The sequence below is a fragment of the Strongylocentrotus purpuratus genome, unplaced genomic scaffold, assembly GCF_000002235.5.
Source record: "Strongylocentrotus purpuratus isolate Spur 01 unplaced genomic scaffold, Spur_5.0 spur5_contig_871, whole genome shotgun sequence".
Taxonomy (NCBI): Eukaryota; Metazoa; Echinodermata; class Echinoidea; order Camarodonta; family Strongylocentrotidae; genus Strongylocentrotus; species Strongylocentrotus purpuratus.
This window is the reverse complement of record NW_022145581.1, coordinates 229,497-369,537: the sequence shown is the minus strand read 5'-3', so window position 1 is coordinate 369,537 and position 140,041 is coordinate 229,497. Positions and strand designations below refer to the sequence as shown.

Genomic DNA, 140,041 nt, shown 5'->3' with positions numbered 1-140,041 from the left:
TTTTTTTTTCTTTTCAAAATGTTATATTTTTTGTTATTGAATATAAAACTTAACGACATATCATATTTACAATAATAACTTATCAATAAAGTAAATTGATGTAAACACAACACGGTACAACATAACACAAAACAGCACAACACAAATGCCTCACTCTAGTCAGTTACATGTAAGGCTCACCCTGACACGCATCAAGGTTATGTATCATGAAAGAAAACCGAGACTGGACCCGTCAAGGAAAGGCTCCGCTGAAATACATTTACATTAACAATAAAATAACATAATTGACAATAAGGAAGTAGAAAGTTTATTAACTGCTAGGGGAACAAAATTCTACACGAAATAAAGTGACCATTTACTAAAATGGGAGCTTAGTTTAGCTTTCTTCTCTGCTATTCGTATTCAATTTTTCTGTTTCATTTTTACAAAAGAAAGGAAAGCCTGGAAATGTAATTCTGCCTCTTGAAATTTACATCGAATCATATAAAATTTGAGGCACAGGAATAACAAAATAATAATATATACATCATGCCTGCCACCTATATCAATACCAAATATATGAGTGAACTCAAAGTACAGTGTTGTCTCCTTCGTCATATTATCAATATAATCTGCAAGCTTTCTCCATATTGGAGCAAGTAATGTTCATTTACAAAATATATGAGTCGAGGTTTCAGGAAGCTTCTGGCAGAAGTAACACAAAGGACTATTCCTTCTTCTAATTTTATATAAAAATGAGTTTAGGGCTAAAACAACAATACCTAAACTCATATCCTGCCATAAGCTTGCATCCACCTTACCATTATAGTGCTTTGTACACGCGAACAACCTACTTTGCTGCTTCTTGTATGTTTGCAAGCATTCGTAATAGCAGTTATTGTTCATGCCCATTGTACGGTGTCTAGTGTTTCGCACGCTCTATTTATAGTACCATCGCGTTAATCCGATAATCTCAAAATAAACTTGGCACTAGGGGGATTTGTGGCTGGGCACAATGGGGATTAGCCCCGTGGCAGGATAAGAGTTAACTGTGTATAACTGTATAACTGTGTATAACAGACCATTCAATTTCATCTCAATTTCATCTCTGTCCAAACCAAGCCACTCTTCCTACTTATTACCAATCTTGGCCTGTAATGATTTATCTTTGTTACGTAGTATCGAATAAGCATAGCTAGGTACTTAACGAAATTATTTTGAAACAGAAAAACATATCACTTAAAAATGCACAATTTTTTCTTTCATATGACACTTCAGAAAATGAATGATATATTGAAACCAAATCAATTCAAATAGTTTTAATTTAATAACTGAATCAAGTCATGAAAAAATGCTCACATAAATTTAATATCAAATGGAATTTTCCAATAAACAAAGAAAATTAAACCTATTTTTAATTTTACGATATTAAATGTCGATAAGAAATCAAAGCATTTTAGGAATACAAATATATAAGCATAATATTATACATAAAGTCGAATTTTAAAGGAAATTGAGAAATCCAATAAAAAGTAAAGCTTGTATATGTATTACTCACAATTGAAAGAAAAAGAAAGGAAGAAATGGAAGAAATATAAAGAAAATAAACATGAATACATGCACTACCTATAATATAATATATAAATTTAGTAGTTGTGTATGATAAGTGGAAAATTGAACACGATGACGTCATATGAGACAACGAACATCAAGCTTAGGACAAGGACACGTATACGCTTACAAACAAAATATTGGTTGCACAACTTTCCATTGATTCAATTTAATAATGTTTAAATTATAGATAACAAATGATAGTTGAGAAAAGGGGCTTTTCATACTTGTATATCTTATTAAGTAAATAATTCATTATAATAGAATATATACGCATGATTTTGTTTTGGTGGGACACGCTTTATATTACTATTCCGTTATTCTGAACTGAGTTTGTTCTTTGTTAATTGATATGTATTTCATGTTTTTTTCATATGTTGAAGGGCATCCTTGGAAAGCCGGCTATCATTTTTTAAATCTATTTTTGGTCCTTAATGGAAATACCCTACTAAAATAAAAATCAACAAATGACTAAAAAAAACAATTCTTTATGCAATTATGATTGTAATAATAATGCTTTTTAAGCTTGAGTTGTGTCATTGATATGCCTTGTCAAACAGGGGAGTTCCACTCTTTCGCATTTAAAGGTAAAATCCACTATCACGGACAATTTATAATCAATGAAACACACAATGGCAACGTTGTGACGTATCTCTAAAAGTTCTTTACCATTTGCTGTGTAGGCTACGTACAAGTTCATGAATGCTAAATTCCTTATTTATTAGTGAAAGAATCAAATTTGTCTTACAGGGGTCATGTAAAACGTGACAATCATGCCAATGATTTTTATCTAGAGTTCGTGTATAAATAGAATTCCATAAGACAATAATACAATTCATGTTTTGTTCTAAGAAGAGAGCAAACGAGAATATGCCTCGCGATATACGTTACAGAGTTACCATTTTATATGTGATCGATTGCAACGCTAAGAATATACAACCTTTCTTGTTTGTAATCGGATTTTCTCATAATGTCACAGATCTGTTTCAATAAATTTTTATGTACAACTTAATACCAGGGTAGAATTTCCCTTCAAGTGCGTAAATGTTAAATATACCACAGACCGGTTCGCTTAAATCGTTTAATTTTAGGATCATGCCCGTGTAAAAAATCATTATGCACCACAACAGTTTGAACATCCCGATGTCTTCCCCGCCATTTGTCATTGAAATACTGCCAGCCATTCGGGAACCTTCGGTAATCCATGACGTTAATCTTCAGCTTGTCCCGAACGTTCTTCCTCTCTAGAAGTGCATTAAGGAGATCCTGGTCGGGTGTCTTCGGGTATTGGGTAAGCATATCGTCCCATTTCCGGATAACTTCGAGTGTGGCGTTGGTGGCGCTAAAGTATACGAACCCCATGTTGATTTCTAACCAATCAGGAGCGATGATGTAAACGTATTCTTTGTGCATATCTTCCACGACGTGTAAATCATAACCCTCTGGACAATACAGGAGTGGGTTCTCCAACCAGACTGTATCCAAATCCGAAAATAAAACATCGATGCCTTGTTCGAGAAAGGACCGAATATACCTCGGCCTTCGGTTAATCATCTTGATGTATTCGTCCGTTCCGAACTCGAGGAACTTTGTTGAGGTTTTCGTCTCGGGAGGGCGCTGTACCGATATCTCGATGTCTGTTCGTTTGTTGAGGTAATTATATGACGCAAGGTCTTCGGTGAACATGGTGATGTGACGTGTAATGCCACATCGCTTCAAACTCTCCAACCAGTTATCGCAGAAGTCAAGATAAGCAGCGTTGGTAGAGGAGAGAATGGTCCAGGGCCGAGCTCGGTCGAAGATCTCCGTACCGTTCTTCTTCGTGTCTTTCCGGATGGTCTCGCTGGTCCATCGGGATGCGTTCGGCTTGTATGGGACTTGGATGACGGATCGCTCGTTCCAAACAGAAAGAATATCAACTTTGAAAAGAGAAAGAGCAAAATAAGCTGGTCAGTAACAAAACGAAATAAGATTTAAAATACACAAAGGAAACAAAATCAAACGCGACAATATCTACGAGGTTGATTTTCAGTTAGACCTCAATATTTTCAATTTTTCTAACCTGGCCAAATTGTTGGTTTCGTGTATATTTTAATCATTATTATCATCATCGTTTTCTTGGTGTTGTTTCTGTTGTTATTATTTATAGTGTTATTAAAGGTAAAGATCAGTTATGGTCATGCGATTGCATTGTGAAAGAAACGTTGTGGGATCGATCAGAAAAGGTTGATCATCTAGCATATAAGTATTGGTGTGTACTACAAGGTTCTGGAATCATCAAAATGATAAGAAATTTGGCCCAGTCTTCGTAAAGTTACAAGCACTGTACGCAGAAAGATGTATATGGGACTATACGCACACGTGCGAGACACGTTTGTTTATCTCTCACAGACCATGTAGATAAACTAATTTACCAAATATATCAATTAGCAGGCAGTTTCCCGGCAAAATTTTTATCATCGTGTATTAGTCAAAACATATTCTTTCACATGTTTGGTAATAACAGCTACCATTTCATTTTTTGAAATTGGGGCGTTTCCAATACTGGTCTTTGCTATCTCTCTCTCTCTCTCTCTCTCTATAAATATAAATATATATATATATATATATATATATATATATATATATATATATTGTTCAATACAAGGATTCAGAGGAATGGACCATTGTACCACGACACCTCTACAAATACCATAATTATACCATGATCAATTTTCTTACACACAGGCAGAGCAACGAAGTCCTTGATCGTAACCCCTAGAAGGGCAATTGAGAAAAGGAGCAGCAAAATAAGCTGTGGTAAGCAAACAAACAAATAATCAAGCAAACGTAAACAACAACACCAATGTTAACTTAAGTATTGTCTTTTATTAAAAAAATATATAATTGAATCAACTTATATGGCGTAGATGCTATGTGAATATACTTTAATGCGCTATGATGAAAACAAAAACTCCTATTTACAGTGCTACTTTACATGCTCAAACACACATACAAAACTATGCAATAGCACCTCAAAAAGTGCGTCTTCAATAAAACTTTGAAGACAGCAAATATGAGGATCTTCTTATGTCTAGTGGGAGGTAATTCCAAAGCTTTGGAGCGGCGTATCTGAGAACGCAATCTCCAAGAGTTACTTGAATCATTGGAGAACGAGGAGGTGCCAAGTGTTTTAAGGTGGAATCCAAGCAAGGTCGAAATTCTCGATATTTTCAGAACAAATGGTAACAAAAAAATAAAAGATTATAGTGCCAAAATAGAGTTCACTTAGATAATTGAGTACAAATCCTAGAATGAGAATGATCAACAAAAAAAATATATATATATTACGTTATCTTTTGAAGAATTTCTAGTTTTTTAAGATGACTTGGAAATGTATGACCCCATGTAGTATTACAATAGATTAGGTGAGGCAATATTATACTGTTATATATAGTAATGAGAATATTCTGTGGCACAAAAAAATGTCTTAATCTAGATAACACATCATTACTTCTAGATATATTTGAACAAATATGAGGTTTCCAGGATAGAAACTCATTCAACACTACTCCAAGAAATGTAAGTTGTGGGGAACCCTCCTGTTCCTTGATCTTAAAATGACATAATTAGTTTTGTCAAGATTTAAGGACAATTTTTTACTGCAAAACCATAAATACAGTTTCTCAATTCGTTGTTCGCTGATGACACCATTTCATGTATGTTGCTATGTGACATAACGACACTAGTGTCATCAGCAAACAAGGAATAATCAAATAGTGTGGTAGAATACACAATATCATTTATATAAATAAGAACAATTAGGGGCCCTAATATACTCCCTTGAGGAATTCCGTAAGACATTGTGCAAGACTGAGATCTGACACCATTAACCACCACATACTGCTGTCTGCCATATAAGTAATTCCTAAACCAGTCAAGAGAAAGACCCCTTACCCCATAGTAATTAAGTTTATTCAACAATATCTGATGGTCAATGGTCCATTTGTCAATAAATATACCAACACAAAACTCACTTCTATCAATGGCTTGTGATATCTTATTACTTAAATAGAGAATACTCATGTCAGTAGAACAGTTCTTTCTAAAAAAACCAAATTGTTCTGGGATTAATAACTCATTCCCATATTGATAAGAGGGTGTAATAATTACCCTGCAGCTGATCTGTCGGGCCATCGCGGATGTCACTCATTAGCTGTATATATATATATCATCAACTATTGGCAAGAAATACAGAGATAGAGAGAGAGAGACACACACACACACACACGCACACACACAGATAGAGCGAGAGAGAGAGAGAGAGAGGGGAAACGGAGAAAGGAAGGTGGGAGAAGGGAGATAAAGGTAAATAGAAAGAGAGAGTGTGAGAGGAGAGAAAGAGAGTGAGAGATATAATTATATATAGAGAGAGAGAGGGTGAGTGAGAGTTCAGACAAAGGGAGAGGGGGAGAACGAGACAAAGGGAACGAGATGGGAAGAGGGTGTAGGAGAGAGAGAGAGAGAGAGAGAGAACGAGGAAGAAATGAACAGTGAAATGATTGAACTATTTTTCTTGAGCTAGTAAAGGGTTACCTAAAAGAAAAGGTTAGCTAACAGAGATTGGTTTGAGTTCATTTCCGTGTTTTATGATCTTCATTGTATAAACAACATGTTAAACATATTACATAGAATTAAAATTAAATTAAGAGATCAAGCGAGTATGACTTAACTGGGTTAATGGTGGATGTTACATGTTAAATGGCAAGGCTTACATTTAAAGGGTAATTCCACTCCAAAAATAACTTACATGCAATAGTAGGAAAAGTAGAAAAATCAGACAAACCTATCAAAAAAAGTTTGAGCAGAATTGGATAACTATTAAGAAAGTTATGAATCTTTGAAAAAGTATGTAAAACAATGAGAATCACAACACAAATTGCCAATATGGTTATTAGTTTGTGACGTCATGTCCTCACTATTTATAATTTGCTTTTATATAGTTTAATCCCATTAATTTCCCTTTTTATCCCCCAAAACTTGATTTCCCCATGCCTTTGCCCATATTATATGATTTGTATCATCTGGCGTACATGACATTTCACAAAATCTTCTATGAATTTTGAAGAATTGATACTATTTTCTGAATATTGTATATTAATAATTATTGATTTTTATATCAATAGTTTGTCAAAATTCACATTCTTCATGATTTAACTGGAAGAACAAAATTACTCTATATTGGTGCATCCACACACAAACATATTACTATTAATCTAACTTGGATGCTGGTGTGAAAAAATAAAATTCTTAGGAAGAAAATAGGAAATTTATACTATTTATTTATAAAGAAAATAATTAGTGGATAGTGAGTAAATGACGTCACAATTTGTCTTGTGATTTTCGAAGTTTTTCATGTAATTAAAAATTCATAACTTTCTTATTAGTTATCCGATTTTGCTCAAACTTTTTTGATTGGTTTGTCTGATTTTTCTTCTTCTATTGAAAGTGGACTATTTTTGGAGTGTCATTTGACACTCGATATAAAGTGTTGTTGTTCTCCTTTAAAATATTTCTATACTGTACAGTTTCATATGGAGTAATCCTGTCCTATTTCATATGAAATAAAATTCAAATATCGCCCCTCTTGGCTGGCGGGGGGGGGGGCTTTAAATTATGTTTTGCTATTATTGACTATTATGTATATAGGCAAATGTGCGGCGCTGGTTTTTAAAAGCAGGGTGTTTTGACCATATTCTTCGACGACACGACCTTTCATGTATGAAAGGACGATGTGCGATTCTGATTTGTTTTGTTTTATCGTTGGTCTCTATTAAAGGAACATTTTGGGGGTTCTTCCTTTGGTTCTTTCTTTTTGGGGTGTTGTGTGCGCTAGAGGGGAGCTTTAGCCTCCACCCCCACCCCTTCTGGACAAGCTAGCATAGCTAGTGACTATGCAAAACCTAACACTCAAATATCATATGACCAGCTTGTATACAAAAGATGCGGGCATGCCTGCATTTATTTCATTTTTCCATTTTTTTTTCTTTTAAAAGGTTCATGGCGCAGCGTAAAGAGGGAAATGGATACTCTTTGAGAAGGATACTGGCATATTAATGTTTCACAGATGAGAATTTTGGAATGCCTTTACTCTTGCTGTGGTGAGGTAGTCTCCAAATTTCATTTCGAAATTGTGTGTAAACAAGTAAAACCACAATAATGAAGTATTACAGCAGCCCTTAGCTTAATTCATATTATTTCATTTCCAACAGAAAGATAAACAAAGGTAATACATACAAATAATTATTACAGAAAGTATGACAAAAATGTATGTACATAATTCATTTTTTTCTTGGTAACTATACAAATACACTTTACACATAATACAATTATTACAATAACTTTTTAATTTCTGAGAAAATGGGGGGGGGGACAACTAAAAAGCAGTGCTTGTAGTTTGTGATCTCCCAGAAATCTCTGTCAACCAAAATCAAGAGGGGATGGGTCCTCATCGTTTTTCCTATTTTTATTGTGGGGGGGGGGGGGTCGCGTTTCTACCACAGATAAAGGATTAACAACAAATGTCTACACTTTTGAGAGGTAGAGGGTTCGATCTCTAACACCCATATCCTCTAATTTATACGGCTCAAGCATTACTTGTTTTAATAATTAACCTACACATGACACTGCCTTACATTTTCAAGGCATTCCAAACTGGTGCATTCTGTGATTATAGCACTTAGAATTGTATAAGAGCTTCCTTCAATACAATTTCGCCCCCCCCCCCCCCCTCCATAAAAAGTCAACAAATATTTACCGATAAATGTGCTTTCTGTTCATACTTTGAATATAACTTGAAGCAATTTAAAAAGATCGCTTAGTGAAAATTGATGTATCTATGATTTTTTGGAATGAAAATAAAGGAAGAAAAATTGGCTAAATCTTGCTGAAAATTCCAAGAACAATACGCAGCAATGGGGTCAATTGACTGCATGACAGTTTCTTCCAATTTATGTATTGGTTTCATTCATTTATTTTCATTTGAGCAGCTAATTTGAACAGCTGAAGACAACAAGTAACGGAGAACCTGTATCTTAATTCAAGGTCCATTTTATTGCCCCCCCCCCCCCAAAAAAAAAAGAAAGGCGTCCAAGCTGTGGGACATAAATGGATTCGTTGTATCTATGAAACACGAATATCGGTATTGAATGTTCACAGAAAGTCAAAATAAATAAATCGAACTTTATAATTTGATCATATCAACAAAAGTAAGGGGAAAACAAGGACTTACCTTCCACACCGGACAGTAAACCTGCCGTGATCTCAGGCCGAACCAGCTCCGTTTACATGTCAGACGATCAGTGGCATAGCGGGTCAATGATTTTCGCGCGCCGCGATTGATCGCTAAAATAGCTTGAACTTCTTGCGACACTTTCTCAAATGATTTCCGGGCGTAGACTAGCGGTGGAGGGGAGGGGGGGGGGGGGGGGGGGGGGGGGGGGGGGGGGGGGGGGGGGGCTCATGTACCCATTAATAGAACTTATAAATGAATTAATTTCTTTTCATGAGGACAATTCAAAGTGGCCAAGAGCGAAAGCTCAAGAACATTTAAAGACAATTATGTAATGTGACCACGACCACATCTACTTTTCTAAAAATCAACCTAAGACATTTCCAATAACAAACTGAAAGGTGCGAACATGACCATGAGGTATTACGTAATCATAACATGATTTTTAAGTTCATTTGGCTGACTAGTAACAAAAACAACTTCACATTACAAAGAACCAGAGATACAAGTAGATGAACAGCCCTGATCACCAATGCCTGATAGATACAATGCAGCGCAGGCACCTAGCAAGAAAGCAAGTATATTATATAAGTATAGGTTTATAATTTATTGCCCAAATCAGGAAATTCGATTTCTACTGGTTGCTACAAGTCATGCAGTATAAAAATGCTCATAATGAGACAAAATACATACATAACATACAAATAACTGAGTTATATAGTCATTCTGACAATTGAATTAAACCATTAATGGTTTATTTCATTAAAAAACATTCGCGGCCCGAGGGCCGAATTGCGTTTGTTTTTACAAAGTATACATCAGTGACAAAGTAAAATTACCCATAAAACATTATGCATGGTAACATTATGGCAGTAAAATTGCAATTCTTTTGTAAATATCATATATAATTGTGCTTCTACGACACCTGCTCCGGCTACACTTACTCAGCGGCAATTCAGTACATTAATCAAACTCCCAATCCCTAGCCCTGTTAAGAAACCTACACCGCACCCATCCCAACACCAAGCACAAACCCAGCTCAAAACCCAACAACAAATACAACCCCAAGCCCACATCCCTGATGATGAACTAAAGCCTAGAGCAACCGCCGCCAGAGCATGTGTCGGGTCGCCATCGTTGCACATTATGGCAAATTGTTTGGTACATATACAGAAATCTGAATTGTGTTACCATATTTGCAATAAAGTTATATATTGAACTTATACAATATGTGAATATTAATACATTTTTTGATATTCAAAAGAATTAAATGTTTTGGTTGGAAAATGCAAAGCCAGATGGGTATGGTATGGTTATGGGGGTTTTCTCCAATAACAGAAACAGAGACAACAACAGAAACCAAATCCAGGAATTATTAAATCAAATAGATGATACAATGATTTAAACAAATTATACATGATTTATTACGTCTATTGTAAAATGCAGAACATTTTGTATTTGGGCCAATTAAGTAAAAGGTACATGTAGAATAACAACATTATTATTTATACCATGTATATCACATTATTATATTATATCAATGATTGGTTTTAATGTCTTTTATCGGTAATGCAAATACAATGTAATTACTTGAGCCTCTGTAGTAACGTGAGAATTAGTTTTTCACGTTTGGATACATCGTACATTGGACTAATATATGAATGAATTGAATTGAATCACGAGCGTTGAGACATGGACAAATTATAAATAACCCTGTCTACGCCTGTATGATTGAGATCAATCTAAACAAAATGGAATAGAAAGTAAAAGTTTTTCCTGATCACAAGTCCACGGTAAAAGGAAATTTTGTGTCTTGATGTGCATTTGCTCCCGGTAAATTTTGATAAATTTCAAATAGCGCCTACGGCCATACCATGGTAGCTGCGACCATGAAAATCTTAGAATATGTAGTTGGGATATATAATTTCCAAACGGGAATAGCTAATCGGTCGATTTTAGTCAAGAAACGTCGTTTTATAGCTTAACAGATATCTTGACCTCGAAAGGGAGCTATACAACATAAAGAGTTTATTATTTACCATATCATATGTTTAGACTCAATTTCAACCGCTACATCGATCACTGAATATTGCAGGATCGCATTTGCTTCCAATATGTTCATTTGAACCAAATTCATGACCCCATACCAAAATTTTGTATTACCTTTAATGTTTTATCGCAAGAATTTTAATCAAGAATAATGATATCGTAGTTTAATTTGTTGCTATACATTTTTTATTAGATATACATACATGAATATGTAAATTTAAAAGTGATTAGAGGAACAATGTCTATATTAATTCACAACGTTACATGGATTACACAGGAGCATGGTTTCGATTTATTCGCATCGTGTGAAGTAAGCCCACATGGTTTCACACGAATATAAATTATATAGACACGTATAGACAAGTACATGGTTACACAGGTGTATTCAAATGAGGCCGAAGGGTGTTTCACAAAGACCCTAAGTTGAACTTAACTCTAATCTCAAAATAAGCATATAAAAACTCTTTATGAAATAAAGGTAGATGTCTTAATTTTAAATAATTTTTGTTGTCAAAGTTGCAAAAGAGTAAAAAAAATTGTCCACCATATTTTCTCGAAAAGTGATTTTAAAAAAAAAATTCTTCAAAAAGTCTTACTATCCAGTTTATTCAAAGCGCTTTAAACATTGAACAAATTTCCATCAAATTCAGGCCCCCTTTTGAATACGGAGCAATCAATGACGATTTTTTTTTTTTTTGGTATTAATTCCTTTTTCCGTTTCATAAAAATACTGTATAGTTTTTCTAATTCTTCCACCACATATTCAGGAACAGGTCAAACTGTTGCACAAAAAAAAACTGAATTTTGACAATGCAAAGTTTTTAGAATTTGTATTTTTCCTATTAAAATAAGATTTCTTTTCCTCCATACATTTAACAATATCTTAATGTGTGCAGAAGCTACTTGTTCAATTATCCTCATTTGTCCGCTGTATTTACCTACTTGTTACACGTTCCGGATGTGGGGTATAAAGTGGTGATATTCACCACATCAGATTTGTTTTTCAAACAAAATATGCAAATATAAATTCAAGGTAAAAAAATACCTCGGTTCATTTTATATAAGCTGAATTAAAACTCAAATTTAAAGCGCAAAGGTTAAGTCAGACATGTGTGCAGGCACCACAACACCATTGAAAATGTCGCCAGATATTATTATCGACCTCAAAGTGAAAATCACACCATGCGACCTTTGAATGGTTTTGTTGTGTCTTGTCACAAATTCAAACTTTTGGTGCTGTAGTCTGTTACCCTACTTCATTGATACAAGCAAGAATTATAATAATAGTTTCATTTTTATAGCGCAGCTACTACATATGATTATACTCTGCTGCGCTTAATACAAGGTTTCAAATCATTACCCCGGCTGTAGCTTAACTGCCTTAATATGGCGCTAAAGCATTCAAGGAATTTCTTCCAACCGAATATCCATTTTCTTCACCTGGGTGAAGAGTGGCAAATGTAGAGTATTGTTTTGCCAAGGGACATTAGTGTCGCAGCGGGACTCGAACCACGAACCATGTGACCCACAGTCTGGTGACGTATCCGCTAGACCACGATACCTCTACAAGTCCAATTCTCCCGTAGCTTTCGGAGCGCCTTCTTCGAGCATTGCCGAAAGCGGACATCAGTTGCGTTAAAAACAAATATCTTCCACCACCACGTGCAGAGTTGAAGTGTTTTTAAAAACCATGTTAGATAGTTAACGCCACGCGACATCCCAAGTCTTGGCCCAACGTATTCGACAAGAGTCGGGATGGCAGTGGCTATGAAGGACGTTAGGACGGTGATGGTGATGGTCTTTAACCCTCTAATATCTACGCGCCTCTGTAGGGCGCCCTCTCGGATCAAGTTTGGGGTGATCTTTAGCGATGACCTGAACGCGATGCAAATCAGACGGACATTGACAATAGCAATAAAGATGGCGGATAAAGCCAGTGTGGCTATGAGCGAGGCGAAAATCTTTATTTGGGGCGTAGTAAGACTTGTTACAGATCCCCTGCAAAGTGTAGCAGCGCCCTCATCGGCAAAGGGTGATCCTGTGAGAGGCAAACCTAGCGATGCGACGAGGAGAGAAATGGCCGAGACCATAATGATGTATAAACCCACACGTGTGGTTGTTAAGAGTCATCTGAACTGAAGAGGGCGGGTTACCTGGATGTATCTATTTAAACTTAATCCGAGCATGAGCCACGATGAGAAAATAAAAGACATTACAACCCCCGATATCGCACATTGACAAAGTTCATTTTGAATCGATACTATTGAAGATAAATCCATAAGCGACATTACAATTGCGCTTAGGCACCCACCAAAAATATCGTTGATTGTAATAAATATTACTGAATATAATAATTTTTCCGATGGATCGAAATCCGTATTCGGTAAATTCATAATGTGTGCCACGAAGGGGTTAAATATTGTGATCGGAAACACGGTGATCAGGTAGGAAGATACTCGCAGATAGACCAGTTCTGTCGATAGATCGTCTGTGTTGATCGCTAAAGTAGTTTCCATTTTGTTGGACCAGGCCCTGAATGAAAGAGACAGAATAAAATGATAATTATCATAATAACTATTGTTATTTTTATTATCATTTTTGTTGCTGTTGTTTTATTTATTTATTTATTCATGATTTCTTTCAACGGGATAGTTTCATTCAGATCCACTGGAAGCCAGTGGATCTGCTTTCCAAGAATGCCCTGCATAAAAATGAAAGTTTTAAAAAAAAGTATAATATAATACAACAATTAAAAATTGTACATACATGTGAAATATCAAATGAAACATATATCTTTAAAACAAAAGACTATTGGAATCATAGATTATGTATTATTAATTATGACAAATAAAAAGTACTACAATAACAAAAGCGTGCCTAAAACAAAACACCTAAACAAACAGAAAACACGAAAACCTAAAATCCACGATAAAGTAAATAGAAATACTAAAATAATTACAGAATGAATAGAGTGCAGAAGGCCTATTGCACTTTTAAGATATAACAAAGAAGGTGAAAGAGTTAAAGTAAATTCCAAGAAAGACGGCATTGCTTTTTGAACAAATGTAATGTTGTGCACGACTGAACAGAGAGTGGGAGTTTGATATACAACAGCGGATCATAGTAGGCAAAGCTACGTTTTCTATATTCAGTTTGTGCCTGTGGGACAAACAAAGGAATGTTTACTGCATACCAGTGGCGGATCCAGGGGGGCGGGGGGCCACCCCCCCCCCCACCTGGCAAAAAAAGAGAAGGAAAAAAGGGGGAAAAGGGAAAAAGGGGGAAACCCCTGAGCTTCCGGGGTTTTCTGCCCCCTGCTCTGCCCCCTGGATTTCACCTAGGGCCCAAACTCAGGCACATGGATGCTCATCTGATGGTAATTTAATGCCTAAAACCCCTGATCTCCTGGGGGCTGTGCCCCCTGGACCCCCAACCAATTAGTCACCTACCAGTGCCACAAATAAGGTATCGAAATGTGCTCATCTGACCGTAATTAAATGCCTAAAACCCCTTGACGTCCGGTGGCTCTGCCCCCTGGACCCCACCTAGGGCCCTAAGGGTGGCCCTGCATGCTTGTCTGACCGTTATAAAATTCCTAAAACATGTGAGCTTCTGGGGCTCCGCCCCCTGGAACCCCCGCCAATTAGTGACCTGCAAGTGTCACAAATAAGGTATAATTATTACGCTCATCTGACGTTATTAATTGCATAAAGCCCTAAGCTTCCGGGGCTCGGCCCCCCGAACCCAACCAATGGCCCTAAGGCGGGCCCCTGGATGCTCATGTGACCGTAATATATTGCCTAACACCCCTGAGCCTCCGCCTCCTGGACCCCACGCCAATTCGTGACCTGCCAGTGTCACAAATAAGGTATAAAAATATGCTCATCTGACCGTAATTTATTACCCATAACCCCTGAGCTTCCGAGCAAGCGTGTTTTATACTCTGCGGGTGTAACTTAAAATTACTTAAAATGTAACTTAAAATTCTGAGACTGTTTGTATTCATGTATTTTGTATACATGTAGCGTATATATATATTTTGTAAATCAATGACTATTTAAGAAAACCTGCCGGATAGGAATTTCTTCCAGACTGTCCTCGGGCGCACTAGGCGGTAGTAATAATAACGAATAAATGTTCATTGAATAAAATATCAAACGAAATAAAAACGAAGCAACAATATTATAAACAACGCAGACCTACCTTTCAAATCGTCAAGGAAGAAAAAGAAGACAAAAACCCTTCTACTTCTGTGCATGGTGTCGATTTCAATGAAGAACTCAACATCCCGATTTGGTGTGTGAAGTGATGCCTAAAGATAAACTCGAATTCTGGTCAATATAGAAACAAAATTCTCTCAGAATCCAACGAAATTCACACTGAATGTTCAAGATTACAAAATAAGATTATAAAATGTATAGAAGCTGAGTAATGAGCAAAGAGCAAGAGATTCGGGTATAGGTTAGAGTTAGGGTTAGGGTCACTAGCTAGGCTGTGAGCAAAATGCCAGTTGTGTTTTTTATCTAATATGATGCCCAGTGAGTTTGGGTGCGTTTGTTTTTATTTCACTGGTTCAAACAACCAATCTACTGCAGGATAAACAATCCAGAATAAATCATAGCAATTTTCTCTCAAAAAACGATTCCCATACCACAGCTGAAGAATATCTCTTGATTGCTGACAATTATCGCGATGTGAGTTCGTTTAGCGATGTCGCCAGTGGTAAGGTCAGTTCTACATATGTTCACCTTTTGCTCGAACACAATTTACATAATTCTGTGGATATGTGATACATTTTTCATAATACCCCTTTTAGTAGTCTTAAAGGCATTGTTTAACAATGTTTCTAGTTTTACAAAATTGAGATGTATGCATGGCCATGTACGTGTTATCAGTGTCTGTAATATGGTGTAATATTGAAGCCCTAAAAAAGTGCGCTTCAAAATGATCATGAAGTGCTTCAAAAAAGTTTTAAAAATTGAGTGACCGGTTTCAACATACTCATTTGCCCCAATAGGCTATAGTGTCATAAACTTTTTTGTTTTAATTTCTAATTCCAATCATGAATATCTTGATAATCAGACGGGCGATCAGCTTGTAAACGTCATGGGATTCCTCACTGACCTAAATGTTTATAATTATCATTGCAGCATGGGATAAATCCACATACGATTTTGTTTATAATCTGAGTCAAAGATGCCCAATCCCTTTTATAAGGAGTAATAACAAATTGTTTTCACAAGGCCATTTCTCCCAATTTCCTTTTCCCAGGAGGTGGGCAAAATATATATTAAAACTCGAGGGCGGAAAAGAATAGAAACAAATGACGTCATTGAGTATTCATTTTAGCCAGCATAGACACCACTGAGGGAGCAAGGATGGAATCATTACGGCAAGAGTACAAAAGGCCATTTACGTAATTATTTCATTCGAAACATTTACAAATATTTTGTATTGATTCTACAAATCATAAGATTCCATGAAATTGTCTACGGTTTCTAGGATTATTTAAGTTTCTTATTCAACTAAATATTTGAAAGATATTATATCATATTTTATTTTATCTATTTATTGATATATATTTATTCAGGATAACAAGAATCAGATATACATTGTAGATACAAACTCATTAACATGAAAATATCAGGTGGGCAAAGTAAGCTCCATTATTTAACAAAAGTTTTTTTCAGTTATTATCCTTGTTTGATTGAATTATTTACAACTTTTTTTTGTTTCGATTTTACAAAAAATTAATCATACGATTAAATGAATGTTTTTACGGAAAAGATTTTTTTAATTGGTTATTCTATAAATATTTTGAACAATATTGTATCTTGTTACATTCGCATGAAAATATCAGATGTGCAAAAAATAATTTTGATATAACGAATTTTAAATAACTTTTTGTTTTTTGTTTTCTTTAACGGTGAATTTAAAGATGCGCCTCTGAAAATAATATAAAGTCTGTTGTAAAATTCCTCTGGAACTAATCAATTTACTCAATAGTAAAAACTTTCCAAAAGCGGCCCAATACCAATTTCTGTTGTATATCCTAATCCCATAGACAACATGTTCAGATTACGTAACAAGTCATTGTGACGTTTGCACATTAACTATAGGTGACGCCTGACTATTTGAAATACATTTAATAGGTTGCTTTTTCGAATCGTGTTGTATCAATTTTCCTTCTTTAACGGTATAAATAGAGATGGCGCCTAAGCAAAATATCTGTAGTCTGTTGTAAAAATCTACTAGGAGTCAGTTAATAAGATCGCAAAGACTTTCAAGAATAAACTCAAGGATGATTTCAGAACCCCCTATTTTCATAATTGAACTTACTTTAGAAATCATTTTCTGATGTACGTCAGGGTAATGTCTGCGGGTTTCAATAATAATAATAATAATAATAATAATAATAATAATAATAATAATAATAATACGCTGGGGCTGGGCTGGGGCCTGTCAAGATACCACCACGTATCCTCTGCGTGTCGTAAAAGGCGACTGAGAGGGGGACCATTCAGCCTCAGGGGGCTGGTGGTGTTACTGGGTGGCACCAGTAGGACCAACACAAAAATGAATATCTCCTAAATCGTTGAATTGGGAAGGCGAGTTTAGGCCGCCTTTAAATAAGCCTAGCTTGCTCTGCATTGGGCAGCAGCGATGCAGTAGGAGTGTTTCGGCGGAAGATCATTGAATCTTTTAGGACAACGGTGAACCTCTCATAATCTGGTGTGCTGGATAATCCCAGACACGGATACATACTGCGGTGAAGAAGGCAACGGAAAACCACTTCACTATCATTCCAAGAACAATCGTGATGAACCACAACTCTAGAGCAATAGACAATGGCGTGAAGGTGGCTCGTCTACCTCAAGGCACCTCGCCCGGTAGGGTGTCCCATGGGCGACAGGGGGACCCCGACCGTCAGCCAGCTACTGTTCGCAATAGAAATACCATCAGAGTTGGAACATGGAATGTGAGAACACTGTATCAGAGCGGCAAGCTGAAAAACGTTAAACAAGAGATGATGTGGCTAAATGTCAACATATTGGGAATAAATGAAACAAGATGGCTGAATAACGGCGAGTTTGTGATAGATGAGTGCAGATTTTTTTTTTTTTTTTTTTTTTTTTTTTTTGGGGGGGGGGGGGCAGAAGAAAATCTGCATCACCACCACTCTTACATGTTACATGCAGGCCCCCCAACAGAACGTTTTTTAAAGTGGAGTATTAACAATGAGGTAGAGCGTAGCGAGCGTAAATTGGAATAGGGTCCACGGGCTGAGCCCCAGGAAGCTCATGCTTTTAGGCATTAAATTACGGTCAGAAAAGCATATTTAGATACTTTATTTGTGCCACTGGCGGGTCGTTAATTGGCGGGGGAGGGGGTCCAGGGGGCACAGCCCCGGAAGCTTAGGGGTTTAGGTATTTAATCACGGTCAGAAAATCATCCAGGGGCCCGCCTTAGGGCCCTTGGTGGGGTACAGGGGCAGAGCCACCGGAAGCTTAGAGGTTTAAGGCATTTAATTACGGTCAGATGAGCATCCAGTGGCCGCCTTAGAGCTCTGGGTGTCTTCCAGGGGGCAGAGCCCCCGGAAGCTCAGGTGGTTCAGGTAATTAATTAAGGTCAGATAAGCATCCAGGGGCCGCGTTAGGGCCCTTGGTGGGGTCTAGGGGGCAGAGCCCCCGAAAGCTCATGGGTTTTTAGGTATTTACGAACAGATGAGCATATTTTGATACCTCATTTGGGACATTGGCAGGTCACTCATTTCTTTTCTCTCTCGTTTTTCTTTTTTACTTGAATATACTTTTTCAAAAAGTGAGGGGGGTTCGAGCCCCCCAGCCCCGACGTTCTACAGGCCCTGACATGAAGGCTTCTAAATAAGCATATTTTGTCGCCCGGCTGTACATTTGGGAATTTGTAATTTTCCAACAAACGCATACAAAGTTACGATTTTAAAAAAAATGGAGAAAAATTAATACCTGCAAACCATGTCATTTCAGCAACATTTGTAAATCACTGATAACGAATTCAATATACCCCCATCCCCATCAGTACGCCAGTGTTCAGGGGCTCATGTCTTCTCACCTATTTAATAATTTAAAAAACACGATTTTCCCATCCTCTCACAATATTTCCACGATTGTGGAACAGCGCATATTATGATCGACAAATTCGAACGATATGGCAATTAGAGAGAGAGAACCAGAGAGAGAGAGAGAGAGAGAGAGACGTTACACACTAAAACGTACCATATTATAGCACTTCCAATGTAAACAAAAGAAAGGACACACACCCATACACACACACACACACTTCTCCGCTTTGACTGGCCTTCAATTCATTCCTTATGTGTAACGCTAAAATATTATTCACATATTTCATGTCGATCAATATTTACTAAGGGCAGCTGGAGTTTTCTTCTGTCAATAAATCTGCATCATGTGACAATGGTACATATTTGTTCCCTCTACTTGCCTATTTCTGCACGACATGTAAGCATGCATGACAAGCTAGTATTGGCTTGATTTGTAAAGGGAATCGCAGTACGTGTCTGGTTCGGTTTAGTTTAGATATTATAATTACATTTAGATGTTATGGACGCCATCTTGATTTGCACAAAGTGCGTGCAAACATAGACGTAATACAAATTTGTCTTCTTTGGGCGAAGTTAAAACATCAAAGGACAGCCAATCGAGGAGGTGAACTTTCTTTAGGATTTCAAAATACGAAGGTAAGAACAGAACATCGATGTGTAGGAAGTGAGTTGAGTCGTTTTGATGGGCGTGTACGTGGAGATTATGACTTAAACACGGAAATAGGAAAAAAATGATAAAACGGTTATGAAACGAACGAGTTTGAAATGAGAATGAAATGATTATGCAACAAGTGTGAGTATAAGCCTTTTCGTAAATACTATTTGCGAATGGGCAGATAAAGGTCATTTCTGATAAAATTTTAAAACCCACCAACAGGAATACATGCTCATGTTATCTAATCATTAGGGACTTTTAGATTTGCGTGGACTGATACGTGTGACGTCCATTCAAGGCAGTGCATTAAAAGGACGTCGATCGTAGCAATCCACGTTTTTGTTGTGCAAATCTAAAAGTCCCTATTATTCATGTGTACACCTACGGTACATTCTTATGATACAAGAGGGCAAACAAAAGCTATTCGTGAAGCACATACATGACTTTGGCATTGATTATTCTAAAATAAACAAAGTGGGACTTCTCTATGAGTAAAAGATATGTGGATATTTGGGGTCATTTGACCCATTTGCTAACTACGAAATGGTCTACTTGGTATGGATCGAGAGAAAAACAATGAGCTGGGGCATTTTCATGAGAGATACAAATTAAGAAAACAAAATCAGTTTTGCTACTGTGAAAGTTTGTTTTATTACAGTGTCTCTCTTTGATGGATAAGGCCAAATGTCAATTATATCGATAACCCCCCCCCCCCCCCCCCCCCCCCCCCCCCCCCCCGCTCTCTATTTCTCTCTCCCTATCTCTGTCCTTCTCTACCTTCTTACCCCCGCCAATCTTTTATTCTGTCTGAGCCCCGTTTACTGTCTTCCTTTCCTCCACTCTCTTTCCATCTTTCTCAGTAACCCACCCCCCCCCCCCCTCTCTCTCTCTCTCTCTGTCTCTCCATATTATAGCTCTGTATCCATGTTTATATTGTGGAGTACACAATGAACCAGGATTGTCAAGTCTGACAGACATGAGGTCTACAACAGAACCCACTACTATCAATAGTAGTGGTAGTAGTAGTATTAGTATTATAGTTATTTTTCCCGTCCAATTTCGTCAAGCAGCAATCAATTTCATTAACGTGCATTCATGTTCGAGAAAATTTTCTCCACACGTTGCTGCCCTGGTTCATTTTTAAACTTGATGCATTCAATTTCGTTTCTAGTCACCGAATTTTCTAAACATGCACATTCAAATTAAAGCTTGGTTCAGTCAATTTGGAAATACGTAAGGGTTATTTAATTTCGCCAAAGTTGAGTGGGAGGATAATTCTTTGGCGAATTGCGGTTTCATTTTCGTCTATGGGCAACCTCTTAAAACTAGACCTGATAATCACAGTATGATGTTCGATGTTTATTCGGATATTGAGTATTTCATGTTCATTTATTTATTCTTTTTCTCTATGATCTTTTCTGACGTGATTTCGCATTATTCCATCTTCTTATTTGTCTGATATAGTTATATTGCATTTTATGTTTTCTCTTTCTTTCGACATTCTTTATTTTTGTTGAAACATCTCTTTATTCATATCTTCATATTTTTCATTATACATGTCTTTGAGGTTATTTTTTAAATGGTTTGTTTTGATCAATCTTGATTGAGTAGGTGATCTTTTCATCTTTTCATTTAACATCTTTTTCTTTATTCGTCATCGTATTTTGTTTCCATCATGTCCATGTCTATTAAAGCTGAACTCTACCTCTGCCCAGGATCTTTTTATATAGAGTGCGTCCCGGAAAAAACGAAACCGAGAATTATCGATGTTTTATCATAACTTAGACACATTTATAATTAATAAATGACACATATGTGGAAAGCTGAGATCCTCTTTTTTCATCTGATGTAACTCATATAATGCATATTTCACGCATGAGTGATTGAGATGAATTTGAAGAGAGGAAACCAGAAATTTATTTGGCGGACGGTATCTGAATTTCAAAGAGAAAATCACATTTCCAGAAAGTTGAGTTTCTGCCCTTACATATGACACCTCAATCAGGAAAAATGAGCAAGAAATGACAAAGTTCTGTATGTTTAAAGTAGTGCTTGCATATCCATAATTTTATCAAACGAATTTGTTTTCACTGGCTGCCTGCCGTAGCAAAAAAAAAAACAGAATTGTCAAAAAACTTAACTCCGTTTCGTTGACAATCAGCCATGCATGAAGTCTTTCGTCTAAAAAAATGCCAATGGCTGACCTAAATAAGATGACCTTACCCCCCCCCCCCCCCATGGAACAAAATGTCAAATTGTTAAATTACAAGACCCCAAAAAAAGAAAAGTGTCCTCTTACCCCCCCCCCCCCCCGCTTATTCAGTGGCTGGCTGAGTCGTTGCGAAATTGTTGGCCCGATTTTAACCCCCCCCCCCCCCTTGAGAAAATCCTGCGTACGCCACTGCTACTAAATCAAATTGAATGACGCTATTAGCTTCTTGAATGTTGATCTACATAGTCATTCAATTTTGCACGAACTTGAATGAACGTTACGTTTATTTGGATGCGAAGTTTACGAAGTTGGGCGGGAAAACCTATAGTAGTTTTATTGCGTATCAGGACAATTACCCCCTGGGCAATCACCCCCCGGAAAATTACCCCCCGGAAAACTACCCCCCAAGGACAATTACCCCCTGGAAATTTACCCCCCGGAGAATTACCCCCCGAGGACAATTACACCTCCAAGGACAATTACCCCCCGGAAAATTACCCCCCGGAGAATTACCCCCGGAGGACAATTACCCCCCAAGGAAAATTACCCCCCCGGAAAATTACCCCCCGGAGAATTACCCCCCGAAGACAACTACCCCCCGAGGACACTTACCCCCGAGGACAACTACCCCCGAGGACAATTACCACCCGAGGACAACTACCCCCGAGGACAATTACCCCCCCCCCCCCTCGAAACACCATTACCGCGGCCCGAGGACAATCACACCCAGGGAATTTGTAACACTGTGACGTATAATGCGAGCTCCTCTTCAAATTGCTATTTAGAGAAAATGTCATGAACTTTCATTTTCTTAGTTATTTATGACGGAATAGATTTGTTTCGTACAGGGGTTGTGTATAAATTATATTATATTCGTAGCTCACAATTAAAGCCCTCGTACCCATCTGCCAAATCTTTTTGCTTGACGTACATGTATCCTCCTAGGAGGAGATTTCACCCACCCCTCTCGCTCTGTATCCATTCCACCTTTGTGAAGTTTGACCTAATATGCCACGTGTATTGAATCAAATTCAATTGCCAGAAGACGCATGTATCAAATCGAATTCAATACACCAGTTTACAGTTGTATCAGTGCGCATGCGCAGACAGTTGATCTCGGGTCACTGGCCCCGGAAGCGGGGTCAACGGCCCCGGAAGCGGGGCCAATAACGGTATTTATGCGTAAATTAAGATTGCGCCCATATATGCAAATCATGATGTGAGCGCATATATGATAAATAAATTTAACTAGAGGGATTCTAGGCCATGTCATCGCACTGCACACCATGTACCAGCTAGCTGCATGCACCGCTCAAGAAGCCTACCACGTATATATTATAGCTTAGCTTACACAGAAATAACCGTCTGATATGGGTCATTTCTTGGCGCTAGTGTAGCAAGGTATCCAAAATATAGCCTACTAAAACAGACCCCAAATTTCAGACCCCAAATTTTGTGGTCATCATTACCCTAACCCTAACCCTAACCCTAACCCTAACCCTAGAACCCTAACCCTAACCCTAACCCTAACCCTAGAACCCTAACCCTAACCCTAACCCTAACCCTAACCCTAACCCTAACCCTAACCCTAGAGATAATGATAAACACGAAATTTGGGGTCTAAAATTTGAGGTCTGTTTTAGTAGGCTATATTTTGGATACCTTGCTACACTAGCGCCCATTTCTTTAATAAAACTGACATTTGTTGAATCGGAGGTCTAGTGGAGCCAGACGTAGTCTCAGTGGAACAATTACCGACGATATAGGTCTACAGAGACTGAAGCTTTTGGTCTAAGTAAGCTGACTGTTCCGTATTCTACTACTACACTACGTACTAGGCCTACGGTACTTCAAAAACCAAAGTGGTAAGTCACTTGGCCTAGGCCTACAGCTCTTATTGAGTAGTCTATCACCTTCAGAGTTCAGGATACCGGTGTCTGGTCAGGTCCCCCCCCCCCCCCCCAACCAGCCGCTCGCCTCCTATACACAGTCGCCTCCTTACGTAGTCGCCCCCAAATTGTGTGGTCGGGTCGCGGTCGCCTCCTAACTAGATCTAGCCTAGCTATAGCTATAGCTATAGCCTAGGCCTAGACTAGATCTAGATCTAGTAGTGAATAATGCATTTAAATGCAACAAAATTTCCTTCTGGATCAATACATTTGAATTGAATTGAATTGAATTGAATTTAAGACTAGATTTCTAAGAGTAATTAGAGCTCCATATGTAGCCTAGATTCTATACCCATAGTACCCCCCCCCCCCCCCACAAATTTGAAACAAATAGATAGGTCTAGATTCTATCAGATAGATCTAGAGTTAGACTAGACTCTATAATATATGAGTCATGACTTTGACTTGAGTCATATCTATATTTTTTTCAAATTTGTTACCGATATAAACTTTATTTAGACCCTTCTAGGGTTAGAATAGCACGAACCTTGGGTTAGGGTAATCGGACCCTAGTGCCATATGCAGCTAGAACTAAAAATTGCTTGACTTTGAACTTGTAAAAGACATCAAATAAAACAATAAATTAGGGGGCAAAATGACCAAAAAACTTGGGGCGAGCTGACCAAGAATCCCCAAATTGCCACAAAAAAAATTGGGGGGCGACGTGACCAATTGAGGGCGACTTTGTAAGGGGGCGGGCTAACATTGGGCCACCTGACATGGAACCGTAGTTACCTGGCTGTAGTTACCTGTAGTTACCTGTCTTCACAGGCTCTAATTTAAGACGTAGACTCTAGTCTAGTATAATGCCCACCTTCCTTCATTCAAAATCCACTGCATGTGATATCGTGTCATAATTTGCAGATATCAATCCTAATAATTTGCAGATAGCTTTGCTGTCTGCTTAATACTTAAGTTTTACATGTAATTAATAGTGTCATACATGTTCTTAATATAATAGTCATACTTGTTGTACTTTGCTGAGAAAAATGCAACAAATTATAGTTTGTTTTGTTTACACTAGGCATGAGGCCACATTGTTATGTCCCAGGGTGTGGCAACGGGGAGTACGGACTGAAAACGTGGAGCAGCATCAAATGCAAAGTGCATAATATTCTTCAGGAATATTGTGGATGTCAACAACCTTACAAGTATGCCCAGAATTCAACACAAACATGTTGCACTATTTATCAACCCTTGACTTGAGCTGAGTTTCCGTTAACTTTACAGACTAGCCAACATGTTGTTGTTGGTAATTGTGTTAAACAATTAAAAAGCTGTTGTTATTTTGGTGAGTTTTGCTAATTGAGTTATTTAAAGTAGTGTTTTCTGTTTTGTTGTATTTGTTTGTATAGACTTCTATTATATCCTGCATCAAAAATTTGTTGGCTTTTGCTTGGTTGAGAGCTCGTCACATGACCAGAAATATGTAAACTATATGCCCGAGAGTACTATCTGGGAGTTGAAAAAAAAAATTAAATTGAATTTGATTTCTTCTTCAAATCTTAATTTAATGAAAACAAAATATTTTAAATCTTTTTAGATAAAATTTGACAATTTTTTTTTGTTCTAAATTTTTTTTCTTTCCCAAATTTTTTTTTTTTTTTAATATTTTTTATAAAATAAATGTTTGATGCAGGATATAAAACAAATATACCATGCCTTCTATTCGAGGTACTGGTTAAAAATATGGGCCTCGGTGACTACAAAAGTACCTCAGCAAATAGTACTATTGGAGTCACCTTTTGCTCATATTTTTAACAAGAAACTCTCAAGATAGTGTATATTTGTATACTAATCTAATTCTAAGCTCAGTTAATGCATCATTGCAAGATATCTGTGTTTGTTATTTTGTAATCAAACCAGGCCCGTATCTAGTAAGTGTATCTATACATCATGATTCATGAATCAGAATTGAGCTATTTATGTTGACAGTCATGCAGTCACCTGAAAGGATGCTTTAATTCCAAGCTTATTTTGAAGATTTCAAGTACGGTAGACAATGATGCATGAATTGAATGGGGTAAAAGCCATTTCTATTTCTATGTAATACTGATCAAGGCCTGTTCAGCATTTATGATAGAATGGCATACTGCATAAACCCCTAGACTACTATACTAACTTGTTTTTGGAGGATTATTTTTTGAAAGATATTTTCAGGTTGGCTGTAAGTAATACAGACCACCTTATCATTTTATTAAAATCGTCTTTATTTATTTATTATTATTTATTTTTCTTATTTCGACACACTTTTTGTGTGCAAGATAACTAAAAAATCTGAGGGCCTCTGTCCACATTGGTCTACTTTTATCTAAAGTGTGGACACAATCCAATCTGGGCCAATTTAAAAAAAAATTATGTTATTTGATTGATATATTTTGTTGTTAATGTTTTTCATTGTAAATTCTAACCAAGTTGAACATACTAAACCACTAAGATGTGCCTACCACATTGAGTTTTAAGTTATATTTTGTTAATTCTATTGCTCTCTGTTTATAAAGTTTGAAAAGTTCAACTTTAAATTCCATGTCAGATCAATTGATTTCTCTTCAAATTTGGTTTATAAATAGAATATCAGGCCTTAAATTTCAATATTTTTAGGGCAAGGCCACTTTTCTATAGGGCACATTCCTATATTACAGCACAAATAAAAAGAATTGGAAAGGGCACCTAAAATCTCCAAGGCCAATCAAAAGGGCATCCACGGCCATGGCCTTGGATTAATTTAAGCCCTGGAATATTGTAGAACTGATGAGGCTACCCTGGGTAAACAAGACATATTATTATTATTATTATTATTATTATTAAAGTTTTTAATTTGCACTACATTCACAACACCAGACCTACCTAATAGTATGTAATACACCAGATGGTGAACTGTACTTTTCCTGGAAGAAGAAGAAGGCCTAGAGTGATAAAAGCTGAAAGTCAAAATTTCAAATATTAACTAGCGCAATGAAACAGACTTTTCAGTGATTTTCGCTTAAATGTTTGCTTATATTCCTGTATTAAACTACTTGGTTAAATATCTTAAAATAAGCAAGACATTTTCTTGGTTAAGATTAATAATAATGAAAACAAATTTTTAATGCAACCTTTTATTGATATCAATTTCCAGATTAATATGTTTCCCTACGAAAAGGGAACCTGAGGAGCGTGACATGTGGCTGCATATCCTGGGGCGGCCAGACCCCAACAATGACAGTAATTTCCTTGAACCGTCCCGGGGTCACAGAGTATGCTCGTTTCACTTCATAGGTAAGTTCACCATTCAAATTTTTTATCCTCAAGATCAACAATGGGATTCCTTCTGACAGGCGCGGATCCAGGGGGGGGAGCGGGCCTTGCCCCCCCCCCCCCCACCGCAAAAAAAAAGAGATAGAGAAGGAAAAGAAGGGAAAGGGAAAGAGGAGAGAAAGGGGGAAAAAAGAAGAGGAAGAAGAAAAGAAAAGAGGGAAGAAGGTGATTGGGGGGGGCAAAGGACTTCCCCCTCCCCAGCAAACCTAAAAGAGAGAGAAGGAAGGGAAGGGAAAGAAGAGAGAAAGGGGGAAAAAAAGAGAATGAAGAAAGGTAAGGGATATTGGTTGCAATTTTCCCGCCAACAAGGTGTAGATCAGAAAGGAAAAGGGAGTAGACAAAGAACATTTTTGAAATTCAGACAAGGATTAATAGTCGTGAACGGTACAACGAATCGTCTTCTTTCTCTTATAATTTAATAAAACGTTGCGGGGGAGGGGAACTGAATTCAGAGAGCACAATTACTGTTTTTAAGTTGCACACATAAATAAGGACAGTAATTTCCTTCCAATAAGATGTTATCTTTGTCAAGGACTATGCACTCAGTTTGAAAATATGCTTGCTATTCAATATATTTCCAGATGGAGAACCTACAGAGGCACATCCGTTCCCAAGTGTAGGGAAAGCTACATGTAATACTTCGCCTACTAGAAAAAGAAAGTTGGAAGAAGAAGAAGATCATTGTACCGGTAATCAGAAATCAAATCATGTACCCAAATTTTCTACAGCCTCAAAATTTGTAATATATATGCTCGTTAGTTTAATAAAATCATTCAAATCGCAGAATAAAGAGCTGAATAATGAAGTTAAAGACCTCCAGACTGAAATCCTAGATTTAAAAAAAAGAATTACAAATTATAGTGAAATTAAATGTGCAAACATTTTAAAAAGTGATAATGATGCATTGTTTTTCACCGGTATTCATAGTATTTGTTTATTTCACACTTTGCATAAATTTATATCACCATTTGTACATAGAAGGTGGAGAGGATTGAAAGTAGTTAGCACCAAAGTTAAAAGATTTCTAGTTTATAACAAAAAGCCAGGCCCGATTCGTAAATTACATAGTGTTGATGAATTTCTTTTGGTTTTAATTCGTTTGAGATTGGGATTGTCACTCAATGACCTTGCCAAACGGTTTGGAATTTCAATTGCCCTTACATCACGAATATTTAATTGTTGGTTATCTGCCATGAACCAAGTTCTCGGAAAATTTATTTATTGGGCACCAAAAGAGCAAATTGCAGCTACAAAACCATCAAGATTTAAACATTTGCCTGATATCCGTTGTATTATTGATTGCTCTGAAATTTTTATACAGACTCCAAAAGATCCTTTTTTGCAAAGTGTCACATGGTCTGATTACAAACACCACAACACTGCCAAATTCTTAATTGCTGTAGCACCTAATTCATGTATTACCTACATCTCGCCTATGTATGGAGGTAGAGCTTCAGACAAGGGTTTAACTCTAGATTGTGGTTTTTTGGACAAATTAGATCCTTATGACATGCTTCAAGCAGACAAGGGCTTTATTATTCATGATGAATGTGCTGCTAGATTTGTAACTCTACAGGTACCACCAGGAAAAAGAGGTGAAACACAAATGTCATCTGCTGCCGTTAACAAAACCAAGAAGGTTGCCAATTTGCGTATTCTTGTTGAACAGGTAATACGTAGATTGAAAATATTTAATATTCTTAAGAATGAAGTGCCTGTTAGTTTGATACCGTCACTAGACAAAATTGTACGTGTATGCGCAGCTTTATGCAACTTGCGTAAACCAATTTATTCAACTTAAATGTTCTATCTTGTAATGGTATTTCAATATTTAACATTCTAAAGCATGAAGTGCCTGTGAGTTTGATACCATTACTAGACAATATTGTACGTGTATGCGCAGCTTTATGCAACTTGCATAAACCAATTTATTCAACTTGAATGTTCTATCTAGTTGTAATGGTATTTCAATATTTAAAGGTAATACAAAGTTTTGGTATGGGGTCATGAATTTGGTTCAAATAAACATATTGGAAGCATATGCGCTCCTACAATATTCAGTGATCGTTGTCGCGGTCGAAATCGACTCTAAACTTATGAAATTGTAAATAATAAACACTTTATATTGAATAGCTCCCTCTCAAGGTCAATATATTAATTAAGCTATGAAACAATGTTTATTGACTAAAATCGACCGATTAGATATTCCCGTTCGGAAATTATATACTACAACTACATATTCTGAAATTTTCATGGTCGCAGCTACCATTGTACGGCCGTAGGAGTTTTTTTTAATTTATCAAAATTGACCGGGAGCACCGGTAAATCTTTATATTCAATTTTTCTCGAAAGCAGAAGTGTTTTAGGGGCTAAAGTTTCTAGTGCTTTTGATACAATCACAGGGGCATCCAAATGTATCAAAATTGTAAAGATTCACTATCCACCCATTTTCAAAATTTCCCAAAACTTTGTAATACCTTTAACATTCTAAAGCACGAAGTGCCTGTGAGTTTGATACCATCACTAGACAAAAATGTACATGTAATGGTGCGATCTTGAAGATTGTAGTGCTAATATATTATGAACAAACCTTTATATTTTTTTAAAATGCAACGTGTATTGCTGATTTACGTTAAATATGGCAAATGGAAAAGTCATCATACAGTCATTCATTGGATGTTTGCAATACATAAGTTATGTAAATAAACTCTGTGTAACATGGAAATGATGATGGAAAGAATAATGATTTTCACCACAAAATAAACTTCCGGTTCTATTGTGTGTTTTTATTGCTTCAATGTTTAGACAACGAAAAAACAACAACCCTGTTTTGCTGATCCCTATACATGTAAATGTCACAAAAATCGGGAGAAAATATGAAACCAAATTTGATTCAATTTAAAAAATAAAATCATGTTCAATTTCACATAATTTCAGCCCAAAATGCAAAATCTGGGTCAGTAGGGCCCGTAAAACAGGGTGTGTTTTTTCTGTGTCGTCACATAGTAATTTTCCAGATAGTTACTTTCAGGTACAAGTTTTAGTTTAGTTCTTTAGTCAGGATTATTACTAGTAAATCTTAGATTTTGGATCATTGACTACCGTAAGTGAAAATAAAGAAACTCCTAAACAATTTCAGAATGATTATAAAATTATTATGGACTAATCAGAAATTATCTTACAATTCCCTTTAGAGTAATTACAATACGTTCATTCAAAAGTTCATTGAACAATAGACTATAGAAATACAATACATTTTGATAACAAAGAACTTGTTCAGTTCAGTTCAGTTTATTTTGGCATGGCACCAACTTCAGCCAAAGGCTTTTCTTCTGCAAAAAAAATAAGAACAATTATGAGATAACTCACAACATATAAATAATAAAAACAAACAAAGACTAAATAAGTATAAAAAAAGAAAATGTATAAACCAAGATACTTCCACCATGAGTCTACTACGAAGTCCATGCTTCCACCCCCCCCCCCCCTTTCAGCGATTATTATTTCCAATCTGCATTTGTTAAATTTGTTATAGTTATATATTCAAGAGTACAAAATATATGAATATTGTAAAACTCAAACAGTAAAATTCATTTTATAAAGTTACTATTTATATTTCCCGTGATATGAATACAGAGAAAGATATATTGTTTTGTTCTATAAATAAATATTTAAACATACAAAATATGAATACTATCTGTCATTTAAAATATTATAAAACTCTTGACAGTGAAATTGTTTTTCATAAAGTAAATATTTATATTACCCTTAATTTGAATACAGAGAATGACATATTCGTTCGTTCATAGGTAGCTGATTCCAAGATTTGCTGCCTCTATAACATAAGCTCCATTTCTTGAAATTCATATGGGGTTTGGGCAGTATTATGAGCATTTCTCAAGCTATAATAACAATATTCCTTATTTAAAAAAATTTCATGAACAGTTTTATACAAAATACATAATCGTGAACATTTATCTCTCTGTTCTGATATATTTTTCTGTTTTCTAACAAAAAAAAATGAATCTAGGCTACGGAACCTCCATCCAACATGAAGTACCACACAAAGTGCCCTATTCTGCAGTTTTTGCAAACTTTATAAACTTCCATTTCCTGGTATTGCACCCACTCATTGAATTACTGATTTCTAACACATTAGTGCAATTTTCTGTGTAACATATGGTTTAAATCAACAAAATTATATCTTTTTACTAACACCGTCTTACTTAAATATTCAATATGTTTACACCAATCCAAATGTTCATCAATAACTATTCCAAGACACTTACAGTGGGTTACACATTTGAGTGGAACATTTTGTATAAAAACATCTGGTACTATAATTTCTTTTTAGCCTTTTCTTTGTTCCAATAAAAAGCAAGTCACATTTTTCATGTTTAGAGACGTGCATCATCAGCATAATTATAATGATGTCTTACATGTATTCAGACATGAATGCAGATCATTGATTAATAACAAATAACAATGGGCCAATATTGACCCCCGCAGTATTCCACATTGCATCTTTTGTGAATTAGAATGAATCCTGTTTACACAAGTATATTACATGCAGTTGTTTAAGTAACTACCAAACCGCTGTAACGAAAAATGACAATATAATATATTCAAGTCAATTAATCGTAGCTTAATCAAAAGAACTTTTGTAAACAATAAAATAGAGCAGCAATCTACTTGTTATATTTCAAAGTTGGTTTAATTCAAATATTAGACTATACATTTTTACCAGAGAATATTGAAATAAAATGTATGCAGAAAATATATGCTATAATAAGCCATGTTCAACACAGTTTCAAGGCAATTAATGGTTTCAACTAAACAGCATTATATATTGCACTAACACAAAATAGGCCCACAATTCATTTGTCAGATTATTAGCATTATATATTGCACCAAAACCAAATAAGGCCCAGAATTCATTTGTCAGATTATTAGCATTATATATTGCACCAAAACCAAATAAGGCCCAGAATTCATTTGATAGATCATTATTAATTATACACAGTTATCGCATATCCACTTACCAGTTTCTCTTAGAACATCACTTTCTCTAAGCCCAACACATACCATGTGATGAGAAACCTGGCAAACTACGCATTTCAGGCCATTGTCAAAATCTTTGAGAGGATTTTTAAGGACATCTAGGCCGCAAACTCCACAAAGAAACACATGGGGCAATTTGGACTTGCGCATTGCAGTAACTTTCGAAGTACTCGGTACACAGTCCGTATGAGAAATGGAACTGTGCTGAACATGGCTTATCATAGCATACGAATGATCAGTGTGGTCTCGATTCTGCAAGGACCCTTGTAGTAAAACAGGACATAAATGTCTGCGCCAAAAGTATTCAGCATTTGCAGCCATTTCTGCAAACAGCACTGAATCGAATAAAACTCTCTCCAAATGAAAACCACAGGGAGTGTAAACAAAAAAATCACAAAACTCTGCTCCCACAATGCCCATTTGGGACTGAACCTGAAAAAAGTATGTAGATTCTGAAGACAATTTAGTACATCCATTAATATATTTCAAGTGGGGCCAATTGTCTGGTGAAGGGGCTTCTTTGAGATACGGACACTTAATCTCACACAGGCCTTTACCATGACACTTACATGAAATCAAAAGATCCGGTGATGCAGCAAGGAATGGTTTATCTTTGCACACATGAAGGCCTGTGTCCTTTACAGTAAATACCTTGTGTTTCTTGCGCATTTGTTTAGAGTACACAATTTTTGCGTGCGGCTCGAGAGCAATACCATGCTTCATGGCAACAGTTTTGATTGTACCTGAATTGTCTAGTAGTGCTGATAAGAGTGATTTAACTGATTGGGAAGGATCTTTTTTGAGGGTTTTAACCCGAGTATGTACCCTGTGAATATTGCTAGAGGTAATGCGCCCCTTGCGCTGTTGAAACCACATGTTGGAGTCCCTTTGATCAGCTGTCGCACGGCATATGGCTTCTATCTTTGACTTGTCTACCTTCATTGCTGTTAATAGATTTTCCACTGCTGTTTCAGGGTCTTCAACAGAGGTCTTTACCTCATCTGCTAGCTTTTGCGGAGTTTTGGGACATTCTAATTTTTTTTTTGAAGGAAAGGGCTTACCATCGTACAGTTGCATGAAGCAGCAGTTTGGATTGATACTGCGTAGTTTTGAGGACAAGTCTGTGGTGGATTGATCACTGTCGATATATTCTTTTTGAGGAGCTGTCATCGGTGTGAACTTAGTTGCCAATACCTTAACAGACTGGGCAAAGGTGTCATCACCATCTGCAAAAAAGCATGGTTATTGAATTACACAAATGTTAGTACCAAATGAAAATATTGATTATAACAAAGTCCCATCAGCAAGTGAACTTACTGACCATCCAGGTTTTGAACCTGTGACCTCCGATTTGCTAGTGCGACACTCTTACCAATGGGGACGATTTGCTCATTTATGTTGTGTAGTTGCAATGGTTCAAACTAATTTCTTTTTCAAATATTTATTGACAGGTTTGAGTTTCTTTTCTATATAATTTATAAATAAGGTAATAATAATTGAAAAAACTAACAACAATTAAAGCAACATAGAAATCATTTTAAAAAGCTTATCAATAAAAATAAGTCTACATTTAACACAATCAAAACTAATCATAAACAAATACTTGGTATTTTGATAAGTTAACTACCAATCGTTCATCAAAACTTTAAAAACAAAAATGAAAAGATCAATTTTCTATATCATTTTAAATACCTTTATGCAGATTGGCATTAAAAAAAAAAATTAAAAAAAAATATTGAATGCCTTTTACTTATGCTATGGCCAAATTATTTCCCCCCGATAATACATACCTTGATTGAAATACTGATCTTTCTTCCAAACAAGGTCCTTCAGAGGGGTTGGTTTTGAGATGGACTTCATATCCCTTGGCACATTCCATGTACATGCCTGGGAAGTGCAGCTTGTCATACCTGTGCGTACAGCGCATTCAACTCTGAATAGGAGTCCTGCAATGTGGTTACATGAACCATGAAGCCTGAAATTGAAATCACAAGACTTGTATTCAACTTAAATGAATTTTACATTTTACTCTAATATCTTACCACTTTAACAACCTTACTGACCTAGACCACTGTATAATCCATAATCTGGCCTTTAATTTAATTGCATTGGCCTATTCATCAGAAAAATGAAATACTGTAAAATTGAACCCATGTAAAAACCACTAACCAAGTCAAGATACCAGATTTCTGCACCATTTCGGTCAAGCATGCCTGTTTCGCGTTTCTTAAAAGAAAGGTTTAAAATTAGACAAACCCCCCAATCATTGGGATGTATTCATACACTCCTTGTAGTATCTAACCAATCAAATGGCAGGAATAAAAGTATGCAGAGTTGATTAAAAATTTGTACAATACACTTATGCACTGTGCCCCAGACTCCGCTATCGATGCTTTTGATGTGCGCAGGGGTGTTGCTTCAATAGATCAATTTTTACTCTGAGGCTCCAGATCAAATCAAAATATCTGAAACGTTTAATGCCACACTCCCGGTAACACCTTCATAATTTTATTTCAAATGCAATATTAACTTACCCTGCTGTACAAGTGCAATATGCACTGAAAATTCTCCCACCAGCAAAACTTGGGGTATCTTTCTCAATAGCCGCCCATACCTGATAGGGAGGCATTGATGTTCTCATGGAGGCTGACACTTTTGCTGTTAGGAAGCAGATTTTAGAGGTTGTGCTTATTGAATGGTAGCAGATCTTCTTGACCCATCCAGAGGTGAAATATCTAAAAACATGAGAGAATTGTAATTTTAAAAAAAATTGTATTGAAAAACTCTAAATTATCATATTTTGCATTCTGTGATAAGAACTGGGAGTGGTACTAATACAGAAGGCTAGGAGCCGAGGGTTGTGAAACAGCATGATCGCCAAAGTCAAACGATATGGCACTTAGAGAGAGAGAGAGAGAGATAATATCAAACCATAAACTTTTTTGTATGTCCATGCAGCACACAGTAGTATGACTGTTTTCATGGAAAACCTACTAGTATTTATCCAAAAGTGCATATTTTCAATATTTGATGATGTTTTTGAAAGAATTTCTCTCGGTTCTTAAAAAGTAGTCAAATTATTTTAAAAAACAGGTGACATACAATGATGCGCCTTTCCCCTGAAGCTCAAAGGGCTCACAAACTATAGTATACAGTTTACAAATACTTATCATCAATAAAAATATATGCAACATGCCCTTTTCTTAGTATTAAAGGTGAATAAGTCACAGAGATGTGGTGATTTTACACTGTGTAAGCAACATATTAGGATGTATAAACTGACCATATTTAGATGAAGCTTGTTTGGTTTACTGTGAAATACAGCTTGTCAAAGTTTCCAAGTGTCACCGCCGCAACAATGGAATTGCCCAGATGTCAGCATTGCTTGAATAATTTTGGAAGCGCAATATTGTGATGAAATGTCTTCATGCAATATCCTTACCTGTAAGCTTTTCCCTGTTTATACTCATTGCAGAGTCTGTAATACAGCTCCTGAGGTGTTTTTAACCTTAGGTATTCGGAAATGTCTGTAAAATACAGCTTTGGCCATCGGCACATTGCAGATTCATCCAGCCAGCCATTGATGGTGAAAGGATCTGGCAGAACAACATCTTCAATCTTCAGCTTGGCTCTATACTCCTCCAGGTTAGACCTCTGGGCCTGTTCTTTGGTCGGATCTATTGGTATGCCCTCTTCCCATGCTATAAAAGCTCTGAAGAAGAATAAATAAAGGAAATACAGAGGATATTTGATTAACAGAGCTACCAAGTGTCCCGCATTTCGATGGTCTGAAAAACGCTCTCACGCACGACACGACCTTTCAACTTGGCATCTCTGGATTAATTATACAGCATTTTTCAAATTGAATTATGCATATCTTATGCCCACCCCATGCCATCTTCTATCATAAGGAAATAACAGATTCAAGTTCGGAGTGGAATAAGGTTTCTGTATAGGTCTGCTAGCTCAAATGACTTCCACTCGGGGGAGGAGTTAGTTAAAATAGACAACTGTTTCAGTGTACGAAATTATATCATTAAAATATAGATTTTTTTTTTTTTTAAAGTGCATGGACAATTGGACATGATTTAAATTAAGATGTCACTTGGCAACAATTTAATTAATATGAATTACAAATCTCCTTCATCCAATCAGGATGATAAAAATAATACAAATTGTATATAAATGTATATAAATGTCAATAACAACAGTTGCAATAAATATAATTGCGAGTTATTCTTTAGAGCTAAGGGGCGACTTATTTATTATTCAATTAATTGCGCGGTCTGCAGGGGAAAGGAACGGAAATGTTATGGGAAATGATATTATAAATGATGGCCACTTATCTTCGCTTATATTTTGATTGCGGACTTGAGCTTGGGACGGGATGCGACTCAGACGAAACAGGACGTGACTTGAAGGAACCTGGACTTGACTTGGACGAAACTGGAACTTGACGGGAACGAAACTGGACGTGACTTGGAGGAACTGGAACTTGACGGGGAGGTGACTTGGACGAATTGGATAAACATGTATTTTTCTAAGTGAACAGATTTAATCCTGACATTCCATTCAAGGACTCATTCATGTGAATTGACCTCAACTCCAATAAAATAAGGGGCATTCCCATTCTCTACAAACATCTTATTCTTGAGATATTTGGACAAGTGGAGAATAACCAGGTATCATTTCACTGCAGTTCGCTGACCTCAAGTAGGAAGAAGGATGATGAAGTAGGAGAGAGAGAGAGAGAGAGAGAGGGGGGAGGGGTGAGGGTCACATGTTTTAAAGGGATATATCTTTACCTCGCTACACATACAATCAAGTAATTTAAAAGACTGAATCGAATTATGATCCATTTTTGGTTGCATGTAACAATGAAGATCTTTATTTCAAGTCATGGTCATTGTGACTATAGACTTCTATATCTCTGTGCATGAACAAAATATAAGCCTACCTTGCTGCAAGTTCCTCAAAGGTTCCCTCTACACTCTTCTTGCGAATATTGAGATATTGTTTCAATGCCAGCGGGGACCATAGCGTAAAATCAGCAAGGTTAAGATCTACACCACTGACACCAGGAACCACGTGATTGTCTCGTTTTCTCTTCATTTTCATATCAACCCTAGATATAAAAGAGATGGAAAATAAAGAGAGCCATAAGTTGTGCTTTTGTCATACAGGAAGTATTATTATTGATTATTATTATCACACCTATGCTCTTTATTTCTCAATCAAACTCCAATGATTGTAACCAGTGGTTCGGCTCTGGTTGCAACTGCAGAAATAAAATAATTTGGTTGATCAAAGGCAATTCACATGGTGCAAGCTTGTTGAAAGTTATTTTTAATAATGTTCTTTCGACTTGTGGGAAGCGGATTGGTGCAGCTGCATCAACCTGATCTTGATTTTATTTATTTATTTATTTATTTATTTCTAATCTTTTGACAGGGTAGCCCATTCACCAACAAGTAGTGGTCTTCCATGGGTTCATTGATTCATTGAGTTTACGTGTTTAAATCTGTGCTTGGCTATTCCTGTATGTACATTTGTTGTTCTCCGGCCAGACCAGTCCATACCCTCTACCATAGGTTTTCTCCAAGAGCTACGGTTTACTCCTGTTTTCAAAATTGGGTTGTTCGACCTTCAATTACATCCAGCACCCCAGGTTATTGGGCAGCTGTTAAGCAATAATCAAGCTACGTACCTAATTGCGCTGATTTACCAGCAGTGAATTTACAGACAATTCATTAGTTATAGAACTGCACTTAACAAGCCCTGATTATTATTATTTTAAGTGAGTACAGATTTTTATTTTATTGCAAATCATTATCATATCAAATTTCATAAATTTTGTGTCTCAAAAAGAATTTAAAATTTCTAAGAACATGATGGAAGATTAAAAACAGATGCAGAAAATGTTTAGTGATACCTACAATCGTGTAAATACTGTACTTATATTGCTCATACTCGTACTTTAATATAGTCACAACAAATATATTTAAGCTACTTTGCATAACTCTGAGCGCGAGCTGTGAAATTTGACAGTGTATATTGTATTTGTTATAAAAAAAAAAGTTAAATATAACACGTAGATCTATTGCAATTATTATTTACATGGCAAGACTCACTGTCGGCCTACACTAAATCTAACATGCAATGGATTATAAAATCTTTAACAAAATGTTATGATATCCACTATTTTGTTCTCATTGATGCGATGCTGACAATCTGTTGTAGAAGTATAACTTAGAAGTAAAAGTTGTTCATAATTCAAGACCGGCACGCCAGTACCCTACGTATGCTAGATTCGGTCACTGCCCCGCAGCCGCGGCGCAGTGCAGCTGCAGTGACCGTATCGAGCATACGTACGTACCACTCACTTAGCCAACATTGTGCATCGACTTCCCCAAATCTCAAAATTTCATCATAATTTGCCGTTCAATCTAACAATTATATATAAAGGAAAGTATTTCCATTCAAACTCTTTGTTATTTTTAAATCTATATTAGTAAAATATCTCAAACTTACCACTAAATTCAGCTCAGGACGTAAAGTCGGATAACAGCTGATTTCGAACAGCTGGCCTGGATTTTTTTTTTTTTTTTTTTCATAGGTTTTTATTCGTTTCTCTCAAAGAAAATTGTACATTTATAACATAATACATTGGATACAAAATAACAAAATAATTTAACATAGTTCTTTATAAATTTACCAATGATCTTTTACATTTACATACAAAAGTTACACCTCTTCATTTTCCTTTGGAGACAAAAAAAAAATAAAAAATTATATATATAAAAAAGGGAAAAAGCTACAAAACACCTACTACCCCCCCCCCCCCCCCCCCCCACCCCACACAACATTTAAACACATAACATGTACAACAGTATACAAAACACACGCTAACATAGAACGAGCAAAAAAAAACAACAAACAAACAAACAAAAAAAACAAAAAAACTGAAAACTGAAAACATTTATTCTAAACTTTCCAAAGCTTCCCATTTCCTTAAATGAATTGAAAGTGTGTCTCTTTCCATTGAAAGTTTTTTCTCTTCATTTCTATTTTCCAACAATCTATATTCTATTTCTTTTGCTTTTGGAGGGTTTCCCTTCTCTCTACTGTGGAAAATCATATATTTAATCAAAATTAAAATGTGGTTCAATAATTGCTCTGTTTTAAATGTAGTGTCATCTAATCCTATATGAATTTCTTTCCAGGATAATTTCTTCAAAATTGGTAAATTAAGTCTATCTCCACATTTCCCCCAGACTTCCTTTATTGTATTACATTCAAAGAATATATGTTGATAAGTTTCTTCAAAATTTTTGCAAAATGAGCACAAACCAAACCTGGATGACGCGTACCGATCGCATCCGATATCACGGTTCATACAGCTGAAGATGACGTCACCAATGGCGGCCTAAACCGTAAACTGTGACGCAACAATAAATGTTCATCTGAAAACGATGACATCACTGCCTGCGCGCTGCGCTGTGCGCTCACATCATAATTTGCATGGGCGCAATCTTAATTTACGCATAAATACCACTGACCTTTAGGTCATTGGTTTTGTTTAAAATGGCGCACACAACTGTAAACTGGTGTATTGCCAGAAGACGCATGTATCAAATCAAAGTACGGAATTTACATTTCTTAGAAATTTAACAATACATTGCGCGCAGATGAGTACGCGTTAATACAGCTAGTCTCCCCAAAAATGGCCCAACAAAGAAATTAGGATGTAAGATATCATTATTTATGCATCCTCTGTAACTTTTCTAATCAGCTGATCGTATATTTGTCTTTGCATGTATAATGGGCCCTCATCCATGATCTATTCCAAAATTAAGGTTCTCTTCATGTTTATAAATGTAATGTAATATATATATATATTTCTGTTGTCATGGTGAACTAAAATATGTTTTCTTGTACTTTAGTTTATTTTGAAATAAAAATTGCCTTCAAGTTAAATATATTGTATGTACGGTGCCATATTAAAAGAAAATAAGTATCCGCACTTGGGTACATTCATCTAAATGATTTTGTAATTCCAGAGCAGCGTTTTTTCAACTGGGGTGCCGCAAGAGAATGTTAGTTACATGACAATTTTTTTGGGCAAACGTTGATTTTGTGAAAAACAAATATCAGAAACGGGTAGAGTATTTATTTTCATGAGAAAATAAAATGTAAACAAATAATAAAATGTCTTTCTTCCTCGCTCGCTGACAATATTTTGCGAATATATATCTTTTATTTCGACATTACATTGTTACCACACTCATCACAATTATAAACATGATGAATCAAGGCAACGAGAGGCCCGAATATCCTCATATTCGTGTATCAAGGTCATGACCGAATATTTCACTTTATATTCGTGTACATTCGGCGGTGAGGCGCCCGCATACCTTAAATCTGTGCTAGTGTGTTGATTACAACATTATGTTTTACCATTTTGAAAATGTCTTGTCCTTGTTTTTCTTGCTCGTTCACTAAATCAAGAAACAAATGTGCCCATACGTGTGTACATAGCACTTGACGAGTGCCAGAGTGATGCAAAATAAATAGTTTGTGAAGAATTTAAGATTGGGCGGAACTTTTCATTTCGTAAGAGGGCATCGTGTCGAACAAAAAGTTGAAATAACGCTGCACAAGAGAAATCCTTCGTAGAAAACAGCAACCACAGTGTTGTTGCATACATTATAGTTAAAGAAAAATGTGTAGTAATGAGGAAGATCACGCGCAAGTATTTGAACGAATGTGGGTTCATGCACGGGATCTTATGGGCTCGTAGCCTTCACAGCATCTCTCAACGTGTCAGATCGTCTTTTGCTATTGAATCCTGATTGTCCCCGGGGGGGGGGGGGGAATTGTCCTCAAGGGGTAATTCCTCAAGGGGTAGTTTTCCGGGGGGTAATTGTCCTTGGAGGGTAATTGTCCTCGGGGGTAGTTGTCCTCGGGGGGTAATTGTCCTCGGGGGTAATTGTCCTCGGGGGGGTAATTCTCCGGGGGGTAATTTTCCGGGGGGTAATTGTCCTTGGGGGGTAATTGTCCTCGGGGGGTAATTCTCCGGGGGGTAATTTTCCGGGGGGTAATTGTCCTTAGGGGGTTATTGTCCACGGGGGGTAATTCTCCGGGGGGTAATTCTCCGGGGGGTAATTGTCCTTGGGGGGTAGTTTTCCGGGGGGTAACTTTCCGGGGGGTGATTGCCCAGGGGGTAATTGTCCTAGAACCGTTTTATTGTTATTAACATTACCACTGTAATTATCATTGTTATTCTTTTTAATCATTATTATTAGGTGGGCTGTATCTTATACAGACCACCTTATAATTTTGTTAAAATTGCCTTTATTATTTATTAGGTGGGCTGTATCTAATACAGACCACCTTATAATTTTGTTAAAATTGCCTTTATTATTATTATTATTATTTATTATTTATTTTTCTTATTTCGACCCACTTTTTTGTGTTCAAGATAATTTGAAAATGGCTCAATCAAATATCTTAAAATTTAACACACATATGTATAGGCATATTCACAAAACACAGCAAATTTTTCGACCTTGACCTTGACTGATGACGTCATCTAGGCGCCATTTTGTGAAAAATTTTGAAAATCAACTTATGATCATATCTTCATAACCAAAAGTAATATCTCATTCATATTTATCATGATCAAGGTCAATATCAGTCCGGTCAAATTCAGGTCAAAAAACGCGCGCGTGCGCGTACGTCCGCGCGTCATTACGCGCGCAAAAATTTTAAATGCTCGAAATCGTCTTAAATTTTTTTTGCATACGTTTCAGGTCATTTTAAGCATTTTATAAAAAAATCGCGCGCACGAGCATGCGCGCGCGTTTTCGCGCGTTACACCATTACACAACATAGAATCGCCATTTTTTTTTCTTTCATGATATTTCTCATATTTTTTCGAGGAATTTGATACCATGTTTATCTCTTTATGTCCATTAACAACAAGATGAGCGTCAATTCAAGAAAAATGCCCGTGCGCGCGAGCTCTTTTAATACATAGCATATATGGGCAAAAACATGCCTATACAAAATCCATTATAGCTCTTTGGAATGAACCGTGACCTTCAATTTTTTTCATATTTAGATAGAGTATGAGTCGAAGATATGATTCCATGTCTCATTTGGCCATTAAGTGTATCGTGACATCATCATAATGGCCTTGGATCTCAAAATAGGAATTTGCATATTATGAAGTCAGCATATTTATGTAAAATTGATTGTATCTCTGGAAATATTTATCGATTTTCTTCCAAATTTCGATATGATGTAGCTTAGACAATTTTCTACAAGCTTAGTCATCACCATTTTTCATTTTGATGACGTCATCATAGTGAAAATTACGATTAAAGGGCACATATCAGAAATGTCTTAAGTAGCGTGTTATGCCTATTGAAGGTGAATTTCGTACATCTTTAATCTACATGACATTGTTTTTTTTAGCAGTATCTCGCTTATTTTTGCTCTATTTTGTCTCAAAGTTCAGTTTGACCAGCCCACCTATACTTGTTCCAAACAAGTATTATATGTCTAGTTTATTATTTATTTTTCTTATTTCGACCCACTTTTTTGTGAGCAAGATAACTTGGAAATGGTTCAATCAAATACCTTGAAATTTGGCACACGTATGTATAGGCATTAGAACGAAACACAGACATTTTTTCAACCTTGACCTTGACTGATGACGTCATCTAGCCGCCATTTTGTGAAATTTTCTGAAAATCAACTTATGATCATATCTTCATAACCAAAAACCATTTCTCATTCATATTTATCATGATCAAGTTCAATATCAGTCCGGTCAATTTCAGGTCAAAAAACGCGCGCGTGCGCGTACGTCCGCGCGTCAGTGCGCACGCAAAATTTCAAAATGCTCAAAATCGTCTTAAATTTATTTTACATACGTTTCAGGCCATTTTAAGCATTTCATAAAAAAATCCCGCACACGCGCATGCGCGCGCGTTTTCGCGCGTAACACCATTACATAACATAGAATCGCCATTTTTTTTCTTTCATGATATTTCATATATTTGTTTGTACAATTTGATACCACGTTCATATCTTTATGACCATTAATAACAAGATGAGCGTCCATTTAAGATAAATATCCGTGCGCGCGAGCTCTTATAATACATAGCATATATGGGCAAAAACATGCCTATACAAAATCCACTATAGCTCTTTGGAATGCACCGGGATTCTCAATCTTTTTCCATATTTAGATAGAGTATGAGTCGGAGATATGATTTCATGTCTCATTTGGCCATTAAGTGTATCGTGACATCATCACAATGGCCTTGGAACTCAAAATACGAATTTGCATATTATGACGTCAGCATATTTATGTAAAATTGATTGTATCTCTGTAAATGTTGATCAATTTTCTTCAAAATTTCGATATGTTGTAGCTAAGACAATTCTCTACAAGCTTAAAAATAACCATTTTTCATTTTGATGACGTCATCATAGTGAAAATCTCGATTAAAGGCCTCATGTCAAACATTTCATAATTTGCGTTATCCCTATAGTAGGTGAATTTCGTTTACGTCATGAAACTACATGATATTGTTTTTTAAGAATTTAAAAGCAGTATCTCGCTTATTTTTGCTCTATTTTGTTTAAAATTTAAGTTGACCAGCCCACCTATACTTGTTCCAAACAAGTATTATATGTCTAGTTTATTTTTATTTCTCCCCACTTTTTTGTGTACAGGATAACTCAAGATCAGTTCAGTCAATTTTGTTAAATTTTAGCACAGTCATAGGTCATTGCAATAAGACGTGACAGGAACATTTTCAAGGTCATCAAATTTTCATGACGTCATCCAGGCGCCATTTTGTATTTTTTTTGGTACTTTCAATTCATGATCATATCTTCATAACGGAAAGGCATTTCTTATTAATATTTATCATGATTAAGGTCAATATCCGTCCAGTAAATTTCAGGTCAAAGAACGCGCGCGCATGCGTACGTCCGCGCGTCAGCGTGCGCGCAAAAAATAAAAATGCTCCAAATCGTTTCAAATTAATTTTGCATACGTTCTAGGCCATTTTAAGCGTTTCGCAAAAAAAAGCTCGCACGCTCGTGCGCGCGCGTTTTCGCGCGTACTGGTATTTGCCAACATAAAATCGCAAAGTTTTCTCTGTCATCATATTTGGCACATTTTTCCAAGCATTTTGATACCTTGTTCACCTTTTTCTGCCCATTAATAATGGAATGAGCGTCCGTTTAAGATAATGTCCGTGCGTGCGAGCTCTTGTAATACATAGCATACATGGGCAAAAACATGCCTATACAAAATCCATTGTAGCGCTTTAGGATGCAAGGTAACCTCGATTTTTTTCATATTTTAATAGAGGTTGAGTCGGAGATATGATTTCATGTCTCTTTTGACCCTCAATTAACTCATGACGTCATCATAATGGCCTCCAAACTCAAAATTTCAATTTGCATATTTTGACGTCAGCAGATTTTTGGAAAATTGATTGTATCTCTGTAAATAATAATCAATTTTCTTTCAAATTTTGATATGTTTTACCTGAGAATATTCTCTACAAATACAGTCACCACAAAAATTCATTTTGACAATGGTATCATGACGTATTTTTGCGATTAAAGGAGGCATGTCAATTTTTCACATTTTGCGTGTATTCTCTATGGGACATGACTTTTTCTCAAAACTGGATTCTACATTCTCTACTTTCGCGAGCAATATCTCCGTCATTTTATCTTTGTTTACGCTGAGCTTTGAGTATGTTGTAGCTGAGAAAATAGGCTATCATAAGTGTTTCCTTCATTTTTCGATCAGATGCCGGGATCATGCTCATATTTCACTTACAAAGTGGGATTTGATAATTCCATTTTCCGTTTACGTGTAATCGCTATGGGAAACGTTTTGGTATATCGGTAATGCACTTGACTTCCGACCTCGAGGTCCCTGGTTCGAGTCCGGGCGTCCCAAACAATTTTTTTTCTTCATTTTTTTGACTTTTTTGACTTTTCAATGATCATAAAATTGAAAACAGACCACCTAATTCGTCACCATGACGAATTAAATTTCTAGTTATAATTATCATTGTTATTTTGTTGTCATCATTATTAGGTGGGCTGTATCTAATACAGACCACCTTATAATTTTGTTAAAATTGCCTTTATTAGGTGGGCTGTATCTAATACAGACCACCTTATAATTTTGTTAAAATTGCCTTTATTATTATTATTATTATTTATTATTTATTTTTCTTATTTCGACCCACTTTTTTGTGTTCAAGATAATTTGAAAATGGCTCAATCAAATATCTTAAAATTTAACACACATATGTATAGGCATATTCACAAAACACAGCAAATTTTTCGACCTTGACCTTGACTGATGACGTCATCTAGGCGCCATTTTGTGAAAAATTTTGAAAATCAACTTATGATCATATCTTCATAACCAAAAGTAATATCTCATTCATATTTATCATGATCAAGGTCAATATCAGTCCGGTCAAATTCAGGTCAAAAAACGCGCGCGTGCGCGTACGTCCGCGCGTCATTACGCGCGCAAAAATTTTAAATGCTCGAAATCGTCTTAAATTTTGTTTGCATACGTTTCAGGTCATTTTAAGCATTTTATAAAAAAATCGCGCGCACGAGCATGCGCGCGCGTTTTCGCGCGTTACACCATTACACAACATAGAATCGCCATTTTTTTTTCTTTCATGATATTTCTCATATTTTTTCGAGGAATTTGATACCATGTTTATCTCTTTATGTCCATTAACAACAAGATGAGCGTCAATTCAAGAAAAATGCCCGTGCGCGCGAGCTCTTTTAATACATAGCATATATGGGCAAAAACATGCCTATACAAAATCCATTATAGCTCTTTGGAATGAACCGTGACCTTCAATTTTTTTCATATTTAGATAGAGTATGAGTCGAAGATATGATTCCATGTCTCATTTGGCCATTAAGTGTATCGTGACATCATCATAATGGCCTTGGATCTCAAAATAGGAATTTGCATATTATGAAGTCAGCATATTTATGTAAAATTGATTGTATCTCTGGAAATATTTATCGATTTTCTTCCAAATTTCGATATGATGTAGCTTAGACAATTTTCTACAAGCTTAGTCATCACCATTTTTCATTTTGATGACGTCATCATAGTGAAAATTACGATTAAAGGGCACATATCAGAAATGTCTTAAGTAGCGTGTTATGCCTATTGAAGGTGAATTTCGTACATCTTTAATCTACATGACATTGTTTTTTTTAGCAGTATCTCGCTTCTTTTTGCTCTATTTTGTCTCAAAGTTCAGTTTGACCAGCCCACCTATACTTGTTCCAAACAAGTATTATATGTCTAGTTTATTTTTCTTATTTCGACCCACTTTTTTGTGAGCAAGATAATTTGAAAATGGCTCAATCAAATATCTTAAAATTTGGCACACATATGTATAGACATATGAACAAGGCACAGCAAAGTTTTCAACCTTGACCTTGACTGATGACGTCATCTAGGCGCCATTTTGTGAAATTTTCTGAAAATTTACTCATGATCATATTTTCATAACGGTAATTCATTTCTCATTCATATTTATCACGATCAAGGTCAATATCAGTCCGGTCAATTTCAGGTCAAAAAACGCGCGCGTGCGCGTACGTCCGCGCGTCAGTGCGCGCGCAAAATTTTTAAATGCTCAAATTCGTCTTAAATTTATTTTGCATACGTTTCAGGTCATTTTAAGCATTTTATAAAAAATCGCGCGTACGAGCATGCGCGCGCGTTTTCGCGCGTAACACCATTAAAAAACATAGAATCGCCATTTTTTTTTCTTTCATGATATTTCTCATATTTTTTCAAGGAATTTGATTCCATGTTTATCTCTTTATGACCATTATTAACAAGATGAGCGTAAATTCAAGATAATTGTCAGTGCGCGCGAGGTCTTTTAATACATAGCATATATGGGCAAAAACATGCCTATACAAAATCCGTTATAGCTCTTTGGAATGCACCGGGATCCTCAATTTTTTTCATATTAAGATAGAGTATGAGTCGGAAATATGATTCCATGTCTAGTTTGGCCATTAAGTGTATCGTGACATCATCACAATGGCCTTGGAACTCAAAATACGAATTTGCATATTATGACGTCAGCATATTTATGTAAAATTGATTGTATCTCTGTAAATATTGATCAATTTTCTTCAAAATTTCGATATGTTGTAGCTAAGACAATTCTCTACAAGCGCAGTTATAACCATTTTTCATTTTGATGACGTCATCATAGTGAAAATTTTGATTAAAGGCCTCATGTCAAAAACTTCATAATTTGCGTGTTATGCCTATAGAAGGTGAATTTAGTTCACGTTATGAATCTACATGATATTGTCTTTTAAGAATTTGTAAGCAGTATGTCGCTTATTTTTGCTCTATTTTGTCTCAAATGTTAGTTGACCAGCCCACCTATACTTGTTCCAAACAAGTATTATATGTCTAGTTTTTCTTATTTCGACCCACTTTTTTGTGAGCAAGATAATTTGAAAATGGCTCAATCAAATATCTTAAAATTTGGCACACATATGTATAGGCATATGAACAAGGCACAGCAAAGTTTTCAACCTTGACCTTGACTGATGACGTCATCTAGGCGCCATTTTGTGAAATTTTCTGAAAATTTACTCATGATCATATTTTCATAACGGTAATTCATTTCTCATTCATATTTATCACGATCAAGGTCAATATCAGTCCGGTCAATTTCAGGTCAAAAAACGCGCGCGTGCGCGTACGTCCGCGCGTCAGTGCGCGCGCAAAATTTTTAAATGCTCAAATTCGTCTTAAATTTATTTTGCATACGTTTCAGGTCATTTTAAGCATTTTATAAAAAATCGCGCGTACGAGCATGCGCGCGCGTTTTCGCGCGTAACACCATTAAAAAACATAGAATCGCCATTTTTTTTTTCTTTCATGATATTTCTCATATTTTTTCAAGGAATTTGATTCCATGTTTATCTCTTTATGACCATTATTAACAAGATGAGCGTAAATTCAAGATAATTGTCAGTGCGCGCGAGGTCTTTTAATACATAGCATATATGGGCAAAAACATGCCTATACAAAATCCGTTATAGCTCTTTGGAATGCACCGGGATCCTCAATTTTTTTCATATTAAGATAGAGTATGAGTCGGAAATATGATTCCATGTCTAGTTTGGCCATTAAGTGTATCGTGACATCATCACAATGGCCTTGGAACTCAAAATACGAATTTGCATATTATGACGTCAGCATATTTATGTAAAATTGATTGTACCTCTGTAAATATTGATCAATTTTCTTCAAAATTTCGATATGTTGTAGCTAAGACAATTCTCTACAAGCGCAGTATTAACCATTTTTCATTTTGATGACGTCATCATAGTGAAAATTTTGATTAAAGGCCTCATGTCAAAAACTTCATAATTTGCGTGTTATGCCTATAGAAGGTGAATTTAGTTCACGTTATGAATCTACATGATATTGTCTTTTAAGAATTTGTAAGCAGTATGTCGCTTATTTTTGCTCTATTTTGTCTCAAATGTTAGTTGACCAGCCCACCTATACTTGTTCCAAACAAGTATTATATGTCTAGTTTATTATTAGGTGGGCTGTATCTAATACAGACCACCTTATAATTTTGTTAAAATTGCCTTTATTATTTATTTATTATTAGGTGGGCTGTATCTTATACAGACCACCTTATAATTTTGTTAAAATTGCCTTTATTATTTATTAGGTGGGCTGTATCTAATACAGACCACCTTATAATTTTGTTAAAATTGCCTTTATTATTTCTTTATTATTAGGTGGGCTGTATCTAATACAGACCACCTTATAATTTTGTTAAAATTGCCTTTATTATTTCTTTATTATTTATTTTTCTTATTTCGACCCACTTTTTTGTGAGCAAGATAATTTGAAAATGGCTCAATCAAATATCTTAAAATTTGGCACACATATGTATAGGCATATGAACAAGGCACAGCAAAGTTTTCAACCTTGACCTTGACTGATGACGTCATCTAGGCGCCATTTTGTGAAATTTTCTGAAAATTTACTCATGATCATATTTTCATAACGGTAATTCATTTCTCATTCATATTTATCACGATCAAGGTCAATATCAGTCCGGTCAATTTCAGGTCAAAAAACGCGCGCGTGCGCGTACGTCCGCGCGTCAGTGCGCGCGCAAAATTTTTAAATGCTCAAATTCGTCTTAAATTTATTTTGCATACGTTTCAGGTCATTTTAAGCATTTTATAAAAAATCGCGCGTACGAGCATGCGCGCGCGTTTTCGCGCGTAACACCATTAAAAAACATAGAATCGCCATTTTTTTTTTCTTTCATGATATTTCTCATATTTTTTCAAGGAATTTGATTCCATGTTTATCTCTTTATGACCATTATTAACAAGATGAGCGTAAATTCAAGATAATTGTCAGTGCGCGCGAGGTCTTTTAATACATAGCATATATGGGCAAAAACATGCCTATACAAAATCCGTTATAGCTCTTTGGAATGCACCGGGATCCTCAATTTTTTTCATATTAAGATAGAGTATGAGTCGGAAATATGATTCCATGTCTAGTTTGGCCATTAAGTGTATCGTGACATCATCACAATGGCCTTGGAACTCAAAATACGAATTTGCATATTATGACGTCAGCATATTTATGTAAAATTGATTGTATCTCTGTAAATATTGATCAATTTTCTTCAAAATTTCGATATGTTGTAGCTAAGACAATTCTCTACAAGCGCAGTTATAACCATTTTTCATTTTGATGACGTCATCATAGTGAAAATTTTGATTAAAGGCCTCATGTCAAAAACTTCATAATTTGCGTGTTATGCCTATAGAAGGTGAATTTAGTTCACGTTATGAATCTACATGATATTGTCTTTTAAGAATTTGTAAGCAGTATGTCGCTTATTTTTGCTCTATTTTGTCTCAAATGTTAGTTGACCAGCCCACCTATACTTGTTCCAAACAAGTATTATATGTCTAGTTATTCTTTATTCTTTATTTTTCTTATTTCGACCCACTTTTTTGTGAGCAAGATAACTTTAAATTGGTTCAATCAAATACCTTGAAATTTGGCACAAATATGTATAGGCATTAGAACAAAACACAGAAATTTTTTCAACCTTGACCTGGACTGATTACGTCATCTAGGCGCCATTTTATGAAATTTTCTGAAAATTTACTCATGATCATATTTTCATAACGGTAATTCATTTCTTATTCATATTTATCATGATCAAGGTCAATATGTGTCCGGTCAATTTCAGGTCAAAAACGCGCGCGTCCGCGTACGTCCGCGCGTCAGTGCGCGCGCAAAATTTTTAAATGCTCAAAATCGTCTCAAATTTTTTTTGCATACGTTTTTAGGTCATTTTAAGCATTTTGTAAAAGAATCGGGCGTACGCGCATGCACGCGCGTTTTCGCGCGTAACACCATTACAAAACATAGAATCGCCATTTTTTTTCTTTCATGATATTTCTTATATTTTTTTAAGGAATTTGATACCATGTTTATCTCTTTATGACCATTAATAACAAGATGAGCGTCAATTCAAGATAAATGTCAGTGCGCGCGAGCTCTTTTAATACATAGCATATATGGGCAAAAACATGCCTATACAAAATCCATTATAGCTCTTTGGAATGAACCGTGACCTTCAATTTTTTCATATTTAGATAGAGTATGAGTCGGAGATATGATTCCATGTCTCATTTGGCCATTAGGTGTATCGTGACATCATCATAATGGCCTTGGAACTCAAAATACGAATTTGCATATTATGACGTCAGCATATTTATGGAAAATTGATTGTATCTCTGTAAATATTGATCGATTTTCTTCCAAATTTCGATATGATGTAGCTAAAATAATTCTATAAAAGCTCAATTATCATCATTTTTCATTTTGACAAAGGCATCATGCCGTATTTTAGCGATTAAAGGAGGCATGTCAATTTTTTACATTTTGCGTGTATTCTCTATGGGACATGACTTTTTCTCAAAACTGGATTCTACATTCCCGTCTTTCACGAGCAATATCTCCGTCGTTTTAGTTTCGTTTTTGCTGAGCCTTTAGTATGTTGTAGCTAAGACAATAAGCTTTCATAAATGTGTCCTTTATTTTTCGATCAGATGCCGGGATCATGCTCATATTTCACTTGCAAAGTGGGATTTGAGAATTCCATTTTTTGTTTACGTGTAATCGCTATGGGAAATGTTTTGGTATATCGGTAACGCATTTGACTTCCTACCTCGAGATCCCTGGTTCGAGTCCGGGCGTCTCCAAGAATTGTTTTCTTCCCTTTTTGTTTTCTTTTTGGCCTTTCACTGTACCATCTCCTTTGACTATTAAAACACGTAGAATCGCAAATGTAACAAACTCCCCTCTTTACTTTATCATTACACTATTTTCACTTGATCCATTACTTTTTGCGTGTAATCCCTATGGGAGATGACTTTTTCTCAAATCTGGATTCTATACATTCATGTCTTTTGCAAGCAATAACGCCGTTATTTCTGCTTGAATTTTGTTGATTTTTGAATATGTCGTAGCTGAGACTATATGCTATTTAATCATTTCTCATTTTTTCAATTAGATGTCAAGATCACGCTCATGATCATCGACAATATCATCATGATCATCATCATTATCATCATGATCATCATGATCATGATGATAATCATCATCGACATCATCATGATCATCATTATTATCATCATCATCATCATCATGACCATCATCATCATCATCATCAATTTCGTTCACATCATGAATCTACATGACCTTGTCTTTTTAGCAGTATCTCGCTTATTTTTGCTCTATTTTGTCTCAAATTTTAGTTGACCAGCCCACCTATACTTGTTCCAAACAAGTATTATGTCTAGTTATTATTACTTTTATTATTATTATTATCACCATTATTATTATCATTGTTGATATTATCATTTTTTTTACTTGGGCTGCGTTCTACAGGTCATTTTCTGATCAAGATGGCGGCTAACTTCAACTCGTCAGAAGACATCTGTGAAGGAGAGAACTGTGAGCAGTCTTGTGAGCAACAGGATATAGAGGGCGCGATCATGAAAAGTAGAGCGAGTCTAACATAGAGATATATTTGATAAGACTAGAGTGCGGACTCGTCACACGCGCCCGTTCAAAGCTCTGTGCGCGCATGGAGCGCGGTCCGCCATTACTAAGGAGGGCAAAACATCGAGAAATACCCGGATGATCCATCGAAACTGTGCTTCTGATAAGCAATGTGAAGCTTCATTTTTCGGGTTGATTTATCAGTTTTCGAGTATGAAACGTTATAATTGTGGTATTTTGCATAATGCATGAACCCTTCTCATGCCTCAGTCATGGTATCCGGTGTAGGTCAAGATTAATTACGGATGTTATGGTGAGGTAAAAGGGACTCAAAAAGCTATTTATATTTCAGTATATCTTCAATTTTTCTTCCTCTTTGTCAATATAAAACTGCGATATTATGACATTAATATTACTTGGCTTTCAACCAATCAGAATCAAGCATTTGGGACTTGTTTTTGATATTTATGTCATGATATTAAACAAAGTTTTATGCTACAGGGCCAATGCCGGGGGCCAATGTCTTTCTAATTCAGTTATTATATGAGAGCCAGGGTTTATTGATTTAAAACGCTTTAAAGGTAATATCTTCATTTTATGTTTATGGCTATTATAAACAGATTGATACTTATAGATTTGGGATAGAGATGGGTGTGTAGATAGCTAGACACATAAATAGATGGATAGATAGATATAATATAGAAGGATAGGTAGATAATGGAAATGCAGATAAAGGACGATACTGAAGATAGGAAGAGGGGGAAGGAAAGAATTATACACATTAATTTAAAAAAAAGTATTTTATTTACTCATCCAATCATTCATCCATCCATCCATCCAAACATTCTTTTTCTTCTTCTCTCACTCATTTTATATGAAATTCACACCTTATGTCTTTCACCCATTCTCTATAAAATCTCTATTTTTGTCTGAAAGAATAATTCATTTTTGTACAGTTCACTACAAATATATATGAATATTCTTTAAAAACAGCTGATCATTGATGTAATAATTATTTATTCACACCACCTTTTCTCTCCATAAATAATGTTCTCCTTGATACAGTGTATTTCTTATTTTCTTCATCAACCAGTTTTAGAGAATAAACTTACAATTAAATTTGAAGAAAAAAATGAATAAATAAACCTTTTATTACCACACGGCACACGTGTGTTGATATTCTACAGCATAGGCATTTAAGTTTTGACATTTTATCGGACATATATACTGCAATAATACATCACAATTGAAAGGACAGACATCGCAAAAACAACACCTCAGATTTTAGCCCCAAATTTACTGTCACGGATCATAGGCAACACAACCACAACAAATTGATTTGCCACCAAAGACAAGCATTACACATCCCAAAACCGCCACAATATTAAACTCCCAAAACATAAATGTCAGGAGGCCAATGTCTATGTGTCAAGATGTCAGCGATAACAAACACTTTATTAACTAGTCTTGGTTCCAAGCGCACGCAGGCGCGTCACATTTACTAATAATACAAAGACATTTCATCGAGTAATAAATGCAAACCAGAAATAGTAATTGAGCATATATATTCCAAGTCACCTGTATTGCTATGAAGAACTATAATTGAAGAGACTTACATCTCAGGATACTGCACTACACTATTCAGTGAAACCTCATTGTAACATGGTCTTTTGACATCATTATTCTTCAGGTATAATAATAAATTTGAAACTGATTACCCTCAAATGTACACAGTAGATACAACAAGCCAAAGAGTGCACAATCTTATGGGTTTACATCTAGTGACATTATTCCATATAATTTTTCTGTTATCAAATCTCTTCAAAAGCAGCTTTCCATTTTGGAACAAAAGTCAAACCTATGTACAAAACGATCTACGGGTGTGTATATGGTGTGCATTACACAGGCTTTTCAATTGCCACACATCTGTGAATTCTTCTCGTTTATTGAAAATGGGCTCACTTGATGTGAATTTCTTGCTTTTCATCTTTAATGATGTAAATCACTTGGTTGAGAGCAATCCAGACAATGTTATAAAAAAAAGGTCTACATGTTTATCTCAGGTTATCCATACTGTACCTGCAGAATCAAAGCACATGTAGAGTGCAAATAATTTGCAAAAATTATAGCAACTGAATCAGATACAGCAGGTACAATCATGAAGCTTATTGAGTAAATATTCAAATACAGTGTACCTCACAACAACTCAAAATTCAAGTACATTTTGTTTAACCCCTAATGTAATCAACTCTTCTAAGTTCCACTTTAGTTTGCCTTCGTGTAAAGTTAACAAACAGAAAATTATGGTTAGGTTGTGCAACTGTCACAATGTGTCCCCAATTTTATTTCATTACACAGAACAAAAGTCTCAGATTGTTCTGTTTTTTAAAAGATTATTGAAAGCTCTCTCCATTTTTAAACGGCTTCACAGTCAATCATCCAGTGGATAAGCTATGCAGACAAGAGGCAAAAATATAAAAGACCGATCTGTCTTTGTAGTTTGTACGAATGAAGTTCTATGTTTTGTTTTGTTTTTCCTGAAAATGCGTTCTCTCCAAAGTTGTGTTGAAGTAGGTCAAGCTGATCCTGGCTAATGAGCTTGCTTTCGTTGACTTCCTGCAATTAAGAGAGTCCTGGTTTTTCCATCTCTCCTGTTTACCTTGTTTCACCACTTTAAGCTGTTTCTTGGCATCCTGCACTTGCTGTCTGGTTATATTCAGTTTCTAATCAACTCAGACAGAAAAAGAATAGTCATGTTCTTTTGTAATGTCATAGGGTTTCTTTGGAGGCACGGGAACACTTTCGGATGTTGTACATGGTTTTGCTGGGAGTCTTGAGCCATGGGTTTGTTTATAGGGAGGATGTCCAGGAAAGACAGTAGGCACAGCTCTAGGAATGAGATGGGGTGTGTAACATCCTTTCCTCTCTTGAGTGTATTCCTGCATTACAATAAAAGCAAATGGAAACAATAATGAGTTTTTTCTCATAACATGACAATTGTTCTACTATTCATGCTATTTCATGTGATTTTTAAGACTGAAACTGAAAGCAGCTTCCAGCCAAATAAATAAAATAATAATGATGTAAGCAAGTCATAAGCAAATTTGATAGAAATAGTGTAGTGTGCGGTGGGATTTTTAGGCTAGCCTAGCCTAGTTGGATAACTCCTGTGATGTGAAATATGGCAGGCTAGCCGGGCTTAGACCAAAAGCTTCAGTCTCTCTATATCGTCGGTTGTTCTACTGAGACTGCGTCTGGCTCCACTAGACCTCTGATTATATTATGGGGAATGTCAACAAATGTAAGTTTTATTAAAGAAATGACCCATATCAGACGGTTATTTCTGTCTAACCTGGCTTTGCCTTTCGGGCTTTAGAAATTAGAGACTAGAGTTTAGATCTAGAGTCTAGTTTAGTTAAAATATAAAGAAGTTGACATTTGATTTTTATCTTGAAATTAGATAAGATAAAATTAATTATATCATTTTATTCTAGACTTTTCTTTAATAGAATCAAGCTCATGGAGTTATATTTCCGAGTTGGACTCTCTGGCTCTTGGAGTTGCGAGCGACTCCAGCGCAGCAGAATTTTCCCATCACCATCCCCAGAACCTTAACCCATGCCTGCCCCAGCCCGTCGGGCGTGGACTGGCGCGCTCCGCTGCTGCAGGAGCTGCGATGGCTTGTCATGAGACAACCCGGGTAGACAGACTACAGTCACTGCATAAACTAATTTGAGCGAGTACGCCCTCTAGTGTTAGTAGTATATATCTCTATGGAGTCTAAACACTTTGAGAGAAATGGCAACGGAAAAACTACAACTTTGTCGAAATTATGGAGATCAGATTCAATGGTGTAGGATACACACCGACAACCTTCTGCATGCTTTGAAAAATGAAGTTGATTCGGTAATCAATGAGGCGATCCAAACAGACGAAGACAGAGAGAAGGAGGACGCAGCAAAAATCAACCAGGAAATTGATGAGAAGAATCAAAATCTTGAAGAGGAGATTCAAAAGATCAAAGAAGAGATCGGAAAGAACGATGAGGAGAGAGAGAATCGACTTGAACTGAACCGTAAAAATGCAGAGAAAAGACGAAAACCAATCGACAAAAAAAAGCATAGCCTTCAAACAGACATTCAAAACATCGCTAAAGAGAAAGAGAAAAAGATAGCGGAAATTGAGAAAACATGGCAAAATGACATGAAAACAACAAAGAATACAAAACAGACACTTGACACAGTTCTCGAAGATGATAATAATTTTGTCAAAGATGGGCATCTTGTTAAGACATCAGTGATTGATGAATTAAAGACAGAGAGACAGAGGTGGTAATGAAGAGAGAGACACAGAACCTCCTTGCTATAACGAATCATGAGAAATACATTTATGAGCATTTGTTTGTGAATGGCATGTTCCCTAGGTCCGTGTTACGCCCCTCCCCCCCCCCCCCCCCCCCCATTTAACTGGTGCTCCCTCATTGGCTTGATCAATGCTACAACATTGTACATATCTTTAAATGTTCTCATTATGATTATCTGTTATCATTTCTCTTTACTTCCTCGCCCCCTCTAGCTCTCTCACATAGAAATACTCATTTTCCTCCATTCTCTCTTTCCCTCATTATCCCCTCTCTTTTCTGTTTTGTCCTCTATTTCTCTCTCTCTTTCTCTCTCTCTTTCCCATCCCCTCTTTCTCTCGTTATTCCTTTCTCTCACTCTTTCCTTCTTCCTTACCTTTTTTTCTCCCCTCTCTATTTAATTCCTTATCCAATATTTACCTTATCCTTTCACCTTCTATTTCCATAACTCCCGCTATATCCTTCTTTTATTTATGCCATATCGTCTCTCTTACTCTTTCCCTCAACCCACCCCCTCTCAATTAAAAAAAAATGTTCGCACAAAGAACAAAATAAGAGTGAAAATTCAGATTATGTTATGCATGTTTGATATATTTCAATGTTTCTACAGAATATTTTCATAAGACACATGTTTGGACATGATCATCCAGAACATACACTTTGTCTCGCACCACAACAGTGTATGCTTTAATAAGGCTATGTAGATTGTACAGAAATGGATTATTACTTTTAATCAAGTATTGTTTGCAAGATCAGGGGGCGACTCCGAGATTTTATAAATTGCGGGAGGGGTTCAATTCCTCCAAAATCCCGTGAAGAAAAAAATGAAAGTAAAAACTATATGGCAAATATAGGGGTTCATTCATCCAAAACTTTATGATTTATATGAAGCGTACACAAAAAGGCAAACATAGAAAGGAGAGTTCCAGTGGATACTTTTCCCCCTGGAACCACTCCTAAAGATTGTGCCAGGAACAAATATTGCTCCTCTTCTCCATGAATATTCATGATGGAAATGCTGCTTCAACTTACAGAAATATATTATGTACTTTTCATTACCATACATTCTCCATATTCATTCAGAAATATTTACATGTTTTTCAAACAAGCTGTTTTGCATATCGATTTTACAATAACTCATGAAAGAAAGGGATCATATTATTAGATTACATTTATGCAGTATTATGCATCAGTTAAAAAAAAAAATTAATTCAAAGTTTGGTATTAAGTTTGGATTTCCCTTTGCATTCAGCCACATCTTAACAAGCCTTAAGAAATAAAATAATTGGACAAGCTAAAGTGTAATGCTTTCCACACAACTGTGCCAGGAGTGTCATTTTTGGTAGACATGGCGCATTATAAATGTTCACTATTATTATTGTTGCTGCATGAGATTATATCTTGCTTGTTAGTATGCCTGTGTTTTTTTTCTTTTTTGTGTGCGGTATTTAATTTAACAAACATAAACATGCAATACCATTGAAATAAGTTACACAGTTTTGTTATTTATCAGGAGACAATTCATATTACACAGTCATGACGATATAATTATGTAGCATAGAACATTAAAGTAAAGCTGTAATGAATGGAGATCCCGTCCAAGAGGTCCCTTTGAAGCCATCCGTGGCACCGCGCGTCTTTTGTTTCCCCTACCGTAATCCCCTTAATCCCTCTCCGAGATCATACAGCTCCCTAGTGGCTCTAAGTCCTCCCGTTCCACCAACAGCCCAGGCCAGCGAGCACGGCGGCTTATGCGTTGCCGGCCCGTACTTGGGGCGAAAAGTGGTGATGAATTGACAACTTCTAACCATCGTCCAACAAATGCGCAAACATATAACACAATTTCATTTAGTTCTTTAGGGAGATAAACCTTTGGACTACCTTCCTAGCTATATACAAATTTCGGAAATTTTCGGAAAATGTCAATAATTAGATGATAAAATCCTGATGATGAAAACCTTACATTCGCTCCAACTCACGATTTCCTTGGTCGATTTTGCTGGTTGAAATGGTTACGTCTTCAGTAGAGCTATCCCAGCACGAAAAAAACATTTGATAACCAAAATAAAGTTTCATTGGTCATATGTCGGGAATTCTGTATTTTATATGTTAAAGCTAAATACATCTTCACTGAACATGACCTAATTTGTCGGTGCCACGCATGTCTTCAAAGCTCGATGCCTGCATATTTTTACGACCGAGTGAACAGAGAACTTCGGGAAGCAGACGGCGTTGCGTAACATTTCGTAATATTTGGAATACTAGAGGGAAACTGTGCATTGATAAGGACAGCTGTAGATGGATTTGATGGCTGGAGAGGGTTACATTCCTTTTTGTTAAGCCAAGTTAATCTTGAATATATTTTCCTCGGGAAATTCTTTCGAGACGGAGTCTCCATTCATTACAACTTCCTGGTCATTATGTCTAAGTTGTCAAGTTTGCTGGTTTCAATCAATGTTGTGCTTACTGTCCTGCTCCAGCCCTTTGCTTGAATGGTTTCACAGTGAAATTCATAAGCATACTTTGTTGTTAAGAACTAGTACCCTGGATTACGAGCAAATTAGTGCGTCGGTACTTTATGCTAAGTACTATTGAAAACCTGGAACCTGAAACCTGAAGCTAGAAGATGATTATGTAAAGTCACTCTCAATCGTTAAGCAGAATGTAGGTATTGGTATTGATACATCTAAATGACTTCAAAATCAAATACTCTATGAACACTTGTGCAAGAGATTAAATACCATAAAAGAACTGAACACAACTGTAGCGAAAGAAAGAGAAATATTAATTTTAAGCCAAATCATACAGATAATGTACTTACAAATATTATGTATACTTCAACTGATCTGCTACTATTGTTACACAGTAAAGGCCTTGCATTAGCAAAAGTTCTCTCTTCTTACGTTGACTTCAACATGAAAGAACACGTAATCTAGAGTTGATAGAGTTTCATGATCTTTCTTACCCTCATGAAAAAAAATTCCTAATCACTTAATCCTTCTACATTGGATAGAATGGTATTACAAAGTCTTGTGACCGAAATATATCCCTGAAGAACTTTGTCTAACTACGGTTGGATATCTGCATTGTAAATAATTCTTCCTAGCGAAATAAAAAGATTTGTTTCAAGGGGGGTCGGCATAATCATACTTCTCCCCCCTCACCCCCCCCCCCCCCCGAACCCCTGTAACGCTTCTATAGCCATAATAAGGAACGTGAATGCATTCATCCTATGCTAGACTGCTATGATTCATATTCATATTAATCTATTCACAAAAAGCAACAAAGCACATCCTTTTTCAATGATCCTACATTATGTGTTTGGGGAAGGAATTTGTTTGCAAATTTGTGCCAAGTGAGCATCAGTTTGACGTTGGCTGGTATACAAATATAGACGCCATTTTTATTGGCACCTGGTACACATGTTACACGAAGTTGGATGGATTGTGCTTCTTCAAACAGTTTAAATCATAAAAAGAGCGTCTAGATGATCAGCATTCTTTCTGACTTCACATTGCGAAGATTTAAATTGCAACATACTGGTATTAAGGTGAGCTTTACATTTCATGTAGGTCATTTTGCTGTGAAAATGTTCGGTTTCATACAAGGAAGTGGATGAAAATACGTAACTATTCGATAAAAGGAGAACCATAGGTATTTATGCGGGATAGGGTATGTTTATCTTATCTGTAGGAAGAAATATAATAATACAAAGTAAAATTCATGGGATAGCAACCTGTCTTTTTTGTTCGTTTGCTTTACTTTTCACAAAATCGATAAATCAGGATGATTCCTGGCAACGAAATGACTGAATACATTGTTTTCTCGCTTGTTCACAATATTTTAAAAATCTGGATGATATATTTGTTAGTGTGAGGCTTTCACCAACAAAATATGTCTAATTGTACAAGAATTGGAAAACAAATAATCTGATGTATTTTGGATAATGATGACGTGAAACAAAGAATCAGAGACACTTGGAGGGAAAATTAGATGGAAACGAAGTTTCAAGTTGCGGGTTCTTCACAATATGTTAAAGATACTATGTCCCTTTTGCAGCCAACCTCAAATTCTGTAGAACTTCCCGGGAATTATGAATATGTCATGTATGTCTTATCTGTGAAATGTAAACGTTAGCATTGTCCTAATATTCAAATTATGCAAAGAAACCCGTTTACTTGCTAGACTTCACTGTCAGACACTATTGTTAGTATGGAGTGAGTGACTGGCTTTTTTTCTTCTTTGGTAATAACATACATAAAAAGAGCTGTAAAGGATTTGTCTACATCAATAACCTACTTCTTGTAAAGGCCAAAATTAAACTGATTGAATCTTTGCGCAGCATAAAACGTACGACCATGCGGTACAATGGTCTGAAAATCAAGACTATTACTCATTGGCTCTATAGCTCCTAAGTCGATTTGGCAACTGATAGTCGTTATTTTCCCACTTAAAGACATTTCAAGCCCTCTTTTTTTAAGGGGAGTTCTAATTTAGTATTATCTTTCAATTGCCGTTGGAATTCAACCTTTTCATCTTGGCCTACAATCGTTGGCCTACAAATGGGACATAGTACCTTTAAGAGGGGATAGGGGTATTGACATGGATAGTGTGAAAGGAAGCGATAACAAGGGAGGGGGGATAGAGAGGAAGACAGAGAGAGAAGTGGAGAGCGGGAGAGAGAAAGATGGGAAGAAAGGAATCGATAGGAAAAGAGAGAGAGAGAAGGAGAGAGAGAGAGAGAGAGAGAGCAGAAAGAGACAACTAATGACAGATAATTATAATGATTTAAAATGATTGCACTTGTATAGCATAGGTCCAGCCAATGAGGGGGCATCGGTCAAATAATAGGTGAAAAAGAGAGGGGAGGATGCGCCACGTGCACTTAGGGTACATGCAATAAGGTTAAATGGCCATGTATGCAATTCTCAAATATTATTGCAGTGAGAATCTTAAAATGAGTTGAATAGCGAATACTCAAGGAACACCATTAGTGCAAAGAGATGAAATAACATACAAACAATACACACACATGTAATGACATAAAGAGAAAGATTGATTTGAGCCGAATCAAACAGATACTAGTCTAGTTTAGATGGAGGCAAGTCAACCTGGGGTTAAGGTCGTGCTAAGAGCTAGTCAGGGTCAATATGGTAAGGTAGGTGTTAAGGTCGGAGTAGTGAAAGTCCGGACGATGGTCGTGTTAACCACGCCTACCTTTACCCCTGACCTATTTACTCCTGGACATAATCCACGAGTAACTCGCTAACACGAGTAGAGGGTAGCGTAAGTTGTCCGTGTGGATGCTCTCGCTTACACCCGGGAGTATATGTGTGACTTTTCACGAGCCATCTAAACACAGACTTTGGCCAACTTGGTTTCACTGGGTCACAACGTGGCCTATATTCTTTTGTTTTGTGTTTGCCTAACAAAGCAGAAGTCGCCATAATGGCCCGAATTCACAAAGGAGGTTTGTCGACAGGTATTTGTCGACAGATAGGTTTATGTGCGTCCTATTGGAGCTCAGTATTATTTTGCTCTTGTTTGTAATTCGAACCAGAGGAAAATAACACTGAGTTCCTATTTGGGAAATTTGTGTATTCGGATGGTCATATCTCAGCCAATTGGTTTTTCGACATTTGGACAATATTTTTGATGCTCTTTCGGAAAAAAAAGAAAACATGGAGAAATTCTAAACGTAGATTGGTATGATGTCACAGCTTCAGTATTCCATATGGTGTAAGTGAAATATTCATGAGAATTTACTGCTGCAGGGATTAACGTACGCCGAATAGCAAAACCCCGTCTGAACAAGACCTGTGTAGTTTAGTTTATTATTTATACTTCAACTGATTGTATTGTATTTATTTTCCAATCATATTAAAAAGACAAATAACATATGACATAAAACGAAATTAAACATAACAGAATTAAAAAAAATAAATTACATGTGTATATAGATTGCTTAAAAATGATTGGCTGGATTGCCCGTTCAGTGTCATAAAAATATATGACACTGTTCTTCCTGGGGGTCCAGGTACAATTAAAAGAAACATTACGTAAATAGAAATTTTAAAAATAATGCACAAGCTGCTGAGTATAACACTTGCATGTCCTCTTTCGTGTTAACCAATGAAACAAAACAATTAAAAGCAAGAAAAGGCTATACATTTACAATTGCTGAGATTTGCGGATAATTAACCCGCTATGCGCGAATCAGTAAGAGGAACGACTGCAAGACAGAGAGATAGAGAGAGAGAGAGAGAGAGAGAGAGAAAGGGAGAAAGAGAAATGGAGAAGAACTCTCTTGCAAAGCGTGTGGAAGGCACATGTAACGCCTTGCGCGTCCGGGGAAAGAAATCAAAGCAATTGAATAGGTGAATGAACAAGTACAAAATATGCTACCTTATACCCCATTCACAGTGGCCTCAAACACCGCGACAGCAGCGGGACTGTCCCGCTGCTGTCGCGGTGTTTACTCAGTGTGAAGGCTCTCCGCTATAACACCGCGACAAACACGTGTGATTTGTTTACTTACCTATCACTGACCTCTTTTCTACAGCAATGGGGAACATAAAGTGAAATAGAAATAAAGTAACCAGTGGATTCAAATTGATTTTATTATTATGTAGGTATTATAATTATCCAAATACAAATATTTCACACTTCAAAAAATTAAAATATTCTGCTGGAAGCAATAAAAATGCTAGTTTTTTAAAAAGTAATATGATCGAGGATACAAAAAGCAACTTGACATGTTTACCGCGCAATTTCAAGCAAGTATTTCCGGTCATATCGGGGTCACTCGCGGGTCATGAGCCATGCATACACGTGTTTGTTACGGAGGTAATAAAAATCACCCGCTGCAGCGTGAATGGGTACATGATATTTATCCCGCTGCTGCAGCGGGATAACTTTTCTACTGTGAATGCATTTGTAGCGGTGTTATGGCGGTGTCGCCGCTCCGCTACAACGCCGCTACAAATTTCAAAACCACTGTGAATGGGGTATTATTCACGGATCCCGGACGCGCCGAGCATAACACCATGTAATTCCAAACCCCACGCGAGAGACCCGCCCACTGTGTTGTCTAATTCTCTATCCGACAATCGATCCTCAACTATAAACGTCAATAAACGATTTTCCCTATGAGGCCAAAATTTATACACACGCCATCATCAAACGCTAATTAAAAATGCCATACGCACACCTGACAACAAACTATCGCACCCCAATAGAAGGTACGCAGTGCTTGTTGCCAGCCGGGACAAGTTAAAAAGCTTATCCCAGCTAGCAACGCAAATGAATGCAATTCGCATTCCGACCATTGTGATGCGGCCGCTCGCTATCAGGTGATTACATAGCTTGTCCTAGGGCAGGCATGAGTAAACTTGACCACAAGAGGAAAACGGTGTATTGCCGCGTACCAAGCAAAACAAACCCACAAATTTGAGCATTCAGCCATCGTGCAGTAGAAAGAAAGACGAGGCAAAAAATACCATACACTTTCGGGCTACACGAAAGAAAAAGCATCAATAGTTTCAAACAGCAGCTTGATTTACACAATTATGTTTACATACACAAGTAGAACTTAAATACATGTCTACCCTAATTACTAGTAATGTGTCCCCCCCCCCCCCCCCCCCACAGCTAAGTGTAACTTCTGGCAAGGCATAATACCACTGAAAGTCTAGGCAAGATCAATGAATGGCAGATAGTTCTTTGCAAAAAAACACTTAAGCTGTTGGAGAGTTTAATATTGTTAGGTAAGCGGTTAAATTCTCACGAGCCTCTATATAAAAACATTCTCCGACAGCTCTCGGAATTCGGTTTGGGTAGAGCTAAATTTCCCCGGGATCTCAACCCGTATAAATAATTATTATAATTAAAACGATCCTTCAAATAAGAAGGGGCAAGATTGTGTAATGATTTGTACACCATCGTGAGCAGGTGTGACTTTCGTCTAGATTGTAATAAGGACCACCCCAATCTTCCGTGAATTTCGTTGTTAGAAATATGATCATAGGGGTTTACACTTAAAATGATTCGACCTGCTCTATTTTGTAATTTTTGGAGTCGGTCAACATGTTTCTTGCTAGCGGAATCATAAACAATATCAGCATAATCAAACAGGGGTAAAATTATTGAATTGTAAACTAACTTTAATTGAGTTTGAGGTAAACAATGGCGGAGTCGGGCAAGATAGTTAACTGTTTTTCCAATTTTCTTACACATTTCATCAATATGAATATCCCATTTTAAACGAGGATCGAGCTGCATACCAAGGTATTTAACCACGTTTTTCTGTGTAATAGCTTTGCCAGAAATTTGAACATTAAAAATATTATATTTTGATAACATATAACTTGATCCAAATAACATGCTAATAGTTTTCTCAACATTAAGGCTAAGTTTGTTCTGACATAGCCAATTGTGAACATTGTTTAAATCGATATTTAGGATTCTTTGAATATTACAGACATTTTTATCGGAAAAATATAGCACAGTGTCATCTGCATAAAGATGAATGTTACAATGTTTTACTCTGTTAACCAAATCATTTATATAAATCGTAAAAAGCAGCGGCCCGAGGGTTGACCCTTGAGGAATTCCATAATCGACATCTAAAATGTTTGAAGAAGTAGAGTTCAAACAAGTAAAAATTTGACGGTTGCATAAATAAGTACGAAACCAGTGTAACACGTTGTCAGTAACTCCCAATGACTCGAGTTTGTTTAAAAGAATATTTACGTCAACAGTATCAAAAGCCTTTTTAAGGTCAATGAAAACCGCTCCAGTGTATAAACCTTTGTCCATGGATTCTAACCATTCATCGGTAACCTTCAATAGAGAAGTCATAGTTGAATGCATCTTTCGAAAACCAGACTGCTGTCGGCTCAAAATCTCATGTTCATTCATGTATAATTTCAGTTGTTTACAAACAAGTTTTTCTAGAATTTTAGAAACAGTCGGCAAAATGGATATAGGTCTGTAATTACATGGATCTTCTTTATTTCCTGATTTAAATATTGGAATCACTTTGGCTGTCTTATACTGGTTTGGAAATTTAGAGTCAAGCAGTGATTTATTGAATAAATAAGTAAGATAAGGGGCAATAATTGGAGCTGACATTTTCAACAACCCTATAGAAATACCATCAGTACCACAAGCAGACTTGTTTTTCATAAGTTTGATCTCTTTTTGAACTTCCTCCACTGTGATCATTTGGAAATTGAAACAAGAATCTGTATGATCGTCAAAAATAACTGAATCACTTGCTTCGGGTATTTTGGAAGCTAAAACCTTGCCAACATTTGCGAAATAATCATTGAATTGTTCACTTCTTTGATGTAAATGTTCTTCATTAGAAAAGGTTGATTTCATTGAATTGTTCGAGGGTAATAATGACTTCAATACAGACCAAGTATTTCCAGCATTGGTTTGAATTTTTGTCAGTTGATCAGTGTAATATTTTTTCTTGGCTTTTCGAATGTCAAAAGTCACTTTATTTCTCAATTTTCTATAATCTTTCATTTTTTGTTCATCTTTAGCTTTCCATGCCTTTTCTTTTAATTTATTTCTCTTTTTAATGAGATTAAAAATATCTGAGTTCATCCAAGGAGATTTTCTAATCTTCATTCTTTTCTTTTTGACTGGCATATACCGATTAACGACATTCATGAATAAACTCTCCCATTTGCTGATAGCCAAGTCAATATCATTAATATCTAAAACTTCAAACCAAGGCTGATTTTTTAAACTTTCGAAGTATGAGTTCAGATCAATTCCTGATTTTTTCCTAAAATTTACAGTTTGAGGATTTCCACTGTGTTTTGATTTCCAAATGATATAACTCAAAGAATGATCACTGATACCTAGGTGTATAACACCATGACTAAAAACCTTCTCTTTTTTATTTGTTAGAGTGTGGTCAATAAGGGTTGATGAATCGGATGTTATCCTGGTAGGAATTTCAGTATTGATCTGTTCTAGTGAATATACATTATGGATTTCATTAAGACGTTTTGAATTTGCAGACAATGGAACATTCAATAAATCACAGTTTGTGTCACTCATAACAATAATGGGATAGTTAAAACTGTCAAGAAATGATAGCATCTCTTCATAGTATTGTAAAGTCTCAATGTTACTATTGGGAGGTCGGTACCACGTGAGGAAAATTAAAGGTGTAGAACATTTAGGTTGAATCATTACAGGAATTATTTCTAATGAAGAAAACAAAGTATCATATTTAATCAAATCAAATGACAAGGAACTGTGAATATATACAGCCACTCCCCCACCATGTCGGTTTCTGTCTTTTCGAACAAGGTGAAAATCATCAATATCAAGTTCACTATGGAAAACTGAGTCATCAAGGAAAGTTTCATTTAACGCTAATATATGAACTTGATTGTTATGCAAAAACGATTTAATCTCTTCAAGATTTCGATAAAGACTGCGAATATTAAGATGGGCCAATTTAATTCCCTTACTTTTAAAACAATCGTATTGCACTGAACAAAAATTATCACATGAACTCTTATCCTTGACTATGTCGTCTTCACATGGTAAGTTGACTGTATTATCACAGCTCTTATCAATTGATGGTAAATGAGTAAAAAGACACTTCGTACATTGCCAATCTATGAAATGATGTGTTACATCATCATATAAAGCATTGCTTATGAATTCACATTTTGTATGAGCCCACTGATTGCAAAGTGTACATTGTAAAGCCCTTTGCTTACATGTTACATTAACAGAGCATTTAGAACAAGGGTACTGCCTAACCATTTAGCCCCTTATAAAAGTATAATACAGAAATATATGGAAAATACAAAGTTTATATACGGAATAAACTGATCTGCTACATCTGCTCCACAGCGAACGTCTTGTATGAGCCAAGATTATTTCCACTCACTTTGTCTTTAGCATTGAAAGAACACGTAATACAAAGCTTTTAAATATTCAGAATCTGTCTTACCCTGACGCAACCATTGATCTAATGAGTGTATTGCTTCTACCTAGGATAGAACAGTGGCACAAAGTCATGTGACCGAGATATAAGTTTTAAAAGAACTGTTTCTAACTACAGCTGGCCATTTCATTTTAGGGGTTAGGATAAGCCCCCCCCCCCCCCTGAAACGATTCAATGGATTGAAATCACAAGGAATGTCAATGCATTCATTTATATTCATGATAAATATTTCACAAATAGAGCAACGGAGCACATCTTTTGTCAACGCTCCTACATTGTGTGTTTTGGGGACAATTACTCTGTTTTTCTACTTGCCATATGCATGCACTGTATGCATGCATGAGTGAAAATGTTCTTGAATTTGTGTGCAAATTTAGGCCAAGTGAGCATCAGTTTGACGTTGGATGACATACAACTACAGGCCATCTTGATTTGCACTTTAATACAAATATTACGATTAATACAGGTTGGAGGAATTTGTTATCAGCTTTATTTTTGGCTTCATATTACGAATGTTAAAATCGCAACATACAGGTATGTAAAGTGAGCTGTAAATTTGATGTATTTTATCTTTGCTTTGAACAAGGTTGGTTTCATATAAGGAAGGGGATGAAAAATGTCTAAAATTGTAATAATGCAAACAAAAAGAAAAACAGTTGCATGTGAGATGGGGTATGTATGTCTTATTTGACAGTAGACAGATGATAATTCACATAATGGATCCACTTATAAGAAATCTTTCAGAAATATAAGGTCCTACAACATGAGATGAAATATCTCACACTGTTTGTCTCTTTTTCTTTCTTCGTGTCTCTATCTCTCACTGCCCGAATTGCGTCATTATTTGGTTGGCATGGCACCCGAATAAAACCTTATTTATTGTATTTCTATATCGAAATGAAATGTATGCCACAACAACATTTTCTTTTTATACCACTCGTGGATTTACTCATCGAAAAATTGATAAATCATATTGATTCCTGGCCAGGAGATGACTGAAGACAATTTTTTGCTCGATTGCTCGCAATATTTGGGATCCGGGCAATATCTTTTCAGACGAGAGACCCTATTTACAATGGACAATATATAAAAACGCATGTACCTTATTAGCTAACGTACCACATAAAGAAAAACAATATTTACTTTGAAGTTAACATTAACCTCATGGGATAAGACTAGATGATACTTGGTTGTTTCCATACATACAATTATAATTGTTCATAACCAAGTATGAGAAGCGATTTAACATCACAATACTTACAGTGCCGTGACTCGTTTTCTATGAAATTTTTATTCTCATATATTCCCTCGACGTTAGACAACAGAATACTTCCCTGTGAGTATCATAATTGACCAAATACTTTATGGTGATATTGACGGAATGGTTTCAATATGTTTTAATATTAGATAGCTTAGACAGATACCGATATGTGATTGGTCCAGAGCTCGTCACGTGATATCAATTGCAAGGATCCAAATTGTTATATTTTCCTGGCCGGTTATATTTTACCAGCTGGTGAAATAAATATATTTTTAATAAATGCATGTCGCCCTCTTGAATACCGAGGGTCATTTAAAAAAAAAATGTTTTTCATGATTTTTTTTTTCCCCTTGAAAATCTTTTTTTCGAATATTTCTTTTTTTTTCCCAAAAAATGATTTTGGGGGGCAAGAATCTTTTTTTTTCTCCCTTGAAATTATTTTTTCCCTAATTTTTTTTTTTTTTAGGATTTTTTTTTTTTTCTTGAACTATCTCGAAATATTTTTTTTTGTGTTCACTTCTTTTTCCACAATCTTAATTGTCCCCGAAAAAATATGGACCCCCCCCCCCTCCCCCCCCCCCCAAAAAAAAAAAATCAAACCAAGGCTATCTAATATAACAGTTATTGACTGGCAGGGGTATATAACACCACTTGAGAAATATAACTCCCTTCAGCGGTCCAAATAATGTTATATTGCACCCCTTACCAGTCAATAACTGTATAATTTAACACTACATTGTATGATGTGCTGGAGTATGAGGTTAAACGCTAACTATAAAATGCGTCGTAACATTGGTTGAAAACACCAATTTAGGACTAAGTCTGATCCAATCAAAAGGTTTTTTGATTTTATAACACCTTTTTCTCGCAGTTGTAACGCGTTGCATACATTGACCTTATATTATGCTTCGGCCATTGATAATATCACTTAATATCAAGAACACTGCCATTAAAGCGTGCATACGATCCTAAACCTATGTAAAGAACAAGATCAACATGTCAATTTTGCTTTCAATCATTAATTCTTGAATTAAAAATAATTCTTGCAAATCATATTACTAAATTGTGAATTCCATTCTGTCTCATCACGAGAAAGACTTTCAAAGGTTCAAACGTTTTGGGCAATGCATGTATAATGTAGGTCACGACCGCATATACTGACACAATATATATATTTAATTTATTTGTTATTTGCTCTCAGTGCATTATTTTTGTCAATATAATATATAATATATTGTTGCAACGTGCATGAGGACATATTGATAATGAAAGTAATTTTACTAATCATATTTCATTCTCTTCTTTTCACTCTGTCCGTCCCTCTTTCTTTCTTCTTCAATCCCCTCTTTTAATCTCCGTTTTTTCTTCACTTGGTTCTCATCCTTTTTCTCTCCCTCCGTGGCTCCTCCATCCCTCCTAACGTTCCCTCATTCTTTCTCCCTTCCTTTCCTCCCTGTCTATCCCTTCCCCGTTCATCCAACCCATAATTCCCCCACCCCCCCCCCTCTCTCTCTCTCTCTCTCTCTCTCTCTATTTCTCTCATCATAATTGTTCTTTCTACAGGTCAATACTCTGATCAAGATGGCGGCAAACTTCAGCTCAGCAGAAAACATCTGTGAAGGAGAGAACTGTCAATCAATCACAGATGTGACGTACTACGTGAAGGAGAAAAAGAAGCTCTGCGATGACTGCGCCTCCAAAGAGGAATGCATCGGAAAAGCTAGAAAGGGTAGGCACAATCTTTATTGTGAGAAGCATGATGGTGAAGAAATCAAACTGTATTGTAAAACCCATAGTATAGCAGTGTGTCAATTATGCGCAACGATAGATCACCGTGCCATGTCTTGCGAACAACAGGATATAGAGGGCGCCATTATGGATAGTAGAGCAAGACTAAACATTCTAAAAGAAAAGGCAAAGGACAAATTGGAGATTTGTCGAGTTTATGGAGATCAGATTCATAAGTGTAGAAAAGACACCGACACCCATCTACAGGCTTTGAAAGATGAAGTTGATTCGGTAATCAATAAGGCGATCAAAACAGAAAAGGACAAAGAGAAGGAGGATGCTGCAAAAATCAACCAGGAGACTGATGAGAAGAATACCAAACTTCACGAGGAGATTAAACAAATCAATGAAAAAATTCGAAAAAACGACGAGGAGAGAGAAAATCTACTTGAACTGAACCGTACAAATGCAGAGAGAAGACGAGAACCAATCGGCAACAAACAGCATGTTCTGCAAACAGACATTAAAAACATCGCTGAAGAGAAAGAGAGAAAGATTGGACAGTTAGAGATATCTTGGCAAGATAATACAAAAACCACAGAGACCACAATACAGACACTTGATACAATACTGAAAGATGATTCAAATGTCGTCAAAGACGGGCAACGTGTGAAGACATCGGTGAGTGATGAACTAAAGAAGCCACTGAATGAGGGTGAAGTGAAACAAGTCACTGATACCATATCGGGTGTGAGGTTTGTGAAGGGTGCTGGGAGAGAGAAGTATGATGGGAGGATTGATGGGTATGATGGGGAATGGACGCTCATTGATACAATCAATGTCAGTGATGAAATCAAATACCCGGCCATTGCAGGATGCATAGATGAATGCGATGTGATCATTACAGATAAAGATCTGAGTGGACAAGATACATACATGTTCAATATGAACACTAAACACACTCAGAGAGTGATAACCAATGTTATGTCATGTGTTGTCTCTTGTGCATTGCTGAATGATGACAAGGTTGTATGCGGTAAATACAGTCCTCAGACTGGTGGTAGTTATACAGGGGACAGTTTGACTGGATTCATCAATGTGTATGACAGACAATGGGACCACATCAATGACGTCACAATACCAATAAACACACCGCGTTATTACACGCGGGTGGATGTAGCTGTTGACCAGATTGGGATAATCATCGCTGCTGAGGAAGGTCAGTCCAAGATATACGTCATCAACCCAGCTGATGGTAAGATCATGCATACCATCACATGTAAACAGGGTATACTGATACGTGGTGTACTATCATCAGGTCACATCGTCGCTCAACCCTACCCACCAGAACACAGAGTGTTCATCATCGACAGAAAGGGTGCTCAAAGGGAAATCACCCACAGTGGTCTCATTCTGAATACCTGCATCGATCCTATAACAGACGACCTCTACGTCGTGACATCAGATGATGAGTGCAAGACGTGTGTGATTGATCAGGTGATGAGTGGAGGTGACATGGATAAGAGAAGAGTAGCATCATTCCCTCTATCAAGTAGATGTCATCCACTACAGAACAGGCTGACTCACCTTGTAACATCTCGCGTGGTGATGACGTCATCAGGGAATATGATTGCTTGCGATGTAGACAACATTCTCGTATTCAAAAAGTTATTGAGCCTATAGAGTACCGAAGCTGTGACATCATAACAATCTATTTTTAGAATTTCTCAATTTTTTTGTTCATTTTCTAATAGAGCATCAACAATAATGTCCAATTGTAAACAAAACACCAATTGAATATGTTAAGTATTGGCTAAAATATAACCATCTGAATAAAAAGATTTCCTATAGGAACTCAGTGATATTTTGCTCTGGTTCATAACATTACGAACCAAAGCAAAATAACACTGAGCTCTTAGGCCACCGTCCCACCCGCTTCCTTTTTGGGGGCCACCTCCTTTTTTTTCTTTTTAGTTTGTTGATTTTTGTTGATTTTTTTTTTTTGAAGTAACAAAAAACATGAAAAACACTGCTAAAATTGATCTATTTCTAATAGGAAAAAACAAAAAATGTCGGCGGCCATCTTGTAAAATAGCCCGAAAAAAGAAAGAAAAAAAGGGCTTCCTCCTTCCTAATTTTCAAAAAAGCAGGACGCTATACATGTTTTTTGTTTTTGTTTTTGTTTTTGTTTTTTGGGGGCGCCTCATAGGAAATCTATTTATTCAGATGGTCATATCTCAGCCAACATATTCAATTGGTTTTCGACATTTGGAAATCATTTTCGATGCTCATTTGGAAAATGAAGCAAAAATTAAGACATTCTAAAAAGTTTTTAAAAATTGATGACGTCACAATTCACCACTCTGTGAAGGCCCGTTCACAATTGACGCGGTAAACCGGTTTTTGTTTCTTTTTAATTTTTTGGTTCATGTGTGTGTTTATCTGTATTTTTTGTTAAAGACGTAATTGTAATGCGCTTCACATGTATGCATCTTAATAACACAGAGATCAGTTAATACGCATAGGAAATCTGTTGAGCGTAGTTTCCATTCATTTACACATTAAAAAACTCTGCCGTGGTATATCAAAAGCGCGTATGCAGGGGGGGGGGGGGGTTCCCTTTTGAATTTGTTATTGTGTGTTTTGGTGGAACTCCCCCCCCCCCCCTCCACCCCTACTTTGTTTTTGTTTTTTAATAAAAACAAAATAATAATAATTTAAAAAAAAAAAAATTGTGGTAATGGGTGACCCAAGAAAGCTGACCGTACCACCCCCTCAACAAAACGAAATATCGATCCGCAAAATTGAATCCCCCCCCCCCTTTTGAACTTTTTAATGTGTGTGTTTTGGTGGAACCCCCCTCCCCCCCCCCCCCCCCACCCTCACTTTTTTTTTTTTTTTTTTTTAATTTAAAAAAAAGTAAATAAATAAATTGTGTACATATCAGTTTGTGACGGTTATTTTGTTAATTGTAATCTATAATGAATATAGCTACATTATACTTAGTATGTGTACGAGTGAACTTTGTTGATGCTACGTGTTACTAAGAAACTTGATAGTTTATGTAGGACCTATTTTGAAGGAAAAAAACAATGCTACACCAATGAAAATGTGCATGTCTTTGTCATTTGTTTGTTTATTTTGTTGGTGTTAGTTTCTTTTCAACACGTCCTAATTTGTAAATAACTACATACTTTATGCAGGACCTTTTTTTGACAAAGCAGATGATATAACAATGTCTGAAAAGCAAGTTACTTGTTTTAGTTGTTTGTTTGTTTTAACTTGTTTTGTGTTTTGTAATCTACATATATATCTAAATTAGCTACATTATACTAAATATATCGAAGATTGAAATTTGAATTGATAATTGTTCTTGTTATGAAAAATAAAAGACATATATGTTACATGTAAATCCTTGATATGATTTTAATGAAAAAATGATATAATTCAAAAATTGCGTGTTTCCGTAACATCATATTATGAAAATAGACAATATGCACTGTAAAGAAGTGACCATCGGTATCTGTACTGAACAGAATTACGTATTTTAACAAAATACTCTTTAAAAAAGTTTACGTATAGATTATTGAATATATATATGCTTGTGTAAGTACTATCTTATAAACGTATTTATATATAGTATGTAGGCCTATGTGTCGATGTGTATATATATAGTCTTATAGATATAACAAATAATCTGCACTGTTAAAAGCCCATGCATGTTTTGTTTACGATATTATTTTCGATATTATCTTAAAAGATAGATAATTATAAAACGAAACAAAAAATAACAATAATACAAAAATGAGATATATAATCACGTGACGTATTTTGGCGACAATAGTCACAACTGACTAATCGCCAATAAGCCAAAATACAACAACAACAACTGTAAAATAAAATGTGAATAGCTGCATTGTTCTAGTATTTCTAAGATTCGTTCATATTTCTTTTCATCTTTTTTAATAAAAAAGCTATAAAAAATCAAGTGAGTTTCACTGATTTGTAAAGTGTGATTTATCACAAGATTATACACAATATTACGTATTCTCATGCGAAGCTGCACTGAGTAAGAATCGAATTGGTTGATTTCTGTTAAATTGTGTAACATAAGATTATGTTTGTATGTTCTGCGTACATATCCGGTAATGATCGTTTACCTCCTTACGTGGAGATCATGTGGTCCTCTCGTTCCTTCGCTAAACTCTCATAGCTCAGTCCACCGGTAGATGAGGGTTCGAATCCCAGCTCGGCACTAACGTCCTTTCTTTGAAGACATTAATCCATATTTGGCACTCTCTACCCAGGTGTCGTAAACGGATACCTTTTCGTGCTGAGATAATAATGATTGCAAGGCCCGCAGGAAGAGCGTGTGACTACCCTCGATAAATAAAACCCAATTAGTATATCAATTATTATTTTGTTTAATTATCTTTCTCTTCTCCCGAAGTGATGCCTTTCAATAACGGATTTGTAATCAGGTCGTAGACTTGGGGAAGAATAGTTTTCAAGTATGACTATTCAATGTTTACAAATACATATTAATTTTAAATGAATTAAGAGTACTGAATTGTGACGTCATACTAGCCAAGTTGTCAAGGTTGATGGACCCAAACAATTTTGTGCTAGACCAGGGAGATGTGACTTTGAAGTCTCCCTGGCTAAACAATGGCATGGTGATCATCACCATTTTGCCTGCTCCAGCCCGTTGCTCGAATCATTTCGCGGTAAACCTCCTGCGCAGGCTCTCTTCTTTGGAACCAGTACCCGGGACAACGAACGAATATGACGTCAACACTATGGTACTCTTTTAGGCGATTCCGTGTATTATGCCCAGAATGCGAGAATTTGTTTTCTTCTTCACATAAATCATCCCAAGATCAAGAAGCTATTTATAAAACCGTTGAATGATGGTGGTTTCTGTTATCACTCTCGTTAGTCAGACACATCAAGGGGTGTTTCGGTCAGTGGTGCAAAATGAAGATAAATGTCATAAATATGTGGTATGGAACACCGTATTGCACTAGGCGTTGTGGCGTGCGCCTGTAATCCAGCTAAAAAGTGGAAGTTACAAACTGATTCAGCCGAGGACGCAGGTTCGAAACTGAGTCACGTCTTTCGGATGGTGACGTTTAAAGGTCGGTCCCAGACGTAAATAATCATATCTGATTGATACACGTCTGTAAAAACCCAATACACACACACACACGTATTGCACTGAATCGTTACATGCATGTAAATTGTTTACCTTTTCTTACAATATAACTGAAAGGAGTCGGTGGAAGAAAAAATAACATTCCCTTGCATCACTTAAATAGTTTGTCATTTCTTTCCGAACTTTTTCAGTATTTTTTTCTGTTATCATGTTTGCTTTTTAATAACTTTTCGAATGTATTTCATTAGTATGGTACTATGCTGTGATTTATTGGATTAACCATAACAGATATAAGTCTGTTTTCTGTAATAAAGCTATACAGGTAGACAGGACGCTAGTTATGATTCAGGTTTTCATTTGTGTATTTGTCAATATTCATACCGAAATCACCATAATTATATGCGATAAAGAAGTAAAAGAACAGACTTGGTTTTTTGTTTAATGGAGGCAAGAGAGAGAAAGAGAGAGAGAGAAGGGGTGATACAATTTATTCAATTAATTTTCCATATTAAAAAAACACACAAATATAACAAAGTATTGACACGTTGTAATAAAATCATAATATAAACATAAAAATGGAGGGTTACCCTTAATAAGCAGGGAGGCACGATAGCTCAGTCGGTAGAGCAGTGGTCTCGTAATCCGGTGACCCTGGTTCGAAACCAAGTCGATGCGCTAGTGCCCTTTGGTAAGGCATTAATCCTCATTACCAGGTCTCTCAGAGAGGACCTAAAGCAGCCGGCCGTCTGAATGCTTACAAGCATTTATGCTTTCTTAGCAGTCAGGTAAAAAAAAAAAAAAACAGAACCCCGGTATACAATATTAAATTTGTTAAAGAAATATCTAAACATATTTTGAGAGATTTATAAAACAGCAAAATTATAAATCAGGAAATTGCAATCACCTTACAGGTACTATGTCCCTTTTGCAGCCAACCTCAAATTCTGTAGAACTTTGCAGGAATTATGAATATGTCATGTATGTCCTATCTGTGAAATTTAAACGTTAGCCGTGTGCTAATATTCAAATTATGCAAGGAAACCCATTTACTTCCTAGACTTCACTGTCAGACACTATTGAGTGACTGACTGGCTTTTTTTTTTCTTCTTTGGTAATAATATACATGAAATGAGCTGTAAAGGGTACATGAACGTTTGTCTACATCAATAACCCAATTCTTGTGATGGCCAAAATTAAACTGATTGAATCTTTGCGCAGCATAAAACGTATGACCATTCGGTAAAATGGTCTGAAAATCAAGACTATATTATTGGCTCTATAGCTCCTAAGTCGATTTGACGACTAATAGTCATTATTTTCCCACTTGAAGACATTTTCAAGCCCCACCTTTTTTAGGGAAGTTCTGAATTAGTATCATCTTTCAAATGCTGTTGGAATTTAACCTTTTTCATTTGTTTGGCCTACAAATGGGACATAGTCCCTTTAACAGCTTCTATACATAGACAGATACATGTACACGTTCACAGACACACGTACTTTTTCTTTTCTTTTTTCTCAATAGTTCTTTTATTGATTCCAAACAATACTAATCAATTTTAGAAATAAAATACAGATGTTTTCCCTTGACATGAATTCAAAACATTTTCATTACATAGATTGTACGATTGATGAAAACAAAAATGATATCAGTTGTAACCCCCCCCCCCCCTCACTATTTTCTTTTTGTGTGTGATTTGTGATGAACCCCCCCCCCCCCTCATTTTTTTTCCTGTTAACCCTTACTGTACTGGGCTATTTTGAACACTCTCTGACTGGGGAGGGGGCCTGGGAGGCCCCCCCCCCCCCCATGATCTCGGCCGTCGAATGTCCGATGAACGCGAAAATTTGCATGTTTGTAGATATTAACGTAAGGAACAAGATGGTATACTTAGTTTTTTCCTTATATGCACATTTTTGTCGTTATAGCCTAATTAATTATGCAAAATGCTAATTTTATGCGTTTTACAGAAAACTCTACATATTTGTCCGTAGACTTGTGAAGAATCTTGAAAATGTATTGAATAAATGTTTCCTTCATCTCAAATTCATGAGGTTTCATTATTTTTATGATATTTGAAAATACATAGGTTAATTTGCATAAATTATGAATACGCATTCATAAATATCAAATCTGGAAATATATATAGGGAACTAGAATCATTACAAAAATTGTCAGACACCACTTTTTGAATGTTGAAACTCATTATTCATATGAAACTTCTTTTCTAACACAAAATAGTTTTTTGATTTAATTAATTATGATAATTTATGCAAATTTGATGCGATTTTCAATTATTTAATTTCTTATGTATTTTATTGTTTTTTATTTCTTATTATATTTATTGTTTTATTTCTAATGTATTATTTTGTTTTGAAAGACATCAGGTTACTTTGAGAAACATATAAAAGCATTTTGATATCAATTCATATCTTCACATTTCTGCTTGTACATGAATATATGCAATTATAGCACTTTTTTGGTGACATGCGCATACTAATTGTTATGTAACACCTTACAGGTATATCGGATTTCGACAAAAATGGTATCAAAATGTGCGTAAGACTTGAGGAAAAAAAGTCATGAAACGACAATTCAAAATTCCGAGCGGTTGCGGCGCAATCTCCGAAAATGTCGAAAATGTCGAGGGAGGCCTGGGAGGCCCCCCCCCCAGTACAGTAAGGGTTAATAGAAAGAAGGAAAAAAACGTTTGTTATTTTTGTGTACCAAAGGGTGACCCCCCCCCCCAAAAAAAAAAAAAAAAAAAAAAATGACCCCCGCCCCCCTGAGTCGTTGTGAAATTTTTTGGGACCAAGAAAAACATATATATTACATACTTAAGTCTTCAAGATTATACATTTTACAGTTTCGATTGCTAGATTAAGCCTGGTAGGATTATTCCTTGAAATGCACTGTGCGCTGATACCGGCTGCGGGAGCTAAAGGCTAGGGTATTCATTTCCAAAGCTCATTGGAAGCGCATAGAGGCGTTATTTATTATTTAATCTGATATGCGCTATAAAAGAACCGAATATTATTAAAACTATTATTAAAGGGGTTGACGGGAAACTAATCAAGACTGGAAATGGGTACATTTGAAAAGCACTACTATTGCATAAAATAATCAATCCTTTCCTCAGTCGTTGTTTAATTTGTGCAGAAATGCAAGTGTAACAAAAGATCACTGTGCAGAGAGGCGACAAAAGCAACCGAGGTGTCAAACTGAAACAAAACACTGCTGCCTATTGATGATCAATACAAGACAAAACAACAATTTACTCTTAAGAAATAGAAACAATCATTTTTTTTTGTATTTCAATCTCTTCAGAAGGGTTAGTTTGACTTTTCAAAATAGCCATTCCCCAATGAACGCGTCCCACATTTCGTTAGTCTCGTTGACAGCCTTTTGATGCGTGCTATAATCCAGACAGTCGGCCTGAAACACAGATACTCCGTGTAACTGTTTTTCCTTTGCCATCTCAAAGCGTACAGCGAGACTAGTTGCGTTGTCATACCACACCTGATGCGTTTGCCCAGTTTCAGTATCCTGAGAGAGGGGAAGGATGGATGGAGAGAGAGAAAAGGGGAGAGGGACAGTGTAAAGGAGAGAGAGAGAGAGAGAGAGAGAGATAGATAGAGGAGGGGTGGTCGAGAAAGAGAATGAGAGCGAGGGGGAGAGAAGAAGACAGAGAGGGGGAGGGTATGAAGATAGAGATAGAGAGAGAGAGAAAGAGAGAGCAAGTGATGGGGAGGGAGAAATGCCAATGGAAAGGGAAAGGGAGCACAGCAAAAGGAGTAGGAAGGGATTTGGATGGACATGGAGAAAGAGAGAAGGGGGTAATAAATATAGATTAAAGAAAAAGTTGATTTGTGGGAAAGGTGAGAAAATGTGTTAACATTTTCATTCTATATAATTATGTTAGTATGGAAGAGTATCATAGCAAAAATGTCACCTAGCAAACATCGTTCTTCAAATGCCCTAATATTTGAAATATCGCAAGTAATAGCTCAAAGTTGGGGACCATAACTTTCATGACACTTGTTTTTGCAGTCCCATATTAATTTATGTGTACAGTGCATGTGACCTTTGGCAAAACTGGGCAAGTTTCTTATCATTTTAATGTTTCCTAAACCTGACAGTACATCAATGATTATCTGCTACACGATCAACCTTTTGAAAGCACTTCCACACAGTACTATCTTTAACAATGCAATCGCATGACAAGAACTCAACTTTTATCTTTAAAGGCCGTCTGTACTAGTTTGGCTAAGAAGGATAAGACCACCCAGGATGGTCACTGACAGGTGGCTATCTCATCAACTCAGCTCTCAATTAACATAAGAAAAAGAGGATCATGGGGGACCAATTGTAACCGATTAGGCATTGTTTTCTATATAGAGGGAGCAAGTAGCTACAAGTTGTACAGTGGGGCTTTAAAAGGAACTTCCTAAAAAACGATAATTTTAAAAAAATAAAACAACCTTCTCATTTTTGTATGTTACCTTGTAATCAAAATATGGAGACTGGTCGGCTTCGCTCCATTTTCGACCTGTCGTAGAGTTGTTATCCAGGAGTTTCATGATATCACCAAAGGCGCTCTGTCGCTGGGTGGACAGTTTATAGAGGCAAACGTCACTCTATGAAAACCATGCAAAACGTAAAAATGAGACTAAGTTTTCTTAAAGGGATCCGGTAACTTTGTCTTAGATCCTTTAAAAAAAAATCCTTGATTTAGCTCATGCTGCAATGATAGCTATAAACCTTTATGTCCGTTAGTTAGGAGCACCGTGACTTTTACAATCCGATCGCCTGTCTGATTATCAAGATATTTATGATTGAAAATCGAAATCAAATTTTGCGTTTGCCAAACGGTTTTCATAACACTACAGTCTATTGGGGGAAACGAGTATGGTAAAACCGGTCACTCAAATATTTTTTTCTTTTTTGAGGCACTTAATGATAATTTTGAAGCGAATCTTTTGTAGAGCTTCAATATTACACCATATCACAGAAACTGATAACAAGTAGGGCCATGCTTCTCAGATTTAACATTTAAACGATGCCTTTAAATGATATAATATAATATAGGCCTACCATTATTATCGTCATCATCTTAATTATTATTGTTCTGTTATCGTATATTTCTATTACAATTAGTATTATTATTATTATTATTATCATCATCATCATCTACATATCATCATTATTTCGATTCTTATTGTTGTAATTGTACTATTTGTTGTTGTCGTCATCTCTATTAATATCAATATTACTCTCTAAAAAAAATCGAGTGATCACGGACGTCACTCCTCTGGAAAGTGAAAATGTAGTGAAAATAGAGTGAACATTCACTCTTTTCTTCTTAGAGAGCACTCTAAAATCAATCGATATTCACTCTTAAACAAGTGATCACGGACGTCACTCCCAAGAAAGTGAAAACAGAGTGAAAATTCACTCAAAATATTGTTAAAAAAGCTAAAACTATTATTTTGTCGTCATCATCATAATCTTCATAATCTTACATTCAGTTGTGCCGCTCCTAAGCTTTGGAATAACCTACCACTAGACATCAGAAAAGTCCCATCTGTTGCTGTCTTCAAAGATTTTTTGAGGACGCACTTGTTTTCATGAGCTTTTGAATAGTTTTCTTCATTGTGTATCTTTAAAGAAGCACTGTCAAATGGGTGTAGTTTGCCGAGACAAGTCGTTCCCGTGGTCTGACTCGGGGTCAATCGACTACGGAAGACGCGACCGCAGTATTCACGTGCATGCAAACTACTCGAAAACGAAGCGTGAGGAGAACTTCTGTTTTGTTTCGCAAACGGCAGTGCGCGCCGTCCGTTAATCTAGTCCATAAACGTGCACTTGTCCCCAAAAAAGTCGTGGATGGCGTTATGCTGTATTTGCCATGATACAGCCCCTTTAAGATTTTCGTTTTGATCATAGCGCACTAGACTATATGTGAATATAGCTGCGCTATAACAATTGATTTAATTATTATCGTCATTATTACCTCTGTCAGCATCGAACAGGGGAAGTCATACCCATACCAGGGAACAATAAGAACAAGCTTGCTCGAGGGAACACCGGCTTTGACGAAGTCGTCTACACCTAGAGGAACACAACATCAACAGCAAACTTAGTTTAATATTAATAGGAATAATAACCGTTCATTACTCTTATTCATATTATGATAACCAAGCGCTGTTATAGAAAAATAATAATACGGGGAGGGACTTTAAGGTGGGTTTGGATTTTTGTTTCGTTTTTGTTGGTACATAATTATACCTCGCTTAATGTGATTTATATTAAATATAATTTATATATATATATATATATATATTCGTTTTCTAATACATTTGGGTATACATTTTCTTTTCTTATTGATATAAATGTTATACATTTTAAATTAAACATTAAATTTTTTAAATTATTATATCATCATAATCACGATGATCGTACATTGTTTTATATAATTCGCCTTTTCGCCTTTTCCCCCTTTCCTTTCGATAATAATTTTATGTGTATTATTTTTTCCCCGTTGTATACGGTCCTGTGTATTCAGGCACTAATCTAGGCTTGAATGTTCCCTTGAGCATGCTTTATCTTGTATGATTAATGAATTAAATATCATTTAAAATATATACTTTGGGGGGGGGGCAGAGCTTGCCAGCCCCATGAACCGCTTCTAGGCTGCGTTTCACAAATCCTTTGTCCAATGACAAATTACTAAAGATCAGTGACAAATATGCTGACAACTAATCAGAAGTAAGGATTTCAGTAGCTTACAACAAAAACTGTCATTTGTCACTGATGACAAGTTTTGTGAAACGCCCCCCTGATAAGAACCATTTGGGCCCATTAGAACACATTGGCCCGAATTCACAACGGAGGTTTGTGGACAAACCTCCTTTTGTTCTTTACAAACCAGGTTTGTAAAAAGCGCGTAAAAACGCATCATGACGTACGAAAACCAAGGTTTGTCGACAAACCTCCTTTGAGAATTCGGGCCAAGGTGGACGGGTTTCTTTTACCTTTGGTTGTTTTATTGAGTGGTGCATTGGCCATAGCCCTGCCATCGACAACGAGTTCATCGTAGGCCATGATCATGATGTAGTCGACGATCTCGCCGATGGCACGGTAGTCGTAGCACCGCCCGAACGTACACTCCGCCGAATATGGAGAATCAAGCGTTACCTTGAGAAAAGATAATTGAAATAAAAATGGGGAAAAACAATGAAAATAAAATTCCTCTATCTGTACAATTGCTATTAATGTAGTGGTAGTGGTTGTTATTTTACCTGACTGCTAAGAAAGCATTAATGCTTGTTAGTAAGCAACCAGAGGACCGACGGCTTAAGGTCCTCTCCGAGAGACCTGGTAATGAGGAGTAATGCCTTACTAAAGGGCACTAGCGCATCACCTTGGTTTCGAACCCGGATTACGAGACCACTGCTCTACCGGCTGAGCTATCGCGCCTCCATCCACTGTTACAAATAAAAATTGAACTGAATTGAATTTAACTTTATTTGTTTCCAATCACAGTAAAAATGACATTACTCATTGTTGTAAAACATAGGCAAAGTAAAATACATTGACACACATTTTTGTATATATACATTGGAAAAAGAAAAAAAAAGAAAAGGAAGACATGATTAAATCTACTAAAAGTATAGGATGGATAAAGGTGCACCCGTAAAATGGGCACCCCCTGAGCGCGCCCCAATATAATTAACAATAAAAAAAAAACTCAGTCAGCTGGAAAAGAGTAAAGGGATAAACAACGCTCACAACTTGAAAGATGATAATAAGTGCTGCTTAAGTTTACGTTTAAATGGTTTGGTGAACTAAATTGATTGTAAAGATTGTTGTAATGTGTTCCAAACTTTAGGGCCATTATGGCGAAGAGAAATTGTATCAGTGCTGGAAGATACTTTCCACTGGTGAAACTTTGTATTTCTTGTATTGTAATTGTTTATTGTGTATTTTTGTCAGTAAATGATTTGTTTTTTTATTGATTCAAAATGCCCTTGTTCCCTAAATCAGTGGACTAAAAAGAAGAAAATAATAATAAAAGTGCGCCTATCATAAAAAGAGAGAAAGAAGGGGAGAAGAATTATTTCAATCGTGTGTCAACATAATTCATGAAATGCAAGTCGAGTCTTATCAATGATCATTCCCTTTGTAGTTAAATCCACTTCTTTTTTTCTCCCCTTTTTTCTTGAGGTTAAATATCATCACAAAATGAAGCGACCCTAATAATGACTCGCCATCCTCTCTCTTCCTCTCCATAAAACGTGAGTTTTCCAATTTGTATTCACGTTGTATTTTAAAGTTCTTGCTATGTATAATACTATAAGTCATATACATTGTAACTGTCTTGTTATATTTTGTGCCGATAGCCGGAGTACCGGACCTGCTCATACACTTTTTCTTTATAGAGTCTTGACGCCCTTCTGGCTTTCAGCACACGACACCATGTGTTTGTTTTATGTTTTACATGTTACACGTTACACCAATGGAAAACAAATTTCTGTATTATATATGGACAATAAAATCTTGAATCTTGAATCTTGAATCTCATATTTTAGGCATTACAGGAGTTCTTGAAACTATCCGAAACTCACTTGGGCGTACGGCAGGGCCTTCTTAAACGCGTCTTTGATTTGTCTGACCATGTCTGTCAGGTAATGAGCCTGCGACTTCTGGAGAGATTGTTCAAAATCTATGTTAAATCCGTCAGTGAAGTTGCCAACAGCCGACTGCACAGTTTGCTCGACCCAGGCGGTGCGGGCGCTCTCATTGAAAAGAGTCTCCAAGGAGCATGCACCTGTTATGAATTGATTTTAAAAAAACAAGAGCGAATATGCTTTATTTCTAACCAGTTGATCACGAAGTAAAAATATCAACATCATTGCCATTTATTTATTGCTTGATTATGACCATGACAAGACAGCACTTATTTTGAATGAGTAGAGCAATGGATTGAGGTGTTGTGGTGTAGTGCATTCACTTGACTCTCAACCCAAAGGTTGAAGATTCAAATCCAAGCCCGGCAATTAAGTCCTTTGGCAAGACCTATTTGCAACTCTCCAACCAGCTGTTTGATCTGGCACCTGCTGGGTTAATACATAACTGCAGAGGCCTAACAAAAAACTGTTTCAATGCAGAGGACGTTGGCTCGGGAAAAAATAGTTGTTATAATAAATATTATTATTATCTGGTTACGTATTATTAGATATAATTCATTCAAAGTATAAAGCCTCATATCAAACCGCTTAAAGAGAAGGTTGAGTTCTGGGGAGAGGTGAAAAACAATTTGTGAGCGTTATCATTTTAAATATGCAAGTGTGGAAGAACATCGGTGAAAAAATGTTCCCCGAAAAGCATGTCTCCTCAAATGCCTCCATATTCTAAATACGACAAGAACCCGCTCAAAAATGAGGCCCGATTTTTATGCCACATGTGTGTGTGTAATACCATATACCTCTTTCTGTGTACAGTGCTTGTTACTATCCAAGACTAGGCCAAATTTGTGATAATTTTGATGACTCCAGAACCTTACAGTATATGCTACATGATCAACTTCTCTTGACCGATTCCGCACCGTTTCTTTCATAATGCAATCGCATGACCAGAACTCAACTTTATCTTTAAGTTAAGGCTTGTTGTTGTTACGAATTTCAATTCAATGTTGCCGATGTGAGGACTTCACGCACGTACAGCTCATTTGAACTCACCCCTCATAACAATCCTCACTCCTTTGGAGTGGGCGTGGCACATCATCTGTGGATCGAACCCATCTCCTACGATCACGGCTGTGATGTTATCCCAGAAGTAATGTCTCCAATCGGCTCCGCTGCCAGAAAATGCCACCACCTGTAAAATGAGAGAAGGTAATAATTGATTACGCTTTAAAGCCCCACTGCACTACTTCAGTGCCATTGATTAGGAGAGTTTGGCCAACCCGGTTCGATTTGGTCACAATATGGCGACTGCTGCTTTGTTGGGCAAGCACAAAACAAAATAATATACGCCATGTTGTGACCCAGAGAAACCAAGTTGGCAAAACTCTGTGTATAGATGGCTCTGCACTACTTATACTACTTGCGCCCTCTATATTGCAAACAATGCCTAAGCGGTGACCATTGGTCCCCATGGTCCCCTTTCTCTTCTGTTGATTGAGAGCTGATTTGATGAGATAAACGACTGTCAGTGACCTTGCAGGGAGGTCTAATCCCTCATGGCCAAACTAGTGCAGATAGGTTTAAAGCAGTTGACTCTCAAGCCTGCAGAGAATAAGAATCCTAACCCGGTACCAGTACGTCCTAATTTCGCAAGGCACCAATCTATATTTGCCACTCTCCATCCAGGGGGCGTTTCACAAAACTTGTCATCAGTGACAAATGACAGTTTTTGTTATAAGCTACTGAAATCCTTAATTGCTTCTGATTGGTTATCAGCAGATTTGTCACTGATTTTTGTCACCTGTCGTTGAAAAAAGGCTTTGTGAAACGGGTCCCGGGTGTAAATGGGTACTTGGCAATTCCTGGGACAATAATGATTATTGCAGGGTCCTTTTTAAGAACAGCATTGTAGCAGATAAGGGTTCCCGGAGCTGGCCTATTAAACATGATATTGTTATTACGCCTACTATTAAAACTGTGCACAGGTTTAAAAAAATATATATGTTTCGTGACATAATAATCATACCCACCTCTTTCTTTGCAGTGGTTCGTATGGGATCACACAATGTATGATTGGAACATGGGCAGGGCGCTGGGTTGAAAACCATTCCATGAGCGAACCATGCCAATCCAGTGACTGAAAACACACAAACAACCAGCATACGTGGGACTAGGAACGCCATTTTGGTTAATTGCTGACTTCCCAATACACCTTGACTGTGAATTATGAAGAATATTACATCTTGTGCCAAAGTCTATATTTCATGTGATCAGACAAAATAATATTAGATAAAATACGAACTCTTGTGATCAGTATATTGATAAACCTGGTTGGGGGCGTTTCGCATAATGCATGTTTGCTCAGGTGATTAAAGGGACATATTAAACGGCACAAAATAGGGCTTATCTTTGTACTTTGGTTCAATAATTGGAATCATAATTTCCATAAAATGATTTGAATTCAAAGATTACCTGTGCATTGATACTGAAAATTAATATAGATTGACTCCAAAGGCCTATACTTTCACTGTCCCAGCAAGATCTGATTGCAAATTTTGTATGTAGGCCCAAACATAGACATCGATGTTTTCTTGTGCTATTTCTCCCATAATTTGCTAAATCTTGTATGGAGACCTTTAACATACTTAATAGACATCACTGAAGTAATGTTTGGGGGAGGGTGGGGGCACGGGGCTGATGCCCCCAAAATGTCCTAGACAACATAAAGGGAGGGGGGGGGGGGGGGCTAAGGACAGAGAAAGTTTGGGTTAGGTTATCTTCCCCTGGAAAGTTTGACATTTACAAATAATGATGATAACGCTGATTGTATATATAATATAGCAAGTAATTACCGTTAGTGAAGGTGATGGGACTAACTATATCACTTCCGAGGCGATCTGGATGTAGCCCCCCCCCCCCCCCCCCCCACTCAGTGTTATTTAGGGTTCGCATATGCGTGTTCCCTCCTTTTGAAAACACCCCCTAAGTCCGGTGTGTAAAGTCCATTTTGTGTATGTACGAGCCGGACTTTGGTGCGTGAAAAGTACCCCTTTACCGGACATTTTGGTAACACGCATGCGGTCATTCCGACCCCGGAGTGGGGGGGGGGGGGGGGGGGGTGTAGCTATATAGCGTATACATTCAGATCGCACACAGTACAACGCACTTTCACCGAAGATAGTACACAGTGTAACGAACTTTTCTTCTCCCATCACTGATGACGTGCGAAACTATGTTTCATCACGTGACTAACTTTTGACCAATCGTAGAGCAAGACTCTTGTATGCAGGCGCGTACGCCCCCCTCCAAAACACACTCATAAAAAAAGTTAAAGGGGGGGGGGGGTTCAACCCCAACCCCAACCCCCCCTTTAACTTTTGTTATGTGTGTGTTTTGGAGGACCCCCCCCCTTTATTTTTGTTTTAATAATAAAGATTTAAAAAATTTTAAAAATGTGATAATGGATGACCCAAATAAGCTGACATTACCCCCCCCCCCCCCCCCCCTAACGAAATATCGATTGGCAATATTTTCAAATTTCTAGACCAAAAGAAGAAAAAAATGTCCTCTGATATTTTCTGATTAACTTTTCTTTCTTTTTTCTACTTCGTTCTATTCATCTTTCTAGTTCAGTCTTTCTTTCTCTCTCTCTCCTTTTTTGCGGATGACACAGAATGTTTCTTAATGTTTTTAATATTTGTAATATATTTAGATTTTGATGTAATATTTGTAACATATTTACATTTTGATGTAATATTCGTAATATATATTTAGATTTTTATGTAATATTTGATTTTCATTTTGTTTCATTATGCATGATTCATAATCGTACGGTTTAGTCATTAATATTTTGATCATTTATTGTGTTGTATATTGACTTTGTCTTCCCCGCTGCATGTTCTTTTATTGCAATAAACCGAATTAAAACAAAATTGAGGGGAGGGGGGGGGGGGGTAACCACCACCCCCCCCCCCCCCCCTGCGTACCCGCCTGGGCGTACTGAAGGGGAGGGGGACTTGGGCAGTAACTCCCCTAATTAAATTCAAACGTGGATTATTTCCAAGCTTAGCCTAGCCGTTCACCTGGTTGCTCATCTGACCGTATTTTAATGCCTAAACCCCTGAACTTCCGGGGGCCCTGTCTATACTTGACCCCATCAAGGGCCTTAAAGCGGACCCTGGATGCTGATCTGATCGTAATTATACCTAAGACCCCTGAGCTTCAGGGGGCTTCGCCCCTTGGACCCCACTCCAATTAGTGACCTGCATGCTAGTGTCTCAAATACGGTATCAAAATATGCTCATCTGATCGTAATCAAATGCCTAAAAACGTCTGAGCTTCCGGGGGCTCCGAACCCAGGATCCCCCAGGGGCCCTGTATAAGGCTGGCTCCTGGATGCTCATCTGACCGTAATTAAATGTCTAAAAACGCCTGTGCTTCACGGTGCTCTGCCCCTTGACCACCGCCGGCTTTGCCCCTGGACCCCACATCAATTTACGCTCCACTTGATTCGTTTGCTTTAATGCTCTACCTGATCGTAAATACTTTAGCCCCCCCCCCCCCCACTTTGAAAAACGTTCAGAGGGGCCAGCGGATTTTTCTGCCCCCCAAAAAGAAATATATACATATATTTTCTATTACCCCCCCCCCCCACCCCCTACCCCCCTACCCCCCCCCCCCCCCCCCTATTAGCATGTTCGATCCCAAACCCCACCCTCCTGCGTACGCGCCTGCCTACCTCTATACAAAATGGGGTCGCACCATCTACCACGGTACCGATGTGCGATTTCCCGGAGACGAGGTTGCCGAATCCTGACATTTCGTAATCAAAGCGTGCGCTATGTAAACGTAAACACAACTTTTCACTCGCTAGCTAGCTCATGCGCGTGTGTATTGTACATGTACACATGCTTGTTGGATCTAAATTGTTTTACAAATTATCCGACATGGATCCTAAAAGTACAAGTACATTCTGTTCTCTGTACTACTGTAGACCTAAACGAAGAGAAACCCCTGTCACGGCTGATACAACTTCTGCTTCGAAATCAAAGAAAACGAAAAAGGTTTGTTGGTTGTTTTTGTCCAGACAGACAGGTAGTGCAGCAACCAGGAACCGGGCTCGGGGATCTCCCGGCCCTGGATCTCTCCGTCCTACGTACGTACCCTACTTTTTCTTGCTTGATTCATTTGTTTCCTTCTTGTGTGGTGAGAAGAAGAAGAAGAAAGAAGGAGAAGAAAAAAAGGAGAAGAAAAAAGGAGAAGAAGGAGGAGGAGAATTGTGATATTGTTTTGAATGAATGTCTAGCTCTTTCATGACTCTTAGTCTTGGCACTTCCCAGCGCCAGTCTATACAGCAGATATGTGAATTTAAATTAAAATGCCTATAGATCTAGGCCTACCTATAAGTGTAACCATGCACATATTCGTTGTAAATTACATTTTCATTTGCTGCATATGGCCACATCCACAGGTTTATACATTAATTATCTTTGGTAGACCTATATTGAGGCAGAAGAAAATCAGAAAGGAGAGGGGTAGAATTTATAGGAACCCATGGCCATGTTCATTTCCAATTATCTTTGACCTTGTCTCCTTTTTATTTTGTGCCTGTGTGTATGCAGTCTGCTGAAAGTTTGAGAGTTGAGACGCCGGATGCCCAACCTTTACAAAGTACCAGAAACACACATAAGGTGAAGTCCTCGCTGACGAGGATTGATGTCTTGAAGGAAAATGTTATTGTTAAATGGAGATGTCTTAAAGGAGAAAGGAGAGGCCAGGAGAAGGTGAAGAAGGAACAGATGGAGGAGGAGGAGGAGGAGGAAGAGGAGGAGGAGGAGGAGGAGGAGGAAGAGGAGGAGGAGGAAGAAGAAGAGGAGGAAGAAGAGGAGATGATGGTTGATATCGAACCTCTGAAAGAAGAGCCAGACTCTGAAATGGTAAGCATCGATCAGGGAAAACAAAATCAGAAAAAATGTGTACAATTTCAAAAGAAGAAAACAAAATGTAATGTATTTATTGGAACTGTCTTTGAATTCCTGTTGAAACATTTTGCTTAATTATCTTTCTTGGAAACCCAAATTTTAGTTTTGAATTTTCGTCAGGTTCGTTTTTTGTTTTGTTAATTTTTCTTTTCTTTCTAATATTATTACAAAGCTGGGTTTCATGAAATCCATATTTATATGTGCTTTAAACTTAGCTAGCTCATTATTGCATGTTCATGAAAAAGCAACCCTGCAACTTTACCTGAAATTTTGAAAAGGGGCCATTCCATGAGAAGAAGGACATGACATCAAAAAAAGAAATGTACCTCTTATATTAATTCTTTGATTTATCACTAACCTTATGCCATGGATGTTCATAAAACATTAGGGCCTTTCAAATTCAATAAAATTTTTTTTTCATTTTTGTTGATTTCCTAAGATCTCAAACTATCATCAAAAACGTACATGTGGGACTGTAGCTGAAAAAAACCAATTTATTGCAGATTACACAGGATTCTTGTAATATTTTTTCCTGAAAATTTCGCTAAATGGAAAAAGATGAATATATTTCCATATTCTAAGGGGTCCTGTGATATTTAATCTATTACATAGGGGTGAAAATGGCCTCCGGACAAAATGTAACGCGAGTTACCGTAACGTGAGTTACCGACATATTTGCTTCCTGCATTTTACTAGTCCATTGTTTCTTATCTTTATTATTGTGATCTTATACTAGTAAGTCACAACCTACTATCAAATTAAAATAGGAAAGATTTTGTCAAGATTGTCTAGTATGAGGAGAAAAGAGGGTCTCGTAGAATTGACCATGTCCTTTTTTTGTAACGCGAGTTACCGAAATTCAATAATCCAAGAATCTAAAAATGTTTGTTCTTCAATTTTCTTTTTTGTTTCCTTCAGTTGTTCTATATCTACCCTGTCCATGTTTGAAAAAAATATCTTGTAGATCCTAGCAGTTCTAAAGATATAGGCACATTATCGTGTCAATGTACCCATTAAGTGTAACGCGAGTTACCATGGAATGGCCCAAAGAAAGAAACGAGAAAAATAAAAACGACATTCTGAAAACAAAAAGCTTTTAATGTTATATTCAGGCCTACACAGTACAGTTGCATTTATGGGTACATCGCTCTTAAAAAAAATACATCAGCAGTGGTTGTTATTTTTTTCATTTGTTTTTCCAATTTTCTGTAATTGATTTGGAGCAGTGATCAAGTGATGAAGCAACCTTGCTACTCGATCTACCTTAAATTTTGAAATAAAAGAAATGAAAGAAGAAAAAAAAAACTCTGAAAACTTAAAGTTTGTGATGTTGTATTGACGTCTTCACCTTTTAATTCCTTTCATGGGTACATTTTGAAAACGAAATGCATTAAAGAGATCGTTTAACAATGTTACATCCGAGATACACGGCCCTACGTGTTATCAGTGTCTGTGGTATATGGCGTTATATTGAAGCCCTACAAAAATTGCGCTTAAAATTGATCAAGAAGTGCCTCATAAAAGTAAAAACCTCCGAGTGACCGGTTTTACCATACTTGTTTTCCCCAATAGACTGTAGTGTTATGAAAACCATTTGGCAAACACAAAATTTGATTTCGATTTTCAATCATAAATATCTTGATAATCAGACAGGCGATCTGCTTGTAAAAGTCATGGGGTTCCTGACTGACCTAAATGTTTAAAATTATCATTGCAGCATGAGCTAAATCAAGGATTTGTTGAAAGGATCTAAGACAAAGTTAACGGATCCCTTTAACAGTGATTGTGATTTTTTTCCCCCCTTTTTTTAAACTTATTTAGAGTGATGGTGAGGAGGAGACCCCTGGTTTATCAGAATATGAGAAGAGGAGGATGGAGAACATATCAAAGAATGCAGACTTCTTTGCTTCTCTTAATATCTTCAAGGTCAGTTTGATAGGGTCAGAGGTTAGAGGTCATTCAGATCACTGAACTTCACTCACCAAGTAATAAGACCATTAAAGCCCCTCTAAAGTGGTGGGAACCCCACAAAATTAGATGGCAAAGTTTCAGTTAAATTGTACTGTAATTTGAAAGAGGCTGCCATTTAACACACATTTCTGCGAGCATGTTAAAAAACAAATGTGTTTGAAGTGGAATATTGATGAATGAATATCCAATTTAGGTTTTCTGCAACAGAAAACCTAATATATATACAGTGCATCCCAGCAAACACGAAACCAAGAATTATTGATGTTTTATCATAACTTGGTTAAATTTATGAATAATAAATGACACATATTTGGACAGCTTAGATCCTCTTCCTTCATGTGATGCAATTCATATGATGCATATTTCACGCATGAGTGATTAAAATCAGTTTGTAAAGAGGAAACCAAAAAGTCATTTGGCGGACGGTATCTGAATTTTAAAGAGAAAATCACATTTCTAGAAACTTGAGTTTCTGCCCTTTCATATGACACCTCAATCAGGAAAAAATGAGCTAGGAAGAACAAAGTTCTGTTTGTTTAAAGTAGTGCTTGCATTTCCATAATTTTATCAAACAAATTAGTTTTCACTGGCTGCCTGCCATAGCAACAAGCAGAATTGACAAAAGACTTAACTCCGCTTCGTTGACAATCAGCCATGCATGAAGTCGTTCGTCTACGGTTGATTGTGCAACGAAACGATTTTAGTCACTCATGCATGAAATATGCATTATATGAGTGGTTTCAAATGAAAGAGGAGGATCTAAGCTTTACATATATGTGTCATTTATTAATTATAATTGTTATCGAGTTATGATCAAACATCGATAGTTCTCGGTTTTGTTTTTTCTGGGATGCACTGTATATATACGTTTGTTTATGACCTATTGTAACAGTGTCTGTTTTGATTGTCTGTAAATGCCACATCTGTCTCTTCTGTATTAAATGAGTCATTGTAGGAAAACTTGCTCCTTCATACTATAGCTCTCTTCTCACTATTAACCTTTGAACTTTTGACCCTTTGACCTTGATCTTCTAGGCCAAGGAGAATCTCGTGGCGCTTACACCGCAGGCCCAGAATCCGCAAGCCAAGAAACCCGAAACACAGACCAGAGGACTAAAGCGGTAGGCAGAGGCTGCTAACTCGTTGAATTAGGAAATATCTCATTCCCATAGAGGTGTTTTGGTTTTATGGTATTATGGAGAAGTGTTTTGGTCTGGTGAATATTCAAGATGGATGACTTTGAGTGTGATACAAGAATATATTGCTCGAGTTATGACAATATATAGGTGTGTTTATTGACCAAATTTTTGGCTAGAATCAGGTTTCTCAAACGTCTTTCAGGCAAATTAATAAGGTGATAAACGCAAAGCCTTTTTTTAAAGGTCTTTAGATATGGGCATATCTAAAGACGCAAAAAGGTGTGTTTTGAATGTGACATACAGCCAGAATCACGTTTCTGAGAGATGATAAACGCAAAGCTGTTTTGAACCCCACATACGAATCGGACCACCCAGGTTAATTTCCGGTTCGGAGGCTAGCGCTCGCCATGTGTTGTGTACAAGCATGTGTGTGTAGTTGACCTCCGAGAAACTGTCTGCTTCCCGGGTCAAACGGCGCGAAACAGCTGCGCAGACACAAGGCCTTTATTTTGAATCGCGAAGAGACGAAAAACGCGACATCCCGCAAATCACTTTCGTATAGTGGGGTTAGATAGTGGGGTATGATAGTGGGGTACGATATGTACATATCTACATATCTACCCAATAAACCGCACCCTTAGACGAGTCAAAGACGAGTCTGATATTGTCTTAGCGAGAGCAATATATTCTTGTATCATACGAAAACAAAGCCATACAATATTATCATTATTATCTATTATTAGTAATCTGACAAGCGAAATAACAAATTTTGACTTAACTCGACCAGTAGATATGGCTTTAGCCCGAATTCACAAAGAAGGTTTAACTTAACCCATGGTTTAAAACCTCATTTACATAACCCAGGGTTTAAAAATTAGCGCAAAATAAGCGTACCCTGCTTTGCGCGTGTCTAATTTTATTTGACCTCTGACTGTGTCGCGCTTATTTTGCGCTTATTTTACTGAGCAATACAAAAACAATATTGGTCAGTCATCCGGGTACTGCGCTTAAGTTATTGAATACACTGATTTATTGTACCCCTTGGAAGCCTTATATAGATAATAATAATAATCTATATTTGCTACTCTCCATCCTGATCCAGGTGCATTAAATTGGTACCACTACCTGCTATATCAAATTTGGAGATTTGTGAATAAAATAATCAACATTGGCTATTGTGGAGTAGAACATTTTGTGTTTGGTGCATGTTTTGTTTTATATACCTCACTTAAGAAACCCAGCCATCTGATTGGTCGAAATTGCATTCATAAACTTTAACTATTCCTGCGAAGAATTGGTCGGTATTTTCATACAAGACGACAATTCTTCGCATGGTACGTGAAATTATCCATAAACATGTTCGTTTGGTTGCTGAAAATGGAGTACCAGCATAGACGTAGACGAAAATAGATCTAGTAGTCAGGGTGTCTGATAGCGCACCCGATGTTGTGTGCTGAAATTCTTCCCATAGAGATTGCACGCCATGCAGTCTCTATGCAGTCTACGTGCATTGCGCGACCATGCAAAAAAAGTCAAGTTTTTTTTTTCAATTCAAGATTCAAACCTTTATCTGCTGTGATCCTTAAGGTGATACTCAATAAGTGAGGTGTCAAATGAAAGCGCAGGTTCTTCTCCATATTTCCCATAGGGCCGGCCCACCCCCAAAATTGTAAAAATATCTTGCTTAGACTAGAATCTAGATCTAGTCTACTCTCAAAGATACACTCATAAAAAACAACCGTGCAGATAAACTAGAGAAAGACCAAGGTGGTGTCATTAGTTGACTCTTTTGTTTTCGGCATATAAAAGTATTAATGACTGCTTTAATATTCGAGAAATAGTTGTTTTTATACGCTCTCGGGAAGGTTACAATTGCCCAATTGTAACCTTCCCTTAAGCGTATAAAAACAACTATTTCTCTCAAAGCAGTCATTAATACTATACTATCGCACAGTCATGCACAAAAAAATGTGTTTAAGGTGCTCTATCCACAACGTTTGTATTTCATTTTAAATCTAGACAGAGGAGTTCAGAATCTGCTCCGGTTGTTGAGAGACCGCGCTCGCTCCGTCTACAGAACAAGAGCGCAGATGGATCGGCGTTGCCTGATAACTTTATCCTTGGGTTAAAGGTAGTGTATTAGTAAACATTTACAGGGGAGTGTTTTACAAAGATCCTAAGTTGGACTTAAAAGTTATGGAGAGCCATGTGTAGCCTTGACATTAAATATTTCCAAAAGCAAAAATTGAAGTATTTTAGACTTTTCCTAAACTCCACATCAAGAACATGAAATCTCCTTGATAATAGAAAATATGAATAATTTGAATCAACATTTTATGCCTTTTGAAATACCTTTTATAAATTATTTTCAATGATGCCTACGGCTTTCCATAATTGTTAAGTCCAACTTAGAGATAAGTTCAATTTAGGATCTATGTGAAACACCCCCCTGATCAACCTTGTGGTATAAGCTCTCTGTTGTACACACATTCTGTCTACGGTATCACATATTTTTTAAAGATAGTTTGTCCCTTTTGCAGGCTGAAAATATAAAATGGTGTACCGGTAAATCCTATGCTATAATCATGAGAAAATACCAACTAAAAACTCCTCTTATCTGAAGAACCGATAGATGGATTACCGCCAAACTTGGGTCATATATCTTGCAGAGCCAATGAACTGATTAGATTTTGGGGTCACGAGGTCAAAGGTCACAGGGCTCATCTATGCAAAAGTAGCTCGTCATCGCGTTATCTCAAGAACCAATCGATGGATTGCCGCCAAATTTGGGTCATGTATGTATCTTGCAGAGCCAATAAACTAATTTGATTTTAGGGTCATGAGGTCAAAGGTCACCGTGCTCATTCTGTATGCAAAACAGCTCGTGATCGTGATCGTGTTCTCAAGAACAGATTGATGTATTACCACCAAACTTGGGTCATGTATGTATCTTGCAAGGCCAATCAACTGATTAGATTTTAGGGTCATGAGGTCAAAGGTCAAGAGTCATGAGGCTCATTATGGATTTTAAAAAAGCTTGTGATCGCGTTATCATGAGAACCTATAGACAGATTACCATCAAACTAAAAAAATGTATATCTTGCAGAGCTAATGAACTGATTAGATTTTATGGTCTTGAGGTCAAAGGTCATGGGGCTCATTATGTATGCCTATAAATAGCTTGTGAATACATTATCATTAGAAGAAGAATAGATATATGGTACGTATTTCTTTTCAGGTAATCACTGCAGAAATTTTTACTGTAGTAGTTACATTATTACTATCAATATTAGTTTATAGAATATGTTTGGCCGTATGCTAATAAGTAAGTTTTATCTTCCATTTTAGCGAGCCTGTGGTAAATGTGACGCATGCGCCAGAACAGAGGACTGTGGACAGTGCTTGTACTGTAAGGTAAGACAGTTGAATGTGTGTGTTACGTAAACTAATGAAATTGTTTTATTGTGCAGGCCTGATAAAAAAAAAAAACTTTTTTTTTAGTGCTCACTATCACCCCTGATTGTGTGCTCTGCAGTATGCAGTACTCTAGTGTTATTTTTAATTTTGTTTGGGGGGAGGTACATTAATTGTATCTCTATCAATCGTATTTATGTTGCCAAGTTTTCTTTTTGTGCCACTTTTAGTGAGGCTGAGCAGAGGGTGTGTGTTGGTGTGATCGTACGCATGTGAATGAATAAGGTTGGCCAACAGGGTGTGTTTGTGCTCTGATTGGTTTTACAATATTTCATTATAATTTGCTTGTTTGTTTATTTTATTACAGGGCCCCATTCTCACAAGCTTTGCTTATCTTGGGGTATTTTTTATGTCTTGTTAATTTGAATTTTAATGGAAAATAAATTAATTGAATTGGATCTCAATAATAATAATAATATTTAATTTTTATTAGTAGCGCTTAATACAAATGTCTTTAAGTGCTTTACAAATATACTATTACCCCGGTAGTTGGTTTCAGTGCTTGCCCACACGCAATGTGTAAACAATCTCCACTCCCTGGGGAGCATTCCAGCCAGGCGTTACATGACGCTCAAAAACTGGCTGAAAGTGATACTAATTGTGAGTCACAATCCATTTCAGATGCAAATTATTATCTTTTTCTTTCAGGACAAGACAAAGTTTGGAGGAGCTGGTATGAAGTATCACAAATGTAGCCGAAGAAAGTGTCTGAAGAGCTTAAAGGTAAGTCTGTCTCTAAGTGCCATATAGTTTGACTTTGGCGATCATGCTGTTCCACAACCCTCGGTTCCTAGCCTTCTGTATTAGTACCACTCCCAGTTCTTTCACTCCTCTCTCTTCCAACAATTTCTGCAGACTGTCCATCCAAAGTATCCTCCTTCTTCCCACAATTTTCCCTGTCAAAGCAAGATTCTCTAGGCCTTCTTTACTTGTAATGTGACCCATGAACTTCAACTGCCTAATCAACATCTCACGTATCATTTTCCTTTGCACTCCAGCTTGTGTAAGAACTTCCTCATTACTAACTTTGTCAGTCCAGGGGATGTGTGATCGTGAATTTTATTGGGCTCCCTGTACCATAGGAATAATTGATAACCTTGCGTAAGTCAATCTTGACGGGACTAAGTGAAATGTAATGGATATGTCATCGGACTGTGGATCACAAGGTCCGCGGTTCAAGTCCCTCCACGGCATTAATGTCCTTCGGCAAGACATTCGTTCGTTCATTCGTGTCTCCTTAGATCAAGATAGTAATGTAAAGTTCCTTAACTGAAATTAAATTAAATTAAATCAAGTTCTTCCATCGCTTGATTGCTGCAATTGCCGTTTCATTAACAAGGGCCAGGTCTTCATCTTTGCATCCCGTTCCGCCACACTGCAAGAGGTGGTTCATCGTCTGAGTCTCTCCGCAGTCGCAGAGAGTATCTCCTTCATGGGCATAGCCCCATCTTGCCATATTGACCTTACACCACCCCATTCTCGTCCGATCTACATTCATTTTTGCCACTCTCCACCCAGGTGTTAAATGGGTACATACATGTATGCGAAAGCTAATGTGTTTAGATTAGCAAGTTTGCACTTGTAAAAATTACGCCTGGCCGGAATGCTCCGAGGGAGTGGAGAATACATGTATGCAAACATTGTGTGCAGTTGTGCTGAATTTGATGACCGGGTGATAATATATATCTGTAAAGCGCTTTGAGAGGGCCTTCGGTCCTGAACAGCGCTATATAAGAACTACCTAATATTATTATTATGTACATAATATGTTTTTCTAAGGCATAATGTAACTGGTGAACGCCGCACTGCGACACGTACAGCCAAGGGCTTAATTGGGATTAGTTTTATCCGATGTCATGTTTTAAAGATTGAATTCTGGTCATGCATTGTGAAAGAAAAAGGTGTAGAATGAATCAGAAAAAGTTGATCATGTAGCATCTAAGTATTGGTGTGTACTGCAAGCTAGGTTCTGGAGTCATCAAAATCATAATAAATTTGGCCCAGTCTTGGTAAATTAGTAACAAACACTGTACAAAGAAAGATGTATATGGGACTACACAAATGGTGTCAGGCCTACATACCGGTACCTTGATTTCCTTATCTTTCTATGTACATTACTCAGCCGGTATACATTTTCTACCAAAATCCAGCATCCAGTGTAAGTTTTGTTTGATTCTGTGAGAATTCATTTTCTTTTTTACCAGAACTGAAGTATATCTTTAAATTGTTGTGCAGACAAGCCAGACATCCAGAAAATAAAAATCAGAACCTCCATGTTCAAAGTGTATGATTTCATGCTTCTATTACAATTTTGACGATAAGTAAAAATTTAACCAAACAATATTAATTCCAGTGTATGAAATCCTCACTTTGTTATGATTTATTTGCAAACTTTGTGGACTCTTCCTGCCACAGGGCTGATCCCCATTTTGCCAAGCCACAAATCCCCCCTGTTCCAAGTTTATTTTGGGTTAATCTGATAATCTGATTGTGCGATCAATAGCGTGTGTGAAGCACTCAGCACAGTAAAATGAGCATGAACAATAACTGCTATTACGAACTGATTAGATTTTAGGGTCATGAGGTCAAAGATCAAAGGGTCATACATGTATATGAAAAATAGCTTGTAATCACGATTAACCTGTTAATGGATTACAATCAAACCTGAAGTTCAAAAATTGCTTCTGTTTTGGTTTGTAAAATCGCTTTATGGCGGAGGCTTCATTTCAACTGTGTGCAGTCGAAGATCCATCTAGTTTCTGACTTGTTTTCAATTATAAGATCGAGCACACAATTTTGATTTACTGGGTGCTAGCTAAAAATTTCTTTATAATTGAAGCTTCTCCTGATTCGTTGTTATAGGAGAGACTGCCCTTTGACCCGCTCAAGATGGATGCCACCAATGTCAAGAAGGAGGAGAAGACGGATGCAGGGAGGGACTTTGTGGAAGGTCTTGCTGCCCTCGCCAGGGGTGAAAAGACCAGTGTCACAGCTGATGACAAGGACTTGGACAAGTAAGTTTTCTGACCCTCTTTTCTAGGGAATGCACATGTAGTTGATAATATTTTGCCAGGTGTCATTAGGTATCATTTTGATCCTTCTCGAAAGGTTTACTTAAAGCCCAGGCTCTAAAGTGTTGGGAGCCCCAAATTTGCCCCAAATTTGATCACAAAATTTCGCTTAAATTGTATCATAATGTGAAAGAAGATGTATTTTTAAAACACACTTCTGCTTCCCCCCCCCCCCCCAAGACAAATATTGATAAAATAATGAATAATTTGGGTTTTCTATTGTATGCAGAAAACCTACATTTGTTTTGAAAATCCTTGCAGAAATGTGTCTTAACTCATATCCTGCCATTAGACTGCTAGCGCGCTATTGTTATAGTGCTCTGTGCATGCGAGCGCGCTATCGATTGATTGGTACGTTCAAGCTAGCGAGCCACCGCTACTCTGCTTTGTGCACGCTAGCACGCATATGTAATAACAGTTATTGTTCATGCCCATTGCACCGTGCTGAGTGCTTTTGCAGCGCTATTGAAAGTACCATCGCGTGCATCAGATTATCGGCTTTGGATTAAGCGTCTTTGTATACAACAGTCAGATTGGATTTTCTCGAGTAATTCAGCAATTTATTTTTTGTAAAGATTTAAATAACACGCACTTGAACCAACCCTAAAATTAACCTGGCACATAGGAGATTTGTGGCTGGCACAATAGGGATTAGCACTGTGGCATTGGGTGCATTGTATGGGTGGCAGCTTAAGAGTTAAATGACATTGTGTTTCACATTATGATACAATTTAAGTGAAACTTTGGCATCACATTTGATGGTCTCCCAACAATTTAGAGGGGCTTTAACAACTCCAGAAGATGAAGATGAAGTCTCGATACAATGCTAAGGACCACAATCCCTGTAGCTGTATATCTCGCGGTCACTAAAGAGAGCTGTTCTTCACCTTCTCCTTCTTTTCCTTCTCCTCCTTCTTTTCCTTCTCCTCCTTCTACTCCTTCTATTTCTTTTCCTCCTTCTCCCTTTTCTGCTTTTTTTTCTTCTTTTTCTTCTTTTTCTTCTTCATCTTCTCTTCTTCTTCTTCTCTCTTCTTCTTCTTTTTCTTTTTGAATTCTTCTTCTTCTTCTCCTTCTTCTCTCTTCTCTCTTCTTTTTCTTCTTTTTCTTGTTCGTCTTCTTCTTCTCTCTTCTTCTTATCTCTTCTTCTTCTTCTCTCTTCTTCTTCTTCTTCTTCTTCTTCTTCTCCCTTCTCTCTTCTTCTTTTTCTTCTTCTTTTTTCTTTTTTTCCTTCTCCATTTTCTGCTTCTTTTTCTTCTGCTGCTGCTTCTTTTTTCTTCTTTTTCTTCTTCTTCTTCTTCTTCTTCTTCTCCTCCTTCTTCTCTCTTCCCTCTTCTCTCTTCTCTCTTCTCTCTCTCTTCTCTCTTCTCTCTTCTTTTTCTTCTTTTTCTTGTTCGTCTTCTTCTCTCTTCTTCTTCTTCTCTCTTCTTCTTCTTCTTCTTCTTCTTCTCCCTTCTCTCTTCTTCTTTTTCTTCTTCTTTTTTCTTTTTTTCCTTCTCCATTTTCTGCTTCTTTTTCTTCTGCTGCTGCTTCTTTTTTCTTCTTTTTCTTCTTCTTCTTCTTCTTCTTCTTCTTCTTCTCCTCCTTCTTCTCTCTTCTCTCTTCTCTCTCTCTCTCTCTCTTCTCTCTTCTCTCTTCTCTCTTCTTCTCTCTTCTCTCTTCTCTCTTATCTCTTCTCTCTTCTCTCTTCTTTTTTTTCTTCTTCTTCGTCTTTTCCTCCTCCTTTGTCATTAATGATCTTTTTAATCCTTTTTGAAAGGTTTATCTCAAAACTGCAGAAGATGAAGATGAAGCCTCAATACATGGCTAAGGTGGTGCCGAGCCGCATCTTCTCCGTCGCTGTTCATCCCTCGGTCAAGAAGACCATCGTAGTGGCTGGAGATAGGTGGGGCAAGATTGGACTTTGGGATGTGGTGAGTAGGCAGTTACCTTTTATGGCCGTGGGATAGCAAAATAATTCACACGTCTTTTCCAGTAATTCAGGTTTAAAACTTTACAGAAGTACAGTTCTATTTGTCATGGGAAACAAGCCGACGGGCCAGAGGGGGCTATGATATAACATACTAGTAAGCAAATAATTACCGTTGGTGAAGGTGATAGGACATACTATCGTTTCCGAGGCGATCTGGATGTAGCTATCTTTCTGAAGCGAGGCTTAGGAAAGATAGCGTATACATCCAGATCACCGAGAGGTTATAGTTTGTCATAGCCTGAAACCAAAAGGTGATTATCTATATAAGTAATACGCTAAGGCTCCGCAGGGGGCGCGATGTCTCCGCCAGCCTTTGTATTCTTTTGTTTTTTAATGAGATCGCCGACCGAAGTTGGTGCAGCTATCTCCTCCTGAACCCTCCCCTCGGGTTACCCGTGCCCGGTGCCATCGTCCGCGGGAGAGTCTACTCTGTGGAATTGGCTATTATTGCCGCGATTTTTATATAGTTTTCGTGAATGGAGGTATGAAATCAAAGCTTATTTTGTGATTATGACGGTTATGTATACTACATTTTGATTATCATTTTCTAAAGGAAAGTTTTCACAAGAAAACCATCGGACTGACAGTTCAGTCGCAAGCTGCCTTCAGTCCTCACACATACAGTACACACAGTGCAGTGTAACACCGGCACCGCGCACCGCAGACGTCCGAGGCCTGCGGCGTCGGTGTTCGAGCTTCCTGGAGTTACACTGGAGTGTGTGTGAGTTCAGCTGAGCTGAGCTCGAGTCGAAGAGATTTGACACTTTGAAATTGTTATCTGTTGGTTTGCATCATTATTGCCGCGATTTCAATATAGTTTCGTGAATAGATTTAGTAAAAGTATTACTGATGTCTACGTTTTTAAACGACTGTCTGATTTTCTTGTGAAAATTTTACTTTGAAAAATGATTATCGAAATTCATGGTCAGAAATAATCACAATCTACGGTCTATTAATTATGTTACAGTTCTTGCATCAAATCAATGCATGAAAACTTAGTTATTAAACTAGAATTTTTTTTTGCCTGCGCCCCCCCCCCCCCTCTAGAATCCCGCGGATTTCCGAGGGTCCTGAGTTGAGTGTATATATAATATAGGCGTGGGGTCCACGGGTTTCAAGGGGCCATAAACCCTCAAAAGCTCGGGGGTTACGTTCTTCAAAGTTGGGGGGGGGGGGAGAGATCAGATCGCGGCGAGTTGAGTGTATATACAATATAGGCGTGGGGTCCACGGGTTTCAAGGGGCCATAAACCCCCGAAAGCTCGGGGGTTTAGGCGTTTAATTAGGGTCAGATGAGCATATTTTTAATACTTTATTTGTGACACCTGCGGGTCACTAATTGGCGTGGGGTCAATACGTAGAGTTACGTAGTGTTGCGTACCAACTACGCTGGCCTACGTTACTATATGCTGAGGGACGGAAAGAGGTACGCAAGATGAACGAAAACAATTCAACAATTCAACAGCCTACGCATAACCTACGCAGGGACTATTTTCCCATTAATACGCAGCCTAATTTCTGCGTAGTCGGTACGCCACACTACGGAACTCTACGCAGTTCCAGTGGCTTAAAGAATAACTACAAGTACAGTTGGATCGTTTTTTTTTTTTATATAAGGCCAATCAAAAAAAAAACATGTTTAGCGTCCTGTTTTTTTGAAAAATGGGAAGGAGGAGGCCCTTTTTTTTTTTTTTTCTTTAAAAATGGCCGCTCCGTACATTTTCCCTGACATTCTGGCTATTTTTCAAGATGGCGGCCGACAATTTTTTTTTTTCTTTTTTTTAAATCAGAAATACAATTTAGCAGTGCTTTTCATGTTTTTTTTCTTTCAAAAAAAAATTAAAAAAAACAACAAAAAAAACAAAAAAAATAGGAGGCGGCCCCCAAAAAGGAAGCAGGCGGGGACGCTGTTTTTTTTTTTCTTTCAAAAAATATTTTAAAAAATATTAAAAAAAAAAAAAATAGGAGGCAGCCCCCAAAAATGGAAGCGGGCGTCAATACGTAGAGTTACGTAGTGTTGCGTACCAACTACGCTGGCCTACGTTACTATATGCTGAGGGACGGAAAGAGGTACGCAAAATGAACGAAAACGATTCAACATGTTTAATTTTTTTCGCGTAGTTACGGCGTAGAAACTTGACGCAGAAAGTACGCCTTTTTACGCAACACTACGCTACATGACTACGCAACAGTACGCTACCCTACGCCAGATCGTCAAAGCAGTAAAAGCTTTCTACACAGTAAGCAACCATAAGCAAACCTGTACGCCAGCCTACGCATAACCTACGCAGGGACTATTTACCCATTAATACGCAGCCTAATTTCTGCGTAGTCGGTACGCCACACTACGGAACTCTACGCAGTTCCAGTGGCTTAAAGAATAACTACAAGTACAGTTGGATCGTTTTTTTTTTTTATATAAGGCCAATCAAAAAAAAAACATGTTTAGCGTCCTGTTTTTTTGAAAAATGGGAAGGAGGAGGCCCTTTTTTTTTTTTTTTTTTCAAAATGGCCGCTCCGTACATTTTCCCTGACATTCTGGCTATTTTTCAAGATGGCGGCCGACAATTTTTTTTTTTCTTTTTTTAAAATCAGAAATACAATTTAGCAGTGCTTTTCATGTTTTTTTTCTTTCAAAAAAAAAAAAAAAAAAAAAAAAAAAAAAAAAAAAAATAGGAGGCGGCCCCCAAAAAGGAAGCAGGCGGGGACGCTGTTTTTTTTTTTCTTTCAAAAAATATTTTAAAAAATATTTAAAAAAAAAAAAATAGGAGGCAGCCCCCAAAAATGGAAGCGGGCGGGGACGCTAAACATGTATATTTTTTAATGGCCTGAATGGCAAATAAAGTTCTTGGTGGTTTTAATTTAGACAGTCTCTATATATATCTATTTACACCCCCAGCCCCCCTCCTGCTAGTTTGCTTTATATTCCACATCAGAAACATTTCACTTCTTCAGTTATTTTAGAGCAACAAGACAGTCATCAATTAAAAGCTAGCAAACGGTGTACGAAACGTACAGTGTATGCAGCATGGTGGTGTGACCATAGTTCATGCGTGACCAAAGTTCGCGTACTAATACTAAAAGCGCTTAAAGAGGTGAGCAAAAACGCAACATATACAATTAAAGTGCGTTTCACTGTGTGGATAGTACTTCTATCTTCAGTGAAAGTGTGTTGCACTGTGTAGATAGTACTTCTATCTTCAGTGAAAGTGTGTTGCACTATTTAGATAGTACTACTATCTACACAGTGCAACAAACTTTTCTTCTCCCATCAATGATAGGCGAACTATCTTGTATCACATGATTTACTTTTGACCAATCGTAGAGCAAGATTCTTAGTATGTGGAATATAATAGTACTTATACATGTACATGTAACTCCAGGCTCTTTGATATCTTCACATTATCTTTGTTCTTGTACCGACCCAGAATTCCTTGAAAGGTGACGATGGTGTCTTCCTGTTCGCTCCGCACACCAACCAAGTGAAATGCCTTCGATTCTCACCCAGCGATCCTAACAAGCTCTTCTCTGTTTCATATGATGGAACAGTTCGATGTGGCGACTTCGCCAAAGCTGTTTTTGACGAGGTATGAATTGTTAACCCAGAGCAGCTTACTCTTACTTTTTAGTGATACAGTCAAACCTGTACAGAGTGAGTCAGAAAAAAGTGCCCTTTGGTAAGGCATTAATCCTCATTACCAGGTCCCTCGGCCGTCTGGTTGCTTACTTACAAGCATTTATGCTTTCTTAGCAGTCAGGTAAAAGAACCACCATCACCATATAGAGTGGTGAAGTGTGACGTCATCAAGAATTTCTCAAATTTTTCTTCATTTTCCGAAAGAGCATCAAAATAATATCCAAATTTCTAAAAACCAATTGAATATATTAAGTATTGGCTGAGATATGACCATCTGAATAAATATATGTTCTACAGGAACTCAGTGTTATATGCTCTGGCTCCTAATAGATTTTTATGACGTCACAGCTTCGGTACTCTATAACGTAAGTACATTGAAAACATAGATAAATAAACAAACAAACAAAAATAAATAAACTTAACAAATTTACTCTTTGATTTCTATTTTTCCTCTATTAGGTATATAGAGCAGATGAAGATGAGTTCATCTGGACCAGCTACTTTGATTTCATGTCGGCAGATGGTAGCTCTCTCCTTGTCACACAGCATTACAGGACTGGAAACGTAGTTGTTGTGGACACTCGATCAAGGTAAATAATAATATACAGTAGGCTTGCGGGTGCACCATGTGAGAGAGAGGGAGTAAATAATAATGTTATCGATAATAGACTGGCAACGTAGTTGTTGTGGACACTCGATCGAGGTAAATAATAATGTTATCGATAATAGTAATGATAATAATACTACAGCATTTATTAATAGGACTGGCAATGTAGTTGTAGTAGACATTCGATCGAGGTAAATAATAATGGTTTCGATAATAGTAATAATGATAATAATACTACAGTATTTATTAATATTAATTGCAACGTAGTTGTAGTACACTCTCAATCGAGGTAAATAATAATGGTTTTGATAATAATAATAATGATATGTACAGCATTTATTATGCCGCGTCGATCTAGTGAACTATTCTGAGGAACAGAGGGAGGTTATTACCCTGGCCTTAGCACGGCTACCGTTACGAAGCTGTAGCAAACAGTTTTTGAGCATCAAGTAACGCCTGGCTGGAATGCTCCCCAGGGAGTGGAGATTGTGCACACAGTGTGTGCGGGCAAGCACTGAATCCAATGACCGGGGTAATAGTATATTAAGCACTATATAAAAACTAAATATTATTATTATTATTCAACAAATCAAATACCATTTTTGAAAATTGTTTCTTTTAGAAACAGAAAGGGTGGAGAGAATGTTTACCATGTACATTCAAGCAATGCAAGGACCGTCTCGGTCCACCCCACAATGCCGCACTACTTCGTCACAGCTTCAACTGATCGGTAAGCCTCTATCTTTTATATGATCATCATGATTGCTTCTTAAGCCTTATTCAGATATGACTCTACAAAACGGTAGTATACAAATAATGAAAGGTTGTGAGATAATAGAATTAACGTTAATCTTTCAACGAATGAAAATATTTGCACTATTGAACGAATGAAAACCATTCATTATTTGTTTCATACAACATCGAAGAAGATCTAATGTAACGTTAATCAACAAATTATGCTTTACTCCTTATATTAAAGACCGTCAATACTACCGGGCCAGAAGGGATTAGACCACACAGCGAGGTCACTAACAGGTGGCTATCTCATTAACTCAACTCTCAACTAACATAAGAAAAAGAGGATCATGGGGGACCAACAGGCACCTATTGGGGAAGTTTTCTATATAGAGGGAGCAAGTAGCTACAAGTAGGACAGTGGGGCTTTAAAGATAAGTTAAAAATGGAGTCAAGCCTTCTCGATTACATGCATTCAGATTGCCTTCGCGTCAGATACACGCAGGGATACGCACATGGCAGAGAGGTACGCAGTCCGCATGCAACCAAAAATGCACGCCCGTGCAATAGAACATCTATTAAATATCATGTGACCAACAATCCTCCAATCAAATGACAAGGATCCACGTAGGTGTTGTATAATAGTATATTAATGATGACGTACTGTATAATACGCTTTCCATTTCTGTATCTTATAACTTGGAGCTCAGTGAATAAGTGTAGGACCATTGTTGCGCACACTTGCCATTTATTTATACATTAAAAACACTTAATGTAGTCTTTACATTAGCAGGGGAATTCCAACTAGGTACTTAGTTGGTTTTCGTAAAGGCAGAAAAATTACAGAAATAGATTAGTGAATGTTTCCATCAAAATGTCCTTGTTTTAGGAACTATGGCTGCAATCTTCTGTTTACTTAGGAACAGTGGAAACAGTAGACAAAGAAACACTATTTCGATTTCATGTTTGCCTTACTGGTATCTGTATTTCTCCCTCACAGTTAGGCACAGGTTACGTCAAATCCAGCGAATTGGAAAGTGCGATAGATTCATTTTGAGTTCAAGAGCCAATAAAAGATAAACATCATATAAAGGGGAGCCTTCCAAAGTTGCGACTGTGCCGCGACGCGTCGGGGCGCAGAGCAGGATATGAGAACAAAGGAGGCGCCTTATTGCGCCCATTTGCGCCTTTTTGCGTCGGATACGAGAGGACTTCAGATGGTTCCCAGCTCATTAAAATCTGGCTATTGTTTGGAGTCTCATTGTTACAAAATTACACCGCCGGGGCGCGCCCCGGTGAAGCACTTGACACTTGTGAATGGGAGCTTAAACTTTGAATAGCTTTCGCGCCCTTTCGCGCCCGGTCCGGCGCATTACTTATTCATGTAAAGTGCCTGCTTGTGTGTCGCTCTCGTCTTGCGAGATTTGACTCTGAAAAGCATTACTTTGGCTACTGATTTGTTTTAATATTATTTTACGTACATGACATTGGTTACAATGTTTGTTCTGATTGTTTATTTTCCTCTCAACATCGGAATTCTGTAGGCGTTAACGTTGGCATGATTGTTCATTATTTCATCTCCTCCTGTTCTGTTCATGATTGTGTTCAGTATATTAATTTTAATACAAATTGATTTGTTCACGACAAAAACAACTTTATTTTATACTTACCCCACTCTCTCTGACATTGTTTTCCTCGTGCATGTTTTGACACTTTATTTGATTCATATTACATTAAAATTGTGTATATTTCCTCTAGCGATGTTATCGCATGTTTTGTTTTCTTTAATTTTCGTTGAATCTTGTAAACAGTTCTGTCGTATGATCATTATAAATCATATAATTATATCATCAGTCTGTTATTTCAATACATAGATCCTTTGAATCTTCTTAAAATTAGATAACGTATTTTTAAATCCTTGATGTTGAAAATGATACTTAATCAAGAATGTCGTAGTTTCTCCTTGAATTTGATTTAAAAAGCGTTTTATCTGTATTACGATTTTTGTTTATGCATATGATATCCGTATTGTCGGGAACATCATCAATATGTTTCGTTAGAAGGAAGACGCTCATTTTCAGAATGTTCTTTCTTTGCAAAACACTAATGTTACGAACAAAATTAAATACACTGTACCTGTATCATCGGGGATATCGCAAAACTCCCAGGGAGATTATCAATTGCAAATTAACATAGTAAATTATGCCTAAATCGTAAGAATAGAACATGCATCAAAAAAGAAGAGCGTTACCAGGAAATAATGTTTGAAATTTCACCTCGAACATAATATGTTCGAGGTGAAATTTTCTTCTTGATTTCTAATTTCTTCTTGAGATATTATCTCAGGAAGAAATTAGTTTATCATTCTGTTCCAAAGAATTTTAACGAATATTTCTTTACGAAGAAGGGGGGGGGGGGGGGGTTACAGCCGCGGCCAGTTTTAGATCTAGGTCATTGTTGAGAAGAACTGAAATACGTATATATTGTGCTTAATTGGGGCCACGTGGTATCGAAAGAGCGTAGTGCGTTCTAAAACAAATAATACAAGCCATGGCAATTCGTTCAATTGCTTCTCGTAACAGAACTGTCTCACTAGCTGTCTAAATAATGATCCATCATGCGCGTGTTGGTATCAAGTAGTAGACGGAATTTTTAATGATTGCGTTGTTTTGGGCCATTTTTTCTTTAGGGGTGGGGGGGGGGGCTAGCCCTTATTCTTCTTCTACTGGGTCATCACGAAACACAAATAGTGTTTAAATTTTCCGCAATCCCTTTAGCAGGCGCGGATCCAGGATTTCTTAGGGGAGGGCGCCCAATTTTTTGTTTTGCTCTTGAAAATGTGAAAATCGCGCTGGCCGAAAAGTCGCTTAGTTTGGGGGGGGGGGGAGGGAGGGGGGGAGGGGGTAGTGAGCACAATTTTTTTTTTTTTTTGCTCCCGAAAATTTGAAAATCGCGCCGGCCGAAAAGTCGCTCAGTGGGGGGGGGGGGGGGGGGGGGGGGGGGGGGAGGGGGGGGGGGGGGGGGAGGGGGGATAGTGTGCACATTTTTTTTTTTGGCCCTCGAAAATTTTAAAATTTGCACCCCCCCCCCCCCCTTGAGCGCCAGGGGGGGGGGCAAACCCAAGAAAAGGAAAAAAATAACCCCCCCCCCCCCATGGATCCGCCACTGCCCTTCAGCGCCGAGGGTAGAAAAGCCTATAGAAAAGTCAGCTGGACAATAGCAATTTAATGTTGGTCGAACAATCAGGGAGAAATACTGGGCACACATGTACACAATATTAGCCCACGTCTTCAATATAACCAGGAAATCCCGATATAACTATTTAAGCACATGCTCACAATATGAATTTCAAATCTGGCTATTGTTTGGAGACTTATTGTTATAAAGGGGTACTTTTCACGCACCAAAGTCCGGCTCGTCTAGTACACAAAAGTCCGGCCCGTATTGACTTTACACACCGGACGTAGGGGGCTGTTTTCAAAAGGAGGGAACATGCAAATGCGTACCCTACATAACACTCAGTGGGGGGGGGGGGGGGGGGGGCGGTGCGCTTAACGGCGAAGCGCTCTTTGTGAATTGTGAATTTGTGAATGGGAGCTTAACTTTGAAAAGCTTTCGCGCCCGTTCCAACGCATTAGTTATTCATGTAATCCCCGCGTGTGTGTCCGCTCTCGTCTTGAAAGATTTGACTCTAAAATTTTCACTTTGGCTACTGATTTGTTTCATTATTATTTTCCGTACATGACATTGATTTAGATTCTATTTCTGATTGTTAATTTCCCTCCCAACATCGAAGTGTTTTAGGCATTGACGTTGGCATGATTGTTCATTTCTGTTCATCAATGTGTTCAATACTTCAATTATATTAATTTGTTCACGAACAAAACAGAAACGATATGTATAATTGTATTCTTTCTGTATGTTTTGGCACATTATTGTTTCATATTGCATTATTTTGTTCTGTCATCCGATCGAAATAGGTCATATATCTATATCATCAATCTGTTCTTTCTCATGCAAGATCGATTTAAAGAATAGAAACGTAGGTTCTCTAAATCTTCGCAAAATCAGCTATTGTATTTTAACACCGTGATTTCAAAATGATACTTATAATCAAAGACACTGTAAGATTCTGCTTGAAATAAGATTATAGGGCGTTTATAAATATGTCATACGAAACGAACAAACATCTGCAAATTAAAGATATTACAGAAATGATAATCGTATTGTCGGGAGCCTGCATTATCAAAACGTTTCGGTAGATGGAAGACGCTCTTTTTCGAAATGCACTCACCAAAATTCTGCTCGAATCATAAGGAACACTGTCTCCCTGCAAAATTATAAAACTAATTTTACGAAAAAAAAACGAATATCTGCATTATCGGGGAAATCGATATATTCCCAGAGAGATTATTATTTGCAAATAAACATTGTAAATTATGTTTGAATCGTATGGGACCTTTAAGAAAGAAGGAGTGTTTATCGGACACGATATTCGTTATTTTCACCTCGAACCATTCGAAATCGCCTATATATGTTCCAAACATGAAATTTGATTGAATATTTCTTCGCGAAGAAACTGTATTGGTGGTGGCATTTGACGTAACAATTTGTTGTCATCAATTGCTCGTGAGGTTTTGACGTTTCATATTTGTTAGCTAGCGCTAGTAAAGTCTTTTGTTTTAACGTGCACTGCATTGGTGCACTGTATTTAGTTATAAGGCCTGAACACGTCATGTTTACATTGGGTGTTATATAGCATACGGATATTATAGTACATGTAACTTTTACAAGGACATTGTTATTGCAACGCAATGACAAAAGACAGCTCTTTGAGCAGCTAATAGTTGGTGCGCCCATTGTTCCGCTCATAGGCGGCTATCACCAATTACCGGGCATTATTTGTTATTGCATCATTAGTTTTCTATTTATTTATTTAGTTTTGGGGAGGGGGATATCGTATTACGAATTCATGACCCTTATGCATAATGACCATGTTCTAAAATTACAAATAGCGGTCTTCATGAATAGTTGTCCAATGAATAGCGGTCCTTATAACTAGCGAGCGGAGCCCTCCTGATGGGCCTCTGCCATTTACGTCCGGCCGTTCACTTCGCCGCCCCCTCCCTTACATACACACACACACACACACACACACACAATACGCAGCCTTAATAGTGTACCTAAACAAGAATCTATAGCAAGTCGGACAATTATAGCGATCAAACAATAGCCTTGCTCGGCCGCGTGAAATCCTGCCACAGCATTCGAACTTTTCTTTTGTATTCGTTCCATAGAACTCTACTTTATCTTAAAGCTAGGTGAAATGAAAAGAGCGTCATCATGAGTAGATCTTTTGTTTGATGTTATCCTTCTTCTCCCTAGTTAAGTCAAACCTCAATTTAGGCCTATCCATAAAAAGTAGCTTCCTGTACCGTTTGCTTTTTTTTTTTTTTTACCTGACTGCTACATGAAGCATATGCTCTGAATTAGGCAAACAGGGGACCGGCTGCTTTAAGACCTCTCCGAACGAAATGTAATGTTGAGTTTTGCCTTACCAAAGGGCACTAGCATATCGACTTGGTTTCTAACCAGGGAGCTCCCGGTTACGAGCTGCTCTGCTCTACCACTGGGCTAAAGCGCCTCCCTCCTTTTAAAAAGATCTTTTAAAATTTGCGTTTTTTTTTTTTTTTGGATTAAGAATCAAAACATGTTTGGTATGTTTTTGTATCTGTGCAGTATGATTTCAAAATTTCACTTTCGCCACTTAATTATACAAATCTACGAATAAATGATTCGAATGTTAGAGCAGAAATCGATGTTTGTATTTGTGTCCCTGCCCGTTTTGCGATCATTTAGTACATATAGCGCAAAGTAGAAGTCGAATGATAAATTATCACCATGAACTGCTTAATGTTTTGTATGGCATTTCCATTTGCTGCTCAACTTTATCGCCATCAAGCTACGCTTTTTGTTTACATCTTCATGACACACATGTTTTATAATCTCGATATAGTTCCTAGACTCTTTTTTCTATTCATTCCACTTTTAAAAAGAGCTATGGAATTATTATGATTTAAAACGCAGTATGGACGGGCAATTTTCGAAGGCAAATCTCTGGCGTGATATCCTGCCACAGCATTTTATGTTTTTTTCCTTTAGAGCGAACTTTTCTTTTGTATTCGTTCCATACAGAACTCTACTTTATCAAACAGCGAGGTGAAATGAAAAGAGCGTCATCTTAAGTAGATCTTTTGTTTGATGTTATCCTCCTTATCCCTAATAAGCAAACCTTCAGTTTATTAGAACCAAGTCAAGGGAGGAGAAGAAGAAAAAAAGAGGATTTGACTGACAAAATATATATTCTTCCAAGCTCAGGCTGTGGCAACGCGTAGCGTGAATATGAATGACGGGAGAGAAAGATAATTCCTTTGTCCATTATTAGGACGCTAGAATAATATCGCGATGTGGGAATTATACAAATATGTTGATAATCATTCAAATTACAAACATAACAAGCGTCCTAAACAGTAATCAATTTGCCGACTATAACCGCATACATGTATTCATTCACATCATTCGCCTTTTATTTTTTTGTTGTTGGGGACAATCAGGCTCGCAATTAAACAGCCATTAATGGTACATAGTCATCTTTATTTCACATTTCATACAGTCGTCACAAAAATTAAAAGGAGGCGTATTAAACCCAACAAAAATAAAATGTGTGTTGATTGCCCCCCGAAACAAAGACGCTCCCACCAGACAAGTTCATGCTGTGCTGTAGCAATGTACATCGCAAAGCTTCCACAATGATTGGAAAGATAATACCCCGCCCGTTACGACGCAAAACGGCGCGAGAAGAATAGATCGCGACGCGAGAAGAATACATCAAGTTTTTACAAACAATGGAATGTTTATCAGAACGAGAACCGGAGGAGGGGAAGACAGGCTTTGGCCGACAAATACTTGCTATATATCAAGTTTAAGCTGTACCGCGCATCCCGAGCGAGAACAATGACGCGAAAGATAATCTTCCATCGCCTGGTAGGGCGCAAAAGGGCGCAAGAAGAATAGAGCGGGTTTATACCAACAATGGACAGTTTCTTTTCATATGCAAGAATCAGATGAGGGTGACTATTGCGCCCCTTCACGCCCCTTTGCGCCTCAATGCGTCTCTTGAGACGCGACTGTTCTATTCATCACGCCCCGACGCGTCCGGGCACAGTCGCAACTTTGGAAGGCTCCCCTTATGATGGTGCCTACATAGATCTTCTAAAATCACGAAACCTGAGAATATTTTAGTAAAATCAGGAATGTGCATGTCTGTTTCTGTGTTCTTGTTGGTGTAAATCCCAGATTTTGAAACTTCATGATCATCATAGAAAAGTCAGGAGAAAAAGACGGAACTCTTATCTTCATGAAATGCTGGAAACCCAGGTGAATTGGGATATATAATCAGTTGTTATTTTTTCTTGTAGTACTGCTGCATTGTGGGATATCCGCAGCATGAAGAGTAAGGGAACCAATAAACCAATTGCAGAGATGCCTCATGGTAAATCCGTCAGCTCGGCATTCTTCTCACCGATCACTGGTTCAAAGATCCTTACAACATCTCTGGATGACAGAATCAGGTAAGATTAACAGAACGTAGCAGAACTTAAAGAGAAGGTTGTGTTCTGGTCCACCTACTCCTCCCCCCCCCCCCCCAATCAGTTATACCGGGGGGATCTTTCAGACCAGAGGGTTACAGTGATTCAGTTTACTTTTCCACTCCCGGGCAGGCGCAGGTTAAGCCAAATAATTAATGAAATTAATTATAAAGTGACCATCTTCAAGAAATTCTTGAAAAAGGGTATCACAAGGCAAGGCGCTCCAGATTTAACTGGAGATATGACTTTGATGAATTACAACTAAAGTATAATCAGCTCACTGACCCTCTAGTGTACCAACAGAGTTTGAGAGGAATCTTGTGTTATTCTAGCTAGCATTGCTACAAACATTGCCCTTAACCAGCTGGTTGTACGTCTACTTTCATGCAGCCAATCACAGCCCGGTTTTTTTCCTCACGCCTTGTTCCTGTGTTCCTTATGCATATATTGTCCAATTTCTACTTTCTGTTCATTCTTACGATTTACTCTGACAAGTGCAAGATGAAAAAGCTTTAATATGTCTGTTTTCGTTGCTATTCTTAACAAGAAAACTGTGAAATGTGTCTCTTTACAGCATCTTTGACACTGAGAGTGCTAAGGATGGTAGGATGTCTGACGTGAAGAGAACTTTGTGGCAGAGGTAGGTTTTATGAAAGCTTTATGAGCCCCTTGCCAACAAGTTGGAGGGGATATAGTGACGCTGCTGCCCGTCCTTTCATAACATATCAGGTTTCCTTTGGATTTTAATGAAATTTGACACAAAGGTACATGGAATCAAAACACAGCCTAAATTCAATTTTGGAGTATGTAGGTCAAAGGCCATAGCTCATTGAATATGCCAACAACAAAAAATTATTCAAAAATTTGGCTTGCAGATCATAGGTCATAGCTCATTAAATATGCAAAAATACTCAAGTCTGGTTTCCGTTCGATGTCTTTAGTATCAACGGATTTTAATGAAATTTGATATGAAGGAACATACAATGTGTAGTATCAAAATACAGCCCAAGTTCAATTTCAGAGAATGTAGGTCAAAGGTCATAGCTCATTTAATATGCAAAAATACTGAATTATATATGCAAAAAAATTGATATGAAGGTACATGGTATCAAAACACAGCCTAAGTTCGATTTCAGAGTATGTAGGTCTAAGGTCAAAGGTCATAGCTCATTAGATATGCAAAAAAAAAGGTAATTATTCTAAAATTTAGTTTTTGTTCGATAACTTTAGTAATGTTGGACGGATTTTAATGAAATTAGATTTGAAGGAACATGGTATCAAAATACAGCCTAAGTTTGATGATTTCGGAGTATGTCGGTCAAAGGTCATAGCTCATTAAAATATGCGAAAATACCATATTATATGAATGAATGAACAATTTCATTAATTAATTACATAAAATGTGAAGGAACAATGGCATGAATTAACGTGTTAATGAATGCACAAAAGATTTGATAGCTTAGTGAAGTAACAGCTAGATGAACGATCTTTTCATCTCAACTTTGTGTCTTCTAGTCATAATAACCGAACCGGTCGAGCATTAACAGGATTCCAAGCAGCCTGGCATCCAAGAAGAGAAGATGCTTATGTTGTAGGAAGCTTGTCGCAACCGCGAAGGGTAAGAAATCAGTCTTTTACCCTTCAAAGCTTAAAACGGACTGTGTTCTAATTTTTACAAATCACCTTTCTTTCTCTCACTTTGTTTCTTTGATTTCTTTACCTGCTGCTTTCTTTGAGTGGTGCAAAGTCAATATGCATTAATAGGTCAAACAGACAGTTTATCAATGGTGAAAAGAAACATTATATAGCAAACTATGATGTTAGGTTTTTCAAAGAGTTGTCTCTTGATAAGGCTCGTTTCGATACAACATGGTAAACCTCCACTAAATAAACACCTGTTTTTGTAACATGTTAATGAATGGCAATGGCGTGTATAGCAGTGGTTCTTGACCGTTTCACTGATCTCTGAGTTATCAGACACAGAAATGTGAAGGGAAAAAATCCGCCAAAGTCATGGAAAGTTGTCGAAATTAATCGTGGGTTTGGACCTTGTGTGGCTACGGCACCCTTTCAGTTTGAACGGACAATGGGTGTGGTATGTACACTGCTTGGATGCCACAACCCATACCAAAATCACTATTAACATGACAGACAAAGAAAGAGGACAAAATATACAGTTCCTCATTCTACCCTCACAATTGCTGTGGTAGACAAAGGAACATCCCTTCACTGCTATTATGTAAAAATGTGTGGAACGGGTGAATATGCACGTGACACCTGTTCTACACATGTTTACATAATAGCAGTGAAGGATGTTCCTTTGTCTACCACAGCCATTATTGAGTGTAGAATGAGGACCTGTATATTTTGTCCTCTTTCTTTGTCCATCATGTTCATAGTGAATAGTACTTTGTATCTGGTCAGTGATAAAGGCAAAAATGGGTCATGGTTCTCCAATTTCTGCGGGAACCTTCTTGGAAGCTGGAATCTTATGCCTCAGTCACACCTTTGCGTATGATGCTGCGTATTGCTGCGCTGTACGGGGTATATCAATACGCAGCCGTTCCCAGCAACACGCAGCAAATTTAAAGGTAGCAGTCACACTATTGCGTATCTAGCTCGTAGGCAGCTCGTATGCCGCTCGTACTAAGACTGCCTACGGTTGCCTATGACCACGCTATAGCTCGCTGTTGCTCATAGCAGTACGATTCAATACGCAGTTTGCTCGCCACGTTGCGTATGTAACTGGTTCTTTGCTCGTTTGCTGCTCGCTAGCCGCTCGCACCAGTACGTCTCGTTACGTCTCACTGCGTGTTCACTCGCTTTAGCTCGTCTGCTGTTCGTACTGCTGCGTGCCAGCTCGCTCTACAGCGTACCAGCTCGCTTGGGCTGCGACGGCGTATAAATAAAAGTCATTTTACGGGCTTCTGACGAGTCTACATCTAAAAGAAAATTCAATATAATGAAAAAATGGCCCGGGAGCAGAGCTCTGCCTCGCAAAAGCTTAAGCTTTTGGTTCAGCTGGAAGAAGCAGAGGCAAATGATGTTTATTTATTAACGTTATGTAGCGCAGCGACGGTGGTTGGTGCTAGCATTGAGAGAGAGCTAAAGCGAACGGTGTACGAACTAGACTCGCAGCGTAGCGAGCGGCAATTGCAACAGTTCTTGCTGCTGCGAGTGGTAGGCGAGCAACAGCGTAACAATACGCGCAATCATGCGAACGACAACGAGCTCCTGCGAGGTAAATCGTGCAGGGAACGCAGCTATAGGCAGTGACACGCGTTCCAAAAAAAAGAGGTGCGTATGGTTGCGTATACTTGCGCTAAGCCACTCGCTGTTGCTCGCATTCACTGGTTGCCACTCGTATCCGCTCGTAGATGATTTAACTCTGCGTTTGCTTGCGATAGTTTAGAAAATTTTAAAACTAGCGAGCGGCAAACGCAGGCCTTTGCGCTAGTCTGCGTATTGAGTACGCAGTGAGCACGTTTCATTGCGCTTTATTGGGTATGACTGCCTATGTCTGCGTTCGGGCAATACGCAGCAATACGCAAGCCCAATACGCAAAGGTGTGACTGAGGCATTACAATCGCATCTTTCAGAACGTCTTGATACAACATTAAAGAAACAGTCAAACCTGCTTTAGTGACCACCTGTCTACGAGGACTACATTTTTAGTTTCCCTTGGAAATGGTTTCTCATTGAAACATTCACTAAAGGAACCTGTATACAAAGACCACTTTTTGTGTTTCCCTTGGGTGGTCGCTGTAGACAGGTTTGACTGTATACTTTGTATCTGGTCAGTGATAAAGGCCAATATGGGTCATGGCAGGTCATGGAATTTCATAAATTGGTTCTTCAATTTCTGCGGGAACCTTGTTGGAAGATGGAATCTTACAATCTCGTATTTCATACAACAATAAAATGAATCACAATTACTGATTAGCGGCTTGAATGACATGTTAAACAATAACTCATCTTTTTATCTCTGCTTTTGTTTTAGATCGAGGTATTCAGCTCCAGAGGGAAGCCCCTCCATCATTTCTTAGACGAGCACCTCGCATCGGTGTGTTCTATCAACAAATTTCATCCTACAAGAGATTTGCTAGTGGGTGGAGGCGGTGGAAACTCCAGCGGGAAGCTCTATGTCTTCATGGCGTAGACCTGGGGTTCGTTTCACAAAGCCTTTTTTCAATGACAAATGACAAAAATCAGTGACAAATATGCTGATAACCAATCAGAAGCAAGGATTTCAGTAGCTTATAACAAATAAAGTCATTTGTCACTGATGACAAGTTTTGTGAAATTTCCCCCAGGAGAGGTGATTTCATCTGCAATGCTGACATTTAATTAAGTTACTCTTGGATGTCCATTTTCACTTATAATGAGCAGGAAGCCCTTCATGCTCCTTTGGTGAAACTAGCAGAGTTTATTTTGACTTATCTGCAAATTGGATATTAAAGCAATACTGAACTAATGAACTTTCTGCAGTAGCATACTGTATATTGCAGGGCCATCTAATGGTCAACTTTCCAACAGTGCGTAACCCAGTAGTTAATTTCCATGTATTGAAATATAAAAGTCTTGTCTGTGCCAAAAGCTTTGAAACTACTACAGGGACAAGAACCCTTTTTCCAACAAGAGATTGGAAAATGTAGAATTATTGATTGTGATAATTTACCCTTGCAGGGGCAGTTCTTCTAAAGTTAATGGACGGAAAGAGCACTACATAAAACCTTTGTAAGTAAAGTAATATCTACTTTCAGAAATCTATGATGTCTCTTATATGCGAATACCATAATGGTATGTAACTCAACCCCTCAACCACCCCCCCCCCCAAAAAAAAAATGACCGTCAACCACATATTGCAAGATACGTGGTTATGTAAATTTCCATACGCATTGAGAAAAATAAGTTGATGACAATGTTAATATACAGATACAATAAGGTTAACTTATCGTTTGCGATGTGTTAGCTACAAGCAAGGTACATGTAGTACTCTATAAACTTAGGTCGCTTGGTCAAATGTAGTTTCACAGAAAACTGTGAAAGATAAAGTGGAGTTCTGACCATTGCATTGTGAAATGAGCCGTGAGGAAGATATTGAAAAAGATTGATCATGTAGCAGATAGATTTTTGGTGTATACCGTGAGGTTTTGGAAGCATCAGAATGGTAAGAAATTGGCTCGGGTTTGCTTTAGATCATACGCACCATACACAGAAATGTGCATATGGGACTCCACAAACTTGTGCCAAGAAATGTGTGTTCAAATTAAGTATCAATTGTACCAATAGTAAGAAAATAAAGGACTAAATTATACAAAAACAGAAAATTTGTACACAGACTTTACCGGTAGTCTATTAGAAGTCTTCTTATATGAGTAGATGCACGTGCCAAATGTTAATGTTTATGTTTATCATGCAGTATTACTTTGAAAAGAAAAGAGAAGAAAAGAAGTTGTAAAGTCTTCTTATCTTATGTAAAGTATATTGAATACCGGTATGTACAGTTTTTTACGAAAAATTTATGTTGTCACTTTACAGGTAGATACAAAAAATATACATGTATAGTAACTTTTATTAGTATTGTATACTATTGAAAAGAGTAAATAAAGCTTTTCTATTAACAAGATTTAAGTTGTCATTCCATCATATTTGTGTCGTATCGGGACAATCACCCCCTCGAAAACTACCCCCCCCCCCCAAGGAATTAAACACAATTCCCTCGTAGGACAATTAGTATACCCCCGTGGACAATTACCCCCCTCCCCCCCCCCCCCCCCCCCCCCCCCCCGTTCATTTAAAGGGAAAGTCTACCCTGATAATAAGTTTTAATAAAGGGGTTAATTATCTGAGGGGTTCATTTGCAGGGGGGGTGGGGGATTTTGTCCTGCTGGTAATTGGCCAGGAGAGGGGGGATTATTGCCCAGGGGGTAATTGTCCTAGAACCTATATGATTATATAATGCTGTAAAAACATCTATATATGCAAGCGAGCGTAGTGAGCAAGCTCTAGGGAAAATTAAAGAAAAACCGGGCTCTAAGTCGCCTTGATTTAGAGGTGCATGTTATAGAGAAAGGAAAAGAAGGCACTTATTAAAAGGGAAGAGGACAGTTATCATACAAGAAAAGGGGCACTTTTCTTATGTAAAAAGGGTTTTTATGGGGATACCTGAAAAAGTGGGGGCATAGTGCCCCCCCCCCCCCCCCTCCAGGAGTGCTGCCTCTGGCATAATGGGGAAAAAGAGAAAGAAAAAAACGGAAAATCATGTAATTACAGCAACATCTGTAAACCCCTGGTATCGAACTTTATTAGCAAAAAACCATGGTTGAATTATTATTATAATTTTTTTTTTTTTTTTTTTTGGGGGGGGGGGGGGGTGTGAACTGCCCCTCCCAAGCCCCCATCTGTACGCTAGTGTCTCTGAAATTAATTGTTTTATGTTATTGTACCTAATACATCACAAGACACAACATTAAAATGAAGACATTACAAATCACAGAAAAAACCTATAAACATCCACTTTGTAGTATGCTTTTGATTTTGTTTTACCTAGGTACTTGAAATAAATTCCTCAGTGAACTTGTATCGCACAATATACATTTAATATACATGTTAAATCACCTGTACTGACAAGTGGTTGATATTGTGTGGCAAAGGCCCGAATGAACTTCTATAAATGATGTTAGCTGGTCAAAATGGATGTTTTTCCTCTCACTTTCTCATTTATTCATTTAATTATTTACCTTTTTTCTTCAAAATCACCCCAAAATGCTCCCAAAAAAAATCACACAAATCACTAAACTTTTGGGTGATCGAGATGACCATATGGCAACAATGCTTTGTATCATCTCAACTCGTTTTCAAACACAATATCCTTGCTCTTCATTTCCTTTCATTCATTTTCCTTCTGTACCCTCTTCTCTTCTTCCTTCTTTCTATCTCCTCTCAGTCAATCGAGTACCAATCATCATCACTCATGTTTTTATGGCATAATATATATACGCAAATATGATGAGATGACAACTAAAATCTTGTTAATAGAAAAGCTTTATTTACACTCTTTAATAATACAAAACTCACAAAGGTGACTATATATTAACACCATCTACACGTATAACAAATACAAGACTAATTTTCAGAAAAAATGTACATAGTCAATACACTCTACAGAACAAGACTTTCATGATTATATTTTGCTCCTTTCATTTTCTCTTCGAAGTAATACTGCATGATGAATATAAAACCATTTGCAACATGTATCTTCTCAAATGAGAAGACTTCTTCAGAGTAAAGTCTGTATACAAATATTTTCTGATTTTGTATAATTTTTTTCTTACTGTTTTTACATACTATCATTGATAATTAATTTGTAACAATATTTCTTGCCACAAGTTTGTGTAGTCCCATATATTACGTATTTCTGTTTACAGTGCATGTGACATATTGTAAAACTGGGCCATTTCTTAACATTTTGATGATTCCAGAACCTCACAGTCTACACAAATATTTATCTGCTACATGATCAACCTTTTCCCGTCACTTCCTCACACTTCATTTCACAATGCAATGGTCAGCACTCAACTTTATCTTTAAACAGCAGCATGCAGTTTCCTGTGAAACTACATTTGCCTTAACTATCCAAGTCGACAGAGTATAACTACATGTACCTTACACAACATTTTACATTCTTGAAAATTTACACATCGTAAAAATCATGTTTACCCGTTTGTATCTATATATCATTCATAATTATCATCAACTCTATCTCTCTCCCACATAATGCATCCCTTAACATGATGCATTATAAGTAATAAGTAATAGTCTTGATTTTCAGACCATTGCACCGAATGTTCATACGTTTTATGCTGCATGCGCAAAGATTCAATCAGTTTAATTTTGGCCATCACAAGAAGTGGGTTGTTGATGTAGACAAATGCTCATGTACACTTTACAGCTCATTTTATGTATGTTATTACCAAACAAGAAATAAGCCAGTCAGTCACTCAATAGTGTCTGACAGTGAAGTCTAGCAAGTAAACTGGTTTCCTTGCATAATTTGAATATTAGGACACTGCTAACGTTTAAATTTCACAGATAGGACATACATGACATATTCATAATTCCTGCAAAGTTCTACAGAATTTGAGGTTGGCTGCAAAAGGGACATAGTACCTTTAATATCCAATTTGCAGGTAAGTTGATGTAAAAATAAATTTATTGATTTCAAGTTTTATGAAACGGGGGCCCAGGCCAACTAAAGTGTCCAAGTGCCCAAGTGCCAATTAAGCCAAGTCAAAACATACTCTCATAGCTGAAGTTCACATGAAGATCGCCGCTGGAGTCTCTTGTGAGGTGAATGGTCTTGATAGAACGCACTGATCCAAGGTCCTCCAAGACCAACTTAAATGTCCAGGATGCAGATGAAATAGTGTCATAATGGCCTCGTCTAATTTACTCACACTGTTTTAGTTTCTTGGCTAAAGTTTAGGCTATGAAGACATGAAGATCGCCCCTGGAGTCTCTAGTGGGATGAAAGGTCTTGATAGAACGCACTGATCCAAGGTTCTCACTAGAAGAAATAAAGGACCTCCAAGACCAACTTGAATGTCCACGATGCAGATGATATCGGGCAGAACGGCCTCTCCTACAATGTAGTTTACTCTCTTGGCTAAAGTTTAGGCTATGAAGACATGAAGATCGCCGCTGGAGTCTCTTGTGGAATGAAAGGTCTTTAAAGAGCGCACTGATCCAAGTTCTCACTAGAAGAAATAACAAACCTCCAAGACCAGCTAAGATGTCCACGATGCAGATGAAACGGTGGCAGAGTGACCTCTCGAGGGACCCATTTCACAAAGCCTTTTTCCAATGACAAATGACGAAAACCAGTGACAAATCTGCAGAAGCAAGGATTTCAGTAGCTTATAACAAAAACTGTCATGTGTCACTGATGACAAGTTTTGTGAAGCGCCCCCCTGGTTTATGCCATGATGACATGAAGCTTCCCGCTGGAGTTGCCACCCACCAGCAGATCTCTTGTAGGATGAAATTCGTTGATAGAACACACCGATGCGAGGTACTCGTCAAAGAATTGATGGACGAGCTTCCCCTTGGAGCTAAACACCTCGATCTAACACAAAAGCAGAGATAAAAAGATGTGTTATTGTTTGAAATGTCCTTCAAGTCGCCAATCAGGAATTGTGATTCATTTTAAAGATAAAAATCAATTTTGGAACTGCCCACCTCTCAAAAAATGAAATGGAAGCTCTAATTACCAATCATGTGAAAGAATATATTTTGACTAATACGAGATGATACAAATTTTGCTGAGAAACCGTCTACTAATTGATATATTTGGTAAATTATTATATCTATTTGGAACTGTCGCGCACATGTCGCGTAGTCCAATGTACATCTTTCTGTGTACAGTGCTTGTAACTTTACCAAGACTGGGCCAAATTTCTTATCATTTTGATGATTCCAGAACCTTGCAGTACACACCAATACTTATATGCTAGATGATTAACCTTTTCTGATCGATTCCACAACGTTTCTTTCACAATGCAATCGCATGACCATAACTGGTCTTTATCTTTAATGTTGTATCAAGACATTCTGAAAGATGCGATTGTAAGATTCCAGCTTCCAGCAAGGTTCCAGCAGAAGTTAGAGATCCAATGAAATATATTTAAGATGTTTGAATAATAAAATCCCAAAATACATGTACATTCTTTGGAACACAAACTCGGTCAAAATGAGAACTGAGAAATACATCACAAGTCCATCCTGAAAGAACAAGCATCTCTGTCAAACTGCTTCCAAGATTTTATTTTTATTTTGATAAATGCAACAATCAGCAAATGTATCAATGCTATACCGATTATAGCCTCGTTTTTATGATAAACTAAAGTGTAATATGCTTCGCATTTCTGTATCTGAAGACATAGAGCTCAATGAACGGGCAAGCCATTGCCATTCATTTGCACGGATACAAATCTGAGCCTTTTTTTTCATCAGTTCAATATGTCATATCTGAAATTGCTTTATGGCAACTTTTTGAAATCCTAACTTTAAAACAAAATGTCACTATGATGCACCCTCTGTTTTATCCTTTCATGCATATTAAGTTTGCAGCAATCAGAGAAAGCAGCAGATATAGAAATCACAGAAGCAAAGTGTGAGAAAGAAAGGTGATTTGAAAAAATTATAAAGTCCTTTTTAAACTTTGATGGGTAAAAAAACTTGTTCTTACCCTTCGTGGTTGGCACATGCTTCCTACAACATAGGCATCTTCTCGTCTGGGATGCCAGGCTGCACGGAATACCGTTAACCATCGGCCGGTCCAGTTGTTATGGCTAGAAGAAACAAAGTTAAAGATAAAGTTGAGTTCTGGTCATGCAATTGCATTTTGAAAGAAAAGGTGTGGAATAGATCAGAAAAAGTTGATCATGTAGCATGTACTTTAAGTATTGGTGTGTACTGCAAGGTTCTGGAGTCATCAAAACATAATTAATTTGGCCCAGTCTTGGTAAAGTATTACAAGCACTGTACACAGAAAGATGTATATGGGACTACACAAATGGTGTCGGGCCTACTTACCTTGATTTCCTTATCTTTCTATGCTCATTACTCAGCCAGTATACATTTTCTACCAAAATTGTTTGGCAAATGACATTTATTTGTAATCTTGAACATTCAGTGTAAGTTTTGTTTGATTCTGTGAGAATTCATTTTCTTTTTTACTAGGACCCAGGTTTAGCTTTAAGATGAAAAGATTGTTCATCTAGCTGTTACCACACTGTTTACAATTTAAAGACACATAGGAGTGGCATCTGTTGGAGAATTTGGCACCATTCGAATGTTTACCCATTAAGAGGCGTCGTCAATCACCAGGATTAGCCTTCAGTTTTATGTTCAGGCTTTATGTAATCCTCTGCCTTTCCCCCTATATGGTAAAATCATAACCCGACATTTGCATCAAGACTCTACAAGAGAGGAGGGGGTGTTTCTTGATTGGCCTATGGGTTTGCTGAGGGCAGACTTGTACACCCATTAAAAGGATTTCCACCAAGTCTGGTGTCAGTGAATCATGATCTTCTGCACATGAAAACTAACAACCCTTTACCTTTAAAGGCATCGTTTAACAATGTTAAATCTGAGATGTGTAATGATATGGATATTCTCGTGTTTACGTTTTCCTCAAAGGCTCATCGACGTACATGTACAAGGCAAATTCCTGGTAGATTTCGCTAAAACTATGTTTACAAACATACATGGTGAATTCCTTGTATGCTATTTTTAACACCTGTTCCGAGACGTTGCGCTCTTAATTTTGGCTCTACTTTTTCGGCTTGGCCGATTGGATTAGGTGTCGCTGGGCGTGTCGCCACAGTTGACTTAAATTTAATTAGGCAAATTTGGGAAATAGATTTGTATTACAATTGGAAGGGTTTTTCCTTGTTGCCGGGTCTGTTCACACTATCGAAATAGTATGAGAGAGGAAGTGAGGATTACAGGTGTGTAATAGCCAGAAGCATGTGGGCTCGCTAGTGTGGACGGACATAGCAACATTTATCCCTTTTTATATTCATTGAATTAATTTCCAGGGTTGTTGGGTCTCCGGGTGATTTGCATCTCTTGTTTGAAAGATTAGAATGTAAGAGACACAGGTGGGTGCGTGAAAGAAGTATGTGAGGAATAGAGATGCGGATCATCCGGAGCGCCTTATATCCGGGGGGGTAAATTCGCCAAGAAATATAGGACCTTTTAATATGGAAACTAATTATGGGTGGATTGATATTACGCAAAGCGTCGGTGTGACACGCCTCATTTTTGGGAGGACGAGGCGTGTCAGTTCGGGGGGATAAAAACCGAGTTGCGTCTCTGGAGCGGGACCTCTTTTCCGTTACGATACCGACATGAGTTGCTAATTTGCTTCAATTGGGTTGCCCAGCCCCAAAACATGAACTTCGTGATTTTATTAATTCTATGTTTATTTTAATAAATCTTCAACTCCAATCAAGAATTTGTTTTAGTGACTTTGATTTATCTTCGTTTTCTACACTTCAAGAACTAAAGTTATACTTTAACATTTTCTGAGTCGGTATTAGGCGGGGCGGCTTTGGCCACCGGGCTGTCTCGCCGTGGATCGCTTCAGATGCATGGCCCTACGTGTCATCAGTGTCTGTGATATGGTGTAATATTGAAGCCCTAAAAAAAAGTGCCTCAAAAAAGTAAAAATCTTTGAGTGACCGGTTTTACCATACTCGTTTTCCCCAATAGACTATAGTGTTATGAAAACCGTTAGGAAAACGCAAAGTTTGATTTTGATTTCCAATTATAGATATCTTGATAATCAGACAGGCGATTGGTTTGTAAAGTCATGGGGTTCCTGACTGACCTAAAGGTTTATAATCATCATTGCAGCATGAGCTAAATCCAGGATTTTTTTTTTCAGAATCTGAGACAAAGTTACCCAATCCCTTTAAGAAGCAATCACGATGATCATATGAAAAGATGGAGGCTTGTAAAAGTCATGGGGTTCCTGACTGACCTTAAGGTTTATAATTATCATTGCAGCATGAGGTAAATCCAGGATTTTGTTTCAGAATCTGAGACAAATTAGTTACCAGATCCCTTTAAATAAGGTTAACTTACCTCTGCCACAAAGTTCTCTTTACACCGGTCACTTTACCCTCCTTAGCACTCTCAGTTTCAAAGATGCTGTAAAGAGACAAATTTCACCGTTATCTCGTTAAGAATAGCAACGAAAACAGACATATTGAAGCTTTTTCATCTTGGACTCAACGGAGTAAATCGCAAGAAGGAACAAAAAGCAGAAATTAGACAATATATGCATAAGCTACAAAAACAGAGCGTGAAGAAAAAAAAAGGGGCTGTGATTGGCTGCATGAAAGTAGACGTACAGCCAGCCGGTTATTGGCAATGTCTGTAGCAATGATAGCTAGAATAACACAAGATTCCTCACAAACTCTGTTGGCACACTATAGGGTCAGTAAGCTGATTATACTTGAATTGTAATTCATCAAAGTCAGAACTCCAGTTAAATCTCGAGCACCTTGCCTTGTGATACTCTTTTTCAGGCAATTCTTGAAGATGGCAACAGTATTATCAATTTCATTAATTATTTGGCTTAACCTGCGCCTGCCCGGAAGTGGAAAAGCAAACTGAATCACTGTAACACTCTGGTCTCTCCTTCCGGTATAACTGATTCAGTGAGTAGGTGGACAAGGGGTTTCCCCCTACACTAATACTGTATCTGGACACCTACCCCCTGGACATCCATCCCCCGGATGACCACCCCCAGTCAACTACCCCTAGGACAGCTACCCCCTAGGATAGTTGTCCAGGGGAGATGGTCGTCATAGGGGGTAGTTGTCTTGGGGGGGGGGGGGGTAGTTGCCTGGGTGGTAGTTGACTGGGGGTGGTTATCCGGAGGGTGAATGTCCAGGGGGTAGGTGTCCTACAACCACACTAATAGAAATAGTGCAGTGGGTTCTTAATGTGCAGAGGTGGTGACTCTCCTTCACACAGGGCCTCCCTTAAGTTATATTTATTGTTTGTCTTTTTTTACCTAGGGTGGCCTAGACAGTGGTTTTACACTGTCATCCTTTATAAAACTACACACATATATACATGAAATGTAACACAATGCATGAATAAGACAATGATAAAACAGAAAAATTAACATTACCATAAATAAACATTACTGAACTGATGAACTTTCTGCCCAAGCATACTGTGCAGTGCCTTTGATTAGGAATGTTTGGCCAACCCGGTTTGAGTTGGTCACAATATGGCGACTGTTGCTTTGTTGGGCAAGCACAAAAAAGAATATACGCCATGTTGTGACCCAGTGAAACCAAGTTGGCCAAACTCTGTGAATAGATGGCTCTGACTGTGTATTGTACAGCGCCATCTCATGGTGTACCTGTGAACAGTACTAAACCCAATACCGAATTCCTACTTCACGGAAGACTCGATGCGAAAACCAACAGCGCAGCTTGAGAAGCATCAAATTACTGGACCATACTGCTACAGCTAACCCGAGACGGCACTTTTGCGGTAGTGCTTCTAGTCAGTATGGCTTTAAAGCGCCTCTGCACTAGTTTGGCCAGGGGGAGATAGACCTTCCTGCAAGGTCACTGACAGGTGTTTATCTCATGAAATCAGCTCTCAATTAACATAAGAAAAAGGGGATCATGGGGGACCAACAGGCACCGATTAGGCATTGTTTGCTATATAGAGGGCGCAAGTAGCTATAAATAGTGCAGTATGGCTTTAAGTTCTGCTACGTTCTGTTCTTACCTGATTTTGTCATCCAGAGATGTTGTAAGGATCTTTGAACCAGTGATCGGTGAGAAGAATGCAGAGCTGACAGATTTAAAATGAGGCATCTCAGCAATTGGTTTATTGGTTCCCTTTCCCTTCATGCTGCGGATATCCCACAATGCAGCAGTACTACAAGAAAAAAATAACAACTGATAATATATCTCAATTCAGAGGGTTTCCAACATCTAATGAGGCACCGACGACCATACAATGGTAGCTGCAACCATGAAAATCTCAGAATATGCAGTTCCGATATATAATTTCCAAACGGGAATAGAAAATCAATCGATTTTAGTCAAGAAACATTGTTTTTAAGCTAAAGTAATATCATCTTGGGAGGGGGCTATACAACATGAAGAGTTTATTATTCACAATTTCATCACTTTACAATCGATTTGAACCGCGACAACAATCACTGAATATTGTAGAATCGCATATGCTTCCAATATGTTCATTTTAACCAAATTCATGACCCCATACCAAAACTTTGTATTACCTTTAAGAAGCAATCATGATAATCATATGAAAAGATGGAGGCTTACCGATCAGTTGAAGCTGTGACGAAGTAGTGTGGCATTGTGGGGTGGACCGAGACTGTCTTTGCATTCCTTGAATGTACATTGTAAACATTCTCTCCACCCTTTCTGTTTAAAAAACAAACAATATTCAAAAATAGAAATCATGGTGTTTCATATGCTGAAAGCAAATTTATCAGAGAAGTTTGGCATAATTTGCTATTGATGACAAATTTCATGAAACAGGGACTTGGGGTGGCACCAATGTAGATTGGCAAGACATTGATCTACATTAGCCACACTCAACCCAGGTGATGTAAATGGGTACCTGGCAGGAATTAATTCCTATAAATGCTAGAGCGCTGTAATGGCAGCCGTGCTAAGGCCAGGGTAATAGTTAGTCTGCAAGCACAAACCCTGGTCAGTCGTAAAAGTGAGTCTGCACTATAAGACTACCATAGGCCATGTACTGTAGCTGCTCCTACACAACCAGTAGGTAGCTGGGCTAGGCTTCTCTCAAGGCACAACGATTTTTAGATAAAGTGTCAAATTAGGGTCTGTGCTTGCAGACTAGGTAATAGTCTCCCTCTGCGCCTCAGAATAGTTTACTAGATCGATCGATGGAGCATAATAAATACTGTAGTATTATTATTAATGTGCCAGACATGGGTGCAATACAAGAACCCAATAGTCTCATCATTGTTACTATTATCGATACGATAACATTATTATTTACCTCGATCGCGTGTCAACTACAACTACGTTTCCAGTCCTATCATTCTGCGTTACAAGGAGGGAGCTACCGTCTGCCGACATGAAATCAAAAAAGTTGGTCCAGATAACTTCATCTTCATCTGCCACATATACCTGATGGACGAAAAAAAATATCCAGCAGTGACTTAGTTACTTTATTTTTAATTAGTTCTTTTGTTTGTTAATTTTTTTAGTAGTCTTTTTGTTCGTTATTTTATTTGTTTCTTTATTTATCTATTTTATCAATTTTTGGTGTACTCATGCAGTTAATATTCATTCATTTATTTATCTAGTTACTTACTTAGTTATTCCTCTTTTTAATAAATTAGTTAGTTATTTATAAGGTCTTCCTTCATTTATTCATTTAGCTAGTTATGTCTTTCTTTTGTTGTTTACATTTATTTATTTATTTATTTATTCATCTATTATTCTGTCAATATAAACATGCTTAGAACTGGCTTGGGCTGATTAAAAAGATGGCTAGTATTTCAAATTTTTACATTTAAATAGTTCATCCTCCAAGAAAACATATTGGCATTCTTTGATTTAGGACTATTTATTGTTCGACTCTGGTCTTCTTTCAAAGTAGACTTTGCTATCATATTGTTTAATTTCTCTCTGTGTTTATCCTCTTGAACATTCAATGGATCCATTTATTATCCTTCACAGAAAAAAAAAATATACAGAAAAAAATATACTGTCTGTGTACCAATATGTAGTTAGAGAAAAATGGTGCAGTCTGCAAAGTATACACAATTAAGAAAAAAAAATCAAATATATTACGGAAAGAGAAAATAACAACAAGAAGCAAAACAAACAAGATCTACACTTGGTAGACGAACATTCCAGCGCCATGAGCGTCCCTGGATGGTGTGTGCTCTATAAGTTGACACCACTACTACTACTTCACTACTGCTACTCCTACCACCACTACTACTACTACTACTACTACTACTACGACTATGACTACTTCTACTACTACTACTTCTACTACTACTACTTCTACTTCTACTTCTACTACTACTACTGCTACTATTATTATTATTATTGCATGTTCATGTACAATTTGTAATTCAGAGCACTCTGGATAAAATAATAAAAGTAATATACAGTCGAACAGGTAACAGTAAGTAGCTATGTGTTAACAATGCATACCTCGTCAAACACGGCTTTGGCGAAGTCGCCACATCGAACTGTTCCATCATATGAAACAGAGAAGAGCTTGTTAGGGTCGCTGGGTGAGAATCTAAGGCAATTAACAGGCCTGGTGTGCGGAGCAAACAGGAAGACACCATCGTCACCTTCAGTGGAATTCTATGTCAGTACAAGAACAAAGGTAATGTAAATATATCATAGGATGTCCGGGGGGTGGGGGCATTTCAGGAAGCCTTTTTTAAATGACAAGTGACAAAAATCAGTGACAAATCTGCTGATAACCAATCAGAAACAAGGATTTCAGTAGCTTATAACAAAACCTGTCATTTGTCACTGATGACAAGTTTTTGTGAAACGCCCACCTGTAGTTACATGTATATGTACTACTAGTATATTATACCGTAGCCCCCTCTGGCCTGTCGGCTTGTCTCTCATGAAACTACAAAATAGAACTTTAATAAAACTGAATTACTGGAAGATACGCTACGTGTTAAAGAGCGTCAATACTACTGGGCCAGAAGGGATTAGACAACACAGCGAGGTCACTGACAGGTGGCTATCTCATCAACTCAGCTCTCAACTAACATAAGAAAAAGAGGATCATGAGGGACCAACAGGCACAGATTAGGGAAGTTTTCTATATAGAGGGAGCAAGTAGCTACAAGTAGAACAGTGGGGCTTTAATGTACATTGTTTTGCCATCTCATGGCTATAAAAGGTTCTGTCTACTTACCACATCCCAAAGTCCAATCTTTCCCCACTTATCACCAGCCACTACGACGGTCTTGTCAACCGAGGGATGAACAGCGACGGAGAAGATGCGGTCAGGCACCACCTTGGCCATGTATCGAGGCTTCATCTTCATCTTCTGCAGTTGTGACGCAAACCTTTCAAGAAGGATTAAAAAAAGATAATTGATGAAGAAGCAAGGAAGAGAAACAGAAAGAAGAATGAAAAAGAACAAGAACAAGAACAAACAAAAGCAGGAGGAGAAACAAAAGCAGGAGCAGCAGAAAAAAATCAAGGTGTAAATGGGTACCTGATATGCTTGAGCGCTAGTTACTTTGGCAGCTCGGCTACAACCAGGGTAATATGTGTACAGCGCCTTGAGCATCAGAGCCTGGCGGATACCGGCGCTATATAAATATCCATATTGCCAACTACATGTACATTCTCCAGGAAAGAGGTCAGAAAACTTACTTGTTCAAGTCCTTGTCGTCAGCTGCGACACTGGTCTTTTCACCCCTGGCGAGGGCAGCGAGACCTTCTACAAAGTCCGTCCCTGCATCTGTCTTCTCCTCCTTCTTGACATTGGTGGCATCCATCTTGACCGGGTCGGAGGGCAGCCTCTCCTATAACAACCAATCAGGAGAGAAACAATTTAAGATAAATGTTAGGCTTCATTCATTCATTCATTCATTCATTTCGGTTTATTGAATCAAAACTCCATGTTAAAACAGTCAGGAGACTGATACAAACAAAGATTATAAAGTTCAAAGAAATAAAGAAAAATTACAAATACATCAATATGGAAAAGAATCAAAAATGAGTTCAAGGAAAGAATAACAATAATAATAATGGGAACTTCAATATATTGCACATCATTCATAAAATAAAATCGAATTTACACACATGGATAAGTGGGAAAAAAAGAGAGAATGGACAAAGCATTTCATTATTCTTGTACTTTTAGATTTTGAGCATTTACTGGGAGAAGCTTCAACTGTCCTAAAGAAATTTTTGGCTTGCACCAAGTAGATAAAGATCACATACTTGATCTTGTCATTGAAAACAAATCAGAAAAAAATCTGAGAAGCAGCGGGATTTAAACCTGCCATCTAAGAGAGCTTATACCCTACGGTTGACCTGTACATGTTAACTTACACGACTTCTAACATCGGAAACATAAGGGGTATACGTTGGCTCTCTAAAGTTCTCAGGCAACTCTGCTCCATCTGGGCTCTTGTTCTGTATCCTGAGCGAGCGCGGCCTTCGTTCCACAGGAGCAGACTCCCTCTTCTGGCTAAATTTCAAATGAAAAATATAAAAACATTGTGGATAGAGCACCTTCACATGAATAGTACATCTATTTGTGTGCATGATTGTGCAGCTCTTACTAAACAAAACATGCACCGAACACAAAATGAATTCGAGCAAAAACTGTGTATGAAATGTTGACATAAGGTCAAATTCTTGTTCTTTTTATTCACAAATTTCCAAATTTTCTAAAGCAGGTACCCATTTAATAAACCTGGGCCCCGTCTTACAAAGAGTTGATATCGGTCGCAACTATGTACATAAGAGATAGAAGACTGCTAAATTGTGATTGATTGGAAGACTTGCGGTTGATTCAGATCAATCGCAACTCTTTGTAAGATGGGGCACTGGATGGAGAGTGTAGATTAATATCTTGTTAAAGGAAATTTAAGTGCTGTGGCGGAAATCAAAACCGTGAACCATGTGATCCAGTCTGGTGATGTATCCACTAGATGACAACACCTCTGTATAAGACCACAAGACCTCTACACCTCTAGGAAATGAGATATTTCCTAATTTAACGAGTTATCAGACTCTGCCTACATGTACCTCTTAAGTCCTCTCGTCTGTCTCTTGGGTTTCTGGGCCTGCGGTGTAAGCGCCAAGAAATTCTCCTTGGCCTGAAAGATCAAAGGGTCAAAAGTTCAAATGTTAACAGTGAGTAGAGAGCTACAGTATGAAGGAGTAAGTTTTCCTACAATGACTCATTTAATACAGAAGAGAAGACGGATGTGGCGTTTATAGCCAATCGAAATAGACAGTGTTACAAATAGGTCATAATTATACAGACATATATATTTATACAACTCACTCCCAGATCCTAATCAAATGATTGGTCATGCGCGGTCACGTGTGATTCATTTACTGAGCCTATTGCACTCATTTTCATGAAAAGGAGTGCAATATTTTCCAGTACTATTGAACTCGTTTTCAGAGCGTGCAGTAGTGCGCGTAGATGTAAGAGCACTTAATACTGCGTGTGCATTGAGTTCGTTGGCCTATTCTTACGCAGCACTATGCGTAAATGGGTATAGAGGTAAGTGTGCTTGCTATATCTATACTTATGTGTGCGCACTAAATTGAGACTTATTAAAACTTGAGATTTATTTGTCGGCCATAAACTGTCACGAAACAATCTTGAATTAATTTTTTTTACATCAAATAACAAGGATCTAGGAGTTTCGTTGTATAAAACAAATGATGCATGTTTTCATTCATTTATTATACGATCCATCCGCCCTCGTTGATGCTGTGTGTATCCATCCTCAACTCGAGTGCGGATAGATCGTATAATGAACTCATGCGCATGCATCATTTGTATAATATACAATACCAGGAATATGGCCCAGGACAATGGATTTGCCAAAACAAGGCATAAATTATAAAACATACAGTCAACAGATATGATACATAGTTCAATGAGATTGTGAGGTAATTAACAATTCAGAAATATTAATAAAATATAAATACATTACATGTGTTGTTTTTATCATGAGAGTGATAGGGTAAGCAAAGTGGGGTATATTGATGACCGAGGGCGGTAGACTAGAGAGAGAAAGAGAAGAAAAGCACACTTACGTCAGACCCAAAAATTAATTTGTACAACGTAAAAGGTGTATACCCTTATACAAAACAAAATTAGTGAAGAAAGAAATGATCCAATGAAAAGGAAAGAATGGTCTCATTACTACATGTAGGTGAGTGAAGTTCAGTGATCTGAATGACCTCTAACCTATGACCCAAGCAAACTGACCTTGAAGATGTCAAGTGAAGCAAAGAAGTCTGCATTCTTTGAAATGTTCTCCAGCCTCCTCTTCTCATATTCTGATAAACCAGGGGTCTCTAGCTCCTCACCGTCACTCTAAATAAATTCCACAAAAATGAGAAAGAAAAAAATCACATCCACTGTTAAACTGTTAAAGCATTTCTTTTTCAAAAAGTACCCATCAATGCAACCATACCGTATACATGTAGGCCTAAATACAACAATAAAAGCATTTTTTGTTCAGAGTATCTTCAAAGTTTCAGGTATATAGTGGCATGGTTGCTATTTCATCAACATGCACAAATGAGCTAGCTATGAAAGTACCTATGAATATGGATTTTATGAAACTTGGCTTTGCCATTAGAAAAAACAAAGACAAATTGAAACAAAACAAAAACAAACCTGAGGAAAATTAAAAACCCAAGTTAACCTTCATAGGATAATTCAGCACAATGTTTTAACAGAAAAGACGGTTCCAATAGATATTACATGTATTGGATGCTGCTTGTAAGTGTCGGCTTACATGGTGATGTGACTATCACATGTATTGGTCTTTCTTCTTTTGAAATTGTACACATTTTTTCTGATTTTGTTCTTCCTGATCAATGCTTACCATTTCAGAGTCTGGCTCTTCTTTCAGAGGTTTGATATCTACCATCATCTCCTCTTCTTCCTCCTCCTCCTCTTCCTCCTCTTCCTCCTCCTCCTCCATCTGTTCCTCCTTCACCTTCTTCTTCTGGCCTCTCTTAACATTTTCCTTCAAGACTTCAATCCTCGAGCTTGTCAGCGAGACCTTGACCTTCTGAGTGATTCTAGGGGAGCGCCTGGTACCTCTTAAAGGTTTGTTATCGGGCGTCTCAACTTTCAAACTTACAGCAGACTGCATACACACACAACAAAAAGGAGACAAGGTCAAAGATAATTAGAAATTAACATAGGTTCCTAGTACATGTATAAATTCTATCCTCTCCCTCTTAATTTTCTTCTGTCTCAAGAATCAAAGATAATGTACAAACCTGTGACTTTGGCCATGCATCAACTGAAACTGTAAGTTACAACGAACAACGTGGTTAGGAGCTACATGTAAGTTATGCTACGGTCACAAAGGTTCGTACAAACGATAATTTTGTACGAATCTCTGTTTTTCCATTGTCTTCCCGAATTTCCATCGTCTGAAAATCGTTCTTACGGCGTTCGTAGCAGTTCGTAATGGCATTTGTGACCGAGGATTTAGGCATTTCATTAAAAGTAAAGACCAGTATTGGAAACGCCCCGATTTCAAAAAATGAAATGGAAGCTCTTATTACCAATCATGTGAAAGAATAGGTTTTGAATATTACATGATGATAAAAATTTTGACGGGAAACCGTCTACTAATTGATATATTTGGTAAATTAGTATATCTATATACTGTTGAGAGATACAAATGCACGTGTCGCGCACGTGTGTGTAGTCCCATATACATCTTTCTGTGTACAGTGCTTCTAACTTTATGAAGACTTGGCCAAATTTCTTATAATTTTGATGATTCCAGAACCTTGCAGTACATCTATGCTAGATGATCAACCTTTTCTGATCGATTTTACAACATTTTTTTCACTATGCAATTGCATGACCATAACTGGTCTTTAGCTTTAAATTCACAACTCTACTGGACTCCTGGAGACAAGACTGCCCTACCTCTTACAGTCACATACATCATTCAATATCACAATTCTTTCTTATTATTTTTACTTTTACTCCTCACCACACAAGAAGGACACAAATGAATCAACTGTATTATACCTCCACCTAAGCTTTTGAGGAGGCGAGTTGGCTCAGTCGGTAAAGCGTCCGCCTGTCACACCAAAGATCCCGGGTTCGACTCCCACCCAAGTGGATGACTGAAGCCTGCGTTGTGTGTTAGCGTGCCCCTTCCCTTGTTCATAGACGCAATTATGTTGAGTGGAAAACACTCCTTCCCTCGGATAGGACGTTAAATGGAGGCCCGTGTAGAGAAGAGTCACTACCTTTGCACATTAAGAACCCACTGCACTATTCGTATAAGAGTAGGGGGAAACCCCGGTGTAGTGGTCCACCTGCACACACCCCCAGTATAGTACGATAATACTCTGTAAAAAGAGGTCTGTACTCAAAATGGAAGAAGAAGAAGCAAGATCAAAGATCGAGGTATAAAACGTTCATCTTCGTTAGAAGGGGATGAAGGAGTTTTAGCTGCATAGTCTATATTAATTATCATGACAAGCCCACCACAAGGCTAGAATATTGTAGAATTTCTTAATTACAACTGTAGACCTACATTAAAAACACCAGACCTGCCTTAGACCGAATTTTTCGTCTCTTTCGTTCGTTAGCCTCTTATTGGGGTACGGTCGGCTCTCTCTTTAGAGACCGAAACAGACTATCCCGCGAAATGTGTAGGTTATGTGGACTAATCAGTGCACCAAATTTGCAAAACTTATCCCCGAATTACTCCTTTCACAGAATGCATATCCGCTGTATTTTATATTGTAAATTAGGTATATGCTTAACTACTTCGGTTCCACTTACCAACTTGATTAAAATGTTCCGTTTAAAGGTCCATTTTTAGGAAATTATGGGTCAAAATCGAAATCCATGATAAAAATCTTGCAGCGGTGGTTTAAACTCTCGCTGCGCATGATGTCATCTAAATCTCATCCATTCTAGTCTACGCCGAAGGCAAAATGATTATAACGGAAAAACTATGTGCACGAGCTACGAGTTCGTAATGACATTTAAATTACACATTTCGCGGGATAGTCTGTTTCGGTCTCTAAAGAGAGAGCCGACCGTACCCCAATAAGAGGCTAACGAACGAAAGAGACGAAAAATTCGGTCTAGACCTGCCTTAGACCGAAAGCTTCAGTCTCTCTAATCGTCGGTTGTTCCACTGAGACTACGTCTGGCTCCACTAGACCTCCGATTATAGAGACTGAAGTATGGCCTATCCGGGACTGTACGGGACTGTACGGAACAAATGGTTCGGTTCGACCGGACCGCGATGAATGAGATATGCAACAAGATTTTCACTCTTTACATCCTCATAACTGCGGCAATTATAATAAAAATTAAAAATAACATATAGAAATCTATATAGCTTATTTGACTTACGATAGCTTGCTGATTTAGATCCTAAATTAATGATTAATCCGAGAAAGTCTCGTCGTCAACATTATCCGTCTTGGTTTTAGTTGATGAATATTCATTTTTTCTTTTCGAACGTCCAATAGCTACCGTACCTTTGTACGAGTCAGCCCGGCTTGACCAACGAACTCCCACGAAACGAGTGCTCTGATTGGCCATTTGGCTATGTTTTGGTAGGTTGACCCGACATATTTTGGCCGCCGGGTCATATAGCCCTATGTTCGAGTGCATGAACGTACCGTTTCACAGTTCAGACATACAAGTTGGATAATTCATATAAGTAAGTCCGTAAATTATACATTTAATATTAAGTTATCAAATTTTGATAACTGCAATTAGGACAAGTGACATACCGACCTAATTTACATCTGATTTAGAAATCAGAAAATTAGATCTAAATAAAGAAAATCGGGAATAAAATGTCGTGAACGAAAAGATGTTCATAGCCCTCCCCACGGTACGAGATCTCTGGGTTACCATCTGTATTGGGGAATGACAACAAATGTCAGTTTTATTAAAGAAATGACCCAAATCAGATGGTTATTTCTGTCTAGACCTGCCTATGATACACCAGACGGTGGACTGTACTTTTCCTGGAAGATGAAGTTAAGTCTTGCAAGACAGGCCAGGTCTATCCAGCAATGCATAGGGAGTCAAGGCTAATGCGTATGTACTGAGCACTTCAACTATTTTTTTTGTTTTTAATGAACACAACCCCCCCCCCCCCCCCCCCCCAAAAAAAAAATAAAAAATAAAAAAAATAATAAATAAATAAAAAATAAATAAAAAAAATTAAAAAAAAAATTTAAAAAAAAATAAAAAAAAATCCTAACCCTAAGGCCTAACCACCTGTTGAGCCAACAACAAAAAATTGCATAGACCTAGGTCTACGTCTTCTCCCTCAAACTTCAAAGGCAAAGCAGTTCCCCAAATTAGACTAGATCTAACTTAGATCTAGATCTAACAACAGTTAGAGTTTAGAAATCTAGTTGATGACAGCCCTGCAATTGTCACTAAACTTGTAGGCCTAGGCCTAGTCTACCAAATTTGAGTGAAATCAGTGGAGGGATCAACTAAGAAGAAGAAGTTTTTTGAAATGTTGAGAATCAATAGAACAGGTTTTAATACACAGCCAGGAATAGTAATGCAGCTATGGCCTAGGGTCTACGTGTGCCCAAGATCGGAGATCCCCGTGCCCGGTCGCTGGCCGTGGCTAGCTGGCCCGCACCTGCAGCTGTCATGTTCTGTCTGCACCAACCATGCCAACTGACCAAACACAAACAACAAACCTTTTTCACTCTCTTTGACTTTGACTTTGATGATTTCGAAGCAGAAATTGTAGATCTATCACTACCAGCCGTGAGTACAGGGGTTCCTCTTGCGGCTTTTCGCTGGGAGAGTCTACTTTTAGGAGCCATGTCGGATAATAATGTGTGGAACAATTTTTGGCAAATGTCGGGAGCTCCTCTCGGTCAGCTGGGGCTGGTAAGATGCACAATAGAGTAATCACGTGCACGTAGAGTTAGCG

General features: G+C 37.4%; 6 protein-coding genes across 11 annotated transcripts; 3 read left to right on the top strand and 3 right to left on the bottom strand.

Annotated features, from left to right (window-relative positions):
• The first annotated feature begins 23,562 nt into the window (after positions 1–23,562).
• On the top strand, positions 23,563–29,178 carry LOC105445044. Its single transcript, XM_030976762.1, has 3 exons — positions 23,563–23,742; positions 26,945–27,084; positions 27,705–29,178. The coding sequence occupies exons 2-3, from the start codon at positions 26,988–26,990 to the stop codon at positions 28,922–28,924; spliced, it is 1,317 nt and encodes a 438-aa protein (XP_030832622.1). The 5' UTR covers positions 23,563–23,742; positions 26,945–26,987; the 3' UTR covers positions 28,925–29,178.
• Positions 29,179–29,888: 710 nt separating this feature from the next.
• Positions 29,889–39,710, bottom strand: LOC594793. 6 transcript variants are annotated; one of them, XM_794220.5, is made up of 8 exons: positions 39,540–39,710; positions 38,716–38,771; positions 37,142–37,309; positions 35,627–35,896; positions 34,719–34,919; positions 33,975–34,159; positions 33,246–33,410; positions 29,889–30,455 (listed from the first exon to the last, which is right to left on the bottom strand). In XM_794220.5, the coding sequence occupies exons 3-8, from the start codon at positions 37,300–37,302 to the stop codon at positions 30,415–30,417; spliced, it is 1,023 nt and encodes a 340-aa protein (XP_799313.5). In that variant the 5' UTR covers positions 37,303–37,309; positions 38,716–38,771; positions 39,540–39,710; the 3' UTR covers positions 29,889–30,414. The 6 variants fall into 6 exon arrangements, with proteins under 6 accessions (XP_799313.5, XP_030832593.1, XP_030832606.1 ...); XM_030976733.1 differs by having other exon boundaries at positions 29,889–33,410; positions 35,627–36,694; positions 39,540–39,709; XM_030976746.1 differs by having other exon boundaries at positions 29,889–33,410; positions 35,627–36,636; positions 39,540–39,709.
• Positions 39,711–60,113: 20,403 nt separating this feature from the next.
• On the top strand, positions 60,114–72,516 carry LOC105442177. The gene is made up of 2 exons (XM_030976720.1): positions 60,114–60,282; positions 70,538–72,516. The coding sequence occupies exons 1-2, from the start codon at positions 60,220–60,222 to the stop codon at positions 72,383–72,385; spliced, it is 1,911 nt and encodes a 636-aa protein (XP_030832580.1). The 5' UTR covers positions 60,114–60,219; the 3' UTR covers positions 72,386–72,516.
• A 7,789-nt stretch (positions 72,517–80,305) lies between these two features.
• On the bottom strand, positions 80,306–85,812 carry LOC115920618 (di-N-acetylchitobiase-like). Its single transcript, XM_030976805.1, has 5 exons — positions 85,596–85,812; positions 84,483–84,685; positions 82,890–83,052; positions 81,869–81,966; positions 80,306–80,492 (listed from the first exon to the last, which is right to left on the bottom strand). Exons 1-5 carry the CDS (start codon positions 85,639–85,641, stop codon positions 80,319–80,321), a joined length of 684 nt encoding a protein of 227 aa, XP_030832665.1. The 5' UTR covers positions 85,642–85,812; the 3' UTR covers positions 80,306–80,318.
• Positions 85,813–90,359: 4,547 nt separating this feature from the next.
• Positions 90,360–119,174, top strand: LOC100892908 (WD repeat-containing protein 76). Its single transcript, XM_030976713.1, has 15 exons — positions 90,360–90,478; positions 92,345–92,449; positions 93,530–93,615; positions 95,653–95,764; positions 96,982–97,047; positions 97,756–97,830; positions 99,970–100,121; positions 101,935–102,088; positions 105,575–105,733; positions 106,243–106,373; positions 107,013–107,120; positions 114,604–114,756; positions 115,349–115,414; positions 116,290–116,392; positions 118,775–119,174. Exons 1-15 carry the CDS (start codon positions 90,431–90,433, stop codon positions 118,931–118,933), a joined length of 1,677 nt encoding a protein of 558 aa, XP_030832573.1. The 5' UTR covers positions 90,360–90,430; the 3' UTR covers positions 118,934–119,174.
• A 3,753-nt stretch (positions 119,175–122,927) lies between these two features.
• Positions 122,928–139,837, bottom strand: LOC593392 (WD repeat-containing protein 76). The gene is made up of 14 exons (XM_030976703.1): positions 139,803–139,837; positions 135,962–136,228; positions 135,337–135,444; positions 134,133–134,203; positions 133,431–133,569; positions 132,747–132,898; positions 132,280–132,433; positions 131,547–131,705; positions 130,375–130,505; positions 129,666–129,767; positions 129,100–129,252; positions 127,429–127,494; positions 125,024–125,126; positions 122,928–123,901 (listed from the first exon to the last, which is right to left on the bottom strand). The coding sequence occupies exons 2-14, from the start codon at positions 136,058–136,060 to the stop codon at positions 123,752–123,754; spliced, it is 1,587 nt and encodes a 528-aa protein (XP_030832563.1). The 5' UTR covers positions 136,061–136,228; positions 139,803–139,837; the 3' UTR covers positions 122,928–123,751.
• Between the last annotated feature and the right edge of the window lie 204 nt (positions 139,838–140,041).

Coding starts and splice junctions, on each gene's coding strand:
- LOC115920618 (XM_030976805.1), bottom strand. CDS start 85,641: ATGATGTGCCACGCCCACTCCAAAGGAGTGAGGATTGTTATGAGGG. Junction 83,053..84,482: donor AGGCCCTGCCGTACGCCCAA/GTGAGTTTCGGA, acceptor TCTTTTCTCAAG/GTAACGCTTGATTCTCCATA. Junction 81,967..82,889: donor ACTCAATAAAACAACCAAAG/GTAAAAGAAACC, acceptor GTGTTCCTCTAG/GTGTAGACGACTTCGTCAAA.
- LOC593392 (XM_030976703.1), bottom strand. CDS start 136,060: ATGGAGGAGGAGGAGGAAGAGGAGGAAGAGGAGGAGGAGGAAGAAGAG. Junction 134,204..135,336: donor CTTCACTTGACATCTTCAAG/GTCAGTTTGCTT, acceptor TTGATCTTTCAG/GCCAAGGAGAATTTCTTGGC. Junction 130,506..131,546: donor CCAAAGCCGTGTTTGACGAG/GTATGCATTGTT, acceptor TTCGTCCATCAG/GTATATGTGGCAGATGAAGA.
- LOC105442177 (XM_030976720.1), top strand. CDS start 60,220: ATGATCAGCATTCTTTCTGACTTCACATTGCGAAGATTTAAATTGCAA. Junction 60,283..70,537: donor TGCAACATACTGGTATTAAG/GTGAGCTTTACA, acceptor TTCTTTCTACAG/GTCAATACTCTGATCAAGAT.
- LOC594793 (XM_030976727.1), bottom strand. CDS start 37,302: ATGAAAATGAAGAGAAAACGAGACAATCACGTGGTTCCTGGTGTCAGT. Junction 34,160..34,718: donor TATTGCACTTGTACAGCAGG/GTAAGTTAATAT, acceptor TTTCAATTTCAG/GCTTCATGGTTCATGTAACC. Junction 33,411..33,974: donor AGATCAGTATTTCAATCAAG/GTATGTATTATC, acceptor GCTTTTTTGCAG/ATGGTGATGACACCTTTGCC.
- LOC105445044 (XM_030976762.1), top strand. CDS start 26,988: ATGTGGCTGCATATCCTGGGGCGGCCAGACCCCAACAATGACAGTAAT. Junction 27,085..27,704: donor ATGCTCGTTTCACTTCATAG/GTAAGTTCACCA, acceptor ATATATTTCCAG/ATGGAGAACCTACAGAGGCA.
- LOC100892908 (XM_030976713.1), top strand. CDS start 90,431: ATGATGGTTGATATCGAACCTCTGAAAGAAGAGCCAGACTCTGAAATG. Junction 105,734..106,242: donor CCAAAGCTGTTTTTGACGAG/GTATGAATTGTT, acceptor TTCCTCTATTAG/GTATATAGAGCAGATGAAGA. Junction 115,415..116,289: donor AAGAGAACTTTGTGGCAGAG/GTAGGTTTTATG, acceptor TGTGTCTTCTAG/TCATAATAACCGAACCGGTC.